This window comes from Rhea pennata, chromosome 8, assembly GCF_028389875.1.
Source record: "Rhea pennata isolate bPtePen1 chromosome 8, bPtePen1.pri, whole genome shotgun sequence".
NCBI classification, from domain to species: Eukaryota; Metazoa; Chordata; class Aves; order Rheiformes; family Rheidae; genus Rhea; species Rhea pennata.
Window position 1 is genome coordinate 2121034 of NC_084670.1, and position 110114 is coordinate 2231147.

The 110114-nt window shown below is 44.0% G+C and overlaps 4 protein-coding genes across 10 annotated transcripts; 2 read left to right on the plus strand and 2 right to left on the minus strand.

The window, feature by feature from the left end:
* Window positions 1–12030: 12030 nt before the first annotated feature.
* IL23R (interleukin 23 receptor) lies at window positions 12031–31363 on the minus strand. Its single transcript, XM_062581555.1, has 17 exons — window positions 31286–31363; window positions 27726–27856; window positions 27532–27643; window positions 27317–27413; window positions 26324–26617; window positions 25860–25983; window positions 24465–24625; window positions 23935–24080; window positions 23473–23626; window positions 22774–22856; window positions 22218–22434; window positions 21158–21355; window positions 19666–19749; window positions 15811–15861; window positions 14544–14640; window positions 13059–13149; window positions 12031–12672 (listed from the first exon to the last, which is right to left on the minus strand). Exons 1-17 carry the CDS (start codon window positions 31361–31363, stop codon window positions 12031–12033), a joined length of 2760 nt encoding a protein of 919 aa, XP_062437539.1.
* A 2368-nt stretch (window positions 31364–33731) lies between these two features.
* On the plus strand, window positions 33732–50773 carry SLC35D1 (solute carrier family 35 member D1). 4 transcript variants are annotated; one of them, XR_009959180.1, is made up of 13 exons: window positions 33739–33913; window positions 34392–34425; window positions 34532–34618; window positions 35391–35458; window positions 35834–35905; window positions 36819–36887; window positions 37377–37479; window positions 38930–39022; window positions 42331–42398; window positions 42961–43039; window positions 43356–43438; window positions 44867–45037; window positions 47588–50773. XR_009959180.1 is itself a non-coding variant. In XM_062582086.1 (12 exons), exons 1-12 carry the CDS (start codon window positions 33804–33806, stop codon window positions 44973–44975), a joined length of 975 nt encoding a protein of 324 aa, XP_062438070.1. In that variant the 5' UTR covers window positions 33732–33803; the 3' UTR covers window positions 44976–47597. The 4 variants fall into 4 exon arrangements, 3 of the variants coding, with proteins under 3 accessions (XP_062438070.1, XP_062438068.1, XP_062438069.1); XM_062582086.1 differs by having other exon boundaries at window positions 33732–33913; window positions 44867–47597; XM_062582084.1 differs by lacking the exons at window positions 44867–45037; window positions 47588–50773 and adding an exon at window positions 43812–44130.
* On the minus strand, window positions 48181–89130 carry MIER1 (MIER1 transcriptional regulator). 4 transcript variants are annotated; one of them, XM_062582083.1, is made up of 13 exons: window positions 89090–89130; window positions 72890–72914; window positions 71201–71346; window positions 65332–65499; window positions 62684–62816; window positions 60369–60433; window positions 59954–60026; window positions 56042–56193; window positions 55393–55474; window positions 54377–54471; window positions 53731–53858; window positions 52344–52483; window positions 48181–51472 (listed from the first exon to the last, which is right to left on the minus strand). In XM_062582083.1, exons 3-13 carry the CDS (start codon window positions 71297–71299, stop codon window positions 51147–51149), a joined length of 1461 nt encoding a protein of 486 aa, XP_062438067.1. In that variant the 5' UTR covers window positions 71300–71346; window positions 72890–72914; window positions 89090–89130; the 3' UTR covers window positions 48181–51146. The 4 variants fall into 4 exon arrangements, with proteins under 4 accessions (XP_062438067.1, XP_062438065.1, XP_062438064.1 ...); XM_062582081.1 differs by lacking the exon at window positions 89090–89130 and adding an exon at window positions 89040–89056; XM_062582080.1 differs by lacking the exon at window positions 89090–89130 and adding an exon at window positions 88353–88477.
* Window positions 89131–89339: 209 nt separating this feature from the next.
* DNAI4 (dynein axonemal intermediate chain 4) lies at window positions 89340–109890 on the plus strand. The gene is made up of 16 exons (XM_062581557.1): window positions 89340–89468; window positions 92152–92345; window positions 94443–94552; window positions 94772–94928; window positions 96363–96502; window positions 97275–97433; window positions 97936–98130; window positions 99407–99663; window positions 101084–101170; window positions 102960–103111; window positions 104211–104368; window positions 104575–104696; window positions 106033–106131; window positions 106831–107057; window positions 107896–108049; window positions 109808–109890. The coding sequence occupies exons 1-16, from the start codon at window positions 89340–89342 to the stop codon at window positions 109850–109852; spliced, it is 2385 nt and encodes a 794-aa protein (XP_062437541.1). The 3' UTR covers window positions 109853–109890.
* The last annotated feature ends 224 nt before the right edge of the window (window positions 109891–110114 follow it).

Genomic DNA, 110114 nt, shown 5'->3' on the forward strand with positions numbered 1-110114 from the left:
AATTACCTTCAGCTTAGATCAAAGAAAAATGGCAATTTTGCTTTTTTTTTTTTTTTTTGTTTGTTTTAGAGGAAAAATATATTCAGATTGTACATCAACAAGGGAAAATTGTACTGTTGTGCACAGATCAGATAAAACAGCAGGGATGGTGCATGCAAGGTAGTGGGAGAATATAGGTGCTCACAGAGCAGAGGGTGACTGCTGTTAATAGGTAGTGCTCTGTGAGAAGTGGCCGGAGAGGACCTCAGTGCCCAGTGAGGATGGGGCCCGGTGGCACCTCGCATTCGCAACTTTGGGGATTGCACAGTTGCTACTGTTCAGCCCCCGATGAAGTGAGTCTCCAGCTGTGCCTAGTGCTAGGTATTTAATAAAGCCTGGTGTTAAAAAAAAAAAAAAAAAAAAAAAGAGAGAGAGAGAGAGAGAGAGAGAAGAAAGAAAATAAAAGAGGCAGCATTCTTTGTGGAAGGCGGTGCTTCAATCTAGAGTACCGCTGCTGCAGCGGGGACAGAGGCTGCTCTGAAACGCGCCGCCAACTGACTGCTCGGCTCGGACCGCCGGACATCGCGCCTCCACCGCCCAGCGCCGCTAACGGCCGCCCTCACGGCCGCCTCGCGCGGGTAACGGCCGCCGCGCGCGGCTAACGGCCGCCCTCACGGCCGCCTCGCGCGGCTAACGGCCGCCGCGCGCCGCTAACGGCCGCCCTCGCGGCCGCCTCGCGCGGCTAACGGCCGCCGCGCGCCGCTAACGGCCGCCCTCGCGGCCGCCTCGCGCCGGTAACGGCCGCCGCGCGCCGCTAACGGCCGCCCTCACGGCCGCCGCGCGCCGCTAACGGCCGCCCTCGCGGCCGCCTCGCGCGGGTAACGGCCGCCGCGCGCCGCTAACGGCCGCCCTCGCGGCCGCCTCGCGCGGGTAACGGCCGCCGCGCGCAGGTAACGGCGCCCTGAGGGCCGCCCGCCGCTCGCGGGTAGCGGCCGCCGCGCGCAGGTAACGGCGCCCTGAGGGCCGCCCGCCGCGCGCGGGTAGCGGCCGCCGCGCGCAGGTAACGGCGCCCTGAGGGCCGCCCGCCGCGCGCGGGTAGCGGCCGCCCTAACGGCCGCCGCGCGCGGGTAGCGGCCGCCCTGAGGGCCGCCGCGCGCGGGTAACGGCCGCCGGCCCGCGGCTGTCAGGCAGGGCCGCCCTCTCCCGGCGCCGCCCCGCCGCGGAGGTCCCGGTGGCCGCCACCCCCCGCCCCGTTTCCCCCGGCCGCGGCACTCACCGGCCGGCGCGGGACCGGCGCCAGGAGCCTCCGGCATGTGCGCGGCGGCGGCGGCGACACCGGCCCGGGCCGGTCCGCGCTCCCCGCCGGGGCCCCTGCTCCGCTCCGCCCCGCCCAGGGACGCGGACACCCCGCGCTGCACGCGGACACACCCCTTGCACACGGACACACTCACACCCCTTGCACACAAACACGCCTCCTCATGGCCACGCGCACGCACTGACTCCCCCCAACGCGCACACCCGCGACACGGTGAGGTGGAGACACCCGCCCCGCACACGCGCACGCACAGACACACTCCCAGGCACGCTGCCCCACGGACACCCGTGCAAACAGCTACCACACACGCACGCTCCGGGGCCAGGGGCACGCAGGTCCCAGGCCTCGGCCGTGCCCCGCGCCGGCGGCCCCGCGGCAGCTCCCGGGGCGCTGGGCCCCGTCAGGGCTCCAGCGCTCCCGTACAGGCAAGAAAAGGGGAAAGCGAGCCCGAGCGTGAGAAAAGAAGGCGATTACCAGAAAAAGTCTGTGAAACCCGAGCTCCGAGCCTCACTGCCTGCCTGGCTCCCGGTAGATGGTAAAGAGCGAGCCGCACTCGGGCAGCGAGAACGCGAGCGGCAGCACTACCGCGTCCGTCCTCGGTTACGGCCGCTGTCATTTTTAGTCTTTGCGTTTTATTTTAACGCAATTTGGTTCTTGCTTTCTCTTATTTTCAACCATTGCTCCCACAAACTGCCACCATACTTAAAAGAATTGGTAATTAAAAAAGTACTTGTCACTATTGCTCCTTCTCTTTTGCGGAGCACTGATAACATTAACTTAATTCCCCTTCTGGCATTTTCCTGATGTGATTACTTTTCACTAGCTTGAACTTTGGAGCAAAGGTGTTTTAGAGACAGACTTTTAAAAGAGCAATTAGAGAAAGCACAAAGTTTGCAGAGAAAATTATCTTTTGAACCTCCACTCCACTTTATCTCCCTTCCAGATGCCTAGGTAGCATCTGTATTTTTTTCTAAAGAGAAAAAAGTGCTGACAAAGTTCACTAAAGTGTCTTGCGTGAACCATGCTAGTCTGTGCCCTATGAAACCCCAAATATCACCAGTTTCTTTTTAAGTGTGTATTCCCCCCCTCGCCAGTCTTCTTTTACTTCACACTTGCTACATTTTTCATATTTTCCAGTACTTCTGCCCAGCACAGACATGCCATACATGCTCGTAGTAAAACCAAGGTTCATACCATTTCCTATGGAGCTCTTGTCAAGGCCCTGTGCACCGTCACAGAGTATACTTGCATTTTTGGAAGAATATGGCAACAGCCGTTGTATGATGTGCTCCACTGACATTAGTGAAACTTGACTAGTATTTTACTCATTGATGATACATTTAAAGGAAAATGCCCATCAGGTGATCAAAGTGATCAGAATTTGTTGTTGTGGTGACGGGAAACTAAACTGAAAAAAATCAGTCTATTAATGATCATAATATGCAATGCTTTTTATTTGCTTTTTTCTTATCTTTTTTGATATTTAACACAAAAACCTGCTTTTTTCTATGATTCTTTCTTCCCTGAATTGTGTTAAATAATGCGTGCATTTCCAAGAACTGTTCATGGACCAGCCCTTAATATGTCAGATGTTGTATAAACCCTCTGCTTTTCTATCAGATGTCTAAACAAAATATTTGTAAGTATTCCTGTTATTTCAAGTGCTTCTGGATTCTACAACGGATCAGAAAGCTGTGCTTTCAGTCCCTTAGGCTAGTGAAGTAGTGTGCATGCTAAGTGCTGTCTTAGGAACGGAGCCCTAAGTATTTTTTTCGCTGTATCTCTCTCAAGTCTGAATGAAGGCACAGTAGCAAAGTGCTCCAGAGGAACATACACATTACTTACGAATCTTCAAGAAAAGTGGTATGTTCCTTGCAATCCGATTCTCACCAAAACCTTCACCCTATACTTGAATGTAATAAAAGAGCCAAAGGACAAGGCCCTACTGGAAATGAAACTATCGAGTGCAGAGAGCAAGACCTGTGCCAACCTGTCTGTGTCATGAGAGCTTCTCAGAGCAAAAGATGATGTCAAGGAAAGTACAGAGTCATCAGTTCCCTGAGAGGAGATGACATGTGTGAGGCTGAAAATGAAGCTTGGGAAAGTACCACCAGTAGACGACATAAGAATGTTCGGTGATCACACGTCAATCTTACGGCGAGTGTCTTTAATACAGCAGGAGTAGCTATAGATTGGTCAGGGAACTGAGAAAATGGTATCCTGACCAAAGAAAGAAGCTGTAACAAAATGCTGTTGTAGTCGTACCATAACCCCTTACCACTGGAGCAAAGTTGTGCCTTCTAAAATCCTCCACTGCTTGGTGCGAACAACAGCAGTGCTGTTCAGTACCTCGAAGCCCACATGATCAAATTCCCAATGTGTGTCACAAAACCGAAAATGACAGATATATTGGAGCTTTTTGCGTATGCACTTCATGCTATACTAGCTACCTCGTGTGGAGCTTACCTGTCTCTTAGGACAGGTCTTTCCTGCCAGTACCAAAGTCCAGTTATTACAGAAGCAGGGCAAGGAGTGCTCAAGTGGGATATGAGAGAAAGGTGTGTGATATTAACACACCTTTTGGTCATTTCTGCAAAATTTTAATTGAGACATATCTGAAAGGAATTTCCATTGGTAGATACGTGTAGTGCATTGAGGTCAAGGCACTTTCTGCTTCACCCTACTCTTCTAATGCAATGAGTTCTGTCAGTAAAAACAGTGAGTGAAAACTATGGACTGTCCTTATATATAGGGAAAATAAAGTGCATGTAAATTACAATAAAATCTGAATGTACACTATCATTGCAATTCATGGTCAAGTTCTAGAGGTGAAAGGTGAAATAATTTATCCAGGATAAACTTACACATAAAAGGAGACTTCTAAAGCTAAACAAAACAAGACAGAAGACTTAGGAATGGCTTATTCAGCCATTGCCTCTCTTGGTTTAAAGGAAGAAATTTGCTGTTAAAAAAATATAAGAAATTTCAAATGCTAAAAAGCTGCTTCTTTTCCAAATGACAATTTCAATGAGAATTATGAAAAGTTGAAGATGATGATGAAAGAAGACTGGAGCCTGGCTAGAAAACAGCCACATGCTAATATTAAAAATATTACTGAAGAAAACAGAATTCAAGCTCAAAAGTGAAATCAGCAGTCGCAGACCTTACATTCTGTGGTTACTTCAAGTCATAGATCTGGAAATAACCATGAGAAAGAGTAATTGTGAAGGAATGGTAGTGAGTCATCAACAGAGAAATGGTAAACGAAGAGTGACAAATCACTGGTGTTAATTACTGAATACTTAAAACATGAAATAGAATGCAAATTTTTCCAAAAATTCTACTGTGCTGTCTTCAATGTTTGGTCAGGAAGGAGAAATGATTGCTTATTTAATGTATTTCCATGGTGGCATTCTCCGAGTTCTTGATTTTACATTGCCTAGTGTGGTTAAAAGCCTTTGCAGTAGTGTTTGTACGCCCATTCTTCAAAACGTTTCCCACAAAATACTTTTCTTTAGTTTTTGTTCAACGTGATTTCCTTTTTTGTTGTATTCACACAATTTTTTCCTGCCTGCTCAGAGGTTCCCAAAGGCTAACAAAAATCAGAGGCTCCAGACTGGCCTCTCTTGCCCAAAAGGAGGGTCACTCCTTCCAGCCTGTTCATTATTACGATTTTTTTTAACTTTCTTTGTCTATTTCTCAATTTGTTACTCTGTTTTTGGTGATGAAATGCTAGAGAGAGGACAATATTCTAGATCTGGTTGTTCTGGGACCTATACAGACAAAGATGTGTGGCAGTTGTGCACTGTTAGATCTCAGTCCGTGCAGTGAGTGCTGTGCTGGTCGTACTGTCAAAAATGTGGTAATGTTTCATTGCAAATTCCTATTTACTTTGTGTTTAAAGATGCTGCCAGCCTCCCTCGTCGATGACTTTCTCCGCAGCAGCGCTGCTGGAGCACAACAGATGAGAACCTCTCCAGTTCTTCCATGCAAAGGCCAAGCTCAGCTGAGCTCTCTGGTTTCACAGGCCAGGAAGGAGGGAAAGACATTCCTCAACAGCAAGACAGCTGATAACTTTGTGGACAGAGGGAAATGGATACATGAGCAGCATCAACACCCCGCGCAGCAGCATTTCCCTGTCAGCAAAGCCAGGTGCAGTAGCTCAGAGAAGGTGGTGTTAATGCAGTGTTGCATATAGGAATCAACAAAAACAAATTGCAGCCTTTCATATTGTTATTTGGAGTTATGATTAGCATAGTGGTTCGGGCATATCACAGACTGGAAGAAGTGGAGTTTTCCTTTAGAGTCTCATTTCAGCCAGTTTCATCCATATCCCAGCCTCTCCTTTCTTCATTAAGCCTCCTGACTGGCTCTCCTGACTGGCCTCCAAATCTGCATATTAGCAATATGTTTCCGCAATCTCTTCATTTAAATGCTGTTATCCAGCAAACTTTTACCAGATCTTTCTTTCAAGGTACCATTCAGGGATCTATTTTCTGGCAGCAGCTCCAGCCTGTGCAGTTCCCATCCTTGTGACAGAGGCTGCCTGCTTCGGTCCTATGGCCTTTCCACTGGGCTGACACCAGTTGCATGGTGGTTCAGAGCAGGGAACCGACTGGCTGAAAAAGAATCATTAACATTTTTTTTGTCTTTTTTTGCCAACTGATATTTTAGCCTGATCATTTCTCTGCTCCGATTTATGATGAGGGCTGGACTCATGTCAGCACAGTGGAAGAGGCAGAAGTGCTAAATATGGTGAAGGAGACACAACTGCTCAGGCTGGCAAACGCAGCACTATGCTGAATGTCAAACCACGGCCTGAACCGCACACAACCTGGTTTCCAGGAATCAGGCTTGGTCTATTCATTTTGGCTGCCTTTCCTGCTGCCATTTTCTTTAGCTTACTGTTCAGTTACTTCCAGCTCTCAGATGGGCACTTCCAGGAAAGCAGGACAGTGGAGTTCTGGTCCGCTGCGCTACAGCAGTACTGAACAAAGCATTATAATCCTAAGTGCGATAGCAAGAGAGTGGGTAATGATTTATTGCATATTTGGGTTTCTTCAATACTCCGGATAGTCTCTGCACTGACTGTATTAGTTTTATATCCTTCTTACTGCCAGTGATTATATTCAATTTGTGTTTATCCAACGAAACCAAACCAATTACATAGTTCTGTAAATACAGTTGCTCTGACTTAGCTCCTGAGTCCACAACGGAACTAAGTAAAACTGAATTCATTTTGGGAATATGACTTCACCAGTGTGATTCTTGACAATCATATGAAAGATGTAGGATATATACCATTATCCTGCATCTTTTAAGAAGTTAAGAATTGTTTGTTTGTTTTTTTAATATTCCTGCAGCAAGATTTTTCTTCTTTTTCAAGGAAAGACTTGGCTAGTTTTGTAAATAGCAGTCTTGAATTCCAGGTTTTATAGTTTGCTTTATTCTCAATGCCTTTAATGTTTGCTTCGATCTTTTATCTTAATCCCACTCCCATTATTTTACAAGGGGTATTTTCATGGGAATTGACTTTGTGAAGCTAACATTCAATGAAGTAAAGGTGCAAAACCACAGCCTGACTTCTCACATCCTCTTCTATGAAATGCAAGTTTAGTTTCAGTCTCTGCTGTTGTGCTCAGTTCTTCCACCCTTTGAATAACTACTCATCTTCCCTCTTAAAGAATTAATTCTCTCAAAGGCTAACAAAAATCAGAGGCTTTACCAAATAGCAAAGGCTGACAAAAATCAGAGGCTATAACATAGCATAATTTTTAGTGAATATTCATATTTTCATTGTGCTACCATTTCACCTGCTCTGTCATTTTTCACTTGCTTTGTTCTCAGGCTGACTTTGCTGATCTAAGCATTTGTTTGCTGCTTTGCTTGTATGTGTTGGTCACAACCTGGGCTTTGATCTTATCATCTCTGCATTCAGAAATCCCCAGAGTTCTACTTCGCAAAACTTTAGTGAAGTTTTTTAATCCAATTTTAATCCCTGCAGCATATTTACCTGTCCCTACATCTATTCCACAATTTGCTGATAACCAAATGTTTATAGATCTTTCAGCACAGCCTGGCAAATGTATGTACAGAATAACACCAAGTAGTACAAGATTGCTCACTCAATTGTCTTCATATCCTTGTATTGTTCCTACTATTGGATGTTACACAGTGCTTTTGGACTGTAGATCCTGAAGCTCTACCAGAAAAAGTAATTATTAGTATGCTGGCTCTGCATATAGAGAAACTGTGGCAAAGTGACTTGTTGAAGGTTATGTGGCCAATTGGTGGCTGAACTGAAACTAAAACCAAGTTCTCCTGTGCTTCATATGCTAAATCAGACTGCCATCTCCTACAGAAGGCATAGTATGGTGGCTGGACAGCTGCATAACTGATGTAGAATTGTAACTAGTGCTGCATATGTAACACATGAATGGTTAATCAAATTTCAAACAAAGTTTTTGAAGGGGAAGATTAACAAGTCACGAAGAGACGGTGCCTCTGGCTAATCTTTTCTGTGTTTAGGATTTGCACTGGCACAAGATCATGCCTGATATACCTTATACTGATGTGATAAGGTGGAGATAAGAGCTAGCACTGAATGACTTTGCTGTTCTCAGAGCCCATGTCAGCTTTGAAGGCACTACTTCCAATTTCTTGTTATTTTTTAATTTGTTTTCTCTTAGTGCTTATATAAAAAGAGTCTTTTTACTGAAGTTATGTTAGACCTGTGAACAGTAATGAGAAACAGCATCACTGTGCATCTTTGTGGGTCAAGAGTTACTGCGCTTTGACGTGTAATTGAATTTAATTTAGATGAGTGGCCAATTGATACAGCTTGCGCTAATATTCCTGTTACTGAGCTGGGGTATATGAATTCTGTGTGTGCCTCTGACTTCCTCTGGCTCAGGGACAGTGGTGCCAGATTAAGGGATGTGGGGTCACCACCTTTGGGCATCCAAAAAGACAGTGCACTGGGCAAAGCTCTCCCACACTGTATTTTGCACTGACTGATTTCTCTGTGTTGCTCATCAGGCATGAAGTGAAAATCTCGTCTTAAAATAATTGCAAATTTCACTGCATGTGATAATGTACAGAGGAGTTTGCAGTCTCATGCACATTGAGTGGTAGTTGCATGTGAGATCAATGTGTTTTGGAGCATGTTATCTGTGGATAGAAGCTTTAGTCAGCCTGTACATCTTTCTGTACATAAAGCCCCTGTTACAATTAAGTTGAAGATCCCATGAAACTCGTAGTCAAACTGATAAATAACCTGGCACTGATAAATCATTGGCAAAAGATGTGGCTACCCACAGTATAACCACATTTTTTAAAAAAAGTTTATAAAATGCTAAAATCGAGAGTTGGAGAACATGAAATATTGAGGGAAGAAGTGAACCCCAAGATGTTAAAATAAATGTACTAAGAATGACATCATGGCTTGATTCAAACAGCCATGATATGATAAAAATACCCATATATTCAAGACTTGCTTACACACATCTAGTTCAATTCCCATCACTTGGGTTGCTGGGTTAAGTCACTGAATACTGCCTGTGATGGAAAGAAGGCACAGACCTGATACAAAGGCTTTTTAAGGTCAAATCTGGCAAAGATGAAAGGCAGGGGCAAAGAGCACATCCAGCAAGTACAATTTGAAATTGAGAACACAATGTAGCATTGTGGGATTGGAGTGGTCTTGAAAATCTTACTTTTGTCACACGCCTGTCAATTCACACAGCAATCCGCTTCACTGGCAGGCAGGAGGAACATCACAAGTATCTTTTCCAGAGCAAAGTGGTCATCTCTTTGGGGAGATAAAAATATAAATGGCTTAGAAAGAAGGGAGAGAGGGGCTGTACTGTATGTTTGTGTCCTTCTTCCATTTTCCCCTAGTAACCTATCCATATTTACCAACTGCATTGATTTACCTATGTAAAGAAGAAAGATTTCATTCAGCCCCAGTGAAATCAATGGAGGTTTTGCTGCTGATTAAGAAAGGATGCCCTGTGAGAGGGGGCCCTGCACTATCATCATGTAACAGGAAAGAAATTATCCTGCTGTTTGCAAAGACGTTTGCAGTTATCCATCCTAGATTGATTTAACATGGCTGGAAATTCAAGCTTCAACCAGCAGGTACTTGAAATGTTAGATCATGCTCTCAGTCTTGTCTTTTTGAAAGGTCAAGCATTTCCATGCAGCAATAAACCTCCCATATGTTCTGATAGTTCTGGCAAATACAGGCAGCTCAAGTCTCAGGATGTGCACTTCAAAAAAAAAAAAAAAAAATGCCTTCCACTGCTCACATTTTGGCTGCTGATAGTACGTGGCTGTTCTTTTACAATTTCCTTCCTGCACAGCAGCAATCACTAATTTTAGACTAGCTTACACATAAGAGTAACATTGCAGGCTTGGAAACAGTTTGCTGCTTATAGAGAACAAACTTATCACATCTTAACAGGTAACTTACTACTCTGTAAAGTTAAGTGACAGATGGCACATATCTTGAATTATTAAAAGGAAAAAGTACAACACACAACTATTTTAGTTGTAGGCATCTAGGAGAAAATGACAAAACTGATCAATTTATGCAACAGCTGTTAGAAAATATCTATATTTTCCATATTGTATGCTTAGAAAAAAAGCATACAATCCCTAGCAAAATTTGGAAGAAAGATTATAATCTCCAAGTTTATACTGAAAAAATATAGTAAGAATAAAGTGGGTAATTCTAGATAGCCAATTACAGATAACTCATTTACACTAGCTGTGGGTTTTAAGTCTTACAAAAAACTATTGAGTCTTGCTCCTACTATTGTACAGATTTTCAACTGGTAACATGTAGTCAGATGAGCCTATTTCCTTTTCATGTGGTGATGATTAATCATTGTTACAAAATATGTTCCCTACAACACATACAGCCAATTCAGTTACACAGAACTGTATACAATATACAAACTCCTTGCTGAGCAGAAGTCACACATACAGGTATATAGTTCAGAGGTTCCTTTGTGCTACTAATTGTAAAAGGAGACTCAAACCTATAGACCAATATGAGCTTTAATGCAACTCCTCTTTCAGAGCACCTCCTGGACGTATTCAAGCATCCCATCCTGGACGTTAAAGGCGATGGGAGTCGCGGGCTCATTGCTGGATGCCAGGCGAGGAGGTAACATGCTGCTTGCCGCAGGTTGCTCAGGGGATCTGCAGCTGGCTCACTAAAGGTGTTCCTCTAGCAGAAGTTTTTCCATGCAGTTTCCACGCACTGCTGCAGATCCCCTCACTAACTTTCCACATCAGGTGGAACAAATACACGTTTTATTTGTGATATTACTGTGGTGCCTGAGAGTCTGGCTCAGGGGCTGCAGAAACGGGCTCATCACCACTGAAGGGGTGGCCCTGGGGTGGCTGGGCGGCCTGCACCCTCCTGTGCTCTACGGCGAGCTCCCTGGGGCAGCTGTGCAGTAAGGGCTGTGCGGTACTGCATTCGTATTCCCTTACCTCATCTTCCTGCAGCTCCAGAATACAAAAAGCCGGCCTTTGCTCTAACCTACGGGGTGGGAAGAAAGGACGGGTAGAACAAACATTATGGAGAGCATTCTTCAATAGGATGCTCAGACATTTTACAGAGTATAGTAAACCTCTTCCATGCTTATATTCCTTAAAAACATTTTAGGTTGTTTCCTTAAAAAAAAGTTTAGATTTCTTAAGTTAAATAAGTACTAGACATGTAATCCAACCTCTCACATTTCCAGTGAGTTAGTGAGTTTCTGGGTGCTTCAGGAACATTTGACGAGACCACCTTTAATGTCCTGGGCAGGCTTTTACACGGTAAGATTTCAAGAGCACTCAGCAGGAAAAAGAATCCTGTATTGCATTGTCTGGTTTTCAGATAAACCCAGGTCCCTGACATGTGCCTAAGAAATACTGTTCCTCTGTGCCATGCCCCACTTCACGCAGATCAGTCAAGCTGAAACTCTGACAGGCTGATATGATATGAGGTGTGAGAAGATGATAAATCTTCAACCCAAAATGAAGAATCTGTCCTGTGGCAAATTTAGACAGATATTTTAAGTCAACAAGATAGACAACACGATGAAGGCTTGTTCTTGTCTGATGTATTTTTTATTACTGAATGGAAGGGAAAATGAAATTTGATTACTTTGTCATACAGCAGAGATTTCTTTCCATGTTCTTGGCATCCACATCTGCTGTATGATATCTAAATAATTTCCAGTGTAGTGTCTGTTCATTGTAAGGGACCCCAAGATATTTTACACACAGCAGTCAAAATATCTAAGAGATCATTTTATCTATCTCTAAATGAAATCAGCTCCAGGCATGAAATGTTGCAAATATTTAACAAGAGAATGATTTAGAATAATAATGCATAATATATATTGTAAAAATCACCTGCTGTGTATTTCAGTTCTTATAGGAATCCAAATTTACATTCTTATGCTTGTGAGAATATGAGCTAAGTTCACAGAATCACAGAATAGTTGAGGTTGGAAGGGACCTCTGGAGACCATCTAGTCCAGCCCGCCTGCAAAAGCAGGGTCACCCAAGTTTAAAATTGCAAACCATTAATGATTTACTGGCCAAAGTGTTTCACTCATCCAAAATTATTTGGAGTCAAATAAGAAGGTGCAATTCCAATTCTGAGGTTTGTTCCAGCTCTGATGTTGCAAATCTCAAAGGGTGATATGTGGTCATAAAATAACACTTTTTTATCACAATTGTAAGTTTTCGCAAAATAATCTTCCAATGCTTTGTGGAAAACAGATCTTTATATCCATAGATTCTTCATTCATTGTTCTCAAGCAAGAGACCAACTCATCTGGGACCAATGTTTGTTCTTGAGCATTTTCACTAGACAGTGTGTTTTCCCACTGGTTTTCCAAAAGGGTATTTTGTTCTTCCTGTGTGGAGTCAAATGCATTACTTTGCCCACTCCTATTGTTATTTAAAATTAGATTAATCTTTTCCAGCAGAAAAGCATGCTGCCCTGTTCCTTCAGCATTCCACAAGTAAGTAATGGGACTCGTATAATCCCTGAAGAAAACATTAGTCTCTGGTTCTGGAGCCAGTGTGTGGGGCTGTGTTTGGTAAATGTTGGCAGCTACATATCCCAGTGGGTTCCCATCAGAAAGCTGAGGCTTGTAGTCACTGATCAGTTCAGTGGCTGTGCCGCTGGCTGGCACGGAGCTCTGCAGGCATGCCGCCTTCTCAGGGACCGCTTTGCTGTGTTTCTTTCTGATATCCACAATCGTGTATTCCTCATGCACCAACATCTCCTCTATTTCTGTAATTGTGGGATCACTGTTATCCAAGAATGGTTCACTGAAGCTGTTACATGTGAATTCACTCTTTTCCTAGAAAAAAATAACAATTGTAAAAGCAAACTGGCAGATCTGTGAGAGATATCATTAGAGTCTCACAAGGAAGAAGAGGGGTGGTGACAGCTCAGCTGGGCTCCCTTAGGTGAAACACCTTGTAAATGCCCAGCATTTGATTCCCCAGTCGGTGCCTAGTCCCCCAGCGCTGAGGCCGGTTCCCACCCAGCTCATTCTGATGCTCATTCTGGACCCACGACAGGATGCTGACCGTCACTGCCAGAAACCCCTTGGGCACAGGGAGAATTTTCCCACTTAGAACCAGACATGTTTGTTGCAGCTCTTGGCATCCTGTTGTTTTTGTTTGTTTGTTAAATCTACATATAGGCAAGTGAAAACAAGCTGGGACATAATGTTGCAATTACCTGGAATGACTTTATCACATTGCTGTTTTCCACGTGGGGAAAATCTTCAAGCAGCCACTTTGGCATTAGCGACATAATTATTGTGTTAATCCTTTACCAAAAAGAAAGAAAAAAACCACAATGTTAGTCCATTTTATTAGTCACTTGCTTGCTTGTTCTGGGTGAAATAGTCCCCAGACAAGGAGAGAGCACAAAGTCTATGCACTGCTCATGGCCTTTGCAGATGGCTTGGAAGCCTCAGTTTACCCCCTCTTTGGGCAGCTTTCCCCATTCAAGCTTTGACCTACAGCCAGGAAATGCCTGATGCTTGCAGGAGTGACGAGAACAAGCCTAACTCACTGGCTGCTACTCACATGTCAGCAAGGTTTCTTACTCCCACATTTCAGCCTGCCCAGCTAAACTCAGGGAGCAATCTTGATTTTTCTACAATCTAAACTGTTGCAGAAATTATTTTTTTTGCAAGAAATTTTAATTTGGCTACGCTCTGCTGATGTTACAGTTCATTGCTGTGTTCCTGAGAAAGTACATACTCTCTGCTCATGCTGAAATGCTCATGTTTCACAATTATGAGACTAGCATCCGGAAGTGAAAGAGATATCTTTCACTGATGGTGAGATGCCTCAGCATCCTCTAGCTCCAGGTCTTCTCCACTCTATTTCTTGTTCTATCAGGAACATCCAACAGCCAGCCTCACAGAGGTAATCATTTCCTATGGATTCATACCAGTAACAGAAATGGTTGAATCAATATTCCAGGTAAATGGAAAATAAAAATAGAAGGAAATCATTTGTCATGCACAAGCCGTTGTTCTGCAAGGTCCAAGGCCTCCAGTGGCGGTGCAACGGGCAGGTAGGTCGCTGAGGAGGTGGCATCTGTGCAGGTCACATGGCTGGGGACAGCCTCCCTTTGACCTGGCCACCACCAAGAACTGCTGCTGCCTGGGCTGCTGCTGGTGGCACCCCCCAGGCTAAAGCTGGGGACCTGCTCTGGCAGTGAGAAAGTGGGGGAGAACACCCCTTGGAGAGAGGGTGCCTTGTGAACTAGGTATGAGGCAGTCTTTGGTAAAAATAACTATGTTAATGTTCTCCCTTTTTAGTTTTTCTCTTGCACTTTCCAACGTCTGCCTGTCTCTCAGGGTCCAAACGTGAGGGGTTGATCAACAAACTTACCCAGAGAGAGGTTCCTCTCATGATTTAAAGGTAAGTTAACAATCTCTAGTATAATAATTACCTAAAGAAGGTTAAGTTTTTCCTCTTTGCTCCCTGATATCCATATAATAATATATCACATATTCCTAAGTCTGGCCTTTACAGAGGAATGATTGTTATGTTTTGTTCTTCAGACTGTATAGAAGATGCCTTTTGACAGAGCAATATGATTAATGGGTTGTACTGAAAAGGACTAGTTTCTTTAATTCATTTTAGGCTATTATGGAAGAAAGTTATTTGTTGGAAATTAGGAAAAAAACTGTGAAGAAAGCAATACCTCTTTCTAGCTGACCTTTTAAACATCAGAATTACGAAAACAACTGATAATATGATCACACTGACACCCAGCCCCCAAAAAACTCCAATGTCATCATCTGAAAAAGGATAAAAAGGAAAAGGTTAATTAGGTAGTCTTCATTTTCAGAAAGACATTTTTAATAGGCCAAATCTTCACTCATAAATGCAAGTAATTTTACATACATGAATGTTCATGCTGAACTCCAAGAGTCTCCTTGCACATCTGTTGGTGTTGCTGTATACTTACATTTGTAAACCTAATGCCCTAATGAACAAACAACATTTATCTAAAAGTGAAGGTCACACATGCCCCTGGATGAGGCCCTGGACGGGGGTCTGTGCTGGCCAGCCATGCCATACAGCCAGTAGCACTGGTGGCAAGCGCTGGTCCACTGGCTTACCCAGTCCTATAGCGATCTACGCAGTCGAGATTTTTGAAAAAGTAGTCATTAGTGCTTAATTTGGCCACTTGCTTCACGGTTAACGAGACAAAGCAATAACAAAACCAAAACCAAAACTATTGTCCCATGCATAGCTTATACTCCGAGCCTTCGTGATGGCGGCAGGCTCCAACAGCCTGCCCGGTTTTTGGCACGCGGCTGCCTATTTGCCTCTCTGACCTGTTGGACATACTGCCACGCACACAGGATTTTTCAGTCAAGTAATTCTAAGAAGTGTGGTTATGTATTTAACCATTTCCTATGTAGTATCAGCTTCCAGAAATGCTTAAGTGTATTCTTAGGTTTACATTGGTTTTGCTTTTAACGACTGAAGCAAATAATAACATTATCTTTACCAGAAGATAGGCAAACCAGAAGCATAACTGAAATTAGAGCTATATGGGAACGTTTAAATGAGTCTGTAGCTCAGACTGCGAGGTGAAAAAGGCTTAGCCAATATAGCTACCTATGTGATCAGAAAACACTATCTTATATTTTATTTGGTTTCTTATCTCTTATTTGTTGTAATGTACATTTTATTATATGTCTCTTAAGATATCAAAACTTAAAGATAAAAATTATGCAGGTTCCACCAACCATGAAAGTACTGCAGTCTTTCTTGTCCTGTAGCTCATTTCCTAGTCAAGTAGAACATTGCTTTTCTGGCTCTGATCTCTCCAAAGCATAATGAACAGATCTTCCCCATAATTAAATCACCAGACACTGCAGTCCCTGCTCTGGCTAAAGCTGCTGCTGCTGGTCAAGAAGGAACTCTTGCTTACCAAGTGTGAAATATTGTCTTCTTACCGTAGGAAATCTGACTGTAGGTGCTGTCCAGGAACTGTTCCTCTGGAAAGACTTAAGCCGAGAGAGGAAAAAAAAAGCCTGTAACTTCCTTTAGAGAACATACAGCAGGTAGAGTAGAAGCTATTGGTTATCTTTATTTTGTTACTATTACTTAGAAATAAATAATGATATAATGAGAAAAATAAAGCCCCGTAAAGAAATTAGTAACTCCAGATATTAACTAGATTCCACAAAATCTATTCTCAGTGATATCATAAAACTAAATGTTGATGAAACCATGACATAAATTATGAAAAACCCCCCTCCCCTGAGTACTTGGAACAAAAATTTAGTTTCCTTGACTAACCATGGGTCATTTTGCAAGAGCACTTATGGATTATTTCCCAAAGTGTCCAAACCCCACAAGACTGAATTTTCCAGTAATGTCATTTTCTCTGACTGGCTGAGCTAAAAGGGAATATATGCAACTAAAGTGTCCGCATGGCAAGAAGTCTATTTTTGCTAAAATAAGCAGCAAGCTCTCTTTCCTGGTTATATAAAGTAATTCCCTTGGTGTGCCCCTGCTCTTACAGAAAAGGCCCTGGGTCAAGGATGGTCTTTCAGTGAGGCCAGGTTTTGCACTGATCCTGTAGAAAACAAAGACTTTAGTAGAGGCATCCTTGCAAATACAGCTTACAGTGGCAGCAACCTAGCAAATTGCTAATACTGGAATATTTGGGAAGGAAAGAGTTGCAAATGCAACTTTAGAATTACAATGATCGAAATACTTTATGAAAAACCACAGCTGCATGCCTGAAAGCTCCTCCATATTCCTGACTGATTGTTTTGGGAAAAATATTGTTACTTCCTATAAACCCCAATCTGTTCCCAGTAGTGAGCCTTTGCCAGCAGGACAGGGATGAAAAGCGTGGCCCTCGCAGAATGGTGCCATCATGTGGCTCAAACCGTAACATCTGTGCAGGGACATGCACTGCAGCTAACCAAAAACTGCTGCTGCCAACAGTCAGTGAATCTGCTTGTCTGGGCCTTCCTCGAGGCCACCTCTCACCCTGCTCCTGAGGGATGGATCTGTTCTGTTTGGTGGTCAAAGGCGGTAAAAAAGCATTGCTCCTGTGGCACCCTGGACACTGCTCACCCCCCGGGATGTGAGAGGACAGCAAGGTCCTACGGAACTGTTTGCTCCAGCAGCAGATGGCCGAGTATTTTTAAGCAGGATGCCTGAGTATTTTTAAGCAGACAATTGGTATTAATAAGAATAGCAGATAGTGTCATAGTCTACAAACAATCACAGAGCTTAAAGCTGGCTGCGACAACTGAGACTGTCCAGCATAATGTTCTCTACAGCACAAGCTGCCTGACTTCAGCCACTGATCTCTGCACCAGATGTAATAATCTGTGAGTTTAGATAGCTTCAGATGAAAATGAGTGAAAAACTTTTGGAATTCACAGGGCTTTAAGGAGTATAAGAGCAGCTTTCAAAACACAGAGCTTAGTTAAATGTGGAAAATGTGGAAACTGGGAACTGAACAGAAATGAGCACCATCCCAGAGCTGTTTTGTGCCAAAGGAGAATGGCCTTCATTTCTTCATACAGCTATTCACAAGTCATCTTTGTCACTGTTTTCTGAGGCCAAATGTAGTTTATTCCTCTCTGAAGTGCTCTGCCTATCCAGTATTGTAGATGAGAATATGTGCCAATATCAGTGTGTCCCAGTGTCAAATTACATTTCATGGCACTAGTCTTTGACCTGAACTGACTGGGTAATGCTACAGCTGCTTTAGCCAAACCTGTAACACAATTCCATGACAAAAAAAGGTGGGAAAAAAAGACCATAAATAAGGTACTGTTTCTGACCCTGTAGGTTTGAGGCATGTATTTCTCCTACCTTAGCTCTTAGAGTTTGGGTATTTCAGTTTCCTAAATAGACTTTGTCTAGAGTATAAGTCTGCTCAGCTGGAGTGCTCCACAGCCCTTACAAAGCACCTCCCAAGCATATGAGGTAGTGGAAGGAAAGTGGTTGAGTAAATTGTTCAATAACCTTGGAATTAAGCAGTTTGTGGGTATATCTGTGCGCAAGTATGTATCATTAGCACATTTAACTTGTATAAATTAAAATTTGCAATATAAATACAGTAATGCCCTATTGATGATGAATGGGCTTTAATCTGTATGATGAAGATAAAGAAGGAGGTTCAAACTGTGGGGCTGAGTTGGAGGATTTTATTCTGGGTGTAAGATGTTGGTCATGCTAGTGCTTTTGAAGCATTTTAAACCTCTTGTCACAAGTATGAGCTTCATCATTGCCTTTCCATGCCAGGCCTACCCTGATCTAGAAACCTAGATCCTACCTAAACCCCACCAGGACCCAGAAACCAGACAGAGAACCCAGGTCTTTCTGGGGCCTGCTCCTCTGAGGTATTTTGGCTAATGGCTAACTGTCAAGGTTATAGGATCCTCCCTTTGACACATCTAGCCCTTCCCCCTTCAGCACAGCTCTAGTACCAAGGCTTAGGCCTTGGATTCTGTTTCAGGACCAGGACTCAAATTAGGCATCCTGTCACCAGAGCTGAAGGTGCCTAAACCCAGATATCCCCTTTGACTGCCACTCTGAAAACTGTCTATTTGTCTTTGAGGAGAACAGTAAACAGCCAGAGCTAACAGACAGCCCTTAACAGCCATGGATCAACTGACCGGGAATATTTACTGGATGTTGTTTCCATTGCTTGGAAAAAATAGAATAACCACCACACTCAAAACTAAGAAAGGTCCTAGCCAGAAAGACAGAGACAGTTTGTCATAGAGGAAGTATGTGAACAGCTTCAAATAATATATTAACACCACCGAGACAGTGATTTTGTGAACTAATAATATCCTAAGGTGCTATCGTTGCCTGCAGCTACAGTGGGCTCTGGGAGAGAAAAGGTGCTGTAAATCTGTTCCTGGGGAACACATGCCATTGTCATTAACCTCATGTCAGAGAGTTTCTCTGTTCATCCAGACAGACAATCGGACTGGGATGTGGTGGGCACCCTGTGCAGAGTCCACACCTGCGCAGGTTTCCTCTGCAGTGTGGTGTCCATGGAAGAGGTATTGTGGTGCTGGTAGGTGTCCTTAGCACTCAGAGGCTTTGAGCTGTAAAGGGCTTGACCTGGTTTACCTAGGCAAGGGCCAACAGCAGGATGAAATAGTTCAATAATCTCAGTACGTCCAGCTCTTGAGGACTATAAAAGCTAATGCATACAGTGCCCTGCAAAGTGCAGGACATGCCTTCCAGGTGATCAAGGTAGATGCTGGAAGTGATGCATAGTCCTTATTTTCCTTTTTAACTTGGCCCATGCAACATCCTATCTAAAATAGCTTCCAGAACTGAAGCGTGCCTCGTTCTTGCTCTAGAAAAGAAAGTTACGCTTTTCCTGCTCTCTGAAAAAAAAATATGTCGTGTTTTCTTATAAGATTTTTTTGCCAAATGTGACAAAGAAGCAGCAACTTGATCTTTTCATTACAAACGGGAGATTGATGACTCAATTGATATATTTTGTAGAGCGAATCTCATGTTCATCAGAGATCTTTGTGCAGGAACAACAAAGCATATCAACTAGAGAAGACTTTCATACAGATGCTTTGATAAAATCTGTATTGACATGTCCTACAATGAAGCGGTTTCCTTCTGGAGCCCTGCTTTTCTCTATGGTTCATGGCAGGCAGGAGAAAATTGGTAGATTTTACTTCTTTGTTTCTACATCTAAAAATCTCTACAAAACTAGCAAACTGTGGGAATATCAAAAATGTAGCAGTAAGCTGAACTCTGCAGCCTCCCCACAGCAAGCAGCCATTTCTCCACACCACTGTGCTTACCTTGGCCAGAGCACGGTTTGCTTACACCATCTGGGTAGACTGCGTATACCGACACATTGATATGGCTTCCCGCTGCTGCCTCTTCTGGAAAGAAGCAACATTTACTTTTAAAATGTGTTTGCAAACTGTCATTTGTGCTATAGATTATCTCAAGCACATTTTAAAGGAGCAGTGAAAGGAAAGAGAAGTCCAGGGGAAGCTGTGGTGGGGTGGGAGAGCTCTCCAGTTGCAGATGGAGGACAAGCTTGCTGCGCTCCTTTCCTCTGTCTGGAAAATCAGCAATGCCAAAGCGGCCACAGCGCTGGTCTCAGGGGCTGTGGGGTGCTGGTGCTCCCCAGCGCCTGCCCGCAGGGCTGGGCTGCCACGGGGCTCCCTGCAGGTCACTGTGGTGGGTCTACGTGAGGCATGTTGCACTCGCAGAGCAGCACAGGGTGCTGCGGAGGTGCTGGGATGTGGCCAGGCTTCGCCGTGAGCATTAGTGAGTTCATGTCCGTGCAGTGCTTTTGAGAGATAGTAATAAACAAAACTACAAACCCAGACTTCTAAACTAGCACTGATGAAGATGAACACTATGTCTGCTCAGAGGCTCTGAAGAAAAGCTGTATATGGTGTATGGAATGGGAAAATTAACTCTCACACCCCTGTGCCAGGCGTAAGGAAACTCCTTCCCCTGCCTGGCCTATCCTGCGGCCAGGACTCGTGGGACTTGTTGGTGGGTGCTTTACATCATGGGTTGCTGGTAATGTGACACCTATTCAGCAGCCAAACAAATATTTTGTGCCTAGTGCAGCTATTTTCCTATTTTAATTTGGCTCCATATCTTTCTTCTGTCAATACAGAGTCTTCTTGCAAACAGACCCGGCTAAGTCTCATTATAGATGGACTTGAAAGAGGGCTCTGCTATGTGCAGTTAGCAAAAGCATATGTGAAAGAGCAAAAGCCTGGCCAATTAACAAGTGCTAGGAAGCACCCAAAAGGCAACAAACACCTAAAATTAACATGTGAGGACCAGGAACTGAATGGGGCAGATGCTGAGAACTTTATGCTGCTGGACGCAAAAGCTGGGTCAGTAAGGACCTTGTCTCTTGGGACATTGTGGGGAGAAGAAACACACTAAGGCCACAGCCTTGCTGCATGGCGTAGTCTGCCTGCTCTCTCCATCCTTAAATGCACACAGGTATCTCTCCTGCACTCGCGGTGCCATGGGTCCAGCTTGATTTCACGCCGTACCACCTCACTTGTCCTTTCCTTCTCCATCCCTTCTCTCCCGGGCAGCTTCCCGTGTGCGACCATGACCTGCTGACTGTTCTGGTGTGTTTTGTATCATGTCCCTCCCTCATGTGCCCTAAGGGCTCTTCCCAGCCACAGGCTCTAAAACCAACGGGGCAGCAGCTCAATTTCAAATGAAACTTTGGCTTTACAGTATTTTTTGGCTTTATAACACTTTTGGCCAACTGCACCAAACAGCAAAGGGACTCTTGGAATATCTTACCCTGGATGTATGCAAGTGTGTCCTCCTTTGGGACTTTCTTCCAAAAAAATTGGTGCTCCTGGCTATACCGAGCTGCAGACAGACACTCCAGGATGAACCACAGCAGGGGCTTCGCGCTGTGCCGCGGGCGCTGCCATGTCACGGCCACCTGGCTCTGATCCTCGCGCCGGACCTTCACGGCAGCAGGGGCTGGGAATTCTGCAAACATGAACCGCAGGAACGCTCTTACTGGGAGCAGAAGACTCAAAAAGGCCGGCTCCACGCCGACAAAAACTGAGTCTTCCCTGCAAGTATTTAAGAACTGAAAAAGGAAAAAGAAATTCTAGGACATGGAGGTATACACACACAAACACACACGCACACGTCTGCATATATATACATACATGCTTCAAAAGCACATGCTCAGCTTTGCAGTATCTCCTGTCTGAATGTTTTCTGTCTTTTTTACAAGAAGCATCTATGATTCTGATAAGTATGAAAAGTAGAGAATTTTTTTCCACCTTATTTACATTCTGAAGTTTCTTTTTACGCATATACGCCATTTGTCCTTAATTTGAGTGGGACTTTCCCCTCCCCTTGCTCAGTAAAAGAGACATTTTCAAAAATAGGAAAATGTGGTTGTGGGGAAAACCACAGCTGTGGCACAGGGCACCCAAGGTAGCCCAGCAGCTGCTTTCCCTCCTCATTTCAAGTCACTCTGTCGTCGCTGGGACGGTTTCTCCGGCAGGGGCAGCAGAAGCTAACTCGTGAGTGCCGAGCCTGCTGGAGGAGCGCTGAGCACCGCGCCGGCGATGCGCCCCAGCCCGGCCAGCCGGCACGGGCAGGACACCACTTTTTTTTAAACTCACTGCTGCAGCCTCCAGAGGCAAACGCCTGAAACACGCAGCTGCGGATCATCTCTGGGATGCTGCCCGGCCTTCCCTTGGGAAGGGGGAGCGGGCAGAGCTTTGCAGGGGCTTTTCCCTTGCTTTAAACCAATGCATGCATGAGCTAATTTTTTCTTCCTCCTCAATCCTGATCAAACTGATCTCCACCAAAACTGGCGTGTGGAAAATGCTACCTTCGTCCCCGGCGAGGCGGCGGGTGACGGCGACGCTGGCGGGGCCGGAGGCGCCCTTGGAGTTGTAGGCAGTCACGTACAGAGCGCGGACGCCCGGCGGCACCAGGAGGCGGCAGGCGGTGGTGGAGGCGTTGCAGAGGGCGAGCGCTGCTCCCCGGCTCTGCCCGGACACGGCGTAGCCCAGGATCCTCCCGCGGGCAGCACGGGGCGGCAGTGGCTGCGGACAGCGGAGACAAGCAGCCCCATGGAGCCAGCGACGGGGCGGCAGCGTGCCGCGCGGCCTCTCCGCTGGCTTCTCCCCAGGGCCCCCCAGCCAGCAGCGCCCACGCTCGTCCCGCGGGGGCTGCGAAAGCATCGCCTGGGCTGCGAGACCACCGCTGGCCTCGGCGCGCCCCGGGCTCTCGCCTTCGCCCTCGTCTCCCCGGCTTTGGCCAAAGCTGCTCGCTGCGGCTGAAGCGCCGGCGGCATCGCTTTCCGCTTCCTCTTTGCTCCCGCTCGAGGCAGCAGCAATAGCGCCAGCGAGGACTTCGCCGGCGCCGCGACAGCAGGGCCGTACCTTGATCAAGACTGTCACCTCGTGGCTGCCGTTCGGGAAGGCCGGGCCCAGGCGCCGCCACACGTCGGGCACCGCAGCGGGGGCTGTTCTCGGAGAAAGCGCAGGAAATCCGCCTGCGGCTCCCGGCGTCGCACCCGGGGCACCCCGAGCAGCCGGGACGCCTCGCGCGGGACCGGCAGCCGCTGCGGACCGCCGCTGTGCTGGTGGCCAGCTGTCTAACGCGCCAAGTTTTGCATTTCTCTCTTTCTGCTACTGACTGACGGGGCGGCAGCGGATTGCCGATACACAGTTTTACCGGTGGAAGAGGAAATGAAACGGAGAACAGCACTTTTTGTCGCCCAGGAGCCACGCCAGTAAGGGCCCGGTGGGGCCGGCGCAGAGCCGAGCAGGGCTGCGGGGGCGCGTGGTGCCTGGCTCCGCGCCCGCCTGCCCATTCCCATGCCGGCTCCATTCCCTGTCGCTGCATGGGGCGGCTGCCTTCGGGAGGAAAGCTAGCTGCTCGAGGGTGGCTAAGCGCATCAGGTTCCTTTTTCCGTAAGGAAGTCCGCCTGCTCGTGAAGCCCCTCTGGCTCCTGGCCAGGTGCCGGGGCGCTGGGGCAGCCACGGGGGTCCCAGCGCCCCGGATTGCCCCGGGGCGGTGTTTTCGGGTGCAGCTCCGCTGGGAAAGGCGAAAGGCGAGGAGAGGAGTGCTGCACTTACCCGCCTCGGGGGTGGTGTAGAGGAAGGGGCTGCTCCAGGCACTCCAGGGGCTGCTGGCGGGGCTCAGCTGGCACCTCACCTGGAACTCGTAGCGGGTGTCGCTGTCCAGGGCGTAGTGTGTGCGGGGCCCCGGCCCCCCGGCCCACACCTGCACCTGCAAGGGAAGCGGGGGCCACGCTGAACCACCCCTGCCCCAGCAGCAGTGCTCCTGGAAGCGTCAGGCTGCGTTAACCGGCCTGGTGCTGTTAGCCATCCCGTGAGCAGGGCGGCCGGCCGGGTCGTTTTGCCTTGAGCCCTGACGCTCTCGTTGCACCTTGGTGCATGGGAGCCGCGCGTGAGAAAGCAACTGCCCGTGCTCCGGGAGGGAGCAGCCGCGGCAGGGGTGCCCTGGCTCCCGTGGGCTGGCGTCAGCGGGAACGCCGGGCACGGGAGCACCCCACGGGGTGGACAGGGCTGTCTCACGTGCCACGCCGGGGCTCCCGCTGCTCGGTATCGCTCCTCGCAGTGCACGTTCTCCTTCCGTGTCTGCTTCTTCCAGTGGATGATGGTGTCCGGAAGTGAGGCCTCCGTCGTCTCCACGCCGGTGATGACCGGGAGAGCAGGGATGACTGCAGGGAAGAGCAACACCGGTGAGCCCCCTTCTAGCCAGCCCCAAAGAGCAGCAGCAGTGTGCCGCTGCTCAGCACCGCTGCAATGCTCTGCAGGTCGGAGCAGAGCCGTTAGCCCTGCTCTGACGTGTAACTGGGTTTCAGAATTGAATAAACGTTATCTGCTCAAAAATCACAGTGCAATGTTGCTGCCCGCTAGCAATAACTTAGTCCGAACTGGCTCTACGGCATCATTGCTGCTCGCTGCAAACGGCACAGGTAAAGCAAAGCTGGGGGGCTCCTCTGGGGCAGACCAGTCCAGCAAGCGCTCTGGCCAGCCCAGCTCACCTGCACTGGGGCATTTACGCTTAATACTAGGAAATAAAATAAAAAAGCGGAGCGTACCTAGCCGCTGCAGGTCAAGGTGGTGCTGGGGCGAGCGGGCCGTGCCCAGCTCGTTGCTGGCCTGCAGCCACGCGGAGTAGCGGCTGCCGCCGCGCAGAGCGCTCAGTGGCACAGCGAGGGCCGGCCCCACAGCAAACACAGCCTCCTCCTCCGTCTGCACGCTGCAAGCAAAGCACCCCGGTGAAAAAGCGAGCTAGAAAATTATTTTCTTTGGTTCATGACATGTCCGTATAACATTTGCATTTTCTCTACAGAAAGGGAACTTTCTCAGTTATTTCTCGTTACAAAAGTCAAAATTTGAACATAGCTCCACCAGCTAAGCTTCTCAGGCATTCGGTTAATCATTCGTTCTCATGAAAACCTACACACTACTGGATTTAATGCATTAACTTCGATATTGAGTCAGATTAATTGTAAATGTCTTCTGTCACAGGGGCTTTAGCACGTGGCACAGCAGGAAGCATCGTGGGCTGGGACGTCAAGGACACGGGCACGCAGAGCAAAGTGAGTATGGGGCCTGACGTGGAGGGGTTTATCTCCTGGCACAGACTTTCAGGAGGACTGGGAACCATTAGGTCCATATCCATAGCTACAGCCTTTCTGCACACTTTCAACAAACCTTTGAGCTTAGAGATAGACAAAACATTTTGCAAAACATTTGCAAAAAATGCATTGTTATCACATGCTGCGGTTTCCAAGCTTGTCCCTCCTTGGGGGAAATAAAGCTTGCAAGATCAGTCCAATCTCTTTGGATGGGCCTCACTGTAAAACCTTTGTGAAATTTAACGCGCAATTTTGCAGTCGCGTTGCTAGCTGCAGGAAATTCCCGAGGTTCCTCTCCACTCCCTGCCCATGGGAGCTAATGCCTGTGGGAGAAAACTGCATGTTTTTTGGGGAAAAGCTTAGCTTTCCTGTCTTCAGCTTGTGCCCCAAGGAGCGCTCGCTCTCTGGTCTGGGCTCCTGCACACACACGTGGCCAGAGCAATGCAGAAATAGGTCAAGCCACTGTGTGGAAATCACCTTTCAATTTATGTCCTCGATTCTGGTTCAGTGTAAAGTTTGCTTGGAAATGAATAGCGCAGAGCCGACAGGATTCAGGATTGCTGACTGAAGTCCCAAACCCAGCCAAACTGGGGCAAACCGAGCACCGGCACGTGTGCTCGCTCAGCACGCCAGACCCGAGGCAGGTGTTTCAGAAAGCGTAACTGGGACACGGGGCCCATTTCCAGGCACTCGAAGTAGAGCAGCCCCGTTTCCATCTCGGTCTGTGGCTGCCACTGCCCCGACCACACGTTTCGCCCCGGTTCTTCGGGTTACCAGGTCCCAGCGCTTGCCCCCAGCCTAACCTAGTTTTACCTCCCACGCCAGCAGCGCCTGTGCCGTGGGTCGGCTCACCTCCGCAGGTGGAGGGCGTAGCGGGTGGGCAGGTGGGTGGGCTTGCCCGCGTCCCACGTGCACGCCAGCTGCTCCGAGTGCTCGTGCACGGCGCAGCTGAGGTTGCTCGGGCTCTCCGGCGGGTCTGCAAAGAGAGCAAGGCTGGCGGATGGGGCGCCCCGGCTGCAGATGCAAATCCCGCACCCGGGAGGATGCGTTTGCAAAGCCAGGATGAGGACGAGCTTTGTGTTGCAGCACGACATGCTCCGGCTGAGCCAGCACCATAGCTCAAGCCATATAGCACCAGAGAGGCTGCAAAAATCCCCCCACAAAGCTCCACGTTGCTCAGTTTAAAAAAATCACTTCAAAGCAACATCCCAATGTCCTGAAGTGTGATCACTGGCTGGAGAGCAGCGGTGTCCCACTGTCCCCGAGGGGCAGGGGTTGGGGAAGCGCCCCGTCCCCCCCCCGCGGCACCCACTTACACCCAGCCAGGACTTGGGTGCCGCACACCAGCTCCTTGTTTTTGCTGTTAGGACACCTGGCCACGCAGGTGACGATCCAGTTGGGCACGCGCAGGTCCTGCAGCTGGAGCTGGAAGGTGGTGCTGTTCACGGGACGCAGGACGCCGGCGGCCGGCGTGTAGTTGAGGAGGATGGAGTAGGCAGCCCGCTGGCAGCGGAGGGTGGAGAGGCAGTTTATGGAGATGTTGCCGCCCATGGGCACCACCGGAGCGGGCTCTATCCACACGTGTCCGGAGCACTTTATGATGGTGATGCCTGCGCCAACATTAGGAGGCTAAAATGTGGCTCTGGTCACATCTCCAAGCAGAAAAGACAATCCCAAAGTGAAAATGCTGCTTTGCACTGGCTAAATTATTTTTTTCTAGGTGCTGCATTGCCCACATGCCGCTGCTCCTGCTTGCGCCCGGTCTCCGGGTCTATCTCGCGGGCAGGCGCCAGGGCTGGACACAGGGCCAAGGGCCGTGGGGCCAGGCAGGTCACGCAGCGGCATGGGCACCCGTCCCTCCTCGCTTCCCCCTCTGCACACAGGTAAATCCCCCCGCACCATCAGAAACAGCCCCTGCACGTGGTGACTCATCCCCGCAGATGGTGAAACTTGATGTTTCCTAACTCTAGCTTTTGCTCTGATGCTTAGATGACAGCAGAGGAAATAACCCGCAGTCTTGAGAGCCGGTGTGCTCCCGTCCCCGTGGGCCGTGGAGGCGCAGGGCACCCTTTGCCATCAGATTACAGCCCGGCATATCGGGCTCCATCTGCCCTTCCTGGAAAGGGTGCAGCTGCCTTTGGGCCCCTGACAGCACGCGTGCAGCATGGTGTGCACGACAACGGCGGGCACGGAGAGGATTTTTGCAGCTGATAAAATCCCAGAGGGGCGTGCTGAGCTCTGGGGCGTCTGCGCTGGCTGTCACCAAGCGCAGCATCATGCCACGCAGAGGCTGCGCTGCGGCCACTTACCCCGAGGCAGAAAGCTGAGCAGGATGTGGAGCACCAGCACCACACCGGGTCCAGCCATGGCCTGGGCTGCAGCCGGCGGCAGCGGGTGGCATAGTCCCTGCGGGAAACGAGAGTGCCGTTAGCCTTTGGTGCAAGAAATAACGCGAGCCAGCTACTGGCTTCCCTGCATGACACCCGCGGAGGAGATGCCAACACTGAAACACCCATGCTGGCACCCCGGTGGAGCCCATGGTGCTGTGGGCTGCCAGAGGCCCCTGGCCGCAGCTCTCAGAAAACCTCGTTTTCAGCTCACAGAAGCTCTCCACTGGCCAAGACACCTTCAGGTCTCTGCAGCGCAACGCAGAAGACCTGGTGGCCAGCGGGCCGTTATTCGAGTCCTTCCTGGAGAAGTCTCAGGCTGGGCACCCACATTCGGTTTTGAGCGTTGTGGGTGTGAATCTTCCTGAGGCGAGCAGCTGCTGGTAGCATCCGCAGCGACCGCAGGTTTCGCACCCCGTCATCCCGCAGCAGCAGCGCCAGCGGGTGCAAAGGCACAAGGTCCTGGAAGGAAATGCAGTTCACGACACGCCTGCAGCTCCTCGCCGATCTGGGGAGAGCTGGGCATGTGCAGAAACCTGTTTTCCTGAGGAAGTCCCTCATTCCTGAGTTTATCATGAGTTTGAGCCTGAGGCTGGTGAGGGCTTCCAGGTGTTTGGAGAGCTCTTCTGCACCCCACGACGCAGGGAGACCTCTTCTACCTTCTCCTCTTGCTGGTCTTCTTCCAAAGGGTCTAGTGAGATGGGTGGGGGACAATCATGCCTTTCCCTCAGAGGGAAAAATGGGCCTACAAGGCCGTGAAGACTGTCTTTATGGCGAGATGCACAGATGTGGGGAGACCAGCACAACCACAAAGGGGTGACCCAAGGCTGGGGTTTGATCATACACTGAAATACAGCCCAGCCTCACAGACCTTTTTTGCAAGCCTCCATTGAATTTTTGGGCTTGTTGCAGTTTTCTAATTCTTTGACACGCTTCTAGTTTTCACATCTGTGAAACATCTCCAATCCTTTGCTCATATGTACATGAAGACTTTTATGTTCATGCTGGTTTTGGTAATTCCACACATTGCTGTGCCTGTCAAGAAGGGCACGGAGGAGGCTCTGGGGAGCTACAGGCCAGACAGCCCCACCACAATCCCAGGGAAAGTGAAGGAGCAGCTCATCCTGGATACCGTTTCCAAACACGTGAAAGACAAGAAGGTGATTGGGAGCAGTCAGCATGGATTTCCGAAGGGGAAGTTGTGCTTAACCAACCCGATGCCCTTCTATAACAAGATGGCTTGGTGGACGAGGGGAGAGCAGCAGATGATGTTTATCTTAACCCTAGCAAGGCTTTTGATCGAGGCTCCCAGAATATCCTCGTAGACAAGCTGATGAAGGACTGGCTAGATAGGTGGGCAGCAAGGTGGGCTGGGAACTGGCTGAGCTGCCAGGCTCAGAGGGCTGTGATCGGCCACCAGACTTCGGACTGGAGGCCACGTGCCGTGGTGCACCCCAGGGCCGGCCCTGGCTCCAGCGCAGTTTGACCTCTTCGTTATTGGCCTGACGCGGGGGCAGAGTGCACCCTCAGCAAGTTTGCTGATGGTACAAGAGCCAGAGGAGCGGTTAATACACGAGAAGGGTGTGCTGCCAGTCTGAGGGACCTTGACAGGCCGGGGAAATGGGCAGAGAGGAACCTCACGAACTTCAGCAAAGAGAAGTGCCGAGTCCTGTCCCTGGAGAACAGCTCTGCAGAGAAGGGCCTGGTGGACACCAAGCTGGCCATAGGCCACCAACGTGCCCTTGCGGCAAAGGCTGATGAAAGGACTGGAGCCTCCGACATACAAGGAGAGCCTGCAAGAGCCGGGACCTCAACGAGGTCCCCGATGGTGCTGGCAGCTGGGGCGCTCCCCCGGGAGCCACACGCGCCGGCACAGCCCCGGGGCCCCGGCTCGCCCTGCCTCATCCCGCGCGGTCCCGTTCTCACAGAGCCTTCCCCAGCCACGGGTGCCCTTCCCCGGTGCTTGGCAAAAAGACCCCAAAGAGCTGCCTCTGCAGGGGTTTCTCTTCCCCCTTAAGCCAGTAATATGAAAAATAACCATATAAAAAAAATCCATGAGGAACGGCACGGTGGACACGGCGAGCCAGAACGCATTGTGGAGGCGCCAGGGCAACACCGGATGCCCGGACTGCCGCATCCTGACCACCGGGACCTTCGTGGTCCTTCTTGCCCTGCCCTTATCTTGCACACGGGATTTTTTGTTTTGTTTTGTTATAAGCACTAGGAAAATGTTCCTAAGGGGTGAACCAAACCTCCAGCTCCCCTCTCTCGTCCAGCCCGCTAAGAGATTTTGCCGGCCTCCCCGTTGCCCGAAAACCCTCCGCAACCCCCCCGGGGGGCTGTTCCCGCGGGCGCCTGTGCCGCGGAGCTCGCCGCTCAGCGGCTGCCGCGGCGCGGGAGCGGGGAGCGCGCGGACCGCGGGCACCGGGAAGGGGCAGAGTTACCTCGCCGCGCTCAGGCCATGGGCGCCGTCCCGCGCTGCCGCCGTGTCCACCGCCGCCGGAGAAAAACTGCCGGAGAAAAACTGCGAGTTTCCACTTTGAGTCACTCCATGGGAAAACCCAGCGCCCCTTAAAGAAACAGGTACCTCTCTCTCTCTCTCTTTTTTTTGTCTTCTTTTTAAGTTACCGTGAAGTTATTAGTCACCCCAGCAAATTTAAATATGTGCTGTGCTAGGTTGTGTGTTATCTGTGCCTCACATCGTCGTGCGCGACAGCAGTCCGCCAAAGCAGCCCCCGCCGCCCACGGCGGGTTCGGTTTAATTCGGCTAATGAAAAAAAAAATCCTTTTTGCCAATTCTTTAGGGAAAAAAAATAAAACAGAAGCCCATCACGGGGATGTTTCTGCCGCTAAAGGCGGGGATTTCTCCCGGCCGCCGGGGGCCGTGGCTGCTCTCGCCGTGGGAAGCGCTTTCCCGCGGGGAGCACGCGCCTGCACTGGGGTTTTTGCAAAAAAAGCAAAGGGCAGCACTGGGCAACCCTAACGGAAGCCCAAGCCCGGCCGCTGGCGGGGAAGGCGTTGTGGGAGCCCCGAGCTGCCTCCTCCCCCGTCACCGGCTGCTGCGCGCTTTGTTCCTATCTGACCTAAATCTGGGTCCGGCCCCATCCTCCTGCCACCCTCCCTGAAGGTTTTCGCGTGCGTTGATAAGATCCCCTCCCCGCCTGCTCTTCCCCAGGCTGAAGAGGCCCAGCTCTCGCAGCCGGTCCTCACAGGGCAGGTGCTCCAGCCCTCGGATCATCCTCGTAGCCCCACGCTGGACTCTCTCCAGTAGCTCCATGTCTCTCTTGTACTGGGGAGCCCAGAACTGGACACAGTCCTCGAGATGAGGCCTCCCCAGGGCTGAGTCGAGGGGCAGGATCACCTCCCTCGACCTGCTGGCAACACTCTTCCTAATGCACCCCAGGAGACCATTGGCCTTCCTGGCCACAAGGGCACATTGCTGGCTCATGGGCAACTTGTCGTCCACCAGCCCTCCCACGTCCTGCTCTGCAGAGCTGCTCTCCAGCAGGTCAGCCCCCACCTTGTACTGGTGCCTAGGGTTATTCCTCCCTAGGTGCAGGACCCTGCACTTGCCCGTGTTGAACCTCAGGAGGTTCCTCTCCGCCCAGCTCTCCAGCCTGTCCAGGTCTCTCTGAATGGCAGCACAGCCCTCAGCTGTATCAGCCACTCCTCCCAGCTTGGGATCATCAGCAAACCTGCTGAGGAGGCACTCTGTCCCCTCATCCAGGTCACTGAGGAATGAGTGGAACAAGACTGGCCCAAGTACTGACCCTCTGAGGACACCACCAGCTGCAAGCCTCCAACTAGACTCCATGCCACTGATGACGACCTTCTGAGCTCTGCCTTTCAGCCGGTCCTCAGTCCATCTCACAGTCCACTCGTGTAACCCACACTTCCTGAGCCCGCCTGTGGGATGTTGTGAGAGAAAGTGTTGAAGACCTTGCTGGAGTCAAGATAGACAACACCCATCGCCCTCCCCTCCGCTACGCAGCCAGACTCCTGCCTGAGCAGATGTCCCCACCCTGGTACGTGTCCCTTGGTGCCTGTCGAGCTTCTCCCCCAGCAGCACCCCTGCTTCAGGGGGGCACCCCCTAACCACAAGGGCCGGGGGCTCCTGGCACCCACGCGCGGCTCCCCTCCAGCGCGATGTCCCGGTGCTGGCAGCCGCCCACGCGACCGCATCTCGCGGAGGCTTCCTCTGCTGGGGCGAAGCGAGCCCTGCCACGGCGCGCTGACAACCCTGGCTTCGCTCCCCGCGGCAGGCCCTGCACACGCACACAGCCCGGTGTGTGGCACACACACACAGCCCAGTGCACGCGCACACACACAGCCTGGTGCACACACACACAGCCCAGTGCACGTGCACACACACAGCCTGGTGCACACGCACACAGCCCGGTGTGTGGCACACACAGCCTAGTGCACGCACACACACACAGCCCGGTGCACACACACACAGCCCGGTGCACACGCACACACAGCCCGGTGCACACGCACACAGCCCAGTGCATGGCGCACACAGCCCAGTGCATGGCGCACACAGCCTGGTGCACACGCACACAGCCCGGTGTGTGGCACACACACACAGCCCAGTGCACGCACACAGCCCGGTGCACACACACACACAGCCCGGTGCACACGCACACAGCCCGGTGTGTGGCACACACACACAGCCCAGTGCACGTGCATACACACAGCCCAGTGCACACGCACACAGCCCGGTGCATGGCACACACAGCCCAGTGCATGGTGCACACAGCCTGGTGCACGCACACACAGCCCGGTGCACGCACACACACACAGCCCAGTGCATGGCATACACAGACAGCCCGGTGCATGGCACACACAGCCTGGTGCATGGCGCACACACAGCCGGTGCATGGCACACACAGCCCGGTGCATGGCGCACACGAGGCATGCGGCATGGCAGTGCCACACGGCGAGTGGGTGTTGCTGGCACAGCCAGCGAGACCCGGAGGTGTGCTGCTGCTCGGCCCTGCAATGCCAGCAGTACCCCCAGCACCAGCCCCTGCCTGCCCCATTTCAGCCCCGTCTCTCCCCTTCCTGCTCTGCCAGCGCCTTGCACTCCCATGCAGGCAACACCCCTTGCAATGCCCCCTTATTACACCCTCCTACAATACCCCCCATACAATTCCTTCTGTATAACACTCCCCCACAACACCCTTCTGCAACGCACCAGTATAGCGCCCACTGCAACACTCGCCTGCAGTGCTCCCTGTATTGCTCCCACATGCAGTGTCCCCCAAAGTGTCCCCCCGTATGACACCCCCAGCAGCACCCCCCAGCAATGGCCCTTGCAGAGCATCCCCATGCAACGCTCCTCCATGCAATGCCCTCTCTATAGCACCCCCGCAATGACCCTGTGCAATGCCCCCACACAGCACTCTTAGGCAACGCCCTCCCATGCAATGCCCTGTATACAACGCCTCGGTACAGTGGCCCCCCCATGCAGTTCCCTCCCAAGCAATGCCCCACATAGACAGCACCCTATGCGGTGCCCCCTCCCCCCGTGCAATGCCCCACATAGACAGCACCCCAGGCGATGTCCCCCACCGTGCAATGCCCCACATAGCACCCTATGCGGTGCCCCCTCCCCCCGTGCAATGCCCCACATAGACAGCACCCCAGGCGATGTCCCCCACTGTGCAATGCCCCACATAGCACCCTATGCGGTGCCCCCTCCCCCCGTGCAATGCCCCACATAGACAGCACCCCAGGCGATGTCCCCTCCCCGGGGCAATGCCCCACATAGACAGCACCCCAGGCAATGTCCCCCACCGTGCAATGCCCCACATAGCACCCTATGCGGTGCCGCCTCCCCCCGGGCAATGCCCCATATAGACAGCACCCCATGCGGTGCCACACCCTGGGCAATGCCCCGTATAGACAACACCCCAGGCGATGCCCCCCCCCGGGCAATGCCCCCCCCCGGGCAATGCCCCACGTTTAGCGCCCCGCGCAACGCCCCCCGCCCCGGCCTGCCCCGCCCGGCCCCGCCCCCTCGGCCAGCCCCGCCCCTCTGCCAGCCCCGCCCCTCGGCCAGCCCCGCCCCTCGGCCGCCACTCGACTGGCTCCACCCCGCGGCTGGCCGGGCCCCCCGCTGGCCCCACCCCAGCCGGCCCCTCCCGGCCCCGCCCCTCCCGGCCCCGCCCCCGCGTCTGGCCCCGCCCCCGCTGGCCCCACCCCAGCCGGCCCCTCCCGGCCCCGCCCCTCCCGGCCCCGCCCCCAGCGTCTGGCCCCGCCCCGCCCGGCCCCGATAGGCCCCGCCCGGCCCGGCCCCGCCCCCGCAGCCATGTCGTCGTCGTCGGCCGCGCGCAGACGCCGGGCGGCCGGGGCCGAGGGGGGAGCCCCCGCGGGAGCCCCCGCGCCCGGCGATGCGGAGCGGGGCATGGCGCCGCCGGGCCTCAGCGTCTGCCTCCGCCTCCTGGCCGCCGCCTTCTACGGCCTCAGCTCCTTCCTCATCGTCGTCCTCAACAAGAGCGTCCTCACCGCCTACGGGTACGGCCGCCGCGGCCTGCGCCCGCCCGCAGGGCCCCCCCCAGCGTGGGCCCCCTCGGTGGGCGCCCCCGGGAACCCCCGGCATGCTCTGCCCCCCCCCCAAATGTCCCCCCCAGCATGGGCTCCCCAGCCTCGAGCACTCCCGGGACCCCCGGGGCCGCCTTCCCCCCCCCTTCCCGTTTTGGGGCTGAGCAGCCCCATGCATGCCCCCCTCACCCCCCCGCCCCATTTTAGGGTCTGGCACCTTGCATGCCCCCCCCTATGGTGCTCCCCTTGCACCCCTGCATGTGCCCCCCCAAGCCCTTTGCACTGTGGAGACCCCCCCCCCCCCGCTGTGGGGGGCCCCACAGGCCCGGGCAGCTCAGTGCATGTTCCCCCCCCTCCAGCTGTGGGGCTTGTCCCTGCAGTGCTGGGGGGGCCCCCAGCCGGGGTTGGGGGGGGCATCACCCCATCACTGATGGCTGCTCTGTGCCCGCAGGTTCCCGTCCTCGCTGTGCGTGGGGCTGGGCCAGGTGAGTGGCAGCGTGTGTCCCCCCCCCCCCCCCCCAAACCCCCAGGGCCGCCCGGTCCCCCCGGCCGGGCTGGCGCTCACGCTCTGCTCCCCCCGCTCTCCCGCAGATGCTGGCCACCGTGGCGGTGCTGCGGGCGGGCAAGGCGCTGCGCGTGGTCAAGTTCCCCGACTTCGACAGGCACGTACCTCGGCGGGTAAGGCAGACGCGCCGGCCTCCTCCGTGCCGCCGGCCTCCTCCGTGCCGCCAGCCTGCTCCGCTGCCTGCGGCGCCCGCTCCTCGGCGGCGCGAGATCCCGGCTGCGCCACGCGGCCGCTCTGTTCGCGAACCGCGTTTGCGCCCTGCCCGCTGCCATCCCCGCGGCTGCGGGGTGGTTGATATCAGCAGCGCTAATTAATTAGCAGCCAGCCCTGGCAGCGAGCGCGCGAGGGAGGCGCGGCGTGCTCCGTTAGCTGCGCGGAGAGCCCCGGGGCACGCGAGCGCGCCCGGCCCACGCGCCCCGTCCCCGGGGCCGCGGGGGAGCCCGGCGCGGGGCCGCCGGCGGCCGGGGCGCGCTGGCCGGCTCGGCGCGTCCCCCGGGCAGGCCTCGCCCGGGCTCCCGCTTCCCCCTGCGCGCCTCGGCGTCGTGAGCGCGCTGTTTCCGCTAACGGCAGAGTTCCTGCTGTTTTGCAAAGGTTTCTTGCACAAGATGAAATGCGCCTTTCAGCCAAGGGGCATGTGTGTGCGCGCGATGTTTGTGTGCATTGCCCTGGTGACGCTGATCCCCGATGGGAAACCTCTGACCATAGTGCCAGCGCTGTGCTGTGAGCCTTGGGGAGCCCAAATACGAGTGTGTGCGTGCAAATTTCCATTTCAGGGTGGAAAGAGCTATATATATGTAAGATAATACATGTAATTATATTACTTTTTGGTTAGTTCTCTGGCTGCCCTCAGTTGTTCATTAGGTTATCCCTCTTACAATTTTGCAGACGTTTCCTCTACCTCTCCTGTACTTTGGGAACCAGATCACAGGACTGTTCAGCACAAAGAAACTGAAGTATGGCTTACATTTACCTATTATTTTATCTAATTCTTTTATCTCCGCTTCTCGCTTTTGGAGAGCGTAGCGCCGTCTGCGCTCCTCGCTTAGGTGTGGTATCTGCAACGGTACCTCGAGGTAAACGTGGTCAGCGGTGTGTGACATGTTGTATTCTGCGTGCCAAAGGCTCAGGTCTTGTGATTTCAGATTATCACCCTGGGGAATAGGGAACCTAGCGTGGGAGATGATGATCCCCTCCTGAGGGCTTTTGCTGCCTGGGCTTTACCTGGGTGTTAATTCAGGGTGTTGCTGTAAGGGTGACTGTGGACTGTTGTGTTGCTGTGCTGTTGGGAGGGAAGCTTTCTTTGACATTGTTAAATCTCCTTTTTGCAGCCTGCCAATGTTTACAGTCCTGCGAAGGTTTTCCATCTTGTTTACAATGTTTGCTGAAGGATTTTTACTCAAGTGAGTCTTTCCAACTTTTCTTCAAAGCTATCAATGAAAGATATTGTCTGTAGCTATAGAAGTCTTAAGATGTTGAAATGGCATGCTGTATTGTAGTAAGTTCTTGTGCGTCAAAGATCTGCGCGGTCAGGGTTTTTTGGCTCTGTACTAGGTTTCAGAAATGTGAGTGGGTGGAGGAAATGGGCATGCAGTGATGCGTTATTTATTGTAATAACTTACCGTGATGTGCACATTTTTTTTATGTACCTGAAAGAGACGGGTGAGGCGAAGCGCAGTATTTAACTGCGAAGCAGAGGGGAGCGTGGCTGCGCTCTCCCTGTGCCGGTAGCGGCGCGGGTTTGGTGCGTGCTGTGCACGTGTGCGTGCCTGCCACGTGCTCGGCGCAGTTAATTCCCAGCGGCAGAGAGTGCCCTGTACGTTGGCAGCGCCAGGGGAGGTCACTTAGCTCGTCTGCCTTCGTGGTTACCTGCCGCTGGTCCTGTTCTCTGCACGTACTGCTTGCTAACGCTTGCAGCAAGAGAGGTCCCGAAGCGGTTTGCGCCGTTGCCGCTGCGGTCCCTGGGCAGGCCCGTGCTCCGGTCCGTCCCCGCACCGCTGCCGCGGTGCCCAGGGCTTCCCGGCCCCTCCGGAGAGCCGACGCGGCCGCAAGCGCAGCAGTGCCGCGCTGAATCCTTGCTGTAACGAGCAGAGTTGTCGCGCTCAAACTTGCACCTCATCAGTGCTAGCCTCAAAAACAAACAAAAAACGCTGTCTAAAAATTGTTTTTTATTTGCTTTTTCAATGTTAAGTTTTCCCTGCTGCACACCAGTGAGTCAAGTGACTAAATGCTTTTCCCTGCCTGCTTGGAATAACTTAGTGAAACCTTAACTGTGTTCAGGGGTGATAGTAGTGTTCTTGTTTCTTTCTTTTTCAGGAAGAAATTTTCTTGGGGTATTCAGATGACAGTATTTGCGATGATCATTGGTGCATTTGTAGCTGCTAGGTAAGCCTTCAGATTTATTATCCTTTCAGCGCTATTCCTTGCTGCTTTGTTTGGTGCCTCTGAAATGGCCCGTGTGCGGGCTAGCCGAAAAGGTGCTGAACACTCAGTAAAACGCAGTGCTCAGAGGCCCTTCGGTGGTGAGGTCTTGGCAGCACGTTCTAGTACACATGCTGTTAAGAAAATAGCCGAAGCTCCCCTAAAAGCATTTTGTGATCCTTTGATGGAAGTTGCTAGAGCAAAACTTAGAATTTCTTCACTGGGATAAGGTGAAGAGAGTATCGTATCGTGCCCCAAGAAGAGTGCGAGTAAATGGCGACTTTCCTTTTTTTGCTTCAGACATACTCTATAATAGGAAAGAATGTTTTCCAGACTCGAATCCCAGACCTTGCATGATTAACTCTTTCTGACAACTTCCTGACAAAAGGTGGAAGAAATCTTCCAAGTGCTACACTCTGCGCAGTTCATCTTACTTATTTTTTCCTTTCCTAGTGCTGACTTGGCATTTGATTTGGAAGGATATATTTTTATCCTTATTAACGATGCCTTAACAGCTGCAAATGGTGCCTATGTAAAACAGAAGCTGGATTCAAAGGTAGGCTGACCTTTGCTTTCATTTCTGGCACTTCAGATTTGCACTTTTGATTTCACTGTGCTCGCAGCCGGGCTCGCTGGGGTGGGCCTGGGGCAGCGCAGCCTCGGGTGGGAGGGGGCAGTGCTCCGCTTCCGCAGGCCGAGCGGCCGCGTTGCGTGGCTGTTCGGAGCCTTTGAAGTGCTCCGTGTTCCCTGGCGCACCCCCTTCAGAGGCTAAACATGTCGTTCTTTCCCACTTTAGCTAAAAGTACGCTTTTGTGGATTTTTTTTTTTAACACTAGAAGTTATGATTTGGTGTTGTGGTGAATACTGAGACTGTGGCTTCAAAATGGTTTTCATGGTCCTAGTCTTTATTTCTTGGGAAGAGTGGCATGGTTTTGTTGTGTAGGAGGAAGAAGATTGTGTGAACAGTGAAGGTCTTTTTTAAAAAAAAATACTTCAAATTCATGTCTTCAGTGTACTACTGCAGTAGGAACCAGAGAAGAAATTGTATTCCAAGTTAAACGTGCTGGTGTGTTTTTTATTCTGGGTGCGTTGCCTGGCACTGGGATTGCCGTTCTAAATATACCCAGCGCTGGAAGAAACCAAAACCGCAAGGAAGTGATAGCATTGCAATTTCTGTGGTCCCAGTCTGCTGCCACCCCATCCCTCTCAAAGTATCTTGTCCAAAAGATTTGCTGATACTGCCCTGCTGTTCTTGGTGTCACTATTGCCAAACAGCGCTGGCCGTGGCCGGCGCGAGCCCCTGGGAACGGCTGCGCTCCGCTGTGACAGCCAAGTAACTGCGTTTTGGTTAATGGTAGTGCTTGGAGCTTGCTGACCTCGTCTGACGTCTGGTCTTATCTCACAGACAAGCTGTGAGGGGAAATCCAGCGCTTTGAAGTTTGCTGTAGGTGTTGTTTCCCCCCACGCCCTCCTGGGAAAGCCGCATTTGGCATTGCGGAGCCTCTCCAGAGGCTGCCCAAACGTCCTGGCTGTGGGCATAGAGAAGTCCTGTGTCGCTCCCCCCAGTGCGGGGAAGCCCTCGGAACTGGGGGGTGGTCGCAGCTTGTGTACCCGGATTATTTGGCTCTGTTTGCACTATTGGCCAGTGGAAAGTATCTGCTAGAAACACTAGTATCAGCAGATAATATTTGGTTTCTGTCTCTAAATTCCTGACCAAATTGTCATCTTGGTCCTGTGAAATTTTACTGTGTGTCTTTGCTAACAAGTCCCTAGTTACTTTCTCCTAAAAGTAATGCAGTTTCCAAAAAGCCTCTGGAGCAGAACTTGGTTGAATGTTTTAAAGCACTGTAGAAATGGTCTCACACGTTATAAAACTCTAACTCTTCTGTCTCTGCAAAGCCTGCATGGATTTAGCTCATAAGACCTGGTCTTCAGTAGCAATATGAATAAGGTTCTATGTTCTGTTTGGAGCCAGCTTAAATAACACAGATGTTTCCCCTTTCTAGGAGCTGGGAAGATACGGTCTGCTATATTACAATGCACTGTTCATGATACTTCCCACCTTGATCATTGCCTATTTCACTGGAGATGCGCAAAAGGTAGGAATCTGCTCCCCGGAAGCAAAATCTTCAGGGGTACAATACCTTTTGGGCAAAATGTATGATTCTGTATTGCTTAGAAGAACACTTTACTGTTTGTTTTAGCGTACAGCCACACATACCCTTCTGTAACTTACATTGTGAGTATTTGCCATTGTGTAAAAAAGGTGAAACTGATAAATAGTTCATTATCCTTGACTTGTAAATAAATACTAGATAACATCTGCTGGATCAGTTTAGGGCAAAGGATGATCTGAGGACAGGTTTTGTGTGAACAGGAGAAAACTGCGTAAGTGAAATTGGAATAAAAAGTTAATGCAAGTTCTGCTTACTTTACATCCATAGAATTGCTTCATTAAAGCATTTTTTTGTAATGTTTGAGGAATGGAGAAGTGTGAGAGGAATAAATTTATTCATCTCTTTTTTTTTTTTTTTTTTTTTTTTAAGCAAAAGCTCGTACTTCTGGAACAAACGAGTCTCTCCAGACATCTTTTTGTTTTTTTTCCTTTTGCTTATGCTGAATTGCTCTAAAAACTACTGTTTTCCCCAGACAGTCTCATCAGCATATCTGATTATCTGTAGTTTGGTACACTCAAAACTTGCAAGAGTTCTTGCAGCTAGCTTTTGTGCAGTTATACTTTTTTCTGCTGACCAGAAAGAGCATTCACGTTTCGTACCTGCACAAACTGGCTTCTCTTGGAAAGCGAAGCTCTTTGGCCCGTTAACAACGAGGTGTTGAAATCGGGAAGTGCTGCGTGTTGCCCGCCCAGAGCGACGCAGGTAGCTGCTGTGGGTGCCGGCGCCAGTCGCAGCAGCAGACCCCGTGCCCAGGCTGTGCAGGGTGATGCCTGGAGCGTTGGCCGGGGAGGGCTTGTGCTCCGCGGTGCTCCGGTGCCAACAGCTCCTTCCCCGTTAGGAGCTTAGTGTCAAGACGACGAGTCCTGGTCAGCCGCTGCTATAATGAGCTGTGATTACGTGACGAGAAGCAAGGGTAGGTTAAGAAGATAGTCTAGGCCCCCGCTCTCCATGGAGGGCAGCTCAGCTGGAATATATTTGGGGATAATGTGTTCATTTATAAACAGGAACTGGTGGACGAGGAGCAGAATGTTGCTCTGTGCTGCACTGTGGCGCCTCTGTTCAGCCCGTACAGAAATCTCCTCTTACCATTTTTTTTCTGAATAAACTTTTCTTTTTCTTCTCCTCCCGCCTCTGAACAAGCTCCTGGCAGTTGAAAGCAAACAAAGATGTGTCTGTTGAACTTACTACCAGGAAATTCAACACTTGCAGCATTATGAAAAACAGTCTTTTGAAACGTGTGTAGCTGAACTGTCTCTGGCAGCGCGTATTACCACACTGTGTGTGTTGGAAACACTTCCCTGGATTAACAGAACGAGGCCAGAGAGCAAAAATCCTGGTCTCTGCGGAGGGGGTGGCAGCCGGTCCTGGAGGGAGAGGCGGGAGACGCTGTGTTTTTGTGCAGGGGCAGCTGTCAGACAAGATTGAAGAGCGTGGGGATAATGTTGTTTTTGCGTTGGAAAAGCTTCCCTGCTGCTGGAGCTGATGAATCTGTTAGATCTAGTAGTTCATTAACAAGCATCGCTGGTAACGATGGCTTGCCAGGCGTCGCTTTACAGGAGGCAGAAATGACTGTGCTGACGAGTGCAAGCAAAGTAGTAACAGCTGTGGTCGTGGAAGGGAGTAAAGGGCCTGCAGGCCGGTCCCTCCGGGCTCGCGTTCCCTCTTGGGCTGGAAACCCTGCTGCGCAGGGGCCGCGGCCCCGGCTCGGCCTCCGCTTTGCGCGGGTTTGCTCCTCGGGCCAGGCGCTGCAGCCCGCGCCGTGCACTTCCAAAAATTCAGAAGAAACTTCTATTAACTGCAACGCTAATAGAAAAACTCAGATTCAAAGAAATTTGCCCTCGGATCTAGCCTCCCTTTCCCGCGTGGGAAGGGGGACGTGCGCTGATCGCCCTGAAAGGGGAAGCTCCCGCGCTAGGCAGCCGCGAGCGGGCGCTGAGCAGCGCCGGGCTGGTGGGGCAGGCTGTGGCCCGCTGCCAGGCCGCTCGGCTAACGAGAGCGAGCCAGGCCGAGCGTCGGCGCCGAGCAGACCCAGCTCAGCCGGGCGGAGGGCGCCGGTAGCCCGGAGAGGTGGGACGGGGCAGGCGCGCCTAGGCGAGCTTAAGCACCAGTTTAAGGCCCCCAACCACTGCCACTCCCCCCCTCAAAAAAACCCACACCCACCATCAGCAACGAAAAGACACCTAAGGTGAACTTCAGGCTTCATTTCTAATGCGTACAGCATCGTCCCTAGGAGTTAACTTCCCCGTGAACGTGATGTGTGTTGCTGTTTCGCTGATGCTGTTCCCCAGCAAGTTGATGGGGAGTTTCTGACCTGGCTGGGCAGCGCTCGCTCTGGAGTCTCACCTAGCTCCCGCCGGCGTAGCCCCGGTGCTCCCGGTGAGCTGAGCCGTGGCGCGTGCGTCCCACCGGCGCTGCAGCCTCGTCGTGGCAGGGGGAAACCAAAACACGTAAAACACCTCTTGTCCTTGAAACTTTCCTAGTGACGTAGGGGGAGTTTTGACCAGCCAGCCTGATGCATCTGCTGCAGGGATCTCTCCCGTGTGTCATCCCTGGTAGCTGTCCAGAATGTGTGGACCTCAAATCCCACGAGCAAGCACAAGCGTCTCTGCTGCTTTGCTTGGGCTGAGAAGCAGTGAGGTGTTTTGTCAACAGCTGTGCTCTACTGGGTGTTATTCCACACCTCCCAAAAAGCTTAACCTGTAGAACATCAGTGAACTTCTAGAGTCCTCCTCAAGTGTTCAGAGCTCCGTGAGTTACAGCCAGGTTAGCTTCAGGGCCCTCTCAGGGTCTACCTCTGTTTCAGTCGTGTTGCTCTGAGCTTTGACGTAGCTGGGAAACTAGGACGCTCTGGGAGCCAGCTTCCACGAGTCGCTCAGGGCTGCGTATGGTTCTGGTTCATGAAAACACCGCCGACCTTTTAAACGGTGGTCTTACTGCAGCCTTACCGAAGCTGTTGTGCAGGGGTTCCCAGAAGGGTGATGCTGGCCTGTAGCTGTCTAGGAAAAGCCTTTCCCACCTCCGCTCGCCTGTATGGACTCCTTGGACTTTACTCCACGCTTTTTCCGGGAGGGTTTTGATCTCTGCTGGGGTGCTGGGCTGGGCCGTGGGCCAGGAGGGGATGCTGACGTGGGTGGACGTGGCTGTGAAGGTGCCCTTCGCGGCCGGGTTCCTCTCTCGGCCGTGGGCTCCTGCGTTTCGCTCGCCTCTGAGGCCGGCTGTGCTCGTTACAGGCGATGGAGTACCAAGGCTGGGCGGACGCGCTCTTCGTCGTGCAGTTTACGCTGTCGTGTATAATGGGGTAAGGATTTGCTCCTCGTTGCTCGCCCCCGCAGGCTGTCTGCCCTGCCCTGCCCCTGCGCAAAAGGGTCATCTCTGTTTTCCCACTCGCTAACTTTTCTGAACAGCTTGACTAAGAGCACTAATAAGGTTAATTTTTGTGCTGGCAAGAACCGTTAACTCCTGCTGCAGAGAAATTTCTGCCTCGGGGCTGTCTGAAGACGCAGCCTGAAGGTGCTGCCGCGGCTCTCGCCTGCCGGGCGGCTCCGAGCCCTGCTCCGCGGAGCGGTGGTGAGCGCCAGCGGGACCGCAGCTGAGCGGGGCGCGCGCGCTGTCCGGGAAGCAGAAACGTCTTGATGGCCTCAGCGGCTCTGGGAGGGGAAAAGGAGCCTTCAGCGCTGATAAGGGGGACGTTTCTGGAAGCTCTTGTAGGTGGAATTTATTTCTTCCACTGCTTCAGTGCAGGTTTCCTGAAAAAGTATTGATGTGAAAAACACTCTAGAAAAGAGAGCAGGAGGTTAAAAGACTAGTTGCGTTGTAATAAATGTGTCTTGAAGCCTGACTGTCGCGTCTTTCTCTTGCAGGTTTATTTTGATGTACTCCACGGTTCTTTGCACTCAGTATAACTCTGCTCTTACAACTACAATAGTTGGCTGCATTAAGGTAAGCGGTGCTCCCTGCCCCGAAGGCCCTGCCGAGGCGCGTGCTGCGGTGGTCACTCGTGCCTCTCGTTACCCAGGTGCTTTAGCCGCCGGCGCGTGAGCAGATCGAAAAAAAGGAGGGGGGCGGAGAGGGGGTGCCGGGAGCGAAGCCGGCTCGGACCCCGGCGTTCCCGGCATCGCCGTCCTCCGCAGCGCGGAGGTGCTTCCCTGCCGCGTGTCAGCTGCCCTTCCGGGAGGGTTTGGCCTCTCTTCGCTGGAGTCAGCGCAGAAAACATGGAAACTTACGCTTCTGTACCTAAAATCTTGTTCCATTTCAGAATATTTTAATAACCTATATTGGGATGTTTTTTGGAGGAGACTATATTTTTACATGGACAAACTTCATTGGTCTAAATATCAGGTAAGAATCTCAAGTGTTTGCAGTTACTCTTTATGATTTACAAGTGAAGATTGCTGTGAAACTGAAATGATTTGAGTGGTTAAAATGCTCCTTTCAAAAAAACTACGGAATTAGATTTTTCGAGTGGAGTTGCAATTTTTCATTAACCATGGTAGAAGGAACAGCAGCAAAGTTGAGGCGGAGCGAGTGCTGCTCTGCAGTTACCCACGTGTGGCAACGACCCGCTGAGGAAGGTGCATCTGCCGGTTCGTGCATGCACAAGCTTGCGCGCTAAGGAGGTTGCAGCTTTGAGCTGAGATGTTTTAGTTTTGCAGACTTGCTGTTCAGTATGTTTTAGCTGATTCTGGGGAGTTTTTTGTTTGTTTATTTTTAGGAAAGTAGAAAATGGGTGTGGGGAGAAAAACAGAAGATTCCTAGGCAGTAAATTCCTGTTCTGTGAGAGTGTTTTGAGACCGTGAAAAGCAGAATTGCTTCCTGCCCGGAGCCCGCGTGCGGGACGAAGGCTGCTTCTGGTTTCTGCGGTGTTGGCGCGGAAGCAGCCGGGCTTCTGCGCTGTGAACGACGGCGCTTTTTCGGCGTAGCTTCTCCCGAGATGCTCCCCGGAGCGCCGCTGCGCTCGCCCGCGTCCCGCCGGCGGCTGCTGCGCGCGGTGCCGACCGGCGCTGAGCTGCCTTTCCCCGGACACCAGTGAATCCGCGCGCTGCTTTTAGCTCCGCTCAGACTCTGTGGTTGCAGCTCAAATTACCTGAAGCTTCCAGAGAGACTTGGTGTTGTTTTAAAGGCAGGAGAGTATGCAGGCATGTCACAGCAGCAAACTTAGGCTGTTTTCCAAGTTGTGTATTTGAACCATATAATTGAAGGTGGTAAAAGAAAATCCTTTTTATTATTGCTGTTATTTTTTATTTCAGTACAGTTTTTAGGAACGTCTCCTTTCTGTATTGACGTGTATTTCTGTTTTGAAAAGTTTCCTTGTTCTTCCCATGTTCTTCAGCAGGATTATTTTAGTGATGGAGCACATCCGGTAATATAGTGTGCAGGCAGAATATTCAGCATTTGGGTGCGAATTAGACAAAACACACAGGGGGAAAACGTAGACGAAAATTTCCTAGCAAATTGAAACTTGCAGGTGACCGTTTGGTTTTCCTGTGTTTTTGACTTCTCTTTGGCAACCAATGTTTTGCGACTCTCTGGCTATCAGTAGGGTCTGGCAGGCCTGTACTGGGGTTTAGTAAGCAAGCTGGTGCAAAAGCCTTGTTTTGGACCAGCATCTTCACCAGGCTCTTGATGGTAGGTTTATATAGTTAAATACAGAAGGGAATACTGGTTGTAAATGTATTGCAATATGTAGAATGGTGTTTTTTAATAACTGCTGAGTTTTGATGTTTGTGTGCATCAGCTCATTCTTTTACCTAAAAATGTGTTTTGCAGTATTGCTGGAAGCCTGGTGTATTCCTATATCACTTTTACAGAAGAGCAAATGAACAAGCCGTCTGAAGCAGGCATCAAGATGGACATTAAAGGAAAAAGCTCTGTGTGACCAGGGAAATGCTTTTCTGGAAAGCAAACTCTTTTTGCTCAGCTGATCACTGGCAGAATAGAGTAAGAAATTCGGGGTGTCTGCTACAGAGTAATGGTGGTACTCGTAATTTGCACAATCTAGATTGCTGCCTTTAAAAATTGTTGAAGAGATGCATTTAAGAACACATCTAATTAAGTCTGATTATGAGGAATTCTTGGGTATTTAATTATGCTGAAATTTGGCTGTAGAGACTTGCACGGACGGTGTGAACATTTGAATTTCGGAGGATTGTGTCAATTTTGAGAGGGCTGTGCCACGAACATCCCTGGCTATGTATTTTCTCTTTACGAGAATCTGTGACACGCATTCAGCTGCAGCGTAGCCTGCATCCGAGCAGCCGCAAGGCCCCGGGCAGCTAATTCTGGAATTAGCTTCGTTCGGTGGTTTGTCCCGGCCCTCGCCCTCCTGCAGAGGGAAGGGCGGGCGCCCGGCGCCGTGCCGGAGGAGGGCGGCAGGGGCTGCGCGGAGCAGCCCTCGCTCCGGCACGGCGCAAAGCCACCCCGGCGCTGCCACGGCACGGCGCAAAGCCACCCCGGCGCTGCCGCGGCACGGCGCAAAGCCACCCCGGCTATGCTGCCGCCCGCCGCATCCCTGCGGCTCCCTCCGGCCGCCGACGCGGATCCCGGGCTGCCTTCTCTGCTGTGTTTCCTTTCCCTGCAGTTCCCTTCCGGCTCTGCTGTGCTCTGTACGCGCCCAGGAGAGAGACAAAAACTCCACGCTCGTTTTTTTTTGTCGTTTTGAGCAAGTCGGTGCTTAGCCCCGTCGTCGCGCCGGCGGCCTTCGCGGCCGGTGAGTCAGCCGCGGTGTGCGCAGCCCGCGGCGCCTGCCGCCTCGCTGCAGCGCCGAGCGCACCCAGCCCGGGCCGCCGCGGCCCCGCGCTTCAGCTCCGTCCAAATCCTGTCCTGCAGGTTGTTTCCGTTGCAGTAAGGTTTCCCGTGGATCTGGTAAAGGAATGCGATTTTTAGTGTGGCAGGCAGTATTGACTGATTTTTATAACTGCCTTGCGCAGCACTTCTTTCTAGGTCTCTCCCTGGGATTGTCTTTCAGTTTAAAAGAAAAGCATTTTTTTTATATAATTTTGGAAAAAGTGTTCTTTTTGGTTAAACCTATATATTTGTGGTTTTCTTTTTTTTTTAAGTTTCCTTTTAGTCACTAGAAAAAGGCTTCCATAGATAATATAATTTGCTTTTGGAAGGTATTTGCTAAAAAAAAGTAATTGCTGTCTTTAGACAAGCTGTATTTATTGGAGCGCTTTATACATAACTTCACATGTAACTGTGCAAAAAGGTAACGCAGCGGCGAAGAGCTGGGGCGAATCTGCGGGCCGCTGGCTGCTCCGGCGTCGCGGCGCTCGGGGCCTTTTGGCTCGCCAAGCTGACGCTGAACCGCTGGGTGCCCCGGGCCGGCCCCGCGGCCCGCCCGCGCGGAGCAGCGTGTTTTCTGATCCCACGACACTCCCGCAGTAGAGGAGGATCCCTCGGGCCGGGTTTTACTTCCATATGCTTAAGACTTCGGGGGTTGAGCTGGCTGTAAACTTGCATCTTGGGATTTTTTTCCCCTTCTTGGCATCACTGCCTGTAAAAGCAAAGATCTGGCCATGTGTTTCGGGAGCGATCTGATGCTAAATGGGTTTAGCTGAGGGATTTCTGGTATGCATCCGGTAGCACTGATGCAAGCGGAGGGCCTCTAAGCTAGTGCTTCCTGCCGTCGTCTTTGCCAAGAACGAGGATCAGCCAGGCAGCCCCGACTCGTGTTGCAGACTTAGAGAAAGGAGCTGAGAATTTTTACTCTTCCTGTAGATGCCTAAGTTTCCTCCAAAGCCTGGACACAACTCAGCTGCAGAGAAGCTCTGTCTGTAGGGACAGGTTATAACGGGCTGCGCTGAGCAGGAGCGGGAGAGCTACTTCATTACCCGGTGCAGTTAGCCCTTGTCGGGGAGCGCCTGCTCCGCTCTTCCCCGGGGATTCAGGCTCCGTCTAAAGCAGCAGCCGGGAGCAGCGTCCCGGCTCGCCGGCCCCGGCAGCCCGGGGCCTCCCTCCTGCCCCGGCGGCCCGCGGGCGCGGGTTGAACTTGGTGCAGTGCTGGACCAAATACCAAGGCTTTTAGCCGAGCCAGTGTAATCGTGTCACGTGCCTGACCGCAGTCTTCTGAAGGCTTTTTTTATCGTGGCTGCGTGTTACATTGCTGTGCTGAGGCATTTGCAGTCAGGATGGTGGTTGTGTCGAGAGCTTTGGGTTTTTATTTTAAATCTACTGGTTAGATTTACTGTCCAAATGGGAAAATATTTTTAAAGCTTATTTTGTTTGTAAATGTGCACGCTTTAGTGCCACGGTCTGGATGATACTGTATACACTGGGAGAGTAAACAGAGTTCATACAGCAGTATTTTCTATGATATTAATCTACTTAAATTTTTTTCTATATAGACTCTATTTACAAAATTATCATTTTAGTGATTAAGAGGGTGACCTTTTTATTTGAATGTATGGCAGGCTTTATATGCAAGTCAGTAACGATAGCAAAAAGAATTTTCTGTGCCTATGTATTTTTGTACTGGCTTCAAATAAACAGATGGACGTTTTCCTCGTCTGCCGCATTCGATTCTGCCAGCACGGTGCGGCTGCGCGTTGCCCTCGAGTGGCAAGAGCGTGAAGGGCCGAAGACGACTGAGCTACCGGACTAAGCAGACCGCGTTGCAGCGTCCTCGCGATAGCACCCGATCGGGCGCAGCCGGAGGAGCGGGGCGGCAGAGCGCCGGCAGGTTTTCGGCTCTGGTTATTCTTTGCAGAAGGGCAGAGGGAAATCTCCTAAGGCAGAAACGACGCTTAGCTACAGTCGGTCCCCTTTTCCCCAGCTAGCCTGAATTTAGTGGGTTCTTGAAGGCCCGGCTCGGCCGTGCCCCCGGCCTTTCGTGCCCTCCGGGACAGCAGCGTGGAAAGTAGTTTCCCTATGCAAAGTTTTGCATGTATTTTACAGGCATGAGAGAAACAGTTCGAAGAACTGTCACTGAGTTCAGTTGTGAAAGTTTGTTTGTTTTTTCAGTTCTTCAGAGCAGTAGCAGAGTTATCCTCTCACAACAGGATAGTTTTTTCTGATCACGTGTAAGGAAGAATACTCAGAGGCTCAGTAAAAGAAAAAAAAACTCAGTAATTTTTTATGCAGACAATGTTTAAAAAAATATTTTAATAAGCTTTTTCAGAATTGCAGACAGGGAATGGGGGGTAAGAGGGAATTACTAACAGTGCAAAATTACTATGCGTGGAAAAAAATGTATAAAAACTAATTTGTAATTTCTTTTAATATCACTTTAAATCCTTTTTGAAGCCCAACAAAGATTTTTCTGTTGAACTGCGTTTTCAATTCAGGCTGCACTCTTAAAGCACTTCATGAAAACAGGACACCTGATCCAGCTGGACACATCATGATAGTGCTTGAAAAATATACATGTTACATGCAAGCTGCTGCCTTTCTCAATGCAGTTTGGAAGCAAGTTCAAACATTCCTGGGCTCCAAACTGTACTGAATGCTTTTTAAAACAAAATCAAATTTAATATATTTCTAGATTTTTAAATAGTTCTAGTAGTGCAATGACTTATCAAGTTATAGTGGCTGTATTTTGAAGAACATGAACCAAGTATTGTATAAAACATCCTGCATAAATGAAATGTAAATTATAATTAAATAATATTCTTAAAAATCTAGCTGAGCATTATATACTGGTTGATTATGGAATGTCAGGTCTCTTCTAGGTATCACCAAAAAAAAAGGTAAGATTAAAAAAACAAAGCAACATTCCTGAAAATATACACAGTGCTATATTTTACACACAAGCCTGAGACAGTTTACTTACTTACTTATAAACGTTCCTATATTTTTTTGGGAAGTATTTCCAACTTGCAAACAAAAACGCATAAAATAAAACTGAAAACAGGACTCTAGCTGCAAAGATTCTTAGAAGCACTGCACTACCCTCATTCCGAAGCGCTATACTGACCATCTTTGATATAAGGCTGTGATACTTTGGATATTAAAAACCAGATTTAATTTTTAACGGTGACCTCTTCCTAAAGCAATCACTCAACAAGATTAATGCAGGCCATGGATTAACAAGTCTTACTTCTGTGCCTCTCCACTTGAATTGCTATTCAACTCTCACTAGATGTTCACTCCCTCAAGTCAGCAGAACCAGTTAAAACAGATCATTCAAACCATTTCTGGGAACAGTAGGTTAATACACTCCAATAACTAAATATGCTGAAGATCTGGAGAATTTGGCTCATTAATGACTGTAAAGTCCAAGTATATGTAGTTAGAAAAAATAAAGGAAAAAAAAAAACCTTAGCATTTTTTTATCAAGTTTCAAACCGTACGATCATATATTTAAAACCAGAATCCTGAAGACTCATGTAAACTTTAAAATTATTTAAGTAAAAATAACCAACTGAAAATTAACAGTACACTTGTAAGCCACAGAAGGAGGAGCTAAGTTTATAAATTATATAGAGAAAACATTTTTTCCCTATTTTTAATATAGTAGCATATGTAGCTGTGGCTTATAAAACAAAAGTTATAAAACATCAAAATTAAAATCCTTCTACTTTATGGATGTAATCCCCCTACTTCAAAAGCTTTTGAATCAGGGTAGTGGAAAGGTGAGCACAAACTCACCTCATCCCCATTCATAAAAAGTTTTAGTTCCTAGGACTTTATCTTAAAACAGTTACACATAACTACTCCCACCTCTTACATACCTGCGTGTATATATACTTGAGTGTGTGTATATATACACACATGCACATAAATACACACACACACACATATATATAGTGTATGTATGTGTTTGTGTGTGTCTATATATATATATATATATATATATTGCATGCTATACCAAATATTTATATGTGATGTTTCTGCTCCCACTGAAATACTCATTCAGGCAAGGTCCATTAGTTTCCAGAAATTCTACATCAGGCACCAGATAACCAGTTGCACATCCATTTAGTAAATTTAAACATTTGGCTAACATAAATTTTATCTGAGCTCAAAAAATAAAATGAGAAAATGTATAATGAAAGCAAGAAAATTTGTGCAATGCAAGCATCACGCTTAACAAATTCTAAGCATCACTATTTGCCATAAAACAGAAATATGAATTCAGATTTTTCAAAATATGACTTCTAACCACTCTTGATGTTAACAGTTTACTGTACTGTTTTCTGAGGAGAAAATAGCATGGTGGTGAATAATACGTTTTTTTTTTTTAACTGGTTTGGTTTGGTTTGGGTTTCTTTCTTTTTTTAGAAAAGACTTTAGCAAAATAAAATGAAGCTGACATTAGACTCAGGATATCAATTCTCTCATAAAAGTTTACCAACTGTACAAGTTAAGAAAATTATACAAGCTTTTGTTTTAAGAAAGGACAGTTCAATCAAGACATAAGTACTGTAAAAATCTTTCAAAGGCTACAAAGAAATCTGGAAAAATACAGAATGTATTTCTTTAGCCCAGATAAGAATATGGAAAGACATCATTGATGTCAACAATTTTACATATACAAACCTGACTTGGTTTATTTACGTTTTAAAACTTCTATATATAAAAATAGTTGTGCTCATAACTTTCAGGATTCATAAGGGTTCCTTAACAATGGGGTATCACTTTTCCACTTAAAATGAATAAAAGCCTTTATGTCTATTCTGATGTATGTTTTGGAATTCTGTATTTCATTTTAACTTTCCGCAAAAAATTGAAATTTGAAGCAGCTAACTAATTCAAATAGGATGCTTTGTTCAGTTGTACAATGCTTAAATAGTGTATATAAATAGAAGTTTCTTTAATGTATTAGGCTGGGAGTTTTTTTGCACAAATTCACTGATTTGTTTCTCAAGTATTTTTAAGAGCCTTAATATTGCCAGAACTAGTGATGTTGACAGCTCTGAGAAACAGAACATCCTCCTATTGGTTTTCAGCACTGAAAAACAAATAATCAGATCTTAAGAGCCAACTAAAAGGTATTAGAAAAATCTCAACAGATTGTTTTATGGAACTGGATTTTGTAAGGTAACCCATCAACCCTGAAAATTTTAGACACCCAAAATTTACTCCAAGGAATAAAATCAGCTCCTATTATTCAGTCATCCAAAGTTTCTAGTTCTTCAAGCTTCCCATGTGAGTTTGCTTCTTGGAAGAACTCTGAAGAACCAGGACTCTCTTTTCCATTGCTGTTAATTCTTCTTCTCTTTAGAGGTCTTTCATTTTTTTCTTCAAAATCATTTTCATTTCTTGAAGTTGAATGAGCAACTTTAGGGTCAACAGAAAGGTTTTCTGTCTCATACCCATTTGTGTCCTGATCTGTATGAGGTGTTTTCTTACCACTGATAGGTCCATTGACATGCAATCCTTCAATTTTTGCTTCATCTTTATTTGGTATCTCACCTGGCCCATTAGTGGACACCCCTGCATTACAGAAATACACAGTAAGAACAAGACCGTAAGCAATAACAGAACCATAAGCAATTTGTAGTACATCAATGAAACTGAAGTTTAACTAGTCCCATTGAACTAAAAAGCCAATACTGGTCTTAGTATCCTTACTGTGTGATGAATAAGTTATTTATTTTCATACAAATGTGCATATCACAACAGTGTCTATGGAAGCCCTTGTAAGCAACAGCAGCTCAGAAACTGTTACAGAATCCAACCACACTACAAGCTGCAGGTACACTGTCCTCATTTGGGCAGTACTTCACTCAAATTCCCTTAGCTACCAACTCTGTTTTCACATTCTAGTTCAGCCCCCCCAAGCGCTTCTCTCCTCTTGACAGTACTTTTACTTCAGCTCCTTCAGAATAGCTGTCCTTGTTCTTCCTTCCGGACTGATCAGGCCCTGGCTTTCCTCTTCTCATTCCTAACTACCCTTCAATGTCCCAAGTCTCTAAGAATAGCTGTCTTTCTGAGACAAGCACCAGAGCAGCACTAGTGTGCTGCACAGAAACACTGTGCTTATCCTATCAGACAGTTGTTTTAAACATCCTGCTTGGAACTCCTCACAAAGTTGGCGCTACACACCTCTGTTAGCACAGGAAAGACTGAAACAGATTAATTACATTTTACAAGGAAGATTTATCTTCAATACATGGCCATCGGCTAAGTGCAATTTTTTTTTTTAAGCTTTTCAACTTACAGCTGCTATTCGCCTAGAGAATATTTAAAACTAAAATTGAATTGTTTTTAGAGAGGCAAAGCCAAACTTCTCTTTTAGTTTGCCACCTGCAAAGCTGCTGCAATGATTTGACAACTCTTCAGGAGTGAGAGGGCATTTACTCACCATTCTGATTACTGTTGCTGGTTGAACTGTCTTCCCTCTCAGACTGGCTGGTGCTGCTGTTGGAAGTTGTAGGAGGAGGGGATGGAGCTCTACTGGAAGCAGCACTTTCACTTTCATCTAAGAGACGGTCCATATAATCTCTAAACAACAGAAATGCCACATTCAGTATTATTGTCTTTGCTGTTTAAAGGATTGGTTTAATTTGTTCAAAATATTTACTGATATATTTCATGTATGCCCACATTTTGGTATCTCTATGAAACACACACATACTTATCTTAACAACTTTAGTATCTTATGTTAACTGGTCCCTGTATGGTTTGTCCACAGCAACTACGTATTTGTTGACCAACCACTGCAGTCAGCTTAAATAAATTCAGCTTGTGCTTATGTTAAGTCCCAAAAGACTGTGCACAAGCAGAAACGTCATCATGCTGTGATGTTCTTTGTGGAGAGTGTTTTCAGGATGATGATCTAAGGGAGGCTCATATTAAGCTCTTGCAATTCTTTGAAGCAGTGGTTACACGCTATTCAAGTAAATAATGTTTGTGCACATACAACCTTGAAAGGAGGAAAGTTCTGAATGAGTGAAAAACTTTATAGTTCAACATAAGATGTATTTTTATATCTGAATTCTATTACAGTCCTACATTTTAGGTCACTTACACATAATAAATCCCTTAAGAAAGATTTAAACAAACAAAGCTGGTTAGTAAAGTGCTTCTATGTATAGTATTATTTTGGATTAACACCAGAAACAGCATGTCCTCACACACACAATTACTCTCAACCTGATGTTGCATTCTAAATTCCTAAGTCTGTCTGCAACAGTTTTCAAGAATAGATAAGTACAATGCTTAATGGCATTTCTTCACATACAACTTTTGAACACAATATGCAAACAACTGTTGAAAAAACAGAGAATATTTTAAGTCATTAACCCAACATCTCTACTAATATGGGTAAAATGGAGGGGAAAAAACAGATGGGAGGAGGGGAGGGGAGGGAGATAGTCCCTGACAACTGTTAAGAAAATCCGTAAGCTCTAGATGACTCTCTGTAATAATCTACGTGTCAGAGAAGCCACAGATGGCAACCCTTAATGTCAACTTGCAATTTCACTTCTGTGGTCAACACATGGTTCTAAAATGCTTAAAGAAAAAAATATTTTTTAAAAAAAGGAGTAACACAGAAGAAAAAAGAATGATAAAAGGACTGAGAAAAAAAATCAGCTAAAGGAGGGGGATTCAAGAATCGTAGCATACGTTGGCTGTTGTCCTGCTGCAAATTGGGTCACTAGGTTGTCATTCCATTTTGTATGAGAGCAGTACAAAATAAAGCTTTAGATCCAACATGCAAAAGCATACGAAAATAAAACACATCTTACGTTACACCAGGATGAAGATTGTATTTCTTCTTTCCAAATCGGGTCTGCTGCGCAAAGAAGTCATACCTCTCTGATTTCTTCCACATGTAATAAAACGCAACACACTCACCAACTGATCTTGTTCGTACCTAGGAAATACACACCACACAACTTTGAGGAATTCAAATACATTTTTGGCAAAAAGCTTCATTTAAATCAAAATCTGTGAAACTCCAAATCAATACTTCTTTAGACAACAGAGGGAATACTGGAAATTAGAGAGTTTCAGAGGCCCAGAAATCAAAATGCAAAGTTTAACTGCATTTTCAAGAACCCTGAAGAGATCTTGAGGTGCTATAAACAAACGCTTCAGGAGCAATATTCAAGTCCATTATAACAATGTAAGTCTAGGGATGCAGATCTTCCTGTATGTCTGTGCACAGCAAGATTTTTGCACTTCCCTGAACCTAGACTTCACAGTCACACTTACAGCAGATTCTGGACTTTGACAAACTGACTTGGGTATATATATATATATATATATAGGATAAATTAAAAATAGTAAAAATAGTGATTTGTGGATGAAATTGTACATACAAATTTATTTACAATGCATTTCTTTTTTTTAATAAAAAAGAGAAGTAAATATAAGAAATTCAGTGTTTACCTTGTTTGCCTGAATCACATGAAAATCCTTGCCATAGACTTTCAGCCCTTGTTCAAAGTTCCTACATTCTTCTTCTGTCCAAACAGATAATTCTTCTAAAGCAAGAAAATGCAATAAAGTATACAATTAAGACAAAAGCAGGCAGACAATAAATCTTAAGTGACGCAAAACAAACATGCTATTTAAGCTTCTTACGCCATCTGCTGACTAAATGGGAACCTCCTCCAGAAATTTAATTTACTAGTACAAAAAAGAAAATTCTCCCATCTAGCGAGTAGGTGGGAGCTTTGGCTGGCCTGAATACCTTGTGGGTAGGGGCTGTTGTAAACAGTTTGTAACAACAGCCCTGCCCCATGGAAAAAGAACTAGGCAAGAGGAAGAGGGAAGAAGGGCTGCAAAACCTGGTCTCGCCTGAGATGACCCATTCTGCCTCCAGAACCATAGGAAGTAGGTATCCTTCAACCCAGGACAGAGCACGAAGGAGTTCATTCTGTGGGCTCACACTGCTTGCTGGCATTTGGAAGAAGCAGGTGAAAACGGAGGGGAATGAGATCTTCCCCTTATTGCTGACAAGGCCAGCAACAACAGACTATTAATTCTGGTTTGGCACAATGTGAAACTTTACTCTCACACTCTTGGGTGGGAAATCGTGGCCACACTGAAGCCAAAATAGACTCCTAGTAACTTTCAGCCACAGTTCTAAGAACTTGACATAATTTGGCCTCATGGATTCTTAAGGTCACAAATGAGTAAGGATTAAAGTAGTAGGAGAACAAACTGATCTTGCTGTATTTGGGCATGTACCTGTTTATACTACCTCTGCTAATCTTAATTCTCTCTCTCAGGGAATGTTAAGAGATTCACTAAAGGTTGCATTGAAGTGGGCACTGATATATAACGCTTATATGCAATCCTGCTCTAATAAAGTATCTCTGCCTGACTGCAAAGCCCAATACCTGTGTGACAAATAAAATGAAAGTTCAACAGTATAAATTTAATGTTTAGCATATCCTCACCTCTAGCTGCTTTTACATTAAATCTCAATCTTCGTAATGATTCTTCAGTATCAAAATTGCACTTAACCAACTCATACAATGCCTGAAAAGACAGAAGACTTACATTTAACGTTCTAAATACCACTCAGTTTATGTTATGCCACAGAATAATTAGTAAATCACTAAAAGCTATTCAAAAAGAGATAAAAAATAAACTCTTTGAATGAATGTATTACAATTTAAGACAGAGCAAAGACCCATCTCCTCTGTTTCCATTTCCAAATCTCTAATTACATAATGATATATACATATACAACTGAAGTAATATAATATTTTTATTCACTGCATACATTTGTAAAATGTGGGGGGTTGTATAGAAAAAAATAAGTAGGTATTCATAAAACCTATAAAAAAGTAATAACTGATTTATGCACAGTTATTTATATATAGAATTATGAATTATTGCATAAAGCAATGTTAAGTTCAAGTTAATAACAGTTAGATTCTTCAAGTTTTGTATTTGTTGACAGGAAAAAAACATCACAATTCTATTTCCATACAGAAGATTAAAGTTGTTTCAAACTCAATTTTAAGGCCAGAGAGTAAAACAGAATAAAGGTACAAATCACTCTGTAAGACTGTACTACAAATCCCAGTTACTCTTATATACCTGTTCATTGTCTTTAATATGTGATCCTTCAGGAATCGCATCCAGGCCTTTCTCATCACCCGTACGCCTTGATGCTTCATTTAGGAACTCGATCACTTTATCTTCTGGTAAGAAGTCAGGATTCCACAGCAACTGGTCATCATTTTCATACACTGAATTAACCAAAGGCAAAAAAAAAAAAAAGAAAAAAAGAAAAAAAAAAGAAAAAAAAAGAAAAACCAAAAAAACAAAAAGGAAAGCTAAAACAACAATAGAAAAGTTTATTCCCTCTCTTAAACCCCAGAAGACCATTAGAGCATGAACATTTAGAACACACACAAGGATGGGCCAAAAATATTCCCGTGTACACGATGATCCAAACGACTAGGATGCTCTGCCTTGTATTACCATGGTTATCACGACACGGCTGGCATAATCAGTGCTCTAGATTTGAGGGCTCATTTATGAAACTCCAGAAACTCCATCTTCTCTGTCCTGCTCCTGAAACCACTAAAATCATGAGGTAGCACAACCACTTGAAACAGTCCCGACCTATCTACCTAGCACTCCTGTCCCTAAGCATCACATCGAGGCAGTTTTGCTGATGGCAGCCAGCAGACATGGAAAGCTAATTCAGAAGAGAAACCAATTACGCTGTTTTCTCAGACGACCTTTAGGATCATTCAGATAAAAACAAAGAGCATGTCTCCAAAACAGTGCTAAAACTCCCCTCCAGGTGTCCAGACCACTAAATACAAAAGTCTCAGCTAACACGGCTGGCAAAAGCAACTAGGTCCACTACTTCTCCAGGGAAGATGATCTTGTGATGCTAGATCTTGTGAAGTCTGGCTTCTGAAAGGAAGCTTTGCTTGCTAAGACTTTCCCGCTACTTCCAAGATATCCCTCTGAAACAAAATCATTCAGGTAAAGATCATCAAATTTTAACACTACCAAATTGCTGTTGTTTTTTTTCCAGAACTTCTGAGTAAGTTTTCAGACCAAGGACACTTTAGTAAACTGAAATTAATGGGAAGAACATGGAAAAATGGTATATCCTCTGAACTATCTCCTGTATTTTCTGAATAGCCTATAGCCCTGCAAATTTAAAGTATCAGCATGATAAAATAAGGTAAAATTATTCAGGTTATTAAAAATAAAAACAGAACCAGAATCTAGTCCTTGCTAATGGCACTCTTCAATGAAAGATGATCTTACAAAAACCAGACTGGCAGTAATGTACACACTGATTCTATTAGCTTGGTAAGCTTCTCCGACTCTTCGCCACCAAGAGACAAGGAGCAAACATTTGTAAAGCAGGGTAAGCACAGGTACAGAAGATACAGGAGCATTTCATGCAGATGGAAAGCTCAAAACGGCTGCTAAGTGTATCTTAACTTGCAAAACATAAATTTTTAACATGGAAGTGGACCATAATTAAAAAAAAAAAAAAAAAAAGAAAAAAAAAAGAAGCTGTTAAGGAAAATGATTAAGTGTTATGCAAAGAAAGACAGGTTCATTTCACAAAGCACACACACTTTGAAAACAGCTTCTAACAATTCCGTGCACCTTGAAAGGCTAGTCCTAATGTGATATTTAGTTCTCCATTTAATACAAAGATTTTAGGAATGTTGAGATATGAACAGTATCCAGTAGAAACGACGTTTCTTTTCGGGAGATAACAGCTAGTAGATTCTAAGCCATTCTTAATGATGCAAGCAAAGCACACTGTAAGGTTCATGAATGACAAGTGGCTAATAAAGGCTAATAAATCTGGAAGTGGCCTCAGCATCTTTCAGTTTTCAGAGATCTTTTGATTTTCAAGAGCACTCTGAAAAGCAAAGCAGTTACTCTTAAGAGTTCTAGTATTTTTGCATCTTTGCTTATGTAAGTGGATCCAAGAGGAATAGCCTTCTTAGAGAACAACAAAGGTGGGGGAAAAAATACTATATACACAGTCTCAGGCATTTATTTTCCTATTCTAAGTTTCACTAATATTCCAAATGGAATCCTGTCAAAAATTTCATCCCAAACATAGCAAAATGAAAGAAAGTGGCAGAATATGTACAATCCTATTGGGATATAAAGCTAGATAAGCCCTAGAATGACTAGTGAAAATTTAACTTTCCTCCTCAACACTTTGTAGAATAGAAAACCTACGTCACAGGCACAAAGAGCTGCATGCAAGACTACAAAAAACTGTTTTATGTAGGTTACTGCAATGCATAAAAGAGCTATATCTTTTTTATTGTTGGAGGCTAGAAGCCATTTAGAGCAAAGCAAATACCAGTAAGAGCAGGTGACTGATCAGTAAAGTACAATTTACTGAATGCATAGTTCAAGCTCTATTTTTAGATGGTAGCAGGAAAGCATATAAAGAACAACTTCACAGCTAAAAAGCAGACATTTTGTAATTCGCTCTTTTTTATTTTTTTTCCAGAACAGATACAGTTTACTGGTGGGCTTTACAGCCAAATTACTAATCATTGATTGCTCTATAAGATTTTGTTTTAAAATGTAATTGATCTTTACAGAAATCTGATTTCTTTTTATCTTTGTTTTCTAGTCTTGAGCTCTACTCAGTCAAAAAACAAACAAATCAAACCAAAGACACAGCTCTAGCATGGAGAAAGTTTCTGAAAGACAAAGAACTTTATTCTTTCTCTATGAACTTTTCTGGCTAAATACAAAAATAAAAATAAAATCAACATTCAGATGAAACATTAGAATTCTCAAGGTTATTCACAGTAGTCAAAGTGAGCCACAGCTCTCTTCAATCCCTGGAAATAATGTTAAAATGTGTCTCCTAGAATCCAAAAGGAAGAACAGAAGGAATTTTGGCATGCAGAGCAGGTGCAAAGGAACCCGTATCTGTTAATGTGAACAGTGAACTAAGTCAGCTTGGTATAAAAGGCTTTGCATTCTGCACCCAACAAACACTTTCAAATGACTTAATGCAAAGTTTAAATGTGATTTAAGAGAATGAGCTAGGTAAATGAATTTCCTGGGAACTCCAGGTTCATTTTTAATGGCTTCTCCAGACTTCTCATAGTTTTAAATTACCTTCTTTTCAACCTCTCTGTCTAGCAAGTCCAGAGTTTACTCTAGCTGGCAGAATCTGTCCGCTTCAGTGTGGGCTTGCTGTAAGTCAAAAGCAGGATTGGCTCTCTTTAGACAGTTTCTAGCTACAAGCAGCTACAGTGTAGCCACAACAACCTGGAGTTTAATGCAAGACAACCGCCACTATTTCAGTATTTACTCAAATTCCAGGAAGAAACAGTGTTTTCTGCTGGCTAGTTTAAAACTAACTTACATAAATTCACAAAAGCAGCAATCTCAAACTGATTGCAGTGTAAACTAATTCTGAGTAAGCAGCTGAATCTGCAGGGAAATTTGGTTCTCTCACGCACAGAGCTGGGTATGAACCAGGCTGCCTTTCTTGCCTTGGTAATATTGACAACATACAGCTAAAGGCTCTGGTTGCAGGGAAAACAAAAGGTTCCTGGGAAATACCTGAAAGCAGAATAGTAAGTTATTTAATACATTATTAAGCACGAAAATCAAACCTGTTCCAGCCATTTTTCTCCTTTCAATATGTTAATTCAATTCCAGTAACATAATTTCTTTATTACAACAAAATATACCACGTGAAAAGATTAATATAATTACACGAAAACCCTGTGTAAATCAGAATACAAGGGTTCAATAAAGGTTCAGCAGTCTGGAAATAAAATCCTTCTTTCCCTTTCCAAGCCTCAAGCTCTTAATGGTAAAGCGCAGGATGAACTATAGTTTGAGATCACGGTTCTATCTTCCACTTGAAGGAGCTGTTTTATTTTGTAAGACACATGATCATCAGTCAAATAAATCTTTAATTTTTCTCCCTTAGAAAGTGAAATCAATCATTCTGATAATGATAGTAGTGTTAAATCTCACCTTTTTCATTCTCTTTGTATTTGCATACACCAACAGGAATTTCAGCTTGAAACATAGAGCCCACCATGATTTCCTGTTTTGAAATAAGAGAAGTAAAAGGTAAAGCAACCACAGCTGTGTTTTTTTTGTTTTGTTTTGTTTTGTTTTTTGTTGTTGTTAGAGAAAGGCAGTATGACCACATCTTTTTTTATCCTTTAAGATTTTCACTGTTTGAAATCTAAAGAAACAGTAAACAGAAACAATACGGGAATGTTTTCTGACTATTTAGAGAAGTTTTTAACACTTATTACTATCAAAGCTCTTAATTTTTGTGGTAGAAAAGATGAGAAATTTGGTAATATACAGAGCTGAAAATTACTATGTAACAGATCATCTCATTATTCACAAAACTTTTTTAGCAGCCCTTAATATTTACCTTTTTCCAGTCTTCTGATGGAATATAATCCTCATCATCTTCAGATTCCTCTTCTATTTCACTGTCTACAATAAAACATTTAAACATTTACACGGAGGAAGTTATGATGGAGTCCACCCAGGCCAGTGGCAGCCTCCAGCAGAGCTGGGCTGAGCGATGCAGACCGTGAGGTCCCTGCAAGTCCCAAGAGCACCCGCCACAGCCGCAGGAGGACACAGCCTGGGCTTCTTGGCCCGCTGGCATTCAGCAGCCTCGCTTTGCTTCTGAGACATCTTATTTAACACTACAGACCAGTACTAAATGTCTCAGTGTTGACTATTTAAAATAAAAAAAAAGACCCTTCCAGCATTCTTATCTAGAACTGCTTATGATGCAGATCAGGATAAGAAAGGTTAAGACACAAATGAATACACTATCAATTTTAGTACTTCCTAATAAAACTTTCTTTTCCCCTCATCTAGCTTTGAAGTAGCTATGATCCACACTCAATTTTATTCAGTATTGTCTGAAAATATTTTTTGTGGATGTTCAGACTGAAATCTAAATTAGTTGCAATTTCAACATCATCTTCAATGAGCTCCTAACTCAGTTACTGCTGCTTTCTCCCTTGCCACACAAGGCACACTACAGCGCGACATGTGAGCAATCTCCATGTACTGTTTTCAGTCTTTTGGGGATTTAGTAGGCTTGGATGTACAGCTGAGATACACAGCAGTATTTCAAGTATATTATTTAAGATCAAATGTTAGGATTTTTATGATAAGGAGTAGTTTCTTTTCACAAGGTACTGAAAGCAACAACAGTGTCAGGTTTGTGTATAGCATATGACAATCTAAAGATCTGTACATTATATCATATACGGTACACAGCTGAACATCATAAAAAAAGCTATGCAATACACTTGCATTACAATGAAGTTTAAATAATAGAGTTAATTTATTTGCAAATATCTTGGTGCAACCCCCTGCACAGCTGCATGCTGAGGTTCCTTGGCATTTCTGCATTAACATAAACTACAGATTAGAAAACTTTATCTCTGCAGTGTTATGGCTGATAAGTATCAAGTGGAAAGTATTATAAGAAACTTTTTCCTTTATTTTCACTTGTTAAAACAGAGAATAGTAGGAATTCAAACATCAGCAACAATCAGTTGTACCCAATGAAGCTGAAGTATCTGTTGTGCAAATGGCTCTGCTGATAGCACAATACTAAAAGTTTCAGATTTGGTTAAGTAAGAATGCCGCAGAAATGAGTGTTGTCTAACGGGACAGCTACATAACTAGATCAACAGTTTCAAATGGCTGCAAAACCAATTTTTAAACAAAACGAAGGAGCGAATCAGTCCACGATGCTGGCAACAGCAGCAAATGTGGAATTTTTCAAGTAAATTTTCTTCATGGGTATCTCCACCTTCATTAGTTCAGCTTTAACAATCTATTGGCCTTTTTCAGATTTCAATGCTTTTCTTTTTTTATTAATGATCTTGAAGAAAAAGGATTTTTATTTCTAGCAATTTTTTTTATTTTCTCATTCACTAGGACTCTCAACTTCTTTCAGTGAGGACACAAACCGATGTCATCTGGTTTTGTCATGATAACCACACACTGTGCAGCTATTATGACAACTATCTAGTTGGAACAGTGCATTTCCTACCAGCAAGTATTTTTACCTGTGTCCCTGGTGGGAATTGGCAGCTGAAACTAAGATGAAAAGATAATACTACAACCAGGTGTTGCTGGAAACCTACTGAATGTTCCAAAGACACTAAAGAATTGCATAGTATAGCAATGTATGAATTACAGATTCCGCAGAAAAGTGTTTATTAAAAAGATCATGCTCCTCATTGTGCAAATTAGTCTCAGAAGTCATTTACAGCACCTGGGCCCCACGTGCAGGGAAATTTTGCGGAAGGGCACATCCACATGGATCAGTTTGCTGGATCATAAACTAACTGTTGTAACACTACGAGTAATTTAATGATCGGACTTAGACAGTTTGAGGTTGTTCTTTTTCAAAACTGTAGAAATTTAAAATATTAAACAAATTCAATGCCTTGTTTTAAGAAGAGATTATACCTAGTGCTCTTACAGAGTCCCTCATCTGGTGAGAAGATTAGCATTCTGCTAAAAATAGTATTTTTTTTGTTGCCTATTATTTTCAGTGTTACGATAATCAAGAATAGCGGTAAGAAAAAAACAATAAATGCCTGTAGGCATCTAGATGTGTATTTCAGCAACAGAATATTATGTTAATTAGAGCTGTTAATAAACAGAAGTCAGTTATATCGAGATGACTTAGTACTAAACCATACATACTTGTATCAAAATATTTACATCGACGAGGGCGAATTATCTCCCGTGGATCTTGAGAAGCAACAGATGGTGCTGGGTCATCATTAGATGACTGTGTCTCATCTTCCTGCCCAGATGAATCCTTTATAGTCTCCTCCTTAAATATGCAAAAGTAAATAGGAGACTAGTTATACCCTTTGTGTTACAAATATTATTTTGGCAACATTTCTTCCCCAAATGTCATCTTACCAAAACAAAACATCCAGTGTCTAACTTCAAGTGACTGAGTAAGCTGCGTCTATCCAGACTAAGCCATAACAAATGTTTAAATGCATTATATTATTTTCTGACCTGGATTTTAAGCATATCAAATTTAACAGACTCTAATATATGTCAAAAATACAAAGCAGAACTAAATACCACAGTTTGTTTTTACATCAGTCAAGCATATCCTTTCAGTTTGCATTCAAAAATCTGTCAATAATGGAATGCTGTATTTATCTGAAGCAGGTAATTTTCTTCATCATAGAAAGGAGGATTTTTCCTACATCTTCCAAAATCTGCTGTCTTATAAAAAGAAAAAAAAATGGGGGAGAATGTAGGTTTAGCGAGGTTTGCTCTGTGAAGTAACAGCTTGTCCAGAAAAACCTCAAATATTTAAGATTTCTCCACTTTAATCTTTTGGACTCTTTCTGAGGATATGGAATTGGCAGACATATCCTCTTGAGGATTTGTGTAATTGTGTAAATACACAATTGTGTAATGTTGGATATAGGATCTGCTACTTTCTTATTCTGAAAATGTTTAATTTGAGAATTCAAGGAATTAGAAAATCTACTTCTGCTCTTGACTACATTGGAATTAGGTGTTTTTTTCTTCTCTGAAATAGTTATTCTTGACAGAAATAGATCAAAATCAATTCTATGCTACAAAAAATAGAAAATTGCAAAAAACATTTTTTGCAACTTTGTCACAAAAGTTTACCTTTCTTTAAATCTTTTCTTACAAATTTTCAATAAAGAGGATAGAAATTATCAGTTAGGTACACTTTTTTCAAGCAACTTCCATAAAAAATAAAAGTCAATGGTGAGGTTTGATCCCATAGGAATAGTGTTATCAATAGACTTGAGTGCAAGTATCATTGAATCACTAAAAGATCAAAAATTAGAAAAGTTTGTTAGAAAAAAGCTACAATAATAGGTATTAACAGAACCAAGGAAAATTAAAATGCTAAACATTAAAAAACATTTCTATTATGCAATCTGTCAATATCTTTTGTGTGTTTTAAGAATATGTTGTGAGCATTCATACTTGCTAGTTCTAACACAGAGGCATTAGGCACATGTTTATATGTACCTTTAACAGCAAACCAGAGTATTATTACATACGCAGCTTAAAGTAGATTAAAAATAGAAAATAGCTAAGTACAGTATCACTAACTAAGCATATAGAAAGATTTGCACTTGCAGAGAAAGCATGAATGATTTATAATATTACTCCACACAGATGTATTTTACTGCCACTCTGCTCAGATCATGTACTTCTTTCTAGAGCTCCCATTCTTGTATGCTGAGGCAGAGTTTTAACAGGTTGGCCTTCTTTCTGCCAGTCTCTCCCTCCCTTTTTTTCCAGTCTCATCAGAACAGCGGTAAAATAAGTGAACATGTACTTTCAATTCAGCCACAGTTCCAAGTCTGCTATTAGTCTAAAACATTAAGTTTAGTGTGCCAAATTGTGAACTGTTGCTGGTGGTGGGCAGGAACACATTCGCTTCTGCAGCATACTACCAACTATTAATCTCCTATGACTCCTCATGCTGCAAACATCTTGGTGGTGAGAGATGCTGAGATTTTATCCATTTAAGAGAAAAGTTAAGCAGTGTCTTAAAAAAAAAAAAAAAAAAAAAAGTGACCGATCTGGAGAACACTGAGGTGGATGTTCTGACAAGAAGTAATTAAGAAGCACGGACATAAGAATGAAATGAGACTTCAGGAGTACCACTGTGCACAAATAAATTAATCAGTTTGTGTCTTAAATTTTTGTTTTGCATTCTTCATGTTACCTTAGATTATGTTGGATCTATTTATTTTAAGAGCAAACAGGACAGAATTTTAAAGATGCCAAGGTCACAGCTGTACATTTTGTAAAAGTATTTGAATCAGTAGATTTGATTAACAATTTAAAAACAACCAAGAGAATTACTGCTAGCTTGTAAAAATACAATTTAAAGTAAAAAAACCTGCAGTAACCTCCAGCACTCACAGAGACACCTTTTTTTATTCACTTCCCCATTTCAGTATCAGTAGATCAGCTTTTTACCTTGAAACAAGTATTAGGACATATTTATAAAGGTGCTTTTAGGTATTTAAAAACTAAGTTTCAAAGCCAAACAATATTTCTGAAACACAATTTTGACCCCTTTTTTCATGATACTGTCTGTATAGAGGTGCTCTAATTTGTTTCAGCAATAGTATGGAATGATACAGATGAAATTAAGAGTAATCAAAAGAAATACAGGTGGAAAATTAAGAGTAAACATTAGAGGACAGTACACAAAGCATCTGAAATCAAATATACTGTGAATTATTTCTGCTGTGATGTGGCACCTTGAACAACTGTCTAGTACAGGATGGTTGAACAGAAGTAAGTTTCAAATTAGTGTAAACACTTACTTTGTTTTCTCCACTACAGCCGCTGTTGTCATCATTATCAACATCATCATCATCATCTCCCTCCTCCTCTTCCTCTTCATCATCTTCATCATCATCATCTTCTTGCAGTGGAATGGTACCATCATAGCCATAAAGGCTAAGGAGCTCCTGGATTGGCATATCACTTTCCTGAGAAATATTCAAACAAATTTTGAGATTTTAAGAAAAGTATTTCACATCACATATCTGCTCTGCAGTTTATAGTGTGCACTTTAAACATAACCCAGCAAAAATAAAATATATGATCATCAGGCATATTACAAATGTCCACTCTAACATGAATGGATGATCAGAATTAAAAGTTCCGGGGTGTGGGGGGGGTGTCTTAGACTTTTTTTTTTTTTTTAATACAGCAAAACTTTTATTTACTCATCCTCTAAAAATTATTACTAACCTTGCATACCAGCACATTCTTAAAGGGGCCATAAAGCCCATTAAGACGGCACCAGAGGGCTGTTCGTCCCATCCCCCTCCCCTGGTATTTGCCTACTACTGCTTGATCAAAACACAAGCACTGCAGTGTGACAAGTTACATCTGGTTATATACATAAGGGAGATGCTTGTTTTACGGTCACACGATGAATTCATGCCTATAAAACGACATGACATGGCACACACTTATCCTGTGACCAAACTGCAGGTGCTATCCACAGTGACAGAAGAAGAAATTTGCAGGAGGCTCCCAGGATGTGACCGGTTAACTAACTAGTCATGTAACACGGATGCCTGCATTTTAGTTATGTGCTTTGGAGGCACTGTCAGTCCCTGGGGAAAGACCATAGTAAACTCAAGGCTACCAAGATAAACCATGCCGCCTACAACCCATTTCACACTTAGGTTCAAGATGACCACGGGAAAGAGAGTGGTAGAAATGATGTGAATGAATTACTGTGGCAGCCAAATATTATGTGTGGGTCAGACATCATACATCTTCAGCACAGACATAGAGTGAACCACTCTCCTTTTTGGAATGTTAGCTGATGTTTTTTTCTTTCCTCCCATAAAAAATGCGCAAAAAAAATAGTATTTTGCACATATTTATGGAAAAAGAAACACACAAAATGTGAGACTGCAGCAACTGCTTCACACCGATAGATAAGATGGTGACAGTTTTTGTAGGTACTGTGAAGCTAGCTGCATGGCAGTAACTTGCCCTAATGCAAGTCAGTGCTTTTTACAATGTCTCCAGAAGTTCAGCAAAATAAGGACCAGAACTTGTACTATCGGGTTTGAACACGCGGTTAAATCTTGTTTTGGGGGAGTTGCTGTACAGGATTGATTCTGTGCAGTCCTATAATCCCGGCCAGGAATACAACATGATACAAATCATACGCACTTTTCAATCTCTGTGCCTCTCTGCTTTCTGAGTGAAACAAAAAATGAGAGATGTGTATGAGAGAGATCACCTTATATTCAGGATCACCCGATATTCAGGTAAAGACAGCAATGTTTACAGATACATACATATTTCCTCACTTAAAAAGAAAAACAAGAAGCTTTTAAGCTAGTTGTCTACAAAAGCAAATACAGTTGCTTGCAGTATCAAACCCACTAAAATATGTGCACATTTAAAAATATTTATATTTAGAATGCTGGTCCACTCTGAAAGGCTACTTCAAATGATACAGAGAGTTCTCAAGTTTGCTGGCTCCAGAACTGTTACCAAATGCATTCACTTTATTAATACAAGCTATTAATTGCCAGGTCTGCAAATTACTTAATCACTTTTAATAGCTCAGTATATAGTCTGCAGGGGCAGTATATGGCTTCCCTAAAGAGATTTTTCAGAGCAGAAACTTTCAGAGAACTTTTTAAAATTACCTCTCTCATAAAATCAAATCCTTTGCTTATTAATCAGAGGTGTATTCTCACTACTACTTCTTAGTAGGTAATTTAAGTCCTGACTGATAATCAGATTTCGTAGTTGTCTGTAGACCCTGCACTTCCTTCATTGAACTCTTTTACAAATTAGCCATCACAGATCAACGAATTTCTATTTTCTTGAAACACACTAATAATATCAATTACAAAAGGCAAATGTTGTTAGTTGTGGTGTGTGAAAATAAGTATACTGCAGGGGTTATCAAGATTTGTTGTCTATTTATGTTATTTGATTTCAAAAAACTAAACCATTAAATCACTTGCTGGGCTAGTCTTCAGTAAGCTACATACAGTAGATGCAGACCATGCGGGCCTAAATCTTCTCACCTTCTCTCTTGACTTCTTAAGCCTTACAATACTGTTTTGTGAATTAACGCTCAGAGACAGGGAATCTGTATTTTACACTGACAACAGACAGGACTGTGATCTTAATTAAAACTCTACAGTATAGCTGTCAGAAAAATCATATTCATGATACCAAAGCAAATGTAGTCTAGTACATTTTGAATTTCCATTCAACATTCCTCACCACTATTCCATTTGCAGACTGAGAATTAGAAAAATACTACAATTTGTAAGTATGTGAGAATAATGTAATAAGTATGTTGCTGAAAAACAGTATTGTATTTAGAATGTTTTTCTGAGGCAGAGCCTCTTAACTTGAAGATCCCATTATAATTGAAAAAGCTCCAAGTGTCAGCAGCTCTCCAAGACAAAATGCTATGGGTATCAACTGATGATTTTTGCATTGTTTTAGGATACTGTAAAACTAGGAAAGCTGCTTCTATCTGGAGAAGAGGTGAGTGAGGGGGGGTGACGTAACCCAGAACTGTATCATAAGCAGAGAAAGTAAATACAAATAACTGTACACCCACCTAATTCAAGAGCTAAGGGGCAACCACTGAAATTAACAAAAATAGGTCTAAAAAAGATACTTCTCAAACTAAACGAACTTAAATTGTGCAACATTACTATATGCCTTGCAGACACTAAGTTTACACAGGTTAAAAATCAATTGGACAAATTCATGGTGGTGGAGGGAAGAACAGGTATTAAAGACAAACAACGTCTGTCCCAGGTGCACCTCAACTGCAGCATGCTGGAGGCTGGACGAGTATTTGGGTGAAATACTCGATAATTCCCTTGTTCTACACTCTTCCTCAAACACCTAACATTGGCTTTTGTTCCTACTGGTTCTCCCTTTTAAAGAGAACAGGATATTGATGCATGTTCCTAAGAAAACCCAAGAGCCCTCCATGAAAAGAAGGGCCCAAAAGGAGAAAACAAGTGATTATGGGGAACAAGTGGAAAAAGGAGAGGAGTCAAAGGCTTAAAAATATCTAAGTCATGCAGGGAGGCACCGTGCGTAGCTCCCTGACAATGCTCACCATATCCGAAAAGCATCCAAAAAGCCAGCGCAAACAAACCACCCAGCAGTATTCTGTCCACCGATGGGGCAGCACAGAGTTAAAGAGCTAGACCCCATAGTCATCAAATTCCCCACATCACACTCCCTCCAGCTAATGCCTTTTATAGCCAGCTTGGCTAAGAGTAGGAGGAAACTAAGACTTTCTGCAACTTATTGGGGCCTGGCCACTTACTATTTCCGAGAGAGAGCGAATACAGCTTCTCACTATCAGAAATTATGCAGTTTTCTGCATTTGGGAAAACTGCAGCATTATAGTATGCCCAGAATACAAGAGATGTGCCCCATCATGGGAAAAAAAAAATCATCTTTCTGATCACTCTGTCTCCTGGGCTGTTGGAGAAAGAACACTGGGTTAACCAGGACTTGGGTCAGATCCGGTATGGATGTTCATCCATAAGGAAAGAGCATTACTGAATACAGACACCTGGATATGACCAAGCACGGTCTCTTGCATCACATTCCAGATAGTTCTTCTGCCCCCTAAAAGTTCTTACCTTTCAAGAAAGATCACTAAGAAGTCCCAAGTCCAATAATTCTGATTCTTTTCAACTACTCTTCCAATCTCAGGGCACTGTTGTTTTTTTTTTTTTTTTTTTTTTTTCTTTCTTTCTTTTCTTCCCCCCCCCCTTTTTTTTTTGTTTTTACTTACTGTAGCAGCATAGAGGGTGACTTCAGGTCTCAAGAGGGACAAGCTATGGCCATTTACACAAAAATGTATACACATACACCCATACATGAATGCAGGGCACTGCTAAACCTCAAGTACTAATGTATCACAGATTCATCAGATTTTTCAACCAACAAGTACAAGAGATCCTTACCCTCAGAGGAAGGTGCTATTTCTATGACACTCAGAAGTTAAATCATTAAGGTTCAAAAATTCCTTTGCAGAGCCTGACTGCCACTTTGTCTCTGAAGGAGCTGAACTAGTAAATCCAGCACATTCACGGCCTAGGGGAAAATCTGAAGGAATATGTGGAAACGACTAGGGAAAGCAAAGACAGGATAGCACTTGTCTTGACAACAGTTTTGAGGCTTAGGATGTCTATCACCCATGTCTAAGAAAGAGCACGATTTGAAAAAAAAAAAAAAAAAAAAGAAAAGAAAAGAGAGAAAAAGTAAGCCTTGATGAACTGGAAGTACTACAGGTCTCTAGCAAGATCCTGTTGGTGTGGAAGCATCCAAAGCACAGCAAAAGGTCTACCTGCAATAGCCATATAACTTGACAGTAAGATTCTGTACCAATTTAAAACCTCCAGAGAAGAATAGCAAATAGAACAATTTGAATTTAAGTTATAATATTGCTCACTGTCCTTACTACAAAAATATCCGAAATGTAGAAAAATTATAAGCTTGCAGTCCCTACAAGTAGGATATATGGGAATAAATTGATGTTGAAATACAATTATGAATAAAGCATTGTAATGTGGTGATAAAATATATAATCAGATGTTGACTCTTTACAAAATATGAGGAAAAAAACATGTACTTTTGACTTAAGAACCGTATGACATACATGTGGAATTCCATTCCCATTTAATTGAGATGAAGCATGGTTAGATTCACAATTTATTTATCTTTACATTTACAGGTTAATATCAGACCTGAAATTAACAGAAAGAAATTATCATTTACATCTGAAATGTAGATTAAATGTATTAAATTAATTTAAAGCCATAGGGGTAAAATCACTTACACTGCACAGGATTTGTACATCAAATATGCATTTGAAAAATATTAATCAACTGTTCTGGAAAATTTTTCAGCCAATGAGGTCACAGACAGTATCTAAACTACTTTGAAATTTATAATGAACATACTCTGAATTTTAAGAATATTATTCCTGACAGAGGAGTAACTTAAAGCAGACATAAGTGACAGCAGAGGCTCAAAACACCAAATAAATCGTATATGTGGTCATTTCAGAATATACACATTTTAAGATTATTATCACTACTATCAACACTTGGGAGTTCTGATCCCAGCTCTGCTGACAACTTACTATGCAGCTTTGAGCAAACCACTTAATCTGTTACTCTGTTTCCTCTGCCTTAAAAATGAAGATACTCCTATCTGCTTCACTGAAGTACTATATGAATGTTTATATAAAAAACACAAAGGAAATGTAAAATTATGGAATTTTTATTAAATTTAAATCTATATGCACTAATCAAGTGCAAAAGTTTATTAAAAATAGTAACACTGGAACATACAAGTTTAGTCAGAACACACTTTAACTTATATTAGCTCTAAAATGCAAGTCTTGCACCAGTAAATATAAAGAAACTACACAAGCACAGAATTATACATTATTAAATATTTATGTACCAGTTTTCTTGTCCCAGCTTTTGAAAATTGTGGATTTAGCTTGGCCCCTTCTCCCATCTATATTATTTACCTATTAGTGTTTTAGGGGCATTTTTTTTTTGTTTTGTCCTAAATAGAGGGGTAAAAACCTGCACGTTTTTGTGCAAGACTGTGGGCTGTGGTTATGTTTTACGACTACTTAATGCTACCTACCCTGTTAAGATCCTCTATTTCAGAACTGAAGTTTGTTTCTCCTTCCATCATTTCCTCCTCTTCTAATGTCCGTTCATCATCAAAGTCATGCACCAGCATATCAGCTGATGGATCAAATTCATGGTCATCAGATGTTGCTGAACCTCCTGATAGAAAACATTTTAAAGATTTTTTTTAGTTAGATCACGGCCTCAAAAAGTTTAGTTTTTTATTTTGGTGACATTTTAATACTCAAATTATATTGAAAAATTAAAGTATCTTCAAAATCCCTAATTCACTTATCTTAGGGAAAACTAATCATATTATTCAGAGGACAGTGAAAGCTGTCGTTTAGGTGGTAAGAGATCATGGGAAAAGAACCAGGACTTAGCCAGTCAGTTCTTAAAGTACTATAAAACTGGACATCGGGCCCCTAGTTAAATGCTTGTAAAACGTTCAGTTGTTGAAGACTTAATTCCTATGTTATTGGAAGTCTGTTTGAATCAGAGTTCTACTGAGAGTAGAAATACTCATAAAAATACAAGCTTAGGCAGTTGTTTCTTTGATATTTTCCAAGTGTTCTTGTTTACAACTACAAAGACACAGCCTTACAACTCTTCCAAAATTTAAATTTCAAGTAAGCTTCATAGTTATGCACATTTTTTATATGATGTAGAATCTTTAGTTATTCTTCCCCATGCATTTTTCACAGTTCTTTGTAGAAAAGTCTGGTTGTATTTTGTGACAACAAAAAAATAGATGAATGGATGAACGATTTGGCAGATGCAGCACTTTGATATAATTTATCAACACCTGAGTTCTAATTCTAGCTCTGATAATACTTCTCCATGTGTCTCCTTGGACAATTTAAATTTCATTTTCCAATGCCTGAAGACCGTATTAATGCTAAGGGTGCAAGAGGGAGGAAGGATTAACTATATTTTGTAGTTTTAAGTGTTGAAGTGTAACGTGTTAAAGATTGTTTCTTTGAAAAAAAAAAGAGTCCAAGAGACAACAGCTGTCCAGCTGAAGTAACTATTGGAAAGTTGTTCAACTACTAGGATGCCAAAAACTTTGAAAATAAATAACACTACGTATAGTAGTAGTTTTTAAAAAATAATAATTTACACTTAGCTAATTACTAGATACCCAGTAACACTGGGATACTGGTACATCAGAAAATAAGCAGCTTTTAAAACAAAAGTCACAAAACTCCTCATTTTTAGTAATCCAATGAGGAAAAAAACCCTTGTTTTCTTCTTGCTGCTTTTGCTCTTGATGCTGTTGTGTATAAAAGCAATGGCACAACTAATAACTGAGAGCACACAGTGCCTTAACTGCCTTAATCTTTGGGCTCCGTATTGGTTGCAATACCGAGGGGCAGGCGTGGGGAGCGGGCTAGGGACCCCAGCGCGGGCTGCAGCACGCCCTCCCAGGCCCCACTCACTCTCGCCGCGCTCCGGCAGGCAGGCCAGCGTTCCAGCACGCGCGGCTGCGCGGCTCGCACAGAGCAGCTCCCGGCGTACCTCGCTGTACAAAACCTGCTGCTGGTACTGACCAGAAGGAAGCGGCGACTGCTTAAACCAATATTGCCACTAATTTACCCATTAAATTTTATCCTTGGGTTACTGTCTGGAAGAGACTAGCAAGAAGAAATTTTCAAGGGTGCCCTTTTCCTTCACAAGTTTAGGAAATATTAAAAATATTTACCTGGGCTTGAAGACTCAACAGAAGGCTAAAAAAAGAAAACACAGGAAATTATTTTTTTTCTATGTTGAATCTGAACAAACTGAATTCAATAATTCATCTGATACAAAAAGCTTATAAATGAGCAAGCTACTGCAAATAATATATTTACTAACACAGCACCATAGCAACTCCAAAGCAATGTAAGATAAATAGCATCCATTTTCTCCTTCATATATCTATACCCTTGCTCCATATCAGAGAGAATAATTGAAAGAACTGCCCATTTTGAGATGCAGTAATTGAGTTCATGGAAGTATAAAATAAAGCAAATCATTCATTCCCAAAATAATATCACAGTTCCATCATCAGCTGAGTATGGCATTAACTGGTGCTATTGCCAGAGTAAGCAGTGCTACCTTCTCTCCATCTCTGTCTGCTTATTTCCACTCCTTCCTTTGTGCCAGCACAAAACCAAAAACTAGCAATACTCACAGATTAAAGCTGATCTGTTAAAAACTAACCTATGCACTAAATTCCCTTTCCTGCAACCCAGATATCTGCCAGATTACACTGGCAGTGGAAGTACAGTTTAAGAAAAATTACTCTTCGTATTTGAAACTGCGTGCTACTCAATACCTAAATTCCCTGTTTGTATTTCAATTAAGATACACAAATGTAGAAGATGACCACATGCCACCACGAGGATTCCTCAAAGAACAAACGGAAAAAGCAATTTCATCTCGATCTTTAACCCAACTGTAAGAAAAGGCAGAAATTATTTTGCAGGCCAGACTTTCTTCCCAGATATCATTATAACACAAATAAATACAAATCACAGACTACAAGACAAGTATATTTTTTGCAGTACAGAAAGAAACCCACACTTACATAACAACCTTTATTTAACAGAGATACCCTCTGGCTACTGTGCTTGGTAATCTTAGTTATAATCAGAATGAACAACTTCCATAAAATTCTGCTTTCCCTTGCTTATAATTTCGTCAGTCTTTAACCTCCTGGACTGATACTCATGTCGAACATGCAGACTTCATTTGTTTTGAAAATTCAAGCAGATGTTCAAATATTTTAAGGAATGTATGTAATAGAGCTATTTTTTTCAACATTAAAAAGACCGAACTTTTACTTTTGAGAGCTGCAGTATCCCTCTCTCTGCCATGTTTTGGAAACTGAGATACTGTTTGGAATCATGGATATATTGTACTACATAATACACAATGCTGTCTTCATGAAAACCTGCCTACATCTGGCCAAGAAAGAATTCGGAAAACTTCAATTTGCACATTCACAATAGATGCTTATGTCTATGTATAATACTGTATCTACATTGTACTCCTACTGAAAGTCAGTATCTGTACATCTGGAGTTATATTCACAATTATAACACAGTATTATACTTAGAAATTGTAAATTTAAACTCAAGAACTTGTATTACTATTCTAAGATTTTCTAAAGCATTTTCCTTCTCCTTGATTTCATTTCATAAGGCCAAGCAGTCACTTGGACAAGCCACTTTCACCCAAGACACCTATACAGAGAAGCAAAAACTGAAATAAATAAAAAGTCCATGTAATTATAAAATTTTTATATTAGCAATTTTTCAAAGAATCACTAATCAAAATTCATTTACATATCAACATTTTAAGAGAGTCTGAAATGTATAAACAAAAACTCAAAATATATCTGCAGAAACTGGTATATAACAGAGGTAAAAACACATCTTCAGTGTTTGCCTGAAGGGTAAATAGAGGTATGATAGATATAAGTTTTCCTCTCCTAATAATCACACATCCAAAAAAAAAAAAAAAAAAATCCCCCAAACCACAGAACATATAAACTGTTCTCAAGTAGAGGTGCTGCAGTCAATTTTTCTCATACCTACTAATATCCAATTATTTTTAGTTTATGTGCAGTATCACTGCTGACTTACAATAGATATCTTTTTTAAAAGTTCACTCTAAAAGGTAGTACTGTGCACAACAGCCAAGACTAACCATATTTACATTATTTGGGAGACTGAAACTCATATAGTGGGTAAGCACTAGAAACGTTTCTGCAAAATTAAATACCACAATGTCATAAGAAGCTTCACTAATGACTACATCTTAAAAATTCTTTCTTTTCAAAGAGTATCTGAACAAATTCCAGTGTACAATATTACTAGCATATACTGAACTAAAGTTGAGTATCAAAATCAGCCTGCAATATCCCAGATCAATTTGTTACTTTGGATTATCTGATAAACTTGCAAAACTGGACAATACGTAATGTGCAAGACAATTATTAGCGTAAAATAGCAAAGTCTTAGCATATTCTTTGCAAAAATCACAAGTGGGAAAGCTAACAAATTCAAACTGCATATTTCTGTAAGACAATGCTAGAAATAAAGTAGGCAATACTACATGTTCAGTGTAAGAAAAAGTAAGAGGAAGAGAAACATCATTAAGAAGTATCTGAGGAAGTTTTAAATTAAAGGCTAGGTCTCCATTAAGAACTCTCACAGAACAATTACAAATGAAATGACCATTTCAAATGCAGCTTGTAGCCAATACAGCAAAAGGAGCCTGTATCATCGGAAGAGAGGTCGTAGCACAAACATAACTGATGCTAAACTGCTCATGCTAACTGCAACAACCTAGGAACAGTGAAACACCACAGGCAAGCGCTTCCCCAGAGTAAAGGAGTAAAGCAGAAATGCTCCTGGACAGTGAAGGGGTCAGGCTGAAGCCAGAAACAAGCTGTGGAAACCCCTACCCTCACCAAAGGTCTCTGGAATCCCAGGTCCCCTTTTACAGCACTGACGTAGTACAGCAGTATCGCTGTGCTCGCCGTCCAGGTAGCTGCAAGGTTCAAATAACGACTCATCGTTAAAATACAGGCTGCTCTCTCAAAAATCGAGGGACTTGAATACCACGTTGCCCTAAGGTGGAAAGAGGAACGCAGGTCAAGATAAGAGGAGAGAAAAAGATCCCCATGTTTTACAATGAAAGATTATTCCATAAATGATTCCACCGTCATAGAAAAGAGAGCTGGATTTAGTGACTCACGAAGTCCTTTAAATATTCTATTTTGAGAGATAAACCATATTATTTAATAAAAAGCAAACCCTGCAAATGCCATCTTAAAAGTAGTTTTTCCGCCTGGCTATTAGAATGCATAATTATTAGAAATCTCCCATGTAAGGGAACACTCTTGATGCCAAAAACCTCCTTCCAAGATTCACAGCATTTATTCATGGCCAGGTTATCGCTAACCTAGTGCTAACACTATTGTTAAGGCTAAATAACTGCTCTCCTTTCCTCCTCTTCAGTTATTTTTTTGATGTGAAAAAGGCACTTCAAAGATATTCTCATTTGGAAAACTGTTTCTGCTCCCATACCATTTACAGATCAACAGCGTTAGTCTCAGCTTTGCAAGGACAACCTGTGAATTTTGGCTGGCCAACTATGGCAACGATCCCCAAGCCCATCCAGGAAGGAAAGTTCTGGGGAAAAGCCTCAGGTCAGAAGGAAGGGCAGGAAGAAAAGAGAGGTTATAAGTCAGGTGTACGCAGAGAATCAGGCAGCTGCAGTGCCAAAACTGCAGCAATCAGCATGGTCGGTGAGAAGAAGCTCATGGCATGATTATACTCATGTCCTGACAAATGACTGTAACCTAGAGCATAAGAGCAATTGTGGAGAAGCAAAAATCGCTGCGACTCTACTTTCTTTACAGCATCAGCAGATGGGACACAGGCGCTGAGGGAAAGGTAACACGCGGCTTACTCTGAACTAAGGATAGCATGAGTTCCAGCAAACAGAATCCAGCATGGTATAATGGTTTAGCCCTCAAGGGGGCAGGGAAACCAAACCAAAAAGCTCAGCTTCCCTTTCAGCCATTGCTAAGGACTTGCCCCCACACAGAAAGACCTGTAGAAGCCTTGCATAAAGGTGATCCTCAATTGAGAAAAACTATTTTGGAAATTGAGGAAATATTTGGAAACCCACAGGAAACTGAGGTTCCTATGCTGAGATCCTCAATAAGTTATATAGAGTATGCTTGATACACAAGCTCTACAGCCATGCAGCATCCTTTGGTTTTATCTATACCTTACATGTTTTTATATATGTGTCCATATTTATATAATTGTTGGAGCCTGTTGTTTCAGCCCACCCTGAAGCTTCTGTTGCCATTTACCACTTCTCAGAATGGAAAAGGTGAAACAATTTTCACTATTTTTTTCTCTCAAACACTGATTACATACAAACTGTCTGGTGTTACCTTCCAGTACCTGAGAGGGATCAATCTTAATAATTCATCTTGAATTTGCAATAGCAAGTGCTGAAGGAGCTGGCCAATGCCACTGCAAGGCCTCTCTCAATTATCTTTAAAAGGTCATGGTGATCAGGAGAGGTTCCAGAGGACTGGAGGAAAGCAATCACTCCTGTGTTCAAGAAAGGCAAGGAGGAGCATCCGGGGAGCTACAGGCCAGACAGTCTCACCTCAGTCCCAGGGAAGGTAAAGGAGCAACTAATCCTGGATACCATTTCCAAACATAGAAAAGACAAGAAGGTGATTGGTTGTAGTCATCATGGATTTACCTAACAGCCTTCTGTGATGAGACGACTGGCTTGTTGGACAAGGGGAGAGCTGTGGATAACACCTGACTGTAGCAAGGCTTTCAACATAGGCTCCTGTAACATCCTCTGATCTTGATGAAGTAGAGCAAAGTAAGTGGTCAGTGATGTGGACTGGAACCCGGAGGAACTGCTGGGCTCAAAGGGTGCTCAGCAGCACAAAGTCCAGCTGGAGGTCAGCCATTAGTGGTGTAACCCTAGTATCGATACTGAGGCAAGTACTCTTCAAACACCTATTGCTAATGATCCGGACACTGGGGAGAGCGCACCCTCAGCAAGTTCACACACAATACAAAACCAGGAGGAGCAGCTGATGCACCAGATGGGTATGCTGCCAGTCAGAGGGACTTCAACAGGCTAGAAAAATGGGGAGAGAGGAACCTCATGAAATGCAGAGGGAAATGCAAAGTCTTGACCCTGGGGAGGAGTAAGACCATGTACCAGCATAGGTTAGGGGCCAAATGGCTGCAGAACAGCTTTGCAGGAAAGGACCTGAGGGTCCTCACGGATAACAATCTGAACATGAACTAGCAACGTGCCCTTGTGACAAAGGTGGTAAACTGAATCCTGGGCACATTAAGAGGAACGTTGCTAGCAGGTCACCTCCCTTGATCTGCTGGCAACACTCTTCCTAATGTAGCCAGGAGGCTGCTAGCCTTCTTTGTCACAATGGCACGGTGCTGGTCCATGCTCAACTTGTTGTCCAGGCAGACCCTCAGGTCCTTTTCCGCAAAGCTGTACTGTGTCCAGTTTTGGGCTCTCCAAGACAAGAAAGTCACAAAGTGGAGCAGCTGCAGCAAAGAGCCCCCAAAAATGATTAACGGATTGAAGTATCTGTCATGTGGAGAGAGGCTGAGAGCTGGGATTGCTTAGCCTCAAAAAGAGAAGGCTCTGCGGTTGATCTTATCCATGTGTATAAATACCTGATAAATAAAGGGGGCACAAAGAACACTGAGCCAGAATTTCCTCCACAGTGCCCAGTGACAGGACAAGAGGCAATGGGCACAAACTGCAAAACTGGAAATACCATCTGAAGATAAAGATTTTTTTTTTATTTTATTTTTTTACTGCAAGAGTGGTGAAAAGCAAGGACATGTTGTTCAGAGAGGGTGTGCAGTCTTCATCCTTGGAGATATTAAAAACCTGACTGGACACACTGAGTAACCTGCTGCAGTCAACTGTGCTTTGATCCAGGGGGGTGGACTAGACAATCTTCAGAGGTCCCTTCCAACCGCAATAATTCTGTAACTAAATGCTTCAATATGTATTAAAAATGGAACCTAACACAATGAAATTCTTGATCATTGAGAGAGGACACAAAGCAATACCAAGACATGAAGAGATCTCACAAGCAAGCTGTAAAAAACAAAGTTCAGCTTTCAATATTCTCAAATGGTGTGCAGATGACACAACTGCTCAAGAAAGCAAGCAGCCTCTCCCAGCAGTTGAAATACTGCTAATGCAATCACCTCCTTCACAGCCTCAAAAGCACTGCTAAAACATTGCAATGCCTTTAAAGCATTAGACTCCATGACTTTTTGCCAACTCCAAAATGTATGTCCAGTACAATCCTAGTCTATAGAAGGAAAAAGAAACAAACCCCAAACCAGAAAATTTAAAAGCCTAACTACCCCCAGAAACAATAAATTCACTTCAGACTACTTAACAGAGTGGATACATCTCTGAAAAGTTCTAGCTTATTCTTAGTCACAGATTTCATAGGCAAGTTCCAGGAGAACAGAGGTAAAGTCTGTTCCTTTCTTCTAACTTTTGCTTATCTGATCTACTTAATCTGTCCCGGTTTGTAAATTATCATCTCCACATTTCATATGTCAATCATTTTGTCATCAATCATTCTCTGCCATCATTTTCTGCCAATCTGCCATCTATTTCTGGCTAGATGCAGTTTCATATTACATCTAATCTAAATTAATGGCCAGCTGCGGCCAAAAGTAGCAGTCTGACCTCTTCCCACCACTTCATGTGCTTCTGCCACTTGTGTCAGGTCCAATCGGGAAGCAGCAGCATGAGCTAGTTCAGCAAACCAATCTCAGAGAAAACTAACACTAGTTTTCCATCCTATCAGTAAGCCATCTCAGGCTTTCACAACTGCTAGACATGCTGTAAAGAATCTAGAGCATGAGTTTGAAGCTAGACACATGGAGGAGAAAGATGGGTGGCAGGAGATGAGGAGTAACTCTTTCAGTGACCACCTGTTAGCATCAAATGTAAGGTGAAATCGCATGCTATGATTAAGAAGTTGTTGCAAGACAATTACTACAATTCTTAATTATTCAGTCTTATTTCCTTGCCTGCTAGGAATCATGATTCTAGCCAGGGTAGAACAGATGGCTTTTGGGGCATTTGCTCGTAAAGATTTCCTGGCAGTAGTTAGAGATTATATGGCTACGTTGGTATCATCAGATCTGAAGTCCGAAGTTATAGTAGGTCAATATAACAGTAATTCCAGTGAAAAGGACACCCTTATTCTTCAGTGGCTTTCAGTTTTCTGCTGTAGCAATTTACAGAGAGTGCAAAGCAACTTTTTTTTTTTTGGCCTCAAGGGCATTCATGGGAACAAAGAACTGCTACTTACAAAAAGATAACGGTACCCAAGAATACATACAACATACAAGTTGACACACTCCAATTGTTCTATGCATAGAGCCATCGGAGAAGACAAACAGTGAAATTTAAGAGAAAACTAGTGTGCAATGGCCTGCCCAGAAGGTTTGTTGTGGGTTCAAATGAACCAAATACATTCACGAATTAACTCAAGAACAACTAGGAAGAACGAAAGAGACCAAAGGAGTCCTGCTGTATGGATACATCATTGAGCATATTTGTTATGCTCCAAATAAGCAGCTTGAAGGAAAGACTACATCAGAAACATTAAGGATATGGACTTCACAGTGAAGTGAAAATGAAAACAGACTGAGCAATGAAACATCAAGCTTGGGTGGCACTAAGAGAATCTCTCACCATTTTTGTTTCATGTGTATTTTTAGGAGTCTCAGGAAGAACATGTAGGCTAGGTGTTTCCAGAAGGTTAGTGGCATTTAAGCAACAACTTATCTAAAGGACCACATTAAATGCATTTTCTAGTGTATGGATACAGATATAAACAGAAGTGAACTAGGCCAGGTCTCTTTCAGACATTGCTGGACTGGAAAGTGATGAGCCTAACAGACACGTATCAGATACAGAAAAGTATCCACCAAATCTACAATACACTGCTCTTCTGACAATAGAAATGGACTGGACTTTGCGATGTCTATATTTCAACAATTTATGATGAAAGTTAAATAGTAAAATTGAATCGACATTGTGATAGATTTACTTAATGGAAACAGCCTTCTGGAGACATCATCAGTTTTGTGCAACTTAGTTTTTCAACCTGCTACTTCACTAGCTGAAGCATAGGTATGCTTCAAAGCAACGCTCTTTTTTGCATGCTGGTAGATTTTCATTTCTTATTCCAAAGCTTTATAGATGCTTGGACAGGAATATGATACTCCAGAAGCGAAAGCTGTAGAAGTAAAGCACCAAGTTTTCTCTCTCTACTTTTCTCCTACAACTTCTAAAGCAGCACTTCAACAAAACTGGCTGCACACACATGGTTTCACTTCTATCTACAGAATGACAGTTTAGGCACTAAAATCTTTCTTGCTGCTTAATGTAATTAATAATGAAACATCTTAAAATTGTAGTATCTGCATGCAGTCTCTACAAGACAACAGCACACATACATACTCTGTTCAAATTTACTCAGTTAGCTCTTATTTCTAAAACACTTAAAAACTAAAATTTGATTCTGCCTATATTGATAGCAGTAAGTCTAACAAAACCATCAAGTAGGTGCTTGGGCCTTTTGAACTCTGCTACAGGAAAATACCAAAATTAACTTCAAATTTGCAGTGGCTTATTTTAACAACATTTGGGGTACAGAAAACTACTATATTAACTGATAAATTAAACTTTAAAAATTAACAGCATCACCTATATGAGACATAAACCACTGTAAGAATACAGAGAATGAAGAATGAGCAGCTGGTGGAGAGTATCCGTAATTACTTCACAAGTAGATCCATATCTAGCTTCAGCATCACTAAAGCTACATTTCACTAATCAGACTAAAGGTCTAAGTAAATTACTGATTTGCAAGTAGTAATGTATATCCTGTTCATAACTAACAGATTTATTCCCAAAATGCTGATATAGTTACATGAATAATAGTCAAAGACTCCTGTACAGAAAACTGAAGTTCTGAATAAATATGGTTTAAACACTATCTTATTACATCCTACAGCTCAAATTACTTTAGTTGAGGAGTTCATCTGCTTAGGAATCAGTCTGTAAGACCCATGCCTACACTGTTGAAGTCTTAAGAGTAGAACGTGGCAGCCATTTAATAAGCTCTCCAGTGAGCTAAGCTGAGTGATAGCCTGGAGAAAACAATTAGTTAAAATGGCGAAGAACATCTTTTACTCAAGATCATGCATTTCTCTCTTCTTAAACAGGTATTTAAATGGAAGGGCTTACAGTCTCCTACCTACCCTCCTCTTCATTGTATGTCAAAATAACATACCTCATTTTTGGAGAGCAAATGGAAATGAGGGGTCCCCCCCCTCAATTTGGTTACTAAATGAGAAAATTCTGGTCTTTCCAGAACAGAAATATCAAGTGCAATTTCAACTCGCAGACCTTCACCAGAGAGACAGATGATACAAAGGACTGTGCAGGAGATATTAACCTGGGTCTTTCAGCCATTTGGTTTGCAAAATGGCTCCTCAAACCTCCAGTGGCACATCCAAGGGGAAAACAAACTGCACCATTTCTTAAGTAGTCTTGTTAAGTTAGTTTTACCAGTGAAGGCACAGTACCATAAACCTGAACCTACAGACATCCTGAATATTACAGATATTCATGAAAAGTATTCTTGAATAGGTAGAATTTTCACATGTCTAAAATAGTAGCAGCTGATACTTAAAAAAAAAAAAAAAAAAAAAAAAAAAAAAAAAAAAAAGGCAGCGCAATTCAGGGAGAAACACAGAACAAAGATGTCAGTTGATGACCCTCACTGGGGTGAGATCTCACTATCTCCAGCCACCTGTCTGCTCCACGCCTCTGTCAGAGGTTATTATACCATAGCAGGTGTAACAAAGCGAACGCGCATCCAAAGAGAATTTGTACCAACATACAGGTTCCAAAGGATGGGATGCTCTCACACTTTTTCTTCTGCCACACCTGCTATAGGAACAGTAACTCCCAGCAAGAGAAAACAGCACCTTAAAAATCCCTGGAAAAATCCTAGGACTGTAAGAGCAGCTTAGAGGGACTATCTATCTCACCAGCCTGAGCACTCATACCGAAGGTGAGCACAGGCCTTGGCCAGAGGCACTGAAGAGGAGAGTTTGCTAGAGTTTTCAAGGCTCCAAGTCATACAAAGAGACAGCACACTGCAGGGTGGTAAAAGTGGCTTCTATCAGTGGCTCCTGACCATGCTTTTGCCGAACCTGCACACCAATTTAACATGCTTACTGTACAGCGGCACTGGTTTGCATTCACCTTGGAGCAGAGCAGAAAACTGGAATCAGGAACCACTAGCAATATCCCAAGGTAGCCATCCCCACACATGAATGTGTCTACATTTATCTACCTAAAGGACTGAGTCATCAGAAGAACAAGATGAGCATGGATGAGGCTAACGGAGGAAGCCTACCAGGCAGAAGTTTTAGGCAAAAGGAAAAACCTTAGCTGACAGGACTCTTGTGCAGGTGGATACAGTATTACACTCACGGGAACTTTACCAAGAGAACTTGCATTTTCAAGCGTTAGGAAGCTTGACCACAACAGTAAGACAGAGGTGGGTGTTCCAACTCATCTGAAGCACACACTTCAACAGGACATTTTCTAACAATCGGTTATTGATTTCCATGACACTGTACAGCATCTGTCTCAACTTGTTCTAATAGCCCAGTACTTTTTAAGCAAAAGTGGAAGAGTCTATAGAGTAATCATAACCTACTGTACAATTTCAGATGAAATCAGATACTGTCACACGCTAAGGACTGCAAGAAAATGTTCTTATGCACCATCTGTGACGTGCGCAAATTAACAGTGAAACAGACTGAGGCTTCAGGTGAGGAGAAAGCTCAAAATGAAACAACTTTTCAACAACTCCACTGTTTCCCTAAAATTCCTGTACTGTACTAGAAATAATTGTAAGCCCCAAGTCTTAAAATCACAAATATCTATATCCTACCACACATCCCCCAAAAAAAACAAAAACAAAAAACTATAAAAGGTATCTATTATGATAGGAAAAAAAAGGCTTTTCCAATATCAGAAACCCAAAATTTGGAATAGTATTATCTTCAACAACTTGTTAGAAAAACTAAGGGAACACAATAAGTGAACATAACCAATTGCTTTGGAGTTGATATCCTTACCAAGGAAGTCAGAAAAATGAATTTCCAGATCTACATTAGATTAACAGATACTGTGAATACTGTGATGTATTCTACAAAACTGCCCTAATAGAAAAAATATGATAATTAAAGTTAAGATCAAATGGGGGAAAAAATTAATGTTCAACAGGATAGACTGATTTGAATCACCAATTTTAATCATGACTTAGATCAGTCAGCAGGAAACCTCAATTTAATCTATTTTGACCTTATTTTGTATCCAGACATTATTCAAAAGGTGTGGCCTCCCTATTAAAACACCTCAATTTGCAACCACACTAGCGATCATGCCAATTTGACTACTGATTCCTAAGGAGGCAGCTATTACACACTGACGCATATTAACCTGAAACAACAGCATAGCTTAATAACTTTTTTCCATGTTCTTAATCTTTGTTTCTTTATAAGGAAAGAGTAGATCACATTTCTTAAACAGTGTCCTCTTTGAAGACATTTCAAGCTGGGTTTGGAAGCCAGAATTCAGTTATATTCACATCATTTTAAAACTCTGCAACTGAAAGTAGTATAACTTTCATAATAAAAGAAAATTTCATCAGGTATTTTGAATTTAAAAATTATTTATTAAAGTCCTGTCAATGTAAAGAATTGATCCAAACAACCATAAAGCACACTCAAGCTGAGTCAGTTTAACAGCTCACTGACGCTGACAGAGGAGTGATCCTGCTCCTCTGTCTCCGAGATCCATGTGCCTGCTTTTTCCAATGCTCATCTGACCCATTAAGGAGCTGATTCAAACCGCTGACCCCACAGAAACAAACTCTGCGAAAGGAAAAATTAAGTTCTCATTCCAATAGGTCATCAAGTTGAATCACCTCACAGAGAGGCAAGACAAACACTAGAAGCTGGCATGAAGACGGCTCAACTGCATGGCCGAGAGCGGGTAGAAACAGGACTGTATTTTTCAGCAACATTAACAGGTCAGAGTTCCACAAGATGAGGATGCTCTCTGAGAAGTCGAGTCAATCTAAGGCTGATACTTCTGGAAGAAGGAAGATTTCATCCTCTTCTGCTGATCCTTGCAACTGGTTCTGCTATCCCATTCCACCTCTCACACCAGCTCTAATACTCATTAGGTCTTTCTTTTAGCTGACACAACTAGTTACCCTGCAAGCAGCTCTTCATTTTTTGGTAGGTTAGCATGCTGAATCAGCCTGCAGAGGAAGTCCAAGGTGCAGAGCCTCCACTTTCTGGCAATTAGGAGCTGCCAGACCACCTCAGCTGCTGTCCATCCTCCTTCACCCATATTTAAAATCAGCTGGACATCTAAACCAGGATATGCCAAGCTAAACCAGGGCTATTACGTCATTACTGCCCCAGCCCATCCCTGACCATCCTCCTCCCCATGCACTGCCATTTTTTTTCTCATTAGTTAATCAAAAAAAGAAAACCACTATTTTTTCCATTAGTTTCACCAGTTAGTTCCCCAGCAAGCACCAGTTGCAACGTGACTGGTGCATACCTTCATGGAACGAAATAAAGTAACAACAGGGTTTCAGCACTTCTAAAAATCACAATAGGTACTTTGCGACATATCTTTTCAACACAAAAATCTGACCTCTATTCTTCAAGTTTTTGGAATCAGTAGATCTTATCCCCACTTACATTTTATTCATACATTATAATGGATGAATAAATAAAAACCATTCTCTTTCAACTACGAGTCAAAATCTTTTCTTCTCAACAGACATTAAAATATTTGTATTTGGAAAAAAAATATATACATATCAGCATTTGCTACACCACAAAGACTGAATAAGCAGCTTAAAGTATGATTTTGTAACATTTACAAAGCTTGTGCTGATCTTAAGTTAGAGATGCTTTTTCTGATTATGAGTAGGAAAATATTCTAATGTGTAGGAATGTTAGGACTCAAACTGATAATGTAAGCATGCTTCAAAGCAAACTGAAACCCTAAACCAGTTTAACAACCCCAAATTTAAAAATATTTAATGTAAGTTCAACATCCTTTTTTTTTTTTTGGTCTATGTCCTGTTCAAACTGGTAAACTTCTACAAAAGTGAAACAGCATTTTTTGTTAAATTAGTTTCACTTTCTGGATTCATTTACTTAACAGGCTCAGAGTTCCTGTCTGAAGAGCTTTTATGTCAAATTCAAAAAGCTTTGTATTTATATTGTTTATATTTCAAGTTTTATAGCTCTAGCATTAAAGCCTTGCTGACGCTCTAGAATGTAATAATTTAAGATTTCTCCTCTCTTGAGGATGAGTTCTTATGAGCACCTTAAGAGTCAGCACAAGATTTTTCCACTGGGGTGGGGGAGGGGGGCAAGAGGCACAGCAGCAGTGTTACTCTCCACCTGCATTTTCAAACCCAGGCTGGTCATCGACTCCTCAAGCTGCTGAGACAGCCAAGTCCTAGGATTGTGTATATTATTATTCTTCCCTAGCACTCTCAACACAGCATTAAGCAGCCTATGGCTCTCCTAACACACCCTCTAACCAACACACTAGAACACCACCACATAGTGGCAGTCGTCTTCAGCTCCTCCAGGCAAACGGTTGATACTGGGGCTTCAGTGGCAATACTGGGTTATGGAGACTTCCCATCCTGTTCCCTACATAATTTCTGACTTGTGCCAAGAACCACTTCAGGACACTGATCCTAGTTTAAATCACCAAAAGAAAATAAGATGTTTTCTAAATCCTGATTGGTTTCCTGGTTCAGTATGCAGTGCAGCCGTGCAAACAGTTGTCTGCACAATTCAATGGATGCGAACAAACGTCAGCCAAGCCTGTGTCACTAAACTCATCCCATAGTTGGATCACGGCTTTCAGAGCCCCTTTATGTTGCTCCTGCCCCTTAGTCTGAAATAAAGAAGCCACAAAAGGTCAAAGAACTTGTTTTTTCCCCTGAGCATTGTGCTTTCTTAAAGAAAAGCTAAGACTTCTTCCTTCCTTAGTAAAGTATCATGACCAACAAGCAATAAAAGCCTTACCCCTTAGAACAACGTCCATAAAGTGAAAAACAATACCTGTTTGATCTCCATACACCACTGACTTTTAATTGCTCTCTGCAGCAGGAATCTCCTACAACTCTCAGTGCCATCATTGGTGTAACGTCGATGTAAGTACGTGACAATACAGAATAGGAAGTAATTCACCGTACCGACTGTGGCTCTTCAGCAATATGGCGAACTTCAGCTCGCACCAGAACAGAGCTAGTGTGACTATTTCACAATAATGCTGCCTTTAATTAATAAAACTTGTAAGCAATTGGTGAAACTTGAGACAAAGAGCCTGAATACTGTGATGCCTAAACCAGCATGTGCCCCAGTATCTTTGTCCAACAATTAGAGGTTATGGAAGTTTAATAGCTACGTTTTTTCAGCCAAGAAATTATCAGGGATGAGACCTGTGATTCTCTGCCCCTCAAGATACTGAGAAAAGACAGTTCATTTCAAGATTAGATTAGTATGTTTAGTACCAGTAACAGGAAGATGGCTACATTGAAGTTTTTACTTGGGAGGGAAGGATAAATTTACAAATCCACACAAATTCAGGAATTTCTAGGGAAGAAGAAAGAAACTCCATCTGTAAAATACTTCAACACTGATGCACACCTCTCCTTCCTGCCCTCCCACCCCCCCAAGTTTGGCCAAAAGAAACGCCTGTCGCGCAGATTTTTTTTTTTTTATGGCATACTTTTCAAATAAGCATTTGCCATCCATTTGTCAACACTGTTCAAGCAGCGAATTACCCAAGATTGGAATCTTACGATAAATAATATCAAGTTTTCCTTCAAATTGTCTGTCCTAACCCGTCCCGCAGAAGGGAAGCGGCTGATCTCGGGGGCAGACGGGGCAATCCCACAGCGCGGCCGCGTACCTCGCGATCCCCCACAAAGAACGGGGCTCAATAACCCCCCCCGATCTCCCGGGGCTCCCCGGCGGAGCGCCCTGCCCTCTCCCAGGGTCTCCCTCCCGAGGCACGGCAGCCGCTGCCGTCCTGTCTGCACAAGCGCTCCACCTTTGTCTAAATAAAGGTATTTAGAGAAAACGGAGGGGTATTCCGCCCTCCAGCAGCCGCGCTCCCACCGCAGCGCGGGGCAGCGCCGCTGCGCCCCACGCCCGCCAGGCCGCCCCGGCCCCCGCGGCCGCCACCGGCCCTTCGCCGGGCTGGGCTCGGCTCCCGCTGCCCGCCGGCACCCCGCCGCCGCCGCCGCCGCGGGCGGGGCGAGGCGCGGAGCGGCGAGGCGCGGAGCGGAGCCCCCCGCCGCCCCCCGCCCCGCGCAGCGCCGGCGCGGCCTCCGCGGCCCCACAACTAACTTGCGGGACGCTCCGCCCGGCCGCGGCCCCGCGCAACAAGTTCCCGGGCGGGTCCCCGCCCCGCCGCGCTCTCACCTCCGCCATGTTCGCGGCGCGGGGCGCGGAGGAGGCGGGGGGGGGGGGTCACATCGCCGCCGCGGCGGAGGAGGGAGGAGGAGGAGGACGCGGCACCGGCGGCGGCGGCGGGGCGCAGTCTGCGCGGCGGCGGGGCGGGAGCGGGCACGCGACGCGCGACGTCACCGCGCACGGCCGCGCGCGGCGGGGCGGGAGGGATTGGGGGTGGGGAGGGGGGGGCGAGGCGGCACGCGTGCGCCCGCGCGCGCTCCTCACCGCCCCCTCCCGCCGCCTGTCAATCACCGCGCTGGCCCCGCCCCCACCGCGCCTCCCGCCAGGCTCCTCGGCGTCGCCGTTACGGTATCGCCGCTACCGTAAATAACAGAATATACGCACACCCCCCCGGAAAAAAATAATCAGCTCGAAAATTCGGCTTATTCAACTCCCTGCGCCGCGGGCACCGGTCTTGGGGGGAAAAACCTGCCTTAACGCGCCCCCCTGCCCCCGCCCCCTTCAAGCCTTGTGCCGAGCCGCGGCGGGGGCCGAGCCAGCCGCTGTCCCCCCCCCCCGCTAAGGAGCGCCCCGGCCGGCCAGCCGGCCAGCCCGCAGCCCCTCCCGCGCAACCGGCTTCCTCCACGCGCTTTAACTCATTGAAAACGAGGTGAAAACATTAAAAAATATTAAAAAAAAATTAAAGGAAAAAGCAACCTTCCCCCCCCCGACCTGCCCCTATCCCTGTCAGTGGGGCCGAGCGGCACCTCTGCGCTCCGCGGACACCGGGCCCCCGCGGCGGCGGCGGCGGCGGGCTGGGCCCTGCAGGCCGAGGCCGAGCCCGGCGGGCGGCGGCGCGGCCCCACCGGGAACCGGGTGGGGAGCGGGGGGGTGGGGGGAACGCGGCCCCGCGCGGCGCCTATCGGCGGCGCCGTCCTTGGCGGCCAATCGCCGCGCCGCGTCTTGGCCGCGGTTGCCGTGGCGACCGCGCGACGCGACGCCCGAGCGCCCGCCGCCATGCTGGGCCCCGGCGGCCAGGCCCGGCGGCGCAGCGCCGCCCGCGGCGGGTGGGTGCCCTCGGCCTCCGCGGGAGGGGTCCCCGAGGTGGGCCCGGGTCGCCGTGCCCCGCGGGAAGCGGCCCAAGCGGTAACGCAGCGGCCCGGCGGGCGCGGCTCGCAGCAGGGCCGGGCACTGGGCGGGGGAGGAGGCGTCCTGAGGGAAGGGACCCGTGGATTTGCTGCCGGGGGAGCCCGGCTTGGCCTGTGGCAGGGCCCCTTGCACCCGCATCGCTGCCGCGAGGCGAGTCACAGGTCCCGTCTCTTCCTCCTCCATTTCCATGTTGGTTCCCGTTAGCTCAGCCCACTTATTTTACCCATTTTCCCCATCCTTGTCCACCCTTCTCTTCATATTACCCTTTGAGAAAGCTTCCTGAGAAGCTGCAAGGAGATTCTAAAGAAATACCCTTATTTCCGAATTACCATAACTTCAAACCGTTCATGAAAGTTAAGGAGTATGTCATGCTGTTGATCGTGTTTTGTCAATAGAAACAGAACTTTTAAGACGGATCTCAGTGTAAAGAAAGGATCGACAGCAAGTTCTGCTAGCCAAAGACAAGGGAGCATTGCAAGTAGCACATACTCATACAGGACAGTGAGCCGGAGAAGCCAGTTCACAACTTCTGATAGCAGAGCCGTGGACAAGGGGTCTCTCCTGGGTACCAAGCATGCCATACAGGTGAGAGACCGCTCACACTATTACTAAACAGTTTTTAATGTAGGTCATTGTAGATTCTAAAAGTTGTTAGGAAAGAAGCAGGGGAAGGAGAAAGAGAGGAAAGGTATGTCTGAAGTTGAAGAGCTGCAGAGAAAGAAGATGATCCAACAACTTAACCCATTTTGAGACGAGGATGATCCGTGAACAATCTGCAAGAATAAAAACAAAGTAGTTAGGCATAATTACTTCTCCATGATCTGAAAATCAAAGACTAACAAGCGTTGCTTTGGTTTGGCTATATATATATATATATATATATTTTTTTTTTTTACTTTCTATAGGTATTTTTTCTATTTTTTTGCAATGAGGGGTTGGATGTTCCATAGATCTGACCTGAGAGTCTGCTGGAAGTCAACTGTACATTCTACATAAGTTAACAAAAACAGAATTTTAAACACTGACTACAATTTCCTTTTGGAGTTAGATAAAGGGAAGGGCACTCTGTTGAAAGAAATGTTTAGGCATTTAACACTGATCAGGGGTTTCAGGGTTGTAAAGTTGGAGGAAAGAGCTCTCAGCAATAGTGAGTGCAACACACAAGCTCCGGAGCGAGTAAATGTACGATGCAGTTCTGATGATGAAGACGGTGTTCTTCTCTGGCTAGCTGAGGTTTCTAGTTTCCTGCTCAGCATGTGAGGTGTCACAGGTTCCCTTCTGCAGCCCCTCAACTGCCCTAAGCATTGCATTAGGGAGCAGGTGCATCTAACTCACAGAAGTGATTTCTCCGAGGGGACAGGGGCTGCAGTTGGATGCTCTGGTTGCACTTCCACTGCTAAATGAGACAAGGAGTAATTTTATGCACTGCATTATGGATTGTTAGCATGTTCTCTGCAACTGCTTTGGTTGCCACTTAGTATTCTCTGGAATACAAAGCACAGTTTGGGGGGATAACACACACTACATACCCCCTTGAACACATCAGCCATTGGGAATATGTAGTTAGCCTTCCATTGCCCGTAGACTCCTCTGGTACCGTCCTAGCGGGCTTTGCATGCCTAAAAACCTCTTGGTGCCCTCACATCACATACCCTAGGCACACAGGGTTACAGTCAGTTTGCGCTATGAGCTGCGACACAATCCCCACATTATTTTAGGCACTTTGAAAAGGGGGAAAAAAAAGCAACCAAAATAATAACTCTAATTTAGGGCCATCAGGGCATCACATGAAGCATAGACAAGACACAAAGTCAAGGACTATGTACTGCGAATGGAGCCAAGACACTTGGCCTCAAGACCAGAGAACTGTTTTAGTTAGCAGTGTAGATGTAGACTACATAGCATAGACTACCATTCTGCTGAAGTCCTTCCACTACTGACGAACACAGTTACGCACTGGATAGCCAAACAGTATAATACTCTTTTTCAGATATTTGCCTGCATTGATTTGAAGGTAAGCAATTTAAATAACAGTTCACATAAATAATAAGTAGTTTGATTTCAGTTAAGAAGAAATATCTACGTGAGATATTTGTATGTCTTTACCTAACAAAGAGAAGAGATTCCCGTAACATAATCTGAGTGGTGTTTGAAGACCATACTGAACACATTCTTACAATAAAATTATATTTTTTGGCAGTATAATAAAGAAGTTTCACAATTATTTCACTAGCTGCTTTTGCTATATTATTAATTTGATATGAATAGTGGCAGCTAATAAGCTACTCTTGGCAGTCATTATGGAATAAGCAAGCCTGAAGAGACAACACTGTTAACCAAGTAGGAGAGCTAGGTGAATGTAATTTCTCAGGATATTCTGCAGCCATTTCTATGCAGAGAGACCCAAAGAAGTCTCAAGCAAAGATGACAACTGCTTCTCAAAGCTGAATTCTCAAGGGAAAGAGGGAATGCAAACACCCTGGCCCTTGTCAGTGGCGTACATTACACTTCATTTGCACAGGAGGGGTTACCCATCTGTTCTGCCAGGAGGATGAGTATTTCCCTATCCTGCCTGAATCAGGGTCTTGTTCCAAATAAGATACAATGTTGCATGTGTCATCACTGTCATTTGTTTTTGGAACACAATGAAGCTATTCTGGTTATTTCAATATTTCTTCAGGTTTTTGATGATCAAGGAAAGGATGTGACACCTCGTCCGCTCTTCCAGCCAGATCCCAGTAGTGTTGCACCCAAACAAGGCAAACTCTTAGCACCAAGTGATTACTCTGGGGCCACAGGATCTGGTTTTCTCTCTTCTTTTTCCATGCAACAGACATCAGGTGTGAATATTAGTTTAGTAGGTCCATTCTCAAGGTAAGCTAATGTGCTCTATCTATTAAATCCTGCCTCACTGGGTACCTAGCCTGGAATGGCCACACCTCTGCTCTTTAGAGGGGTTAGGAACTGGAATAATTGTACACAGCTAATAATTATGCTGTGTGGCCATTGGCAAAACACAGAAACTTACCTGTTTAGGCTATAATTGTCAATTAAAATTTGAGGGATGGTACCAAACAGAATAAATGGAATTTGTCAATACTTGAGAGTAAGACTGATTCTGTGTCAGAACTACTTGCTGAAATTCTGATACAGATAAGGGAAAGCGGACTGCTGCACACACAGCTGTGACATTTCTAATTTTACTCAAATTCTCCTTCCTAAAATTTTTCTATGCAGTGTTCCAGAATGGGCCATTTTTAGAGACAGTAATGAGAACATCACAATTCAGAAACATGAACATCCAACTGCAGGTTTTGTAGTGGTTAAGTCTGCATGCAGAGTCATGATAAAAACCTTTAAACACATATGTGAAAAAACACTGTCTCTAAAATGGAGGAGGTTGTGTTCCAGTTGTCTGAGCAAGCTTGTAAAGCTAAGAAGGAGCAATTGTAGCTCTAATAGACTCCTAGCCACCTCAGATACTTTCTGCTTTCCCCAGCCATGTCTTTTCAAAAACTGACATATATTAATACCTGCTTATCTATGATTATGTAAAAATGCTTTGGAGACAAAAGGTCTGTTTTAACTGAAAAGTTACAAATTTGTTTTAAAACTACTTGTCTATTTTAGTTATATTTACTAAGTGTAAGCAACCATTTTTAAAAACTTGATCATTTTTATTCAGATATTGAAATATTGTTAATATAATAACAATTCTTCCTTTAAACTAATTTACACCAGTTACTTCTCTGCATGCATATGCATGCTTGAAAAAAAATTCTTATATAAAAATCTTTGAATTAAACTTGCTAAATTACATGTTCACTACTTACTACTCCCAAACCTTCAGTACACAGGGAATAAACAAAGTCGACAGATCTCAGACATTTCATCTTCTGCCTGACAAATTCAATTTAATTACGCAGAAGAAGGTAAATAACTATTTGCATTTAAAAGGAAAAGTAATGAACCACATCACTTTGTCAGATGGTATGTACACATTATATGGAGAGGAGGTGCTATTTATTTAGTCAAACTAAGCACTAGACTAAACTAGACTGAGGACTAGTAAAATCAGCACTGGCAAAAAATATATATATAAATAAAAGCATTATTTACTATTTTATATGATTATGTCTTCTGAGGAAAGGAAGTAAGTTGTTCTTTGAGAGCAATTTTGTTGTTATGCTTCCTAGAGTGGCTATCATGAGGGATAATTTTAGAGGCAGGGATACTAAACCAGAGCAGATATGCACAAATAACTACTTAAAGGATACAAAATGTCTTCTGAAAAATAAATACATAATTTCTGGACCCTAGAGCTCTTCACTTAAAATACAGAATGAAATGGTTTTACTTTATTTTTTAATAAGAAAATTTAAAAATATATTTTTAAATGCCTCTTGTATATTTATAATCACTCACATTTCACTTGGGAGGAAGAGAAAACCTGCTAAAAAGCAACTGTATATTATTTTTGAGTTTTGCTTTTAATTATCACAGCTATTCCTTCCATGAATGTAATTATTTTTTTTAACAAGCTAATCCCTTCAAATGAGTTTCCTATGCATTTCAAAGACCTTCCAGCACATGCAAAACACCAAAGAATCTTAATTCTGGTTGAGAACAGTGCTGTCTGTGAGTATGTGTTATCACACAGCAGGTAAACAACACCTCGTGTTATTATATGCTAAGAATGATTCTAAAAGCTCAACAGTTGCTTTTCTATCTACTGTTTAATGCCTTGGGATATACTGTCAGAAGAAATCTTTTCTAAGACTTCTTCAAACCATTTCATTATTTTCTTTCCAAAGCCTTCTATGACTTCTTTTACAACATAAGCATCACTGTACAAGCTACTAAAAAGTATTGTGGTTAATCCTGATAACAACACTGTTAGTTTTGTAGTGCTTTGCTAACTGACATCTGGACTCTCACATATGATTTCTGTTTACTTCTTTATTATTGAAGGTCATATGGAAGCAGCACTATTTCTAAATCATATGCATCGACAACTGAGTCCATAGCAGATGACATAGTAGAACCTGGCTCTCGACGAGATACAAGTGTTAGCATAACTGGTAAAGAACATACCCTGTATAATTACAGATTTAAACTGTTTCTTTGGAGCACTGTAATTTGTGAGACACTACAGTCAGTGGATGTGAGATGCTCAGCACTTCGAAAGAACTCAGTTCCTCACAAATTTTGGCTCCTGACCATTACAATGCTTTTAGAATTAATTTTTCTTCGTTTAAGTTAGAGCAGAAAAGTTCTCACTTGATAACCTCATTTGTCAGATGTGCAGGTGAGGCAAGAGGAGATAAAAGAACAACTGACAAAAGAAGACTTGGATAGGAGGGTGGATATTTACCTTACAGAGACGGAAACTATTTGGATATTCGATATGCCATCTGTTGTGGTGTCTGTAGAGTCTGAAGATGCTGGAAAAATTCAGTATGTATATTTGTATTTGTGTCCATGCATACAATATACTCAGCACACCCGCTTTCCATTGGTCACAAAGTCCTGAAAAGGCACACATAGGTTCAGTGTTCTGACTACTGCAGTTTGCTATTCCACCTTCATCTAAAGCCGTGTTAGGTTCAATTATGGTTTTTGACAAGACAGTCCATAGAAGTTCAGTTTGCTGGTCAAATTCATACCCTTTGGATTGGTACATTATGGCAGACAGCAAAAGTGGGGGACAGTGGCAAGAGAACAAACAGAGAATGGGCAAAAGAGAAGACAGAGAAGTATGGTATACAAGAATTACTTAATATGATTTAATGAAAACAGTAATTGCAAAACCCTGTATTAGTTCTAATGTGTAGTTTTATAGCCAATGACTTCAAACAAAGATATAAACAAGCTAGGCACCCTTTGGCTTCCTCTGCAGCCCTTTACTTTGGTTCTAGGTAGAAGTAACTTCACCCCACCACAAGTGACCCTGCCTTTTAAAATGTTGTGCCCCACCTTAGTTGCATCCAGTTTCCACTTTAGAGTCTCCTCCCCGGACTGCCATGAACTTTGGCAGGGAGTTAACCTAGAACATATAGCTTTTTTTGGCTCCCTCCCAGGACATGATTGGGACAGAGGGCAGAGAAATTCTCTCCAGGACTGACGCCAGACTGATACACTTTTCACACAGCTTGTGTAGATGTAAGCCCCAAAGCCTGGGATCCAGTGTGCTATATTTGGGGAGTTAAACAACTTAGACAAAAGAGCTTTTTATTTTGGTGTACTTGCAAAGTTTACAATAGGACTCCAACCCCCACTGTCTGTGAATCACACTGTGGTATGATTTTTGGGAAGAAGGAAGAGGAAGAGCATCCTATGAATCAGACTTTGCTGGTGTACACAGCACATGTTGCGAACAGACAGTGACTCTGAAGTCAGCAACCTTTTCATGGATTAAGGCTGGGTATAATCCAGTCTCCTGTTAGAATACTGAAACTAAAATAGTAGAAAAAATTTTACAGTTCCTACTGACTATTTCTACTTATCTGAGGACTGGACTAAATAGAAGTGTACCAGTTTCACTTTTGTCTCTTGGATACACTACATTTCACTCCTAAGTGACAAGAGCTACTTATTTCTGAACTCATTTAAATTCTACCAAAGTTCAAGGGTAGCTGGATTAGGAGCTTTTTTTGCTGAGGCCCTTCTCTACAGGCCATTTCTGTTTTAAAACAGCCTTACAAGGTCAGAATAGCTGCTGAAAGATGATATGTAGATTAAAACAAAGTCTAGCGACAAGCACACACAGAAACAGAGCAGTAAACTTATGCTAGATAGTATCCTCTACAGTTCAAGTAGTGACTGAGTACATTGAGAAGTTGAAAGCAAATGTTTTTCAGAAAGCCAACGTACACATTTTTTTTTTCCAAGGGAACGGAATAGAATTTATGTTGACATTTGCAAAAATAGACTTGGTAATGAGCGCTTTGTGGAAAGAATGATGCAAACCCTTAATGGAGCCCCAAAGAGCAAGGAAGTGCAGTGTGACAAAATCATCACAGAAGATAAAGGTAAACTCTTCAAGTGCTACATAGAAATGGATATTTAATAAGAACAGGTGCTCATTTACTGCACAGTACCCTTGCCAGGTGTACCCTTGGCAGCTAAGTTTATTATTACATTTAGTTTGCTTATAAAATACTGATTTGGGAAAATGCTAACATACAGCTAGATTGTGGGACCTCAGAAGACTAAGGAAATCTTTTCTTTCTTGTATATCTAAGCAGGGTAACATATTTCCTCAACTTCCACTTTCATTTCTAGAGCTTCAGATTAAGGCAGGCTGATGTGATTTGCCATGGCCTTTTCTGCCCCTCCTAACACTTGAAAATTGGTGCTGGTACATTATACCCATTGTAATAAAAGAGTCATCACCCTAGCTAAGAGTTTTCCTCTGCTGTGTCCTGCCTGCCTAAGAAGAGTGCTTCTTAGGAAGCAGAACTTTACCCAATAATCAGCTATGCTCTTGAAACACAGAAGGACACTCTTCCTTTTTTTTCCCTCCCAACCTTTTCAGTGACATTGCTTTCCATTTCTGTTTGCCAAAATGCAAGGAAGAAAAGCTCTGTTATGACATTTAAAGTCACACACCCAGAAGACTGTGAGGCAGCCTTGCATCACACAAAGCTGTTGCTACAGCCTTTTCGGACCCTCAGTTAATTTCTAAGCCCTTCTGCCAAACAATTTTGTGTGTTGCACAAAAAGTAAGTCTTTACTCACCTGTAGTTCTTTGTAATAACATAGAAATGAAAGACTACTGCATCTAGTGTAATTAATTTCTAGGGATGATGGTCACTTCCTGGGACTTGTATGATTCCTTTAACGCATCAGAAGTAGAACCTACATTAAAAGCAGAACATAGCAGAGCCACAATTGTGAACAGCAGCGTATCTCTTACAACTAAAGAGTGTGATCAGACTGCATCTACAGTTCCTGACAGAGGTAGCATTTTTCTAGATTTACATTTTTGCAATGTCTTCATCCCTCTAAACTGTGCATATCACTATCTTGTATGGAAAAAAATGTATGAATAAAATATATGGTCTGCTTGTCTATCCCTTGAAAGAGGCAGCTTGCTAAAAAATCTTGGTGAGACTTGTGCCAAGACCTTTTCTATATGATGCCGTTGTAAATGAGCTTAAAAGGGGTGACCAGTCATTGACAAAGTTTGTCATGCTAAATTACTTAGGACAGAAGCAGCAAAACCAATTGCAAAAAATTCTAGAAGAGTTTCATCGTATTTCTTATACCTGTGAGCAATAAAAGAAAGCAAAATTAAGGCAAGAAAAAGTTTAGTACTTCAGGTATTCAGATGTTCTGATGATGCTAGATTCTTCTATGCTTTTTGCAGGGAGAAAATAAGATTTTTTTTCTTCTCCCTTGACTTCTGCATACAAAGTGTTACCATATTAAAACTGCTTTTTCCAATATTATCTGTTGTCAGATAGCACAATTTCTTCTACAATGGATTTGGAAAATGCTGTTCTTGCCAGAACACATGAAGAGGAGGAAGACCATTCAGAGGCTATATTAAAATCAGAAAAATTTCATCAAGATTTATTTTTCATGGAGAGGATTCTGATGGAGAATGTTTTTCAGCCCAAACTTGCAGCTTATCGACAACTTCCTGTCCTTAAAGGTTTGTTTGTCATCAGCTACCTCATTTTTGGCACAATGTTTTGTATGCTATTGAAAGTCATGTAGATATGTCCCTTATTGAATGTCTTTACCAACAACAAGTCATTTAAGAAATAGACAAAGGAAAGGAGAATTTATAAGATGTCAGCACAAACTTCGCAGTTTTATACGCAAATTGATGTCCCTACAGAATTGGTGGGAGAATTGAATAAATGATGTCTGCACTGGTTCATATCCCCTTATCACAGCAAACTGTGACTTATTCAAATTGTTAATCAGACTTGTTCTCTGACAGTTAAGATACAGATAAATTCTGCTCTCTCTCCAATAATTTGTTTGCATTGAAACACAGAGCTTTTAAAATCAGACTCTCTGGTGGTGAACAGAAGTTTTAGCCTGATCAATAATCAATGTTAAACAGAAAGTGCCTTCACTGCAGACTGTAGAAGATACTACCTGGACTCAAGAGCTAAACTTTTTGTAGGAGTTCCAAGTTAATGTAGAGATGAAAAATACCGATGAAGAAGTAATTTTGCCCTGCTTTTACTGTATCATGCTTCTTCACAGCACAGAGAGTTTGAGTTTTTCAGGTAATCAGTCTGTCTCATATTCTACCCACTTTTCTACACTGCTACAATTGAAGCATAATACTAACCGGAATAGATGGACTTTTGCTCTGATGTATGGCAGTTCTTATCTCCTGATTTTGTTAGCAGTGATCTGAGATCAATTTATGATCTGGACATTGCATAATATAAAAGGACGAGTAAACAAAAAAAGCACATAACAAACAGTCTAAAAATATGCTCTATGCTTAATTTTGCCAAGTAAAGAGCTTTGTATGTTATAGAATCATGTAACTTAACAAAGATTGATATTTAAGTGTGGATCTTTAAAAGTTGGCATAAAAAATGAAAAGAAAATCCACTTAAATTATTTTTTCAATACAACAGATTAGAAAGAAACATTCCTAGTTGGGGAGGGTGGCACAGATTTGCAATGGCTTGTTTCTGGATAGTTAAATTCACTTATTAAATATCTGGTAGCAGGACTGGCATGCTACAGCCTGACCAAGCCCTCCCTATGTTCCTATCAACATTTTAATCATAGTTTTGAAAGTTAAGGTGTCTTAATTATTAAATCTTTACTTCAGTTTGTTGCTGCAGAATGTTTGCTGAAGAATAGAAAAGGAGCATTCTATTTTCTTCCAAAGTGAGTACTGTTACAGATAAGTGAAATAATTATTATTCAGATTCTACCACATTTGTGCATTTTAGAACCTGTTGTTACATCAAATACTAGTGATATAGTAATAGCCATGGAAGAAGCTAACCAGGAAAAGGAAGAACATGAGCAGGAAGAACAGGACAAGGAAGAGCAGAAGGATATCGTCATTGCCCCCTCAATTCTGTCAAATCTAAATAAAGCCCCGGAAGAAGCTGTACCTCCCAGTTTGGAACGACTGTGGTCATACACATGTGATCTAGCTAATGGCCGCAGTGTGAGCAGTATGGCTTGGAACAAACTAAACCCAGTGAGTTAACAAATCTCTTCTTCTAAGCTGTTTATAAAATGATTTAAGTACTTGTGAGTGTAAACAAAGTCCTGATTTTGATATACTTTGCTGAGAGGGATCTCAAAGGGACAGATTCATCCCTATAGTCAGGCAGGCTGTGTTTGCATCCCACTATCTGTATTTTGTCCTTCTGTGTAATAATATTGCCACATTATTCTACAGGCTGGACAACTGCGCTAGGCTCTTCCTACAAATCTATCACAACAGCTTTAGTTGGTCCAGAATACATCAGTTTACCATTGCCCATCACCTGATCAAGAACATTAAAATAATAGACTTGGTTCATTGTAGAATTGAGAATTGAGATTTAAACACCTACTATTAAATGTTATTACCATTGACAGAGTAGATAGTTCAGATACCCCTTTTTTCTTTCTAACAGTAATCTCCCAAGCAAGTGCATTCATCAAGGACAAGATGCATAATAGCAGGCACAGTTTTCCCAGCTGCTGGCCCAAGTTTACTTAATTCGATTTCAGTTGAGGTGAGATGACTCAGACACCTCAACTTTCAGAGTAATGTAGAGCTTAGTTCTTCAACAGAACTCTCGTATGGTCACCACAAAAATAAGGCATGGAAGGCATGTAAAAACAACAGAGAACAGGAAATATAAAACCAGTAAGATTGCTCCAAGGAGAAAAAGAGAGACAATAAAGACAAATTCATAAGGTTAGTACACCAGATCCCAGATGCTTTCAAGCTGGACACATTTATAGACATCAGTCCTAGAATTATAGGTCAAACAAATATCTACTTTTAAAGAGCTCTTTTCACAAACAGGTTGTTTTGTTGTAGGGGGATAAAAAAGACTTGAAGGCTAAGGTTCTTGCTGCTGTTTGCAACTTTTTCCTTATGGATAGCAAGAATGGAATTCATTGTATCCCGCAGTAGAGGGCTAAAAGTTAAGTGGCTGAAGTGGTCATTGAAGCTCCTTCTATAAGCTAATGTTCACAGAAAAGAATAGAAAAAGCATTGCATATTTTATTAAATATTGCACATTAAAATCTGCCTATAGACTAGTGTACACTCCTGTCTATAGAGGGACATATTTTATAATAAGCTTTTGCAAGGGAGAGGGGAAGGCTGCCACCCTCCTTCCCCCCCCCAAAAAAATTGATAGTGACTACAAATGCACTTTTACTTGAACTAGTTCCACTAGGAGGACTAGGAGGTTGCGTTAGCTGGAGTACCATCTAACCTGGTGAGTTCTCTTCTTTTGTATTATTCAGCTTGCATATGATACGATCATTGGAAGTTTTGTATGAGCATATGTAAGTTTTTGGAACTCTGAGTCACTGTTAACAGAAAGTTGCCTTTTAAAAATCTAAGACTGAATTTCAAGTGGAACTGAGATGTATCTGTTAATCTGTGCTTTTAGGATCTTTTGGCTGTTGGTTATGGAGAGTTTGATTTTAAAGAACAGAAAAGTGGCTTGGTTTGCTGTTGGTCACTGAAGAACCCCATGGTAATAGAAGCAGCAAGTAGTTTGTTTTCTTTCTTCAGTTTATATTTCTGTTGTACTGTTTCTGCCTTATTTAATTCCCTATTCCTGTTTCAAAAAGCAAGACCTAACCAGTAAGGTTATTAATTTGCTAGTCCCAACTACACATTTCTGGAAAATTGATTTTGACTGCAGTACCTAGCAAAGTGCTTAAGTCTTGACCAAAGAAAGTGCTGATAGGAAACGGTTTTGTTTCCATGCCTGTCCCTCCTCTCCGTTGGTACTGCCAGAGGTGCTGATTGTGCTGGTGGTTTTGTAACACGGACATCTGCTCTCAGGAACAGAATTCATTTCACATAAGTCACCATACAGCTAACAGATGGTTACAACTGTCAGGTAATAGTAGTTTATACCAGCTTATACAACTTTAGAATGCAAATATATCCCATTTCTAGTCCCTAGAGTGAACTAACCAAGATTGTAAATCAATTTAGTTGTTAGTGTGTGTAGATCTAGATGTGTAGATCTTTCTGAAAGGATTTTTTTTAGATTGAGAGAGTCTTGAGCACAGCAATGTGAAAATAAATCCATTTACCTTTTGTTTTTCAAAATCTGTAGTCAATTTTTTCAGTACCTCCAACCTCCAATTACAGAAATTATCTATATTTTGAATTCAAGATTTTTCCTTTCCAATCCATTTTCTGTTCTACATTGAAGTTCTATGTCAGGCCAAAGTAAAAAAGTAAGTATTAAATTATCTAATATAAATTTTCCTAATACCATCAAAACCCAGCAGGTTTCATAGATATAACATTTACATTTTTACATATCCTTCTGAAAAATGATCCATTAAGAATTTCTTTTAAAACTTGCCATTTTTTAAAAAATATCTTGGAAATCTCAGTTATAAAGACATAGTGAAAATCATCTGACTGCAGTGAAATTAAACAACTTTGATCTGTTTTACAAACTCCATGCAGCCAAAATTATGCATTAGACCAACTTAAATAATGCAGCATCAAATCTCAAACTTTTGATGCTGTCATATGAAAATTTGATGTCTCAGTCACATTTAGAAAAATCAAGACTCCTGTGCTCTTATGCTTTCCTGATACCACTGTAGTCCTCAGTGCCTAACACTAAGAAGCAAGACTTGGCACGCTCACTGAAATACAGTTTTTTCTAACTAATACTTTAATAATTTCCTATTGCAAAAGCTCAGTGCGGTGACATTTTTTGAGTTCAATGTTATAACAGAGCTGAATCAGTTCTTTTTGCATGTGGAGAAATTACGTGAGGATAGTGATTTACAGATTACCTAGGGTGTCTTAGATTACATTTTATCTTCAGCTGAGTTTCTGTGATTAGAAAGGCAATCACGTACCTAAAATTACAGAGAAACACAGATACCTTCAAATAGATGGACAACAATTGGAGAATCTTCCAAATTCTGGATTTTGATTTTCAGTTTATTTTATTTTTTAAAAAAGTTCCACCATATTCAAATAGATAAATCTTGGGGAACTTGATTTTTCAGGTTTTGGGTTTGGAGTATTTAGTTTGACGTAGGCCCATCCAACGTATTTTACAGTACCATAATTCTGCATAGTCTTTGTTATTCCTAATTGTAACAGTTGCAGTAAGCAATTGAGCCAGTTAGAATATAGTCCTTAATTTCTATCCGGATGGAGATTATGGTCATCAGGACTTGACTTTTCCAGAGTAGCTTGGCAATTTAGTACATCAGTGCTCAGAAGATTGAGCTAAACCAAGAAACTAACTTAAAATGTTCTTGTATTTTTCTTCTGGTCAGTGGCCAGAGCGCGTTTTTCAGTGTGAACATGGTGTAACTACTTTGGATTTTTCAATGGCAAGCCCTAATCTTCTAGCAGTTGGAATGTACAATGGTATTGTCGCAATCTATAACGTACAGAGTCGTAATAACACTGCACTCTTAGACAGCAGGTAAGACCATGATTTCCCATGTCCTTCCAGCTTGGTCATGTCTTAGTTTCTCCGTTGTGGATATTTTATTTGTTATTTAGTGAGCGAGTGTTGGCACTCTTGATAAATAAACCTTGTGAATGCTCAAAGATGTTACATAATTTTTTTCCAACTTCTATCAGCATATTCCAATTCTTACTGGAAATGCCTGCACAAATACTCAATGCTCTCAAGTATTAGAAGTTTCTGAAGCAGAATTTGGGGGCACAAAAATTTATGATAATACATAAACGTCCAGAAGGGGACAGAGTAGACTGACCAGATTTTCCCCATCCACCTATTCACACTGATACAGCCAAATACATAAACATTGACATTCTCCCTCTGCACTGGCAGGACTCCCTGTTTTTATTTCTGCTGATAAAGTTACATTACATTAACTCCAATGGTCATTATCTGGGGTGTGAAACCCTTTGTGCTGTTGCTGTGCATGGAAACGAAGCTCCTGCACTGGAAAGGTCACAGTGTAATATTCATTTGTTTGACTTTTTAAGAAAGAATGTCACCAGTAAGTTACAACTCTGTAACATTTGATAGTTCATGTACTAACTAACTAGAACAGTATAGTTCCAAATAACAACTCCTTATTGGAGACCAGTGGAGGCTTTGGGTGTTTTCTCACTGATTCCATTTGCCAAAAATGGAGAGATATGTGAAATGCCAGGATAAATGAGGGATAAGCAGGAACTATGAAGAAAATGAAAGAGAAGAAATGATCAGGGAGCCCTTTGTCTTGAAAGCAGCTCCCCAGGTCTAGGGCGCCTACAAGGTGCAGATTGACTTCAGGATTCAGGATTCAATAAAAAGTATGTCAGCTCATTAAACAGAGCCCTGGAATTAAAAATCAAATAGGTCTGATTAAAAAAAAATCTAATCCAAAGAAATCAAATCTAAATATTGGCTTCTTGCTCCAGGAGAATTTTGTATTTAAGAAAAGCTGAATAAGATTTTGGTATTAGAGCTTGATGTTCATTACAAAGTAGAAGGTTATTTATGATTTAAATATGTTGTCTTGTCTTTGTTAATATCTGGTTTATCATGATCATTTTTTTTGTCCCAGTGAGTCTTCAGATAAACATATAGGTCCTGTATGGCAACTAAAGTGGGTAGAACAGGACAGAGGCACAACAGGAGATGACAAAGGAGAGGTATTAATCTCTATCTCAGCAGATGGCCGAATAACCAAGTGGCTTATACGGAAAGGACTGGGTTGCTCTGGTAAGCACTTTCCCCTGCCGCTTTTCTGCACAGAGATAATGCCTGGAATTGCAATTGCCTCATTTTATTTTAGGTGACGCTCAGTTATATACTGGTTATCATAAGCAAAACATTTAAGAGCTGTTGAATATTACGAAGAAGCATGGAGTTAGGCTCTGCTGACATATGCAATATCTGTTTGACAAGAACTCTTGCCATTTGCACAGATCTGATGAAAATAAAGCGAACAGAAAGTGAGAAGAAAAAAGCAACAGGTGAGAGAGAAAGGAAAAGTGAAGCTCTGATATCTCGACAGGCACCTGGAATGTGCTTTGACTTCCATCCGAAGGTAGGTTCAGAAAGCCCATCCTGGCTAGCTTTTACCCAACAAGATTATGCAGTAGATGTCAGATTCTCAGATGGACCTACTTTAATATGCACCAGCCTGGGATTTGGCACTGATATTTAAAGTGTCTTCAGTTCCAAAACAAAACAAATTGCTTCTTAGCTAATGTTAGATATCCAGTTAAGACTGTTAGGCAAAAATAAAGCATGTAACAGTGTAGAGAGACACCAGATATCTCTGACAGATACAGTTAGGATATTGAGACCAAATATCAGAAAGTGTGATGCTAAGTTCCATTTCAGCAAAGCTGAGCTTAGAAAGAGGGTTGAAAAGGGGAAAATTATTTTTATGGTATCTGCACTCTGGAAACATAAACTAGACTAAGAGCTCCTGTAACTGGGAGAACAGATTGAAAGCCCTCATACCTTGGAGAAGTCTGAAAATGCAAACTCCATGGTAAGGTGAATATGCTATCCTGTACACTTAGCTATGTTGACTGCAAGTTGGTTTATATCACTAAAGAAATGAATGGAGCCTTTCACCTGATAAATTATCCCATACCATAAGATTCCTGCCTGCGTATCTGTTACACACATGTTCTCTATGGCTGAAACAAGCACTGTTGCCACAGGAGAAGTTATTAGTTCCACAAATACAGTTTCAACACCTCTTGCTCAGGAGTCTCTATCAGGACATGCAGACTGCTTCCAATAACATTAGCAATAACAGCATTCAAAAATTATCAAAAATATGGTAAACCAAGCGAGTAACCCCTGTATGTGTAAAACTATATCATAATTTCAGCCATGTTACTCACATTTACTTTGTCCCAAATCCTATGGTAACTTTACTGGGTGTGGCGATCAAATCTGTGAGAATTTGAGTTCAGCATCTCCTGAGTCCAGGGCTTTAATGTCAAGGCTTCTCTTCTTTATCCAGCTGAAATTATTGCCCACAGAGCATCTGAAGGATTCATGCTTTTGTCCATGTGCATCACTGGCATCTACAAATCCTGAACACTTGACTGTGTGCATGGAGCAACTCTGCAGAACATTCACAGAAAGTCCAAGTTCTTCCAGAGTCAAAAGTCACAGCCTATGTTCTGCACAGGTGGAGAACACACATAGTAAATCTTATACATTCTGGCACCAATGGATCCACTGCACATATATCTATTTAGCACACATATAGGCAGCCAAACATACAGCATGCTAGCAACTCCACCCTGATTCTTCAGAGAAATGTCACAGCCCAAGTTCATCTAGTTCTTTCTTTAAATATTTTTGGATAAATGACAGGTAGGATAATCCAATCTAGGTTACTTTTACCTTTATTGCAGGATGCTAATTTTTATCTTGCTGGAACAGAAGAGGGTCTTATTCACAAATGTTCTTGTTCCTACAATGAGCAGTTTCTAGAAACGTACAGAGGACATAAGGTGAGTGATACATAGAAAAAGTAACAACAAAAAACACCATTCAGTTAAGTTTACCAGTTTGTTTCTTTGCTTATGTTTACTAAACAAACACCTACAACAAAAGAAACCCAAACTTCTTTTCTAACATTATGAAAAAATTCCTGTCATATAAAGCATTACAGTCTTTTGGTATTACTTTCTACAGTTACTTTCTCCTACAAGAAATGTTTTTAAAGAATGTATTAAAGTTTGTACTATAAATTGTTTTAAAGGTTTAGTTCTGGCTTTATTTAAAGAGAACTATAAGTAACCTCATTGTCCTGGAGGCTGTAGTTAAATAATATTACCTCTGAAAGAAAGATGGCAGAGCTTTAACAAATCACCTTTTTGCACATCTTTGCTTCATCCAAGAAGCTGCCCTGTGGGCATCAGCTTCTCCTAACAACTTGGGAAGGCACAGAATTATCTAAACATTTTTATTCTTATGATCTCTGCTGTCTTATCACATTTGCATGTGATATCCTAGGATATGTGTACATAGGAACATCCTAGTTTCCTATAGGTATATATAAAACAGTGCTAATTTCACTACTAACGGTCAGAAACAGTCAAGGATTTCCATGAAAAGTCTGTGGAATAGAGGACTATTGAAAAACATACTGTTAGGCTGTAGCTCTAGAATAACACAAGGTTCTTTTTTGCTTCTTCCCTAACACCAAGGGTCCTGTGTATAAAATCGCTTGGAATCCATTCAGCACTGACATGTTTTTAAGCTGCTCTGCAGACTGGAGCATTATTTTATGGCACCAGGATTCACAGAAGCCCATTTTAACTTTCAGTTCCATTGCTGCTGTTGTTCATGACATTATGTGGTCTCCAAAATCAGTCTTCATATTTGTAGCAGTGAATGAAAGCAGAGTAGAAATCTGGGATCTTAGCATCAGCACGTAAGTGATTGCTTTTCTTGAAGATGAATCTGATATGGTAGACATAATAGCACAGAGGTTAAATATTATTGTTTAATCAGTATTGTTATCAGATAGTTACAATTCTGTATCATTTATTTGCTTAGCTATTGAAAGAAGGATTGCATTTTGAAACACTCACTTTTTAACAACAGATGGTAGTTATTGGAGAATTGTGATTATAAGACGAGGAGCAGGATGCTTAATGGAATTGGTAAGGGGTAAAATTGATTTTCTACTGCAGTAATCATAGATTCTACCGCTTCCATAGTGAAAAAGAAAAATCACAGAACTGGGCTATAGTTCTGTGTATGGTTCTGTTTTGTAAATCTTTTGTAAGGATGAGAGAGATTGTTGGATGTTCAGATACCTCCTGCATTTTCACACTATTGTAAAGTAGATGCAAGTGTCATGTCTTATGTGCAGTTTAGTTAATCTGTGGCCTTATACTGCTATCTGTGCTATGTAGCGTCAATGACAGCATGAAGAAAGCAGTGAAGCAGGAGGCCCACTCACTCTTGTAGTAGCAAAAAAACCAAATTATTCCTATTACAAAGTATTAACACTGCTTTCACCCCCAGTACAAGGCCATAGGACAGATTTTAGGTAACCAAAATATCTTTTTAAAAAATGCCTGCTATTTTTGTTTTGTTAGAGAACAAACAAAACACTGCCTCACTTCTTAGCTTTTAAGTTAATCTAGAACATAAAAAGTAAAACACACAACATTCAGCAGGACTGCACTACTGCTAGAATTTTGTATGTGATAGCACTCCAGGCACGCACAGTTGTCGTTAATGTATGGCTTTACTGGTTGCAGCTTGGATCCCTTGATCACTAGGTCTGCGAACCCAAAAGTGAAATTCACGTCTGTACTTTTTGCTAAGAACACAGACTGCCTTCTAATAGGAGACAACAAAGGACAAGTCGGTGTGTTTGAGCTGCAGAATCTGGACACTTCCAATAGTAATAAGGTATGACTCACAAGGAAAAGGTGTTGGTCCTTAGAGGCCTACCTGTTTCTCTGGTTCTTCACTCTTCAGAAAGGGGTGCCTGTTAAAGGATCTAGTTGAAGAGTTAGGCAGTAAATAGTGCCATAGGTGGAATTACATACAATTCCATGACTGGATTAAGGACTGAAGTGGTTCCACATCTCACTGCTAGAAAATTCATGAACTAGAAGAGATTGGTAAGGTGAACTTCAAACTTAAGATTTCACTTGATTTCAAATCCACTGCTAGAAATCTGCTTTTTAAAAAAATTCAGCATTTATTCATAATCCAGAGGTCCCCCACAGCTGGACTTGAAAGGGACGCTCAGGGTGAGGGCAGGAGGGTGGAGCCTCATCTATGCACAGACTGCAGGTAAAATGCCTTTCCCTCCCGGCAAGGCAGGAACGACATGCCCTCTCCTGGCCATGAACAAGATAGTCTCACTTCCTCTCCGTCATCAGCAAACCCACCAGCCCTTTGGCGCTCTGTTGACTCTTGTAGAAGCCATTAATTATTCTGCTGAGGGCTCTTCTGTCCCGAAGGTCATCTCTCTCCAGTTTTCTTGTATTACAACTAAGTTCCTTTCCTGTTGTACAACTGTATGGCTTCTGTGTCAGCAGCAGTGTATTTCACTTCTGCCAGTTGATGGCAAGATGAGATCAATGCTAATTATTTGTAGCAAAGTGCCACTGGGCCCTCCTTGTCAGGTCCATTTTATCGAATTCTGGTCTCCTCCTGGGTATTCCCAAACCAGGTGGATCCCTCCAGGATCTGCATGTAGCTCGGAGCTCTGAACTGTGCCACCTGATCAACTCAGCTCTCCCTTTGTCCATTTAACTCTCAGCGGGTAACTCTGACTAATTGGACTTAGGTTCCCAATTTGTAAAATGGGATTTGTACTTTTTAAAGTCACTTCTGAATTCCATGGTGCAAAACACTTAACTTAGTTTGGGGAAGAAGAAAATACTAATGTCAATCTATCCTTTTTTCCTCAGAGAATCTAGCATTAGCAGTTCACAATTATCAGAGTTGCATTTAGAAAATCCTGGTAACTCACAACCTCATTTGTTAGACTTAACAAATAAAATTAGTATTTTTTTTAAATATGAATTACCACAAAACAGTCCAAATCCTCTGGACATAAAAAGGTCTTCAGTTGATTAGAGTAGATTAAGTCACCAGAACAGGACTAAAAATGTCACAGGCCTTGGACATGTGGCATAATTACTCACTGAGCAACAAAGTTCAAGAGGGAGCCCTGCTTTCCAGCCTACTTCATCAGTTTCTTCCATGACCTTTTCTGATAACAGAAAGGTCTTTCTCACTTTAGGTAAGTATAAAGCCCAGTACAATAGGTCTATACTGCAAATGATGCTAAACGGACATTGTTACATCAGGAACAATCGCTTTTAAGCACAGCCACCATAAACGTATCAGCTGAAAAACTAATTTCCTTTATAAATAAGATATATGTTTGGGCCCTAAGTATGATGTTACAAATGCAATCCAGACCGGCCTGCCAAGAAGTGTTATTTTCTAAGGTGTACCAATAGAAGGAACCATAGCTTTACCAAAGTCCAAAAAAAGAATCAGCTAACACAATACAAACTACCTTAGCCTGCTTTCTGGATGCTCATTACATAAACCATTCTGTTATCAATTTGTAAGTAGGAATTTTGGATCACTTCATTTCTTATACTGCAATTACTCTACAGTTCAGCCTTCTTTTCTCTTCTACAGGTTGGTGCCTTACAGGATATTATTGGTTCTGCTCTAGCTACTTAACAATAGCTAAATGATACTGCTTCTCAGCTGGAAACAACAAGAAAAACAAGTGTCATCTTGCATCCTCAAATTCCCAAATCCATCATTTAATTATGCATGGGGGGGGGGGACAGCTTTCTTGTAGTATTATCATAAACCATTTATTGTTTTACAATCATTAAAATTCATCTTTGAAGCCATACAGGTTAGAAATTCCTTTCAAATGCACTAACTTTTCCCCTGGAAACCCCCCTCATTAGATGAGCAGTCTGTCGTATTATCG

What these genes read in the sequence shown, in the direction of transcription:
- IL23R (XM_062581555.1), bottom strand. Translation starts at nt 31,363, where the DNA reads ATGGGTGTTGTCTATCTTGACTCCAGCAAGGTCTTCAACACTTTCTCT. An exon ending in GCACCATGGGCTCCACCGGG is followed by an intron (nt 27,414 to 27,531) that starts GTGCCAGCATGG and finishes CGTTTCCCGCAG; the next exon opens with GGACTATGCCACCCGCTGCC. An exon ending in CCTTGACCTGCAGCGGCTAG is followed by an intron (nt 24,081 to 24,464) that starts GTACGCTCCGCT and finishes TCTTCCCTGCAG; the next exon opens with TCATCCCTGCTCTCCCGGTC.
- SLC35D1 (XM_062582086.1), top strand. Translation starts at nt 33,804, where the DNA reads ATGGCGCCGCCGGGCCTCAGCGTCTGCCTCCGCCTCCTGGCCGCCGCC. An exon ending in TTCAGCACAAAGAAACTGAA is followed by an intron (nt 35,459 to 35,833) that starts GTATGGCTTACA and finishes TCCTTTTTGCAG; the next exon opens with CCTGCCAATGTTTACAGTCC. An exon ending in TTCATTGGTCTAAATATCAG is followed by an intron (nt 43,439 to 44,866) that starts GTAAGAATCTCA and finishes TGTGTTTTGCAG; the next exon opens with TATTGCTGGAAGCCTGGTGT.
- MIER1 (XM_062582080.1), bottom strand. An exon ending in TGTTGAGTCTTCAAGCCCAG is followed by an intron (nt 71,347 to 72,889) that starts GTAAATATTTTT and finishes GTTTTCTATCAG; the next exon opens with GAGGTTCAGCAACATCTGAT. An exon ending in ATACAAAGAGAATGAAAAAG is followed by an intron (nt 56,194 to 59,953) that starts GTGAGATTTAAC and finishes TGGTTAATTCAG; the next exon opens with TGTATGAAAATGATGACCAG.
- DNAI4 (XM_062581557.1), top strand. Translation starts at nt 89,340, where the DNA reads ATGCTGGGCCCCGGCGGCCAGGCCCGGCGGCGCAGCGCCGCCCGCGGC. An exon ending in AATCATCACAGAAGATAAAG is followed by an intron (nt 96,503 to 97,274) that starts GTAAACTCTTCA and finishes ATTAATTTCTAG; the next exon opens with GGATGATGGTCACTTCCTGG. An exon ending in GAAAGGACTGGGTTGCTCTG is followed by an intron (nt 104,369 to 104,574) that starts GTAAGCACTTTC and finishes CCATTTGCACAG; the next exon opens with ATCTGATGAAAATAAAGCGA.